We start from the raw sequence: 144,179 nt of genomic DNA on the forward strand, positions 1-144,179 counted from the left end.
GACGAGCTGTTTTTTTAATACTACTTTAAATGCAAACACTGGTGTTAAATACATTGAAAATTAATTGTGCTCACTGTTGAATATTAATAACAAAGCATTGACCCAATTTCGGCGTACACATCAAACTGGATTGGCGTTTGTAAAATGCGTTTTGTTATTATCCATCTCTAAGGTATTCATCTTATACGTATAGACTAGTTGAAAGGTGGAATCAATCAGAGTGGTGATTGATATCTGTTGCTTCTAAGTTACTCATATCCAACCATTGAGCAGTAACATCGTTTTTGTGTGTCGACAATATCTGCAGTGCACTTTCAGCGCCTCTCATTCATATAGAAAGCTAGGGTATTCTGATCAAAACAGTTAATGGGAAGAAGCATTGAGGTATTACAGAAAGGAGTGATGTGCTATTTGGTTAATCGGATCCGAAAAATAATATAAATTATAAAAAGTATTCAGGGTTTCGTGATTGGGCGTTGCTTTTGATTGGCTGTGTACGGCTCTATGCAAATTATATTACCCATTTTCTCACGATTAGAGCTTTCTTAGTGCAATTAAAGTGCTATGCTCTGTTATCCAGGGAGATAAGAGTTCATGGGGCTAGACCCAATTTAATCTGGCCTTCATTCTAAACAGCCCGATCTGCACCAGGCGCGCAATGCACATTGGGCTCAAAGAGCTTCAGCGCCCCTCCCACCACCGGTTGTGTGTGTCAGCACGGGCTGAGATTTATAAATCTCTCTCTCTCTCTTCCCCCCTCCCCCCCCGCAACCACACCCGAGTATTTCACAAATCTCCACTCAGCCTATTGTTTGAAGTTGCAAATTGCTTTTGCTTTTGCTGCCGCAGTGTAAATATGCATTTCCCGAAACGTGCCCGAAGGCTTTGTGTTTTTTGCAGCTTTATACAGCTCAAACTCCACCCAAAGGTATTGAGGCCCTTTTGCATGAGCACCAGTTACATTATACAAGGACACATTGCTGGAAGTATTAGCCCACCCCCCTGAAATTTGGCTCAACATTGCTGGAAGTATTAGCCCCCCGCGAAATTTGGCTCGACATTGCTGGAAGTATTAGCCCCCCCCCCCGAAATTAAGCTCTCGTTGCGCACCTGATCTGCGCCCACTATGTGATTTCGCCTATTGCCACTCTCTCTCTCTCCCCCTCCCCCCCGCAGCCACACCAGAGTATTTCACTAATCTCCACTCTGCCTATTCTTTAAAGTTGCAAATTGATTTTGCTGCCGCAGTGTAAATATGCATTTCCCGAAACGTTCCCTAAGGCTTTGTGTTTTTTGCAGTTTTATACAGCTCAAACTCCACCCGAAGGTATTAAGGTCCTTTTGCATGAGCACCAGTTACATTATACAAGGACACATTGCTGGAAGTATTAGCCCACCCCCCTGAAATTTGGCTCAACATTGCTGGAAGTATTAGCCCCCGCGAAATTTGGCTCTACATTGCTGGAAGTATTAGCCCCCCCCCCGAAATTAAGCTCTAGTTGCGCACCTGATCTGCGCCCACTATGTGATTTCGCCTATAGCCTCCTGCAGTTACTCAGCCACCCCTACTACACTCTGCAGAACTTACACAACCACTGCCACCCCTACACAACCTCTGCCACGCCTTACAGAACCTCTTCCATGCCTTACATATCCCTCAGAAATGACCTGTAAGCCTTCACCTGCACCCTATCTACCCTCAGCCATTCCCACGCATTCTCATCCATGTGCCGCAGGCTCCAGCAACATTGCACGGATGACCCACACTGTGCTCATTCTCAACCAAGTTCTGCACATCCTCTTTCACACTGCACTTCATTGGACTATCTCAGCCTGCGCCGTGTTAACACTTTCCATGTCCTCCACCACTGCCAATTTGTGCATTATCTTGGCTACATTTTCACATCTTTTGACCATGCCTTGCAAAATATGGTCTTGCAAGCCCATGGCTAACCTTTCCTACAAGCTCTATGCACTGTTAATATCCTTCACTGCATGTTTTAAACCGATATGCACACCTACAGTTTGTAGACTGTGAGCAAAAACGGGCACTTACGCCCAGTGGTTGAAGTGGAGGGCACGATTTAATTCAAGGAAAACAGTTGCCCCACTTTCTGTGAAAAGACAACCGTCCCGGGATGGTTAATTTCGAGAGCTGAAATTGCTCAGCTGCAGTGTGGGGTATGGTGTCTCCAGTGCTGTGAAACCGAGGGAGGGGCAGACAACTAAACAAGCCTTCTTGGCAGGTGCCTGCTTGCCTGAAAAATATTGATGAGCACAACAGGTTAATTTGCAAATGTAAAGGGAGCTCTGAAGCCAGTATTGGCTTTGATTAAATTGAATAACTTGACACTTCCTGATGACACAGTTTTATAATTTTTGAGTGGTATTGTAAAGGAGTTACCAAATGAGCTGGAAAGTGTGCTTTTTAAAGGGGCGGAACACAGGCCCCTGCGCGCAGGGCCCTTATTTTATATTTCAACTGTGTGTTCATTTATATGCACATACCTCATGATGAAAGACAGAAAAAAAAGATCAAATATTTGGTTTTTTTAGTCACACCTTTGACCCCACCCCTACGCCTGTTCACCCTGCCCCCATTGTGTACAGCATCACAGTTCCCTTACTTTTTGTAATGTACTTTGACCGCTCCTTATGCCCATCCTTATTCATAATACTAGCTTGCCATGCTGTGCAGTGCCCCTCCCTACACACCACCATCTATCACCCATTCATGCCCTGCTCTCTTCCAGTGCATATTATCACCTTACACGCTGCAAAACTTCTTTACTTCTTGCTCAGTCTAAACCCTCAGCCATGCTCTAAACCAACCAGCAATGCACACACTCACACTGCTAACCCTTAATCAGGCTGTGCACACAATGGCGGGGACAGGCACAACTTTAGAAACTACTTTTTTCTATGTAGAGAATAGTGAAAGCATGAAACGTCATCTTGTGTTAAATTGTTATTGCTCTTGCTGAATAGCTTTTGTATAGCGCGCATTATTAGGGCACCGCAGTGCCTTTTGTCAGTCTGGGGTGTTACTTTCCAAGCATTTCAGTTGCTGGCTGGTGACAGATTCCATCTTGTCAAGATGTGAGTTCAGGATAACGACTGTGTCCTTTTTAATGAGTTGTACGTTTTCTTTGGGTGACACCAGAGGACTGTACCAGATTGCTTACACATTTCCTCGGTTGGCACGGGTCCCTGTTGGGCAACTAAAAGTGTGTGAGAAGTAGTTGGCCATTATGTAGGCGCTGAATGCCCTAATATCCAATTAATTGTATGTTGAGGCTGTGCGGGAGGCATGTTCAGAGATCTATCATGATGTGTGCTCTTGTAAGTTAGTATATGGAATGTGTTCTTGTGCTGCGCAATTTAGAGCACGTTGACACCCACATAAAAAGCACATCTGCTGTGGTGTGTGTGTGATGTTCTGACTAAATAGTGCATTTAGAGCTTGTGCGTCTGACAAATGACGTGCTATTTGGTGTATGTGCTTTCGTTGGTATACTGACACCCAGCCATACAATGAATTTGAGAAGACCTAGTACTGAAAAATGAGAAAACTGTGGAGAACACCTAAGAGTTGTGCAGAGGGTGAACAGTACAATGGTCTGATTGGATTGTGGGGCTTGCAGAGCACCTGTCCTTAGAGTCTGATTTAGTGCTGGGTGTAATGGGAAATATTACGATTTCTGGAGGAGCTGCAAATCCACTGGAGAGCCCAACAGCGGAACTGCCACCACTAAGCTATCTATATGTGCCTGGTGTAAACTCCTCTGGTGTTAGCCCTTGCTCAACAAACAACAAGTTTTTCAGCTGCGCCAAACTCTTGAGCTAGGCCCCGCGTGTGTATGTCGATTCCCTCTTTTCTGTTTTAGTTTTAATTCTCAGCTGCACCTACTTTCTGTCAGCACATGCCCATTCAGAAAAGGAGCATCTTCTAGGAAAAACCTCAAGGCCATGTTGCATATTATTTTAGAATTGCACCATCAGATAATTGGCTTTCTGCTGACTCGCTTAATCAAAACATCATCTGTTGGTTGAGCGGATAAATTATACAGATGCTCAGGTCTCCAGCCTTTTTTAGGTCTCACCTGGCGTTAGCAGCGCGCATGCGTTGCCCTCGCCATACGAGGGCTTTTTGCAATCAATACGGATTTAGAAGGGACTTGAAGCCCCGCCCCTGTTTCCCATTGGCTCGTGTCATTGTTTATGGTAAACAATGGCGCGTGATTGGAAATATGGCTTCTTGGTTACCTCCTTGCCACTTTTAGGCCGGCCCATGTGGACAGGCCGACGCCATTTTTGTTCCTGTGACGTGGGAGCTGCATTCCTTACAGCGCGCGTACGCCGCACATGAAAGCACATTGTCGCAATACAATATGTTCGCCAGTCCCAGCTCCATCGTACCTTTCGTCAAGACAGCAGAGCCCTATTGATTCCATTATCATGACTTCATTTCTCCCTAGTCCTCTTCGCAATTCCTGCGCACTCTTGGCATCACCGTGTCATCATAACACCCTCGTAGCTGTTATTTTGTCAACCGTCCTGACAGCGACAAACTGTCATATCGTGACAGCAGAAGAGATGTGCATCAAATCCTCTCGCTCGCATTCCTGCAGCCGTTTCCCTCTCCACCCTTCCCGCGCGTGCCTCCTCCCACCGCCTACAGCAGCGTTGAGGGGTTCTCCGTAGCACGAGAGCAATTGTCGCTTCCTCTCTGCACAGAAAATTACATTCAGGAACAGAGTTGTTCCCACGCCTTCGTTTGTCTTTTCCAACTGCGCCTTTTACACAGATTCTGGACTCTCCCCGCCCCCTTCCGCTGTACGACACTGCCTTCTCCAAGTTAAAGTACATACATCAGGTGTGTCTTCCCCTCTGGCCTAGATTGTGTCTTGACTGTGTCCCAGACTTGCCTGCCAACATAGCTGCTAGGCTACGGCATTTACACCAGAGCTGCAGTACCCAAGGTGGATTTCGAGTGAAGACTTGCACAAGTGAGTGAAGTCTTGCACACATGTGCGAAGCAAGCCAACCTAACATCCTCTGAACTGGTTCGGAACATTTATAAAAAATAGGACCATAATATAATACATGTTCAGCACTGTTTTCATTTAAATTAGCTAAAGGCTATATCTCTAGAGACATTTCTGAAACCTTCCAATAATGTCATTCTCTGCCATTTACACTGACCCTAAACAGGAGTGTTAGGTCCCTCAACCATCCCAAAAGTATAATGAGAAAATCATTTGCAATGTAATAGGTCTCGCATTTACGCGAAGTTAAGATCTTGGCATTGTAAATGACAATGCCTTTTATTTATGCTTACAAAACCAAATCCTAAACAAAACGCATCGTCATTTACAATGCCAATAGCTCAAACTCTCGTAAATGCGAGACCTATTGCATTGCAAATGCTTGTTCATGTTACTAATAAAGCAGCACACAGTGGATTTTGGCAGAATGGGCAGTCCGCAGGATGCTACTTGGGAGGCAGAGGCGGTGAATTTCTTTTTCCGGCCGGGTTCACGCAGACAGTGCGACCAAGGACCAGGAGGTCTGAAACGCGTAAGGCTTGACACTACTGCAGCCTGGGTAAGGTGGTGTATGCACCCCTTACAGACATATAGGTTCATTGTATCTCACCATATACTGCACATACAAACCTATCAGTCACCCCTATGGCAGGCCTTATCAATCCTGAAGGCAGGGTGCTTGGTTATAAGTGAGGGGTGCCCAGGCATGAGCTAAGCCCCTCTGCAGTCTTCGGAATCTCTTCTCCGGGGTTGTCAGTAGTGCAGCCTGACCATATACTCTTAAGTGCATTATATCTTAAACGGTTAATGCTAACTTTGGACTGGCTGCACGGAAACATGTTGTGTTTGGTGTCAAACACCTTGGAATCATACCCTCACACCAGTAACTGGTGTGGGAGTATGATCCCACCCTTCTAGAGGGAGAAACATGACTGTACTGGTCTGCCCGGTAGAAACCTAATAGAGCACTGGCATCACAAAATGGATGCTGCAGCCACAGACACGGGTCTGGCCTCCTGCTGCTGACCGAAACTCCAACAGGGGAGGTCTGGACAATAGGTTTCCTGTCACAGGGAGGTGTAACCACCTCCCAAAGAGGCTCCTGTGTATTGGGGCTGGGTGGGAGCACTCTCTGAGTGCTTTGAAGTCCTGCACTGGGGACACATTTGGTGTCTCTGTGCATAGTCAAGCTCAAACCGGTTCAGGGGTTTCCAACCCCTGCTCTGGTGTGAAACTGGACAAAGGAAATGGGTGTAGCCACCCCTCTTTCCAATCCCTCCCATAGGTGGGTCCCCAGAGTATGTCCAACCCCCTACCTTAGTATAAGTATGGGACCCCAGTCCTTAGGACTTTAGATTACCCTGGACGAAACTCTGAAGCTGAATCCTGGACCTTCGAAGCTCTGCTAAAGACCTAAGGACTGAAGAAATCTCCCTTGGGGTCAAGGAGTGACTCCCCTGCTCGGCAGGCACCAATGAAGCAAATTGTCGGTCTGCATCATCAAAGCTCCTGCCGGACTCCAAAGTATTTGCAGCCCAGGAAGAGGATTTCCAGACATCTCAGAGGCCGACCCGAGTCCCCAGCAAAGCTGAGACCCACAGCCCTCGTGAGTAGGGTGGAACTGGAACTCCTGGTCACCGTGCATTTCTGCAAGTGCATTGACTTCTCGACGTCTCTTGAAGTCATGCTTGAGTTGACTTGTAGCCCACACCTCGAGCACTGAGTCCACCGAAGATTGTTGGCCTGGTCATTCTGAGTGACCCGTGGGCTGCCATTTTGTGTTTTGTCTTGAGGTCCCTTTGCGATCCCTTGACTGGTGGGTCCCTGAGGGGGTAACTTTGTATTTCCTTGGGCTTCTCTGGTTGCTCCAGATGTACCCTGACTCCCAACCAAGTGGTGAGTCCCTCAGACCTTGCTAGTCTGCACCGAAGCATTTCTTCTCTTTCTGCGTGGGTTGCTGTTGCCAAGGCTTGTTGTGTCCAATCCGGGCACCGACACTGCAGGACTCGACATTCTTTGTGGGACAGCTAGAATCCAGCTCCTGGTTATCCTCAATGCCTCCTGGTCCTCATGGCTGAAGAGTCAAGCTTCACCTCTTTCACCTGAAATCACACGACATAAGTGGGCATCTGCTCATCGCATTCCTGGTCACAGGCTAGAGACCCAGACTCTGTCCCCTCTGCTTTCAGGTTCTTCTCGTCTTCGATCCAGGCTTGGATCTCTTCGGACACTTCGCATTTTCATGGCAGCAGCACTTCTTTGCCAGCTCCCATTGAAATCGACGACGCGACCCGACACGACACCAAAAGACACCTATGCACCCGGCTTCCCTGGGTGAGGTAACACGAGTACTCCGGTGCTTCCGTGGGCGCTAGCTCTAGAACTTCCTAAGTCCAAAAAGCTTTGGTCCTGACTCATTTCTAAGTGTCCCTAATCTTTAAATATATATATATATATATGTTACCATCCTGACAGCATCCATCAAACAGGCACCGACTCCGTGAATAAATGGCAAAGAAGGTTTTATTCCAACTTCGACCTAGACGTGTTTCTGTGGGACAACCGCCTTGTTCACTGCATCAAGCTCTCTGCCATTAATACATTACTACATTTATACTCTCTTCACTCTTTTTTTGGTTGTCACAGCAAGCCACCATAATGATAGACATAGAAGGATGATGTTTTGCTAAGTCATCATGACAACAGAAAAACAGACCCAGCTGAATAAAGATACAGAAATAAGATGTGAACTAAAATAACGTAAATGTAAGAGACATAAATATGCTACGGTTATATCATCACACATTAGCAAAATTAGAAAAGAAATACATTAGTATAGAGTGACAGTGTGTGTATACTCATATTCAGTTTGTGTGTACATCTTAAGTGAATCGTACCTAATGGACATAGAAGAAAAATAACCTTCCTGAATAAACGCGAGGAAAGGGCTCTGTAAACTGTTGTGTAAAATGCCTGAAATAGACGATGGTGAGACGAACGCGCAGAGATCAAGGCTTATCCAGTAAGTGGAATTAACGCTCACAAATATAAATAGATGTCTAGAATAAAGACAAAAATTGGTGGCGTTAAATTACAAGGTGTGAATACAATCACCGAAGTAATTCTGGTGCAGTACTTAGATCGATGAGAAGAGTCTCATGATACTGCGTACTCAGTCAAGCCCATGTGGGCATCCTAACTATAAAACTGGTGCATTACAAAGGTCTGTAATACTATCTGATAATGCTGGATATTACGTCAAGCCCAAGTGGGCAAACTGATAGAATTCTACCGTGAGCTAGCCCTATAAAAAATATTGCTATGCTTGTCAGAAGAAGTCCTGGATATGTTAAAAAAAACAATGAAAAGGGGAAGTGAAAAAATAAAATAAAATAAAAATTAGAATAAAGATGAAGAGAACTTAACGCTATGAGGAATGGATCAGATAAGCGGTTAGATCGAGACTATGACATTAAAGATATACGTTAAGCGCTTCATCAGCATTCATCCCATGTGGGATCTTGGAATTTAGGAGAATGATGTATCTGGACTCTAATCTTAATGGCAGTTGCCTGTTACCTCCCCTTGGGTTTTTAGGAACATTGTCAATTACAAAATAGGAGAGGTCTTGGGCTCTTTCTGCATGATGTGTGTTTGTGTCTCGCCACTGGGTATGTTTGGTCGAAATAGCCCTTAGATGCTGCAGGATGCGGACATGCACAGGGTGGATGGTACTCCCTATATATTGTTTATTGCAGGTGCATTGTAGGATATACACAGCAAAGTCTGTTTTGCAATTAAAACTGCCCCTTATTTCATATGGTGTTTGTCTGAAGGGCATGGGCACAGTTTTGGTGTTGGTTCCATGTTTACAGGCTTTGCGTCTGTTGCATTTGGAAAATCCCTTTGATGTTTGTAGCCAGCTTGATGTTTTGGCAATGGCGGGCGCGTTGCGCACTAACTCCTGTTGCATAGATTTTGCTCTTCTGAAGCTGATTGAGGGAACTTTAGCGCAGGTGGGGCCCAAAATAGGGTCAAATAGGGTCAATACGTATGGTGCCCCAATGTCTATAGAGGATTTTACGCACAGATGCATGATATGCATTAAAGCCTGTGATTAATCTGGGAGTGTCTATTTTGTTAGTTTCTGTTTTGGCCTTACTTTTTTTGTTTTTGTTAAATTACAGATCTTCTCTGGTAAGATTCTCACTCCTTGTCTTTGCTTTTTCTAGGGTTTTGGTCTTATATCCCTTTCTTTGGAGTCTATTGAAGAGGTCATTGGTGGATTTATGTAGACTCTCTTCTGTAATGCAGTTGCGCTTCATTCTTATGCACTCTGCATAGGGGATACCCTTTTTGACACTGTCGTGATGAAAGCTATTAGCGTGCAGGATGGCATTGCCCGCTGTGGACTTCCTGTATGTTCTAGTCTGTAACGTGTTGTTTTCTATATACTTTTCTAAGTCCAGAAATTGTATAAATTCTTTGCTGGTTTGACTGGTAAATGATAGATTAAGTGTGTTGTTATTTAGTTCACGTGCAAAACATTCAGCACTTTCCTGTGTGCCCTGCCATAGAACAAAAATGTCATTGATGTACCTGACATAGAGCATTACATTTTCCGTCATAGCCAGGTTGTGTGTTTGCATGAGTACTTGCTCCTCCCACCAGCCCATATGCAAATTAGCATAGCTGGGGGCGAAGCAAGTACCCATGGCTGTGCCCTGTAGTTGTTTGTAAAACAATTTATCAAAGGTAAAGATATTGTTCTGTGGAAATGTGGATTTTTCTGGTCAGTTATGTCCCCTATCTTGGACCCCAACGGTTCTATGTGCATGTCACAAGTACATGTATGTTCCCTCCAGTTCCAGTTATGAAGACGCAAACACATGTGCGTCCACCGTCAACATGTCCTCTGTCAGATCCGCCATGAATAGGCCGGATATTCCATTCCTAAATATGAAAGGCCACCGGCTTTATATGGTTCACTTATGCCATTTTACAGTCCAGGCAAGTAGGCCCTGATTCTGTCATCAAAACTCCTTTTTGCCTTCTGCCTCTGAAAGCTCCAGTCCGAGCCTGCATCTGTGACCATGAACTTTGTCTCATTCTCTGCGCGGCTCACGAAGCCTGACATCAGCCTATTCTCTGCCAAGAACTGTATTTCACCTTCGAATTATCTGCTTCCCCCTCAGCCGATGCATTCCTGCCTAGTAGTTTAAGTAAACATTCTTCCAGTTACCAAGCAAAAAGGCCCATCTTCTCTGTCCTCATGCAAGTAATTCATAGCCCTGTCACCATGGAATATTCCTACCCCCTCGCATTCAGTGTAGACACTCAGACGCTTGTACACGCACGCACAGTCAGTATAGAATAGATTCTGTCCGAGAGTCCTTCTTTTGTGGATAACATAGTTCTTTAAACATAGGATGTTAGATATGATTTGGGATTAGGTTGACTTGACCCCCCAGACTTCTCGTCTCCACATATAGAGCTAAATGTCAAGTCCCCGTCACCCCCTAGTTACACGTCAATTACACGTCATACTGCTGCGCGCGCATCTATGCCAAGTATTATCTTATAGATCCACCTATACACGACATCATAACCAATCATGTTCCTTTTTACTCATTATTACACCCATTTTCGGTTACGCAGCCCAAACGTCAATGTCCTTATCAATTGTTACGCCTACTGTATTCATTTCATTATAATGTATGTACTATAAAGGTTACTTTTTGTCAATAAAGTATGTACTTCACTTCCTGAACCCCCGTGGTGATGGAACTTGAAGCATCCGATTATAATCGATTACTGGAATAAAGCCCATTCCGAAACTCTAATATCACGGATTCTGCCTCTCATTTTACTGAGCTATTTTATTATGATTCTGTATCAAATTCAGTCCAGGTAAAGGAATTTTATTTACCACATGATGGCGCCCGAATAGGGACACTTTCTCATCTCACGCGCCGGCGGTGAGTAGCAGGCCCGGTCTCCTGCCACAGCTGGACGGACAATTACGCGTACCAACAGGATTTCCTGTATCTCCCTCCGGTTAAGCGGGGGCGACTGAGACTGCGATCAACACCCAGACGAGGCGGTGAGAAGTGCGAAGTATCCCGACCAGAGCCTAGCTGAGAGAGCAAGATCCGAGGTATACAGAGACCCACCAGTTCGAAGTCAAGCCCAGTTTCCGACGAGGCGAGTCGAGTCCAGTCCGGTTCAAGTCCAAGTTACCGAGGCCTTCCGTTTCCGAAGCTACCCGGTGAGTACCATTACTGGGGAGGCATTTCTGACGTGCACATAGGTTGTGCCGGTCAAGACGGGTTTGGGTACACAAATCCGGTCTGCACTGTTTTAGCAGTGTATCTGTACTGTTTAGCAGTATATCAAGTATTCCGAAGTATCTAGTTATTGTCAAGAATTATGCTTGGTGATTAGTTAAGCAGACGATCATCATTGTTGCTTATTTTAAAGGTTAAGAAAATGTTTAATGTTTTAATGTTTAATGTGTTAAACGTCCTGCATATTGTGGTATGAATGGTTGTTCATTATTGTGCTTTTGTATTAAGCGTGTTCAAGATTAAGTATCGGATCAGTTGTCAATATGCCGCTCTTTTCGAAATTAAGGCAGATCACTACTAGGAAAGGGGTACTTGAAGAAGCCGTCCCTATTCCTCCTAGGGATACTCCAGGGCACTTCATGTATCACAAACATGGCTTAGACGCCATATTATTTCTTGATTTATGGGTAGACTACACCAAGGGATTACCAGAAAGTCAGAGGTGGCCCGCAGCGGGAACCTGGGATGCAGAGTGCATCATGAAAGTCGAGGAAGAGTTATGGAAAAGGAAAGTCAGACAGTCACAGAAAAACGCCGTTGAGTTATGGCGTAAAGAATCTCATAGACGCACAGAAAAAGCACGTAGACAGGAAGAGAAGAGTAAAGAAAGTTCAAGCAAGGTTCAAGAAAATCTATTAATTGAGGAAGGTATCCGAGTGAAATCAGAACAAGTAGATAGACAAAGAAATACCCTTATGAATGGTATGTATCCCCTTCTGGCCGAAGGATTACCTAAGGCTACTCCAGAGATACCGAAAGACTTGCCACCCCCATTATTCCCAATCAAGGTACATCCTAAGGGGCATCCTAGAACAGCAGAAGATGTTTTTCTTTCCTCATATTTAGATGACGCAGCTCCCGAGTATGCTAATTCCGCCCCACATAGACCACATACCAGGGAGGTCCAACGCCAAGATCCAGCACCCGTATCCCTACAGCAACAAATCGAGTCACAAGTTCCGGCAAGCACATCTGTTTCTGCATCTGTTCCTACAGGTGCTTCCATAGCTGAGTCCACACCTATAGTTGCTGTGTCACGTTCGACGAATCCTTTCACACCCGACGCCCCAGACGGGGCCACGGGAGGTGCTACCAATATTTTTTCTACGCCACCTAGAATAAGTAAACTTATTTTTCAAGAGTCAGCGCATTCACGTACACCCAAATTCGTAAGTGATCGTACGCTTAAGGAACTTCTTATAGATTGTAGATATGACCCGGTGCTCGGTAAAGAGGACGAAATGATCCTGGCATCATTACGTATCAGACGAGCCGCAGGGTATTTAGCAAAGCTACCAGGAATGACTGCGCATCTAGATAAAATATATCATTTTGTTCAAACAGGGCGAGATCCAGAATGTATTAACAGAGCTATGGAATACCAGAAAGTAGAGATACAGGGGGAACTGTTACGTTTCCTCATAAACTGTGTGATCAGAAATCAAGACCGACCGGGGGTAGATCCGGAAGCAATGAAAATTCTTACAAAATGGAGCCAGAATATATCAGAAGGGAGACACGATAAGCAAAATTGTATAATAGCCATGTGCCGAAAGATCCGTAAAGAAATAGAACGCCTACACGAGGAGAGATTACAGACAGACGAGTTCGAACAAAGCGAGGAAGAAGGGTCAGGACCGCCCGCAGGACAGTTGGACACCATAGCCTATGTAGGTAGAGGAAGATCTTGTAATAGGAATCAGATTAGATATCATACTGACTCAATACGTCCAATATGTCCAGATAATGACAGGAATTTCCAAATACCTATCATTAACATAAGGTCTAACGAGCATTCGTTCCAAACCGCCGACAAACTACTCCGAGAACGAAGGGGTTATCATTTTCTCGATTCTATGGATGAACAAGATTTAGCAAGGGCAGCTGTCCACTGGGTGGACAGTCCCGGAAAATATAGTGATGAGACAGTAGTGCGCACATTTTTGAATCTCACCCCAGATGAGCAGAGGTTAGCTGGGATTTATATGATTCAACAACTCATTATACTATATCAGAGTCAGCATTCGGACCCTGGTCCTTTACCTGACATATTAACTGAATTGCTTATGAATAAATGGAGAGGTCCAGGTACTAAATTAATTAAAGAAATTCTAGTATCAAGAAAGCAGTATATTCTTTTTTGTATGCTCAGAGCATGTCTCATTGCCTGTCAAGGAAAGAACAACGTATCACATGGATAGACAGAATCCCTTACGAGAAGTGCACCCAATAAAAGGCGAGGACGATCAGTTTAAACGTGTATTTGTATATACGCCCATATCGAAAATAGAATTGTTAGAAATGAAGAAAGTGGTACCCAGTCATGACAAAGACCCAGCGGGTTTTCACCGAGAAATTAAAGACATGTTACTCATGGGAGAGTATACCTACCCCGACATTATGACAATATTAAAGGTGTTGATGCCTGCTGGCATTTATGAGAAACTCAAGGAAAAAGAGTGGGAGGTAGGTGACCAAAAGATAGAATGGTCAGCATTAGAAGCAGAAGAAAGGGCCCGAGGTCCAGGTTCGGGGCTTGGGGACAAAACTAAAGCACTACCAGGTCTACTAGTACAGGTACTGCCACGTTTATTAACTACGAAAAAGGAAGATTGGGGTACAATTTCAGCCTGTAAACAGAAGCAAGACGAAGACACTAGTGATTACTATGCCAGATTCGAGAAATGTTTTGGTATAAATAGTGGCATAAAGGCAAGTAGCGAATCATACCCGCATCTGTTTGTAACAAAATTAGTGGAAAATGCCCTGCCCCCAGTAAAGAATAGAGTATTAAAATTCGAGAGTACCTGGCAAGGTAACACACCAACGCAAATGTTACAAATGTTACAGTACCACCACAATAGAATTAAAGAGGAACAAGAACATGAACACAGACGCATGAAAGACACGAAAATGAAAATGCTAGTTTCCCAGACAGTTCCAGCTGAAGGACATAAAAAGGGTATGACACATTCCGATTCAGAAGGACCTGTAAAAGGGACATGCAATTATTGTAAAAAGCCAGGTCATTACGTACACGATTGTCCAGTTTTAAAACATAATATCGCCATAGGTAAAACACAAGAAAGATCACGGCCACTCAGACAAGATCAGAATGAACAAGGGGCTATGCAGCATGCCCAGGCCATGCCAGCCGCACAACAGCCAATACAGTTTGTGCCAGCTGCACCACCGTTGCCTGCTGCTGCCACACAGACAACAACACGACAAATGTATCAGACCGCACAGTATGAATATCCCGAGTATCAGCGTTACGCATGAACTAGCCTAGAGAGGGAAGTTGACTTACCCCTTATCGAGATTCCTGTAGATCAAGAAGGACCTTATGTACATAGTGAATTATTAGGTCAAGATAGAACATTTTTACTCGATACAGGGGCAAGTCGAACAACTATAAAACGTAGTGAAGTTCCAGGGGCACCCCTCTCAGGCTCTCAGAATATTTCCCTGGGTTTTTCAGGAAAACCTATTGTTAATGAAGTATCACAGCCTCTTCCACTTACGATAGGACCTTTGACCCGAACTACAGATTTATTGCTTACTAAATCATGTCCAGAAAACTTGCTAGGGATAAAAACTCTGAAAGCCCTAGGAGCCATAATATGTTGTTCTCCGGAAGGAGTAAGGTTGTTTTTACGTGATTTTAAAGGTCACTATGTATCTAGAGACATGGATCCCCGACTGCAGACTTTACCTACACATCTATGGGCACAAGGCCCTACTGATGTTGGTTGCATGAATATTACACCATATCGAGTCACACTAAAGGCAGGAGTGGTGCTACCACGAATGCGACAATACAAGTTACCACCAGATGCTGTAGTGGCTTTACTACAAATCATTGAAGAGCTTATTGCCCAAGGAGTAGTTGTAGAAACAGACTCCAATGTATGTAACTCACCGATAATTCCGATTCTTAAACGAACAGATCCTACAGCTCCGCCAGTATACCGATTGGTTATTGATCTGCGCGAGTTAAACAAATGCATTGTGCCACAATTTCCTGTGGTCCCAGATATCTCGTCATTATTGACAGCTATTGATTCCGAAGCAACATTCTTTACTGTAATTGACCTCAAGAATGCCTTTTTCAGCGTCCCAATAGATCCGGAAAGCCAATATTTGTTCGGATTTAGTTTAAATGGGCGTAGCTTTAAATTCTCACGCGCACCTCAAGGATTTACAGAAAGCCCCAGCATCTATAGCCAAGCACTGAAACGAGAACTTGACAGTATCCACATGCCAGTTAACACTGCTTTGCTTCAATATGTCGATGATCTACTGATCACCGCGAGAAGCGAACCGGAATGTGAAAAAGCATCACTGACAGTTTTACAATTTCTAGCCGAAAAGGGGCACAAGGTGTCCCCTTCTAAGCTGCAATTCTGTGTCCAGCGAGTTGTTTATCTTGGACACTCGCTGTCCAAGGAGGGAAGGCAGCTTACACCCGACCGCATTCAGTTAATAGCTAACATGCCAATACCCAAGACACAAAAGGAAGTACGAGCTTTCATAGGCCTCACTTCATATTGTAGGCAGTGGATCCCTCAGTATGCATTTCTAGCAAAACCACTCATTCAGTTAACCACACAGGAGGCAGCCACATCGACTGTTCTCCCTTGGACTCAGGAACACACACAAGCTTTTGAAAGCTTAAAGAAAGCTTTATGTCAAGCACCCGTTTTAGCAACGCCATGTTACAGAAAACAGTTTACACTCTTTGTTACAGAACGCGAAGGTACTGCCTTGTCAGTACTCACACAGGAACAAGCAGGAGCACACAAACCATGTGCTTATTTTTCTAGTACATTAGATCCCGTAGCTCAGGCTTTGCCTGCGTGCCTGAAATCAGTAGCAGCGACAGCTTTAGCAATCAGACAAAGCGATGCCATAGTGTTAGGACATCCATTGACAGTTCAAGTACCACACGCAGTAGAGGTTCTTGTAAATAGAACGCAAACACAACACTTGACTATAGCGCGACTTACAGGATACGAGCTTACATTGTTTCAGCCGCATATAGAAATCAGACGCTGTAACACCTTGAATCCTGCCACACTTTTACCTGTAATCGGAACAGACCCACTAGCTCACGACTGTATTGAAGTTATTACAATAACAACAAAACCCAGACAAGACTTGACAGATATCCCATTGTCAGATCCAGACCTGACCTTGTATGTAGATGGTTCATGCATGAGAACAAGTACAGGAGAGTTAGTAGCTGCTTACGCAGTTACAACAGATACTGAAGTCATTGAAACTAATCGTATAAATACTTTGTCAGCTCAAGCCGCAGAACTTATCGCTCTGACACAAGCCTGTATTCAAGCCATGAATAAAAAAGTCAACATATACACTGACTCACGTTATGCATTCGGAGTTGTACACGACTTCGGCGTGCTGTGGCGAGAGAGAGGTTATTTAACCTCCCACGGTGCCCACATTCAGCACGGACCCCTCATTCATGCATTATTAGATGCAATACATCTACCCACTGAAATATCAATTATGAAATGTAAGGCTCATACGAAGGTTACTGATATCATTTCCCAAGGCAATGATCTAGCCGACAGAACAGCTAAACTGACTGCTCAAACTCAAACCCCCGACATGACAAAGACAATAGTCCTGACACCGACACATTGTATGACAGTTAAAGATCCTACTCTTGACGTAATTGACATACAGACACATGCTACACCAGACGAAATAAAGAAATGGACTGAATTAGGAGGGATCCAAACGGACCAAGGATGGATGATGAAGGAAAAGTCTGTATGGTTCCTTCCTGATTCAATGGTCCAAGTTATAATTAACACTATACATAGTCCAGCACTTCTAGGAGAAAAAGCTATGCTAGACAGCATTCAACACATTTGGTTCAATAAACATTTACGAGCAGCAGCAAAACAAAAGGTCCGTACCTGTATGATCTGTTGTCAGTTTAACCCAGGAAAAAGCGTTCCCGTAGAACAGGGTGGATTTCATACTCCTAATCATCCTTTTGAAGTACTCCAGATGGATTATATCCAGATGGAACGATGTCGAGGATTCAAATATGTTCTCGTAGTTGTTTGCGCTCTGTCCCGTTGGACGGAGGCATACCCGGTTTCAGATTACACTGCCCCGACTACTGCCAAACAGTTGGTTCGAGAATTCTTCCCACGATACGGTTTACCACGTGCTGTTTACTCAGATAACGGCCAGCCGTTCTCATCCGAATTAATGAAACACGTTTCACTTCTGTTAGGATATCAGTGGAAATTCCACTGTGTCCGACATCCCGAGGCAGCAGGTCTCGTAGAAAGACATAACCAGATACTGAAAATCAGAATGTCCAAAATATGCAGAGAGAAAGGTGTCGACTGGGTAGTAGCGTTACCAGTTGCACTCTTTTACATGAGAATGGTAGCACACTCTCGAACAGGGCTATCCCCGTATGAGGTGATCTTCGGTAGACCACCAAATATGTGGGGGACGCCTATACCACGCAAAATAACTGATATTGACTGTAATATGCTGACAGATTACTTGGCTTCCTTGATGTCTGCACTACAATCTTCTCGTTCACAGGTAGCTGCAGCCTTTCCCGACAACACTGAGGTGAAACCCCATGACGTTGTTCCGGGTAATCTTGTCTTTGTGAGGAATTTCGACCGAAAGACTCAGCTGGAGCCCAGGTGGAAAGCACCCAAGTTGGTCCTGTTGACCACAAGAACAGCCGTGAAGATCGAGGGCCGCAAGGGCTGGATTCATTCAAGCCATATTAAGAAATTTCACGGACTATCCTCGGATATAGACACTGTGCCCTGCACTACCTCACAGACTGATACAAAGCTTCCTTTTGTTGAACCGAACAATTCTGAAAGGTACAAACTAAAGCTTAGGCCCAACCAGTCGAGCAATTTGATTGTTTAAGTCCTCTCCAAGGTGAAGCGGTTGAATTGTCTCTGACATGTATCCCTTGGACCTGAGTAGAGAAAATACCCGTAAAATGTTGAAACAACAGGCGTATTGTAAATCACTGCGTAGCCACTGTATAGTGACATTATTAATTTTGTTTTTATTAAGTCTTTTAATAATTATTACAAGTATGTTGTTGCACATATATTACCCTATTTCTAGACATGTTTATAATGTTGCTGCTGAACATTCTTTTAGTGACTTACCTCCGCATGAATTGTCTTATAGACTTGCGCTGCGCAATAACACTTTCATTAGTATGTTACATCATTCCCATCAGACTAGTAATGCCACCAATTGTTGGGTGTGTGGCCGACTCCCTCCCTATCAGAATTATGAAGGAGTCCTGCCTTTCTTTCCACATCCATTTACACATAATGGCTCCTGTGGAGCATGGTTTAGTTTAATCAATTCCATAGACTCAGACACAGCAGTTTACCAAGATCATTGGGTATGGGGAAACCTGAACCTAGTTTTACTCAAGGTCTGCTATCCTGACAAGGAGGGTCGCCCCAGAAGAACAGGAACTGATCTAGAAAATGAAGTATATGGATTAGGTAATTTTACACCTAATCTCATGATTCTAAATGTCGTATCCGAAGTTGAACTAGTCTTACCCACCATGTCAGTATTCCCAGCGAAAGGTGAATTGTGTGTAAGAAAGGTTGGTTCCATACATATGGGCCATAGTAAATGCACTACTATAGTAGAATTCAGTGATCAAGGAAAATCTTCATTTAAAGCTTCTCGCCACTCCTACTTCATATGTGGTCAGACTGCATATATGCGTTTACCTCTAGATTGGGATGGTACCTGCTACATTGCATTCCTTCTACCACCTGTTTTCCTAGCTCCTCCTGATTATTACAGAAATATTCATTTAGTACACAACAGAGAACGGAGATATCTCCCCATTGTCGATTACACTGAGACGGCATGGGACAAGTATGTCGACTTTAATAAAGGCATCTTTCCCTATATAGGTACTGTTACTAATAGTAAGCTAATACGTAGATTAACTAGAACCCTTGAAGCAGTAGTGAATGAGACTATTTCCGCCTTAGGCAATTTAACGGAAGAGCAGTCTGCTATGCGGATTGTTGTGCTTCAAAATCGTCTTGTCCTTGACGTCATCCTGGCTGATAGGGGCGGAGCTTGTAGGGTCATCGGATCAAGCTGCTGCGTATTCATACCAGAAAATTCGCCATCTGTATATAAAGCCATCACTCGCCTTCATAAGATTGTAAGCCAGATACACCAGAACCCAGGCACTTGGACTTGGTCCAGTTGGTTTTGGAATACGGTATCAGCCTGGGGATGGAGAGTTTTATCCTTCCTAGGTATTGGCCTTCTCATACTATTCAGTTGCTGTCTATGTCTACAATGTGGACCAGCGATTTGTGGTCTGTGTGCCACATCGTGCATTCCACATCAAGATTTTCATTCAAGATCCCGGAAGAAGAAAGAAGAACAAATGATGCTATATGAACAGATCAATGGATTGATGAAGATTGATATCTCTTGAAGGGCAAGGAGGGGACAAGGAGGGAATGTGGAAATGTGGATTTTTCTGGTCAGTTATGTCCCCTATCTTGGACCCCAACGGTTCTATGTGCATGTCACAAGTACATGTATGTTCCCTCCAGTTCCAGTTATGAAGACGCAAACACATGTGCGTCCACCGTCAACATGTCCTCTGTCAGATCCGCCATGAATAGGCCGGATATTCCATTCCTAAATATGAAAGGCCACCGGCTTTATATGGTTCACTTATGCCATTTTACAGTCCAGGCAAGTAGGCCCTGATTCTGTCATCAAAACTCCTTTTTGCCTTCTGCCTCTGAAAGCTCCAGTCCGAGCCTGCATCTGTGACCATGAACTTTGTCTCATTCTCTGCGCGGCTCACGAAGCCTGACATCAGCCTATTCTCTGCCAAGAACTGTATTTCACCTTCGAATTATCTGCTTCCCCCTCAGCCGATGCATTCCTGCCTAGTAGTTTAAGTAAACATTCTTCCAGTTACCAAGCAAAAAGGCCCATCTTCTCTGTCCTCATGCAAGTAATTCATAGCCCTGTCACCATGGAATATTCCTACCCCCTCGCATTCAGTGTAGACACTCAGACGCTTGTACACGCACGCACAGTCAGTATAGAATAGATTCTGTCCGAGAGTCCTTCTTTTGTGGATAACATAGTTCTTTAAACATAGGATGTTAGATATGATTTGGGATTAGGTTGACTTGACCCCCCAGACTTCTCGTCTCCACATATAGAGCTAAATGTCAAGTCCCCGTCACCCCCTAGTTACACGTCAATTACACGTCATACTGCTGCGCGCGCATCTATGCCAAGTATTATCTTATAGATCCACCTATACACGACATCATAACCAATCATGTTCCTTTTTACTCATTATTACACCCATTTTCGGTTACGCAGCCCAAACGTCAATGTCCTTATCAATTGTTACGCCTACTGTATTCATTTCATTATAATGTATGTACTATAAAGGTTACTTTTTGTCAATAAAGTATGTACTTCACTTCCTGAACCCCCGTGGTGATGGAATTTGAAGCATCCGATTATAATCGATTACTGGAATAAAGCCCATTCCGAAACTCTAATATCACGGATTCTGCCTCTCATTTTACTGAGCTATTTTATTATGATTCTGTATCAAATTCAGTCCAGGTAAAGGAATTTTATTTACCACAGTTCTCCAAGCACCACTCTGCCATTTGCTGAAGCATCAAAGTGTGTCCATGTAGGTGTATCGGTCTTTCACCCAGATAGTGTTTAAGTGCATGTAGTCCGTCCTTATGCCCAATGCTTGTGTATAATGTGTTCACATCAACTGTCATAAGAACATAACTATCTTGCCATGTAACATCATACATTTTGGTTAGAAAGTCGCCGGTGTCCTTTATCTGCGATGGTAAATCAAACACAAATGGCTGAAGAAAAAAGTCAATAAACCGTGACGTGTTTTCAAAAAGGCCACCAATAGCGGCAATGATCGGTCTTCCAGGGGGATTGGTAGTGTTTTTGTGTATTTTAGGGATTAAGTACAATTGTGGGGTGGTAGGGTAATCGGTTTTCAAATATTCAAACTCTGGTTTGGTGATGAGACCCTGGCTTCTCCATTCGTAGAGAGCTTTGTGATATTTTTCTTTGATACCTATTATGGTGGTTGGTGCAATGCGGCTGTAACATTCTCTGTCGCTCAGTTGTTTTTGTGCCTCTGTGTTATATTTTGTCAGTGGCCACCATTATCTGACCAACTTACCACAATATCCTGTCTTTCTTTTATTTTGTTATTCACATTGTTGTAGTCCATTTTGTTAGCATTGTGCGTTTTGTTTAATTCTTTACTGCTCTTGAGGACTAGATCATTAAGGTCTTTTATCACATTGTCAGCAAAAATGTGGAGCCCATCTCTGGGCATCATTGGCGTAAATACTGACTTTGGCTTAAATGGTTTGTGCACAATTGCGTAGGTGTCAAGTTCAATGTTTGTCATTCCTTCCGTTGTAGTTTCTGGGCTACCTCGCACTTCGTTTTCCAATTGAATAATGTCTTGTAGGGGTTCCATATTTGCCACTATTAAACCACTATTCAATTCACCACTAGGTATTTCATCCATGTTTTTACTAGAGATGGAGAAGAAGTGTTTTTTTAGTTTCTTTTCTAACAAATTGAAAGAAATCAATTCAGGCTTGGGAATAATCAAAGTTTGTTTTTTCACAAAAAGATAGTCCCAGGGCAAGCGTACTTTGTTCTTTTTCTGTAAGTTCCATATCTGTAAGATTAATTACTGTTTTCACTGTCTCTTTGTGAGTTTATCTGCGTCTGTTCCTTCTGTAAGTTTGTTTGTACTTTACGTCTTTTTTGCCCCATCGTCTGTTCTTTCGCTGCCTTGTTTTCGTTGTTCCTTGCCTGTGTCTTTGTTCTCCTGGCATGGGGACCATGGGCGTAAACTCATGATTCTTTCTATGTGTAAAAAAACAAGTTCCTGGATAACTGTTGGTGGAATACGTTTTTGTGTGACACTGCCGATGGATTCTGTTTCCGAGCTGAGTTCGGATGCGCTTGGCTCCGTGGTTCTTGTTTGTGACTCAGCAGCGGTTGACAATTGCTGTCTTCGTATGTTATCGAATTTTTTGGAGAACTTTTATATTCTTCCTTGCATATAATCATTCCTGTCGCGTTGAAATTTTGTTGCTTTTCTTTCTTTAGTTGATTCCTCATGCTTTACCAATCTCGCCTTCATTTCGCTCAGTTTCTTTTGAATATCTTCCTGATTCTCGCATTTCTCTAGTTCTTTAAGAAGTGATTCAATCTTTGCCAACATGGTGTTGCGGTCACTGTCAGCATATTTGATCAGTATTTGGAGCATTCTCCGTGATGATTCCGCACTGTTGTCCGCCCAGTCTTTTAACACTTTAGGATTAGGATTCTCGTAGGTGGGGGCTACAAGAATCCTAAGGCCTCTTGGGATTCTACCCACATCTAGGTATCTCTGTAGCGATTTACACTCCCACCATTTGGCCATTTCATTTTTTCTCAGTTTCTCCAGTTCTTGGAGCATTCTAACACTGTTGTTTGATGATGTTTGTTCCGTACTCCTATTTGCACTGGGAGTCGACCCTGTACTGATCTCCCCTACATTAAAAACATCCAGCGCTGCCTCTTCGCGCTCTCTGATCCATTCCTCGGCCATTTTTGGAAAGCCGTACTCCTTCTGTGCCACTCACTGCCTGTCTCAACCTTCATGGGACTACCTCTCCCAGCAGCCACCTCTCAATTCCCGCAAACACCCTTACATCCGCTCGAGGGAGCTTACCTGATACTCTGATTGCCCTCCAGCCACCACGAGGATCAGTCACTCTCCCCCGCTGCGAAATGCCCGGTGTTAAGATCGCGGTGTATTTGGAGTTTATCCGCTGTGGGTGGGGCTCCGTATTTTCCTTTCGCAAGAAACTGTTACCACAAGTGTCCGTATATACAGAGCTCCTGACCGAGGAGGGTCGGAAGGCTTGACAAATTAAGCTTTGTGACTATGCTGGTTTTGCCATTATTATGATCTGCTGCAGAGTGTGTCTTAATGATTTGGGCATCTGTGGTTGATATATATATATATATTTTTTTTTTTGCAATAAGACCTCAAGAGTAATGTTTATTTTCTTCTTCTGGAACTGTACACTTGGAAAGTAGTGTCATGTTTTCATGAATATAGACTCACCTTTTCTGTGTTGCTGAGATTGCAAACAGACCTCGAGCTTCTCAATAGAAAGGAGTATTGTTCCTTGCCCAAACCGAATAGGAACATTGCTTTCTTCATGCATTGACGCCCTACCAATTTTCAGATAGAGTGTTTGCTTTAGACACTACCAACCACTCCTTACGATGCTCAGAACTGAGACACTTCTTTGTGCTTAGAATTTTGCACAAAAGTCTCTGAAAAATACAATGTCAGAACACTACTCGTGTTACAGTACACAGGCATGAATACGAGACACTTTTGATAGATTCAATTTTCGTCAGAAGAGCTCTGCTGGAAAAAGTGCAAAGTTCAGACACAACCTGCACCTCAGAATTCCAGTTGAAGTGCGCCACTCTCTTCCCGAGCATACACATTGGGGACTTCGAACACTAGTGTAAGTTCAGAAGCTAGACTGCTACCTATGGTTAAACTTTACTAGAAGCGGCCATCTTGGATTCCATTTCCAGCCATGTTCGTGAAGGATTTTAACAGTTATTTCAGCAAGCTATTTAGAAATGGTTGTATCAGCTTCCAGCGGGAATATCCTTGTTCTCTGGCTAGCTTAGAACTTTTCTTTGACCTGAATTTCATAGAACTGGAATATGCTACTACATTCCTGACACCACTTGACACCAGGGAGCACAAAAAATAGAAAACGCCGCGGAGGGGGCTGCCCATCACGGGAAAGGCCGTGCCTCCACGCCGTAAACTTTGGCATCAGTCTTTCTGTCCCCCCTGGGGGCGGGTAGGGGTGATTAACCCAAATCTGTCCTGAGGTGTCATAAAGTCTACTAGACAACAGGGAAAATTTAAAAAAGAAAATGTAGGGGTGGGGCTGCCCACCATGTGCACTGACCATGCACCTACCCCAAAAAAAGAAGTATCAGTCCTTCTACACTCTGAGGGTCAGATGGGAGTGATTAACCCCCAATCTGCACCCCAGCAGCAGAAATCCCTTTAGACAGCAAGGGAAGTTTGTAAAAAAATGTACAGAGGTGAAGGAAAAGGCATCATGGGCATAGCTATGCACCGATCGCAAAAAATGTCGCAACAATCTTTCTGCCTGCTCTGGGAGGATGATGGAGTAATCATCCGCAATCTGCCCCCCCCCCGGGAGGCAGAAAGCCCACCAGACAACAGGGAAATTTAATGCTCCCACCACAAAAAATGCAACAGTCTTTCTACCCGCCGGGGGTGTATAGGGGTGTTTACCCTCAATATGTCTCCAGGGGGCAACAAGTCCATTAGACATCGGGAATTTTTGTAAAACATATGAACATGGATGTGGGATGCCCAGCATGGGCATGGCCATGCCTTCACCATGAAAGGGCTGAAACAATCTTCCTGGCCCCTTGGTGGTGTGGATGGGGGGTAATTATTCTCAAGAAGCCACCAGAGGGGACAGAAAGACACTCTGGCCCCTTCTGGGCGGGGGTGTGGCTCAATGCCAGGGTAGGTCACACCCTCCTTTCTTTTTTTTTTGGCACCGTTTTGAATTCCCTTGCGTGTAGTCGGCTTTATGCCCACCACCTCTTCCCCCGGGTGCACATTGAAGGCAGACATCCTGTCTGCCCCGGGGGGAGGGGAGAAAGACTTGGTTGTGCCATTTGGAGTGGGTGTGTCGTTAATGTCAGAGTGCAACACAAGCTGGTCAATGGGAGCTATTGCGAGGAGACTTCCATTAACCTCGGTTTGATCTGTTCCTGTCGCTACCACTAAGCCCAGACACACAAGTGATGCAGCATTTTTATCGGCACAAGTGTGGTACTGCTGGGTTGGAGGACTTTTGTGGATTCCGGTCGGTTCCATAAGTTCCCATCACATAAATGTAGGTAAAATGCGTGATTTCAGGCAAAGTTTGAGGGTTGCACGGCATTGTGTGTAATAAAACCTCATGGGATCCATGCAAAGCACACCACCTTGGAATACCCTGGTTGTCTAATTTAAAAAGACGTCTGTGGTTTGTAGGTTTGCATGGGTGGTGCCACAGCAAAGACCCCAATATCACAGCTACCGCTATTGATTATCTATCAAAGTAGCGCTTTAGGGCCTTTTGTGTCATGGATCTTGGCCCACTCACTCTAGTGAAGTACCATTCCTATCGGGGGGACATGTTGAAACTCAGGGTGGTAGGAAATTTGACGCTTCCTATGGATTCCAGGACTTTCCTCACAGAAACATTAGCAAGGGCGTCTGGGTAAAATTACCTAGTGAAAGCAACGCAAGTCTCACAACACTGGACTTCCCTAGGTGTCTTGTTAAAAAAAATTTGCAGGTTTCTCTAGGTGCCAGCTCAGCTAAGGCCCACAACCCACAGCCACCACACTGGAAGAAAAGGGCTTGTTTTTGTTGCTCAAATGTGATGTATCCATGTTGTGTTTTAGGCCTTTTCCTGTTGCTGCCACTAGGAAACCCACACAAGTAAGATTTTTATTGGAGAGCACCAAAAAGAAAGAGCATCAAATTGGATGGTGTTAAAAGAACGGATGTAGATCCCCAGGCGGCACTCCGCCTAGCCTCTCCACCTTACTTGGTGGAAAGTACCACTACAAACCTCGTCCGCTTCCGGAAGCGGGCGAGCTCTCCATTGGGGTTCACCTTCATCTACCATAGGTCCTGAAGAAGTGTCGCTCAATTTTGGAGCGTAGATGACACGAAACATGTCGACCTTATAAATTCACCAGCCACCTAGGTACTTTACGTCCTGCTGGCGGCACCACTGTTTTTACTCAGTCCCAGTTCTACTTTTTGAATTAAAATATTCCTAGATCTGGAGCCTGTTTTAAAATTCACCCATTCATGTTATTATACACATAGCACCAGTTACCCACATACACCTCTCACATACGGCGATCTCAGATCAAAAGAACTCCGCCAAAGTAGCCACCAGGCCTGTTGGACATTGCAGCGCCGGTCCGACGAGGAGCGCCCTATGATGAAGCATGACAACCTAACAGGTGTGTGAGGGCTTTAAGATCTGAAATTCAGATCTCCCAGCGACAACACTACTGGCATATAGTGACACCTTTCACATACATGCCTTAAGAGAGGAACTGTTCACCCAGAGTGTTTTTGCATATGATCATTGAGGAGCATGGGAACAGGACCTCTATAAATATCAGCTCTTCCGTCCCCCAGATTAATTACATGAACTATTTTTTGGGACACTGGGGGAAATGCTGGGTAGAAAGAAGTTTGTGGGTCCCTGCTGATTCCAGAACTATGCATCACAGAAATTTAAGAAAAATGTGTTTGTTTAGTAAAAGTTTGAGGTTTGCAAGGGATTCTGAAGAGGAAACATTGGGAGATCCATACAAGGCACCTCACCCTAAATTCCCCCTAGTGTCTAGTTTACTAAAATGTACTGGTTTGCTAGATGCCGGCTGAGTTGGGGTCCAAGATCCTCAGCTACCCACTTTACAAAAAAAGGATCAGTTTTGAGTGGAAAAATGTGATTTGTTTATGTTGCGTTTTGGTCCCTTTCCTGTCATAGGCACTAGGCCTAACTACACATGTGAGGTGCAATTTTTTATCGGAATACATGTGGAAGCATAGAATAGTAGAACATTTGCCCTCTAAATCATATGCTAGTAAGGGTACCCACAAGTTAAGAGATGTGCAAATAACAAATGCTCCTAAACTCTATGGTTCTCATTTCCATTATTTTGATGCAGGGCATTGCTGCAGGCCTTCCTGCTGCGTTAGAGTGCGCCATAAAAATAAAAGGGCAGGAATGTGCTGCACCTGAAAGATATGATGCATTCCTGGCCTTCTCTCCTGCACCAACAGCAGCCGTGTGCCAGCGCAGACACCCTTGTGTCATTTTGCAAGGGTAAAAATAACAATTGATGGGCAGAATGCAGAACAGTGTCATTCATTCACCCCAGTACAGAGATCTGGGCCTAAATGCATCGTTTTTTTGCTCCCCATGCCATTCCAGTTTGGACCCAGCCATATGCAAATCAGTCATAATTCCATGCGTCCAATGGGAACAGTCCAGCCCGAACTGCCAGGCCAGGTCCTCCCCCTGGACTGGAAACAAGCATCCTAGGACCGGTTTCGAGGTATCACACCTCGTCAGCCAGGATAGCTTGATTCCAGTGGCATGGAGAGCACGGGACCCAAGTCTTGTGTCATTTTGCAAGGGTGCCTGCGCTGAGCGGATGACTGTTTTTGTGCAGGAAGGGGCACTTTCCTGCACAAAAACAGTTATTAAAGGCATTTTCCTCTTTCTATGCATGCTGCATAGAAAAGGAATAAACAAGTATTTCTCCTCGTTGCACCTCTTTACGTCTCCCCTGGACAGGCGTAGGACTCTGATGCATTCCCAGGTTTACAAAATGTTGTAAATCTGGAAATGCGTCAAGTTCCATGGATGTTGTGTGGGAACACCTACACCAACACTCCTGGCATTCCCCTTTCTCGCAGAGTTATACAAGAAAGGGGAGATATATACAAAGCCATGAAAAGTCATGCAGTGTGACTTCACATGGCCATGGACATATGGGGAAGCCCGTTGGGCTGCTGGTGCATCAATAAAAGTGATACACCAGCGGCGCAATGTGTTTGTAAATAAGCCCCTATATTTTGAGGCCATTTAAAAAATGAATAGGTTTCCTCAATACTCATTTTTCGCTCTGCATATTTCACCATATGAATTGGTCTATACTCGGTACACAAATGAAAAACAATTGTACGGTCCAGCTCAGTTGTCTGGGCGCATCGGTTCTTGGAGAACCTGCAAACCTTATATATTGCTGCAACCAGACTGGGTCTAGTGCACGTAATGGTATAATGCTTTTGTAAATCAGCCGTTGTGACAGAAAGTTACAGATGAAAATTTTATTAAAAAATGGTTGTTTTTTCCATTTATTTTAAATATTTATTTATTTGAACAGTTATTTTATTTGAGTAAACATTGGGGGCCCTACACATATGAACCCCCGCTTGCGGAATTTAGAATTTAGTTTACTTTTCAGAAATCTATACCTTTCCTGGAATACACAAACAGAAAGTAGATTGAAAGCACAAAATATAGGAAAAATGGCCTACCAAAACAATGGTAGAATATTCAATCTTTTGATGCAGCTCTACGTGTTCATGAAACGTAGGATGATGGTGACTTCAGCACAGCAAACCGTTTGTTAATGCCATTTTTAGGAAGCACTTAATTCCTATTTTCCCCAGAATCTAGCTATATTATGCCTATTTTCTTGCTCTACATCAGGGAGCAAGAAAATAGTATAGGTATAGGTACCTTTAAATTACCCAGGATGTTGAAAGAAAGGACACAAATTTGGCATGGATACCTTATGTGAAAAAAAAGTTATAGAGCCCTAAGCAAGAACTATACCAAATAGCCAAACATGGGCTCAGAAATGGGGGAGAGAGAAGGAAGCCCCACCAGTTAAGGAGTTAACACCACATTAAAGAAAATGTCAGAGGTCTCTCATGTTTACAATACGCAGAGGCCTCCGACTGAGACTGGGAGCTCATGCAGCATTTACAGAAAAATATATAGCAGTAAAGCCAAGGCTCTGCTTCCTGACCTTTTCCCGCAGGGACTGCTCTTCTCCTGAAATTCAGTGTTGTGCTTTGCTGCACTGACTACATTGGAAGCAAGAGGTTAATGTTATTTTTCAAACTTATTGGGAGCTAACTACATCGATCATGAATGGCAGGTGTCCATCAGCTTTCTCCAGGGGTTCTCCAATTCCGAGGTTTTTGTCCAAGTGAAAAACATTTTACATTTTACGAAGTGTTATTCTGTGACTCACTTAAAGAAAAGAAACCAATTAAGTAAACATGTTAAAATATTCTACTAAAGGTTATTTTAAAAAATCTGCAAATGTGAGTAGGAAATATAACATTGTGCTCAAGTTACACACTATTTAACTCTTACACCAGGATTTTCAATCCCTAAATGTGCACTTGGCCAAAAAGACAATGTTTCATTCTGGGAAAATCTGTCAAAATGCCTGTTCCTGAAGTTGTAGATAAATGTTATGTGAACAGCTAACTGCATGGGGTTCTGCTAAGTGCTCTCCAAATAATATATAATTGTATATGAAGAGCTAGGACAGTTGTATCCGAGTCAAGCGCCAGGCTTTAGAGTGAGCCTGCCCCAGACATATTCATAATGGGCACATGCTGAAAGCTTATCTAGCAAAGCTGTCCACCTATTGCTTACCATTGGCTTGTTGTTTTGTAGCTCACATTTGCTTGCTTTCTATTTGCTAGCTTTATTTGTTTTAAGCTGTCCACAATGTCTTTGTCCTTCCCGTGGAACACAGCCTGTTCAGCACCTATGCATAGACAAGACAAGTGGCTTTGCAAATGTTTGTTTAACAAATGATAGCAGTGTCATATAATACAGCTGCTGTAGATATCTCTGTGTTAATATGATGGGTAAGGGTGCCATCAAAGCAAAAGTCGGCGGATGCACCTGCTGGAGATTTCTATGTAACAAGCAGTGTGCAGGTTATAATATATACAAGCCTGACCCATTCTTCAATTTTTCAGAGGCTGATCAAATCATTTATGGCCAGATGTACATAGACTTTCGTTCGAAATTTCCTAATAGCGAATTTTGGGAATTTCCTATTATGAAGTCGCTAACAGCTATGTACAACAGCGTGTTTTACACTGATTGCGATTCCCTATGTGTCTCTAGGGACATGCCTCATTAATATTCATGAGGCAGGTCACAATTTCTGACCCTTTGGGAATGGCTAGCACTCACAGGGATGGTGGCCTGATGGGGTCAGCAGATCACCATGTCTGTGACTGCTTTTTAGGTAATGTAGTTAGCCGTAGTTACTTCAGCATAACATATAATACATTTCTGAAAGCAAAAACATTTCTTGAACAAAAGGGGAAAGAGGAACAAGAACACAGAGAAAGAATTTTCATTGATTTATGTATCAGAATTGATAACATTCGATAAACAGAAACACATTGCAGAATTTTATACTTCCAAATTCATACAGTGATGAGATAGTGGTGCTCAGTGGTGATATAAATACATAGTGTAGTGAGGTGAGGGTGGGAGGATGTGGTTTGTTTTTGAAAGGCCAGATTCAAAATGCAGTAACAAGTAAGTTAAACAAATTAAATAGTTGGTAACAACTATGTTCTGCAATCTGTGCCACAATAGATCGTCGACATTTCAACCCTATGGGAGCTTGGCGGAGTGTCACAAGCAGGTCTTCATCAGGACTGTGGAGGAGAAGGCCCTAGGATTTCAAGGGCGGTCAAGGCAAATTGATTGGAGGTGTATGGTTATTCTAACAGGATGTCAACTGTGAAATGAATTGCACAGAAGATCAAAGAATGATTGTTTTCTTGGGCTGGTAACATGGAGTCCTCACGAAACACTGCTTCCTGGATGAAGACCTGCTTGTGACACTCCACCAAGCGCCCATAGGGTTGAAACGTCGACGATCTATTGTGGCACAGATTGCAGGACATAGTTGTTACCAACTATTTAATTTGTTTAACTTACTTGTTACTGCATTTTGAATCTGGCCTTTCAGAAACAAACCACATCCTCCCACCCTCACCTCACTGCACTATGTATTTATATCACCACTGAGCACCACTATCTCATCACTGTATGAATTTGGAAGTATAAAATTCTGCAACGTGTTTCTGTTTATCGAATGTTATCAATTCTGATACATAAATCAATGAAAATCCTTTCTCTGTGTTCTTGTTCCTCTTTCCCCTTTTGTTCAAGAAATGTTTTTGCTTTCAGAAATGTATTATATGTTATGCTGAAGTAACTACAGCTAACTACAATACGCATTGTTTCTAACCAAGGGAACCATTGTTCTTTATACGTTAAATACCCAGGTTCCTAGGGACACAGGGTCACCCCATTGTGTTAATATATGCTTTTTAGGTAAAGCAGTTTTTTATTTTGAAATGCAGCCCATTTTCCTTAAAGGAAAACGGGATGCATTTAAAAAATAAAAAGAAAAAGTTTCCGTTTTATTTTTTAAGAGTAGGCGGTGGTCCATGGGACTACTGCCTGCTCTTAAAAAAAGTTGGGGCCACATTCACGAAGGGGAAGTGGTGCCTTGGTGAGCCCTCCCATTTGCGAATGGGTTACCACCTCCTTCACAGAGTGTGTAAAGTATGAATGTTTTGCGACCTCATTCCGATGACAAAACATTCACTAATGTCCATGTAACTCGTTATTAGGAAGAGACACCCTTGGCAGGCCCCTTACTAAAAGCGACTCACAAATAGGGCTTGGTACATTTAAAAAAACTTTTTTCAGGTCGCTAACAGCCTAATTTTGAGAATTGGGCTGTTTGTGAGCTGAAAAAATCTTCTTACATCTGGCCCTTAGTTAAGACAACCTTAACATCCACTGTCATTAAAGTGCATGGATAAAAAAACAGCAAGGTGATGGTTGGAATGCTTGAATTATTTTCAGCCACTGGCAATGCCACCTCAGTTTGGACCCAGCGATATGCAAATCAGACTTTACCTTGGTCCTCATGGGAACAGTCCAGCCAAACTGCCAGCCAGGTCCTCATTGAACTGAAACACAAGCAACCTAGGACCGGTTTTGCCCTAATTAGGGGACTTCAGCCAGGTTTGCCAGTGGCTGGGATTATTTCAAGGACTCCATTCATTGCTAGTTGTTTCTTCATTTCCTGCCCTAAGTGTGCCAGGCATGCCCATAAGCGGGTCCCGGGCTTACTGTGCCACTGGAACCAAGTGATACCTGGCAGGGGTCAGCCACTGCATTCTGATGGGCCCCGGGTTAGCGCAGAGTAGCAGCAATACAGGAGGGACCAGTCAGCACCTTGGCTGTCCACTGTGCATTTGAGGTCTCACGGCCCCTGGCATTCATTGCAGGTCTGCTGCCATTTTAGAAATGCGTCTGCGTAGCTCTGCAGTTCTCACTGGATTGGGGCTGAATCCAAAGTGGGGGAGGGGGCAAAAAAACAGTACCATTGGGCAGCAGGTGCAGGGCATAAGTCACATTCACCCGATGGTAGCATTACTGGGCCAGGATAGCGGCAGGATGGCACTGGATGGCGAAGTTAGGCCGGGAGCGCAGCAGCTCCCAATCTTACATCATTTGCAGCAGCCTCACCCATCTTACTTCTTTTAAATACTCCACTTTCCATCTTTAATCACTAGGAAAACCTTTATTTTATGGCAAGACCAGAGGTTTCATAATATGCTTGTTTAAAGCATGTTTAGCACTAAAGAAGTAGGAGCAGCAACAAGTTTGCAATGGAATGTACAAAAAGTATTATCATTAGACCAACCTGGTGATTTGAGAATATCCTTGAACCTGCCTAAAAGGATTTTGAAGACTTTGCCCCTCTAGATGAATGGCCTCTAAAAATGGAAGTATCAATACCCACCAGATACATTATCGATTTAACCCATCTAGCCAAAGTGGAAGAAAATGGTTTGTGAGGCTACCTGAAAGAAATGAGGAATTGGGTATCAGAAAACATTCTGAGATGGTTGATCCTTTGTTCATAGACTTTAAAACACTTACACACATTTGCATTTGGTTCAGGAAATAAGGATAGAAAATGAAACCAAATTAGTCTTAATTTGTCTTTCGACATTAAATAAAACTCCTGCAGGTTTAAAACAGCTAGAAGAACTATCTAATGCTCTTATGTCAGAAAGCAGCTTTATGGACACTAAGCACAATAATATTGTGAGCGTGACAGAAAAAATTGATAAAGATCTATTTTCTAACAAATTAGCAAACTAAGTTAACATTCCACAATTGACTATATTTTGGAAGATGAGGATTACATTGTCTTACTCTCTTTAACAGCCAGCTTACTGAGCGAGGTTCTCCAATTGGGTTTCTGTTACAGGAGAGTGATCAGCTGAAAATGCAGATATAAAGGGGTAATACATTGGAGTAATTGCTGGGGGGGTGAGAACCTTCCTCACACAAAAATCACAATCATTGTCATGTTGAATCACAAAAGTCACTAAGTAAACTTGTGCTTAACCCTCTGATTGGCATAAAAGCAGTCAGGCTTAACTTAGAGAAGAGCCACAGGGGCCTGATACTGCTTTATTATTGGTTCTACCTCATGGTCTGAGTTTGGGTTTGTGCCATTGCCCTTAACTGTGCCATACAGTGCCAAACATACATGAGCAGTGTGAGCCGCTGCTGATCACAGGTAACCGATATGCTGGTGGTTACCTCCTTTGCAAGGGTGTGGCTCGATGGATGATTGCGACCACAGCAGAACATTTACAACCACTGCATCTGACATAACATAATGGACACAAATGTCTTGGCTCTATTGACAAAAAACATATTTTTATTGCTATCCACCTAATGATGCTTATTTGATCAATCTCAGAAGTTGAGTGGATATGAACTCATCTTGTGGCCATGAGGGGAAATACATACATCCACTGTGTGTGCATTATTCTACTCAGTCATGTGACCTGCCAATCATCAGCCCAGTTCCATTCTAATCTGTGCTCTTGGCCATTTAGTGTTCTTTCCCCCTGCGCTGGCACTGTTTCAGCAGCCTAGCCCCAAAGAAGGCACCCTTGCATGATGGTGCAAGCGTGCCTGTTTTCTGGGCGGGATTGTTTTTGTGCAGGAAGGGACACCTTCCTGCACAAAAATAGTCCCTAGAGGTGCTATCCTCTTTCTATGTGTACTTCAGAATGGAGCACACAGAAAGAGGAACAAGCGAGGAGAAATAAATATTTTTTTTTTCTTGTGACGCCTCACCTGGCGAGGCATATCTTTTTGGTGCATTCCCAGGTTTACTGTACTTGGTAAATCTGAGAATGTGTCAAAAACCATGGGATTTGTGTTGGAGCACCCCCTGCAATGCCCATGGAACGCCTCCCTTGCACAGAGTAATGCAACACAGCGGTTTGCACTGTGTTGCTTTACTCCATATTTTTTAAGCCATTCAAAGCCAAGCAAAGTAGCTTTTGCATGGCTTCATAAATCTGAATTAAAGGGTTTGCATTGTGCATGAACCACGTTGCATGGTGCAAGCATGATGTGAAACCTTCATAAATATGCCCCTTGGTGTTAAAATCCTGCAACTATAAATGTACTGGAGAGGGTCTGAATATAAGTTTGTCTTTTTCCTCCTTCAGATTGTCTTTAAATGAAAAGGGAGCATGGATCATTATAAACTCAACGGCGATATAATTTAACTACGATCTGTCCTGAATTTTTAATGCTGTTCTTTTGCAGCATTAACTGCTTAGTTTTTACTTAACTGAAAATTCTGTTGTTTTTCAATATTTGCCCACTCTTGCAAAGTTAGCAATTCTGCATGAGCAGACAATGGTTGTATGCCATATTTGAAGAAAACAGCATCTTTTGTCAAAGATGCGGTTTTCTGGTGGGTTCATTTAAATCAGATAGGTGCGCTGAGATGGTGGATATATTTCACAACCAGCACTGTGAGTAATATGCATGCAAGTGTGCATGCGTGAGTGAAGCTTAGGTGTAAGTTTGCATGTGCATTACTGTGGGTGTGTTTGTTTTGCATGTTTGTATATTGGCTGGTGCTTCTTTATTTATGTTTAATGTATATGTCAGTGTGCATGTGTATGTGTGGTTGCATATGTTTCAGCCCCATTTTAATGGAGAGTCGCGATCCGGGCACCTCTGCTCACCTCGGGACAAGATATTGCCCAGTTTGTGCACCAAGGCAGGAGGCCAGGATCGCCTGTCCACTATCCGGCAGCCCTGGAGAAGCAAAAAATGAGTTTGAAAATACAAAAACCGTCACCTCGACCCAGGTGGTATTTTAATGGCTTTCTCATCCATCCTGTCAGTTCCTCACTTAAGTAGAAATTAGAGGTAGGGGAAAAATGTTTGATTGAAAAGAGGAATATAAAACTGAAGTTTTACCACACTTTCCCACAACTTTACACACTCAAAAAACAACTTTTATGGGCTAAGTTAAACACCCTTTCTCCATTTGCGCAGACATGGTATAAATATGAGAAAAAGGTGCGAAGCTTAAACACAATATTTCATAGCATTTGTCTGTCTGGCTCAAAGGTTGTTGGGCCTACAAAACTTTCTGATGTGAAAATTAAGATATATTCCATAATGCCAAAGTTCTAGAAGCATCAGTCCACCTTAGCAGCAGCTTGTGTGTCTGCCTCTAAGAAAATTTAATGCTGCTGTCTTGCGCCATGTTTGGCGTGCTTCGACTGAGGATCCCTGAAAGCAGCCCCAGATCTTCTGACATAGTGGGGGGAGGGGGTAAGCATGTGCCAGTATGGGCTGTCAACCAGTGCCTTTTCTGACCATTTCCACCTTTTCATTTTTAAGTCTCGCCAAAGCAGAATTGCACTCTCTTTGAGACATGCTGTATCCACTCTGTGGGCTTACAGCCCACCCATTGCTTTTGATTTGTTTGTTCGGGTGTCCTTCCTAAAAGCTTGCTTTTATGTGGGTAATCTGTGTTTTTTGTCCCTCATTCTTGCGTCTTGCTCCCTCCCATGGAGCAGTGGTGTACTACTTGCATCCTTTCACGTTTGTCTATTTCAGTTCATGTATGCGCAAAATTCTTTCGATTCTTTCAGCCCGTGTTTTGACAAGGTTCCCGTTTGATTCTTTATAGTGTTGATGCTCCTCGAGCCGTTTCTGTAAACAGCTCTGTAAATCTTGTCCTTATCTTGTCACATTTGCTGTTTTTTAAGGGTGCCTGTTCCGTCCACCCACTTCATCCCTCATCTCTGCTTGCCCCTTCCGTCATCGGGTGATTTTTCCTTCTCATGCCCTCTGAGTCCCACTTTAGCTTCCTGGCCCCTTGATACAACTGCATTCAATGGAGAGCTAAATGCACACGTGAGAATGCCAATCATCACACAGAGGCGCAATGCATTAGCAATAATTATCGCAACCATATATCCAAACTAGGGATGGGCAAAGAATTCCACTCCGTCAGCGGAGTTCGCAGAGTTTTGCCCACTCTGAGCAGAGTTCTGTAAAACTCCACAAAATATCACGGAGCAGAGTTTTTTCTCTCACACAGCTTGCCAATGTTAAGTTGCCATGTGCAAGTGTGAAAAATTGCACGCCAGACCTCCTCCCGGTGAGATTTCTCAACGCTGGCGGTCGTAGCAGTTCGCAACCGCTTGCGTTGAGAAATATGCTGTTCGCTTTGAGGAAGCTGCTGCTTGAGTAGAATGTCTATTCGAGTGACAGAAAGAAGCATCACCCTTTGGTGCGAGGTGTAGTGTCATTCGCAGTGATTTTATAGCACTGAACAAACTCCCGGCAATAAGTATCAGTAAAAGCAGTGCGACTTACCACACTCAACCACAGAAATCCGCCTACTCCACCCAGGCCTAGTGCAAATGCAAAATGTAACAGTCATGTATTTTATAAATGAACTGTTCACTTTTGTCTATTTCACTTCACGTGTGCGCACTATTGTTTTTATTACTTTTACCTATTGTTTTGTAAAGGTTCCCATTTGTTTCTTTGAAGTGTTGATGCTCCTAGCACCATTTCAGTAAAAAGCCCTGTAAATCTTGTCCTTATCTGGCCACATTTGCTGTTTACTGGGGGCGCCTGTTCCGTCCACCCACCTCCTCCCTCATTGCTACTTTCCCCCTCCGTTATTGGATGCCTTTTCTGTCTCCTCCCCTCTGAGTCCCACTTTAGTTTCCCAGCCCCTTGTTACAACTGCTTCCAATGGGGAGCTACATGCACACGTGAGACCATCCATAATCACACAGAGGCATAATGCATTAGCAATAATTACTGCAACCATATATGCACACCTAAATCTTTACAGATGTGTATTTTATCAAAGGAACTGCCACCCCGTGTTCCAAAAGTTAACAGTCAGAAGTAAGGAAAGCAGTTGTGCGAGCAATCTACTTCATCTATTTCACGCTGCATCACGTGACTCAAGTTCACTTATAGGTTGTGCAAAAATAATGCTGCAAGAGTTGATTGATTTACAGACATAGATTCACACTTTTAAATCAAACCGCATCAGTAATACTCCACAAACTAGCTACCACTTCTATCATATGTTATGATGGCTCTACCTTGACAATATACAGAGCTATGCTGCCTTTCAATTAGGTTTATATATAAATACCTTCTACATACAACTTATTTATGTTGCGAACTGGTAGTCTCTCCAGTAGCATAGCAGGCAGGAAGGCCAGCACAACAATGCAATTAGTTCTAAATGGCAGGCCCTCCTGGCGCACAGCAGTCATGTGCAGATTGTAGTGCCAGCAGCGTCTGGTTACATGATTCATAAAGTGTCTCCAAACAATTCAGATCCCCAGTACTTTTACTCAAAATTGTTATTGTTCAAGGGGAAACTATCAAAGGGAACACGGGGAGAACCTGGTCTGGCAGTTCGGGCTAAACTGCACCCATGGGGAGCAGGGTCAAGACTGAATTGCATATGGCTTGGTTTAAAGTATAATGGCATGGTGGGCAAAAAAACAATTGATTTAGGCCCAGATCTCTGTACTGGGGGTGACTGTTTGTCATTCTTCAGCATTCCGTCCATCAATTGTTCTTTTTACACTTTCTAAAAGTGTAACTTCTAAAATAGTAATGTAAAATCGAACTACACCAGTAAAAAAGATTTATCACTACCCTTCTAAACATCCTAAATGTGGCAAACGCCCATCCTTTCAGATCATGAATTACCACTTAAAAATATATAGGGGAATTCCCACAACTAATGTATGTGAGGAGAAGGTCTCACAGCAGCGAGAAAAAAAATAGGCTGTTTGTCACTACCAGGACATACCACCCATAAAGGCACATGCCCTACCTTTTACTTACATAGCTACCTGGGGCCTATAGTAGGGGTAAACACAAGTAGATGATGGACGGAGTGCTGAAACTTTTCAAACACTCACCCCCCGTCACAGATCTGGGTTGAATCCATCATCATTCTTTAGCTCACTTTGCCACCCCCAGTTCAGACACAGCTACATGCAAATCAGTCTTGACCCTGTGCCTCGTGGGAACAGTTCAGCCCAAACTGCCAAGCCATGTCTTCCCTGGACCGGAAACAAGTCGTTTTAGACCAATAGGGGCCTGAAAGCAGCAAGACAGAGTAGGAGTGACAAGATAGGAGCGGAAACATCCAGGCAAGGCATTAAGTAAGAACTTTACTGTACCTCTACAAAGTTATCATGGCCAGCAACCTTACATATCTTACAGACAAGCTCACTATCTGTGGTGGATCTTAGCACAGCCAATACACCATCAGACTGCAGACAGTGAAGTGGAAAAAAGAAAAAACAAGGCAATAGGTCTTCTCCATGTATGTAGGAGTGAGTTCGCTGATCCTGGTCACTGATGCGCTCTTCTCCCGCAGCTCCACGCCATCAACGCTGCCGCCGAGCCCCTACCTCCTCCACGAGGGGTTGGAGACCGCTGCCTGACAGTACTTTTTGTTCTTTTCTTTTCCCGCATTGTATTTTGACTTCTTTATTGTAATTTTATTTGTGTTGGTTGGTTACTGCTTCTCCCCACTTGTGCCCCTCCTTTTCCCAGTTGTGCCCACTGTTGTTTTTCCTTCGCCCTGCTGCTGCTGCCCCTGTGGCCCCTCCCCCTGCCCACACTCGCTCCCACCTCCCAGCTCAACGTCCCTCCCCCTCCCCTGTTTTATGGCAGCCGCTGTGGGGAAGAGCGAGTGAGTCCGCTGACCCTGGTCATTGACGCACTCTTCCCCCGCAGCTCTGCAACATCGACGCTGCAGCCGAGCCCCTGCCTCCTCCACGAGGGGTTCGAGGACGCTGCCTGAAAGTACTTTTTGTCCTTTTCTTTTCCCGCATTGTATTTTGACTTCTTTATTGTAATTTTATTTGTGTTGGTTGGTTACTGCTTTTCCCCACTTGTGCCCCTCCTTTTCCCAGTTGTGCCCACTGTTGTTTTTCCTTTGCCCCGCTGCTGCTGCCCCTGTGGCCCCTCCCCCTACCCACACTCGTTCCCACCTCCCAGCTCAACGTCCCTCCCCCTCCCCTATTTTATGGCAGCCGCTATGGGGAAGCGCGAGTGAGTCCGCTGACCCTGGTTATTGACGAACTCTTCCCCCGAAGCCCTGCAACATCGATGCTGCAGCCGAGCCCCTGCCTCCTCCACGAGGGGTTCGAGGCCGCTGCCTGACAGTACTTTTTGTTCTTTTCTTTTCCCACATTGTATTTTGACTTCTTTATTGTAATTTTATTTGTGTTGGTTGGTTACTTCTTTTCCCCACTTGTGCCCCTGTTTTTCCCACTTGTGCCCACTTATGTTTTTCCTTCGCACTGACGCTGCTGCCCCTGTGGCCCCTCCCCTCGCCCACACTCGCTCCCACCTCCCAGCTCATCGTCCCTCCCCCCTCATGTTTTTTATGGCGGCCGCTATGAGGTCGCACTGCTGGCGAGCCGAAGGCACGCCAAAGGCAAGCCCGTCTGCGCCCGTCCGCAACCCGACCGCGACCAGCGCCAGGAACCCTGAACCTCCGCACCGCCAAAGCTATAGCCCAACAGCATGACACAAACTCAACCCAGGCCGCAACAACAGCTGCAAGCTCGCTTCGCCAGCCGACACTCTCGGACCTTCAGCTACCGTCAAACCTACAGCACCACCAGGAACACGGACCCAACAACACCCAACCGCAAGAACACAACAGAACCGAAGACCCTGCAATGCATCCTCCCCAACGTCCGATCCCTCCACCAACACGCCACTGAAATCTGGGACCTCATCGACAGCACCACCCCGAACGTAGCATTCTTCAACAAAACCTGGACCAACACCACCTCGGGACCGGACATTGCCACCGCCATCCCCCAAGGGTACAAGATCTCCAGGAAGGACCGCCACACCCGCCCAGGAGGAGACATCGCCATCGTCCACAAATCCACCCTCCGCCTAAGCACACTCCCCCATGAACCCACAGACGTGATGGAACATCTACACTTCAAGATACAGACCAACCCTACCACCATCCTCTGAGGAACCCTCATCTACAGACCTCCTGGACCCCGCGGACCCTTCACCAACTCCATCACAGACATCATCTCCCCGCATGCCATCGCATCCACCAACTACACCCTGCTGGGAGACCTCAACTTCCACATCGACAACCAACTGAACCCCAACACCACATCCCTCCTGGACAACCTCCACAACATCGGACTCCACCAAATCATGACAGAACCCACTCACTCAGCAGGACACATCCTTGACCCCCACTTCACAACAAGAAACTCCATCACCTTCCGCCACACCACCAAACTCCCATGGACGGACCACCGTTGCGTCCATTTCACCTTCAGAACACCCATCATCCACAGACACCAGCACCTGCTGCCATGAAGAAACTGGACCAGAATCACCGACGACCAGCTTACCTCTTCACTCAGCAACACCACCCCAACCATCGCGGAAATTAACGACCCCAACACAGCAGCTCGAACCCTGCACAGATGGATCTCTGACAGCGCCAACATCATAGCCCCCCTCAAGAGAAACAACAACACCCATGCCAAGAAAGCCAGATGGTTCACCACCGAACTTCGAGAATCCAGACGCACCTGCCACAGGCTTGAAAAGATCTGGAGGAGAACCAAATCCACAGAAACTCACATCAACTTCAGAGCCGCTACCAACGCCCACCACCAACTCATCAGAAAAATAAGGAAAAAAACGATTGAAGACAGACTCTCCACACACGCACACAACATCAAAGAACTCTTCAACATCATCAAGGAGTTTGCCCAACCCACCAGCGAGTCGACTGACACCCCTCCCTCACAAGACCTCTGCGATAAACTCAGCACCTTCTTTCACCACAAAATAAAGAGCATCTACAACAACTTTGACGAAGACAATCAACACACGGAACCCCCACCAACCACCCTCAATACCCTGAAGCAGACGATTGACAGCTGGACAGCCCTCATCACCGAAGACACACTGAAGACGATGAAGTCAATCCACTCCGGGGCCCCAACGGACCCCTACCCCCACCACATTTTCAACAGAGCCACCGACACCATTGCACCCATGCTCCGCCACACCATCAACCGCTCCCTGGCGACTGCCTAATTCCCCGACTGTAAGCACACCGTGGTCAACCCCCGCCTGAACAAACCCTCAGCAGACCCCACCGACCTCAAAAACTAGAGACCCATCTCCCTGCTCCCGTGCCCTGCGAAAGTTATTGAGAAAGCCATCAAAAGCCAACTCGCTACATTCATCGAAGAGCACAACATCCTCGACTCCTCCCAATCCGGCTTCAGGAAAAACCACAGTACGGAAACCGCCCTCCTCGCCGCAATAGACTACATCCGCACCCTACTGGACAGAGGAGAAACAGTAGCCTCCATCCTCCTCGACCTCTCAGTGGCATTCGACACAGTCTCCCACCGCACCCTAATACGCAGACTCCACGACGCAGGGATCGAGGACAAGGCCCCCGACTGGATCAGCTCCTTCCTCTCCGGCAGATCACAATGGGTCAGACTCCCCCTTTCCTCTTGGACCATACGCCAACCACCTGCAGAGTCCCCCAGGGGTCCACCTTCAGCCTGACACTCTTCAACGTCTACATGGCTTCGCTCGCCCCATTGTCAGAACCTACGGACTCAACATTGTGTCATACGCAGACGACACCCAACTCATCCTCTCCCTATCCAACGAACCCAACACCGCCAGACACAACTTTTGAGAAGGCATGGAAGCCGTCGCCAAATGGATGAAAAACAGCTGACTATGACTTAACGCCAACAAGACGGAAGTACTCATCCTGGGCCCAAACCCCGATGCATGGAACGACACCTGGTGGCCCCCCGCCCTCAAAAACCCACCCATCCCCACGGACCACGAACGCAACCTGGCAATCATCCTGGTCTCCGAGCTCAAAATGGACCGCCAGATCAACTCAGTCTCATCTTCCTGCTTCCACACCCTCTGCCTCCTATGTAAGACCTTCAAATGGATCCCCCTTGAACACAGAAAGACTGTTACGCACGCCCTGGTCACCAGCAGACTCGACTACGGCAATGCACTCTATGCCGGAATTTTAAAAAACCTCACCCGCAAGCTACAGAACGTCCAGAACGCCGCCGCAAGACTGGTCCTCAACCTGCCAAAACACTGCCACATCTCCCAGCACCTGCACACACTCCACTGGCTCCCCATTGAGGCAAGAGTCACCTTTGTGCTTGTCTTTGAGCATGTATAGCGCTCTTCTGCCATTTGGCTAGGTTCGCACTGTAGAAATACCATACATACACACATACATACAGAATGAGAAATACTTTATTTTGACTCTATAGGAGCCATAAAAGGTTGCACAAACAAAATTTTATTTGAAAACAGCACATCCACATATACAAAATGTACAGTTATTAAAAGGATCAGCATCTACTACGAATCTTAAAAGCTGTAAAAAGGTCATTTAAAATACAATATATGATCTCAACTGTTCCTAGGGAGAATAAAAACTCCATTGTCAATTTGTAATTCATAATCCCTGCAGCAAGTAATAAAGGATGAATAAACTGTTTCCTCTGGGGGGTGTTAAGTCTACAAAAGAGAATAAAGTGCAGTGTGCTTTGTGGTGAACAATTGTCACACGGACAAACAGGGAGTGAGACAAACCATGTGCCTTGGATAGGAAAAGCAGCAAAAAAATATACGTTTTTTAAATGCAACCTCGTAAACAAAAGTTTCCTTCTTTAGTTTAAGTCAATTTGCAAGTACAGGGCAGGCTCTCTCTGCAGTTGTGAGAGGCACTCTGGCTGCCCAGTCATACTGCATATAGAGCCAGCCCCAACATAGCTTTGATAAAAAAGTTACTTTATAGTGACCGGTGAAACACTTTTTAGTATGCCGGGGTTTGAATAATACTCTGGGACACCCATTTTAGAAAAACACGTTTTAACATACCTAAGCCATGGTATGTCTAAGCCATTATCCAGCTTCATGCAATCTGTCAGTATTGTTCTCCAGAGGGCAGCCTCTGGATTCTTTCAGGTTTTTAACCAGAGCAACAACGGTTGAATTGCTATATAGTCTTTCAGATAGGTCATACCAACTTTCTTGTGACAATAAGAAACAGCGGAACTCTGAGGCACTGAGAGAAGTCTTCTTAGAAACTTATTATCTGCTACTTGGAGTTATTTGCAATTTACGTGTCCCCACACCCCGGCCCCAAAAGTTAATACAGAAATACTTTTACTCTTGTAGATACATAAATTCTCCTTATTCGGTTTATGTCCCAGTCTTTTAGCAAATCTAAAAATAGTATCAATAGATTTCTGAAATTGCAAAATTCTAATATTTAAAACATGTTTCCAATTAAAATCAGCATCAAATGGTACCCCCAGATAGGTAAAATATGGGACCTTCTCAATTTCTTCGCCCCCCCATTAAAAAATTTCTTGTTTTGGCTTTTTTTGGGCCACATTTCATGATGAAACATTTTGTGCGATTTACTTTTAGCCCTAGATTGTTCATAAAATCATTAAATTAATCTAACAACACTTGTAGGCCATTTGCTGTCCTGGCTATCAGGACAGCATCATCAGCATATAGGAGAACGGGGATTTGGCACATATTACATTTTCGTATATCTTTTCCCACCTTACATAGTTGGTCTCCCAGACCATTAATGTATAGTAAAAAGAGAAATAGGGCCAGGACACAGCCCTGTCTTAAACCAATATCTGAAAAGAATCCTTCAGTCAAGTCTCCCTGATTGTTATAACGTACTGAGGCATATTCGTGAAGCCTACTGAGCAAGGTGACAATTGCTCCATTAATCCCCATGTTTAACATTATGGACCATAATTGGCTTCGATTCACTGTGTCAAAAGCACAGGTTAGGTCCATAAACGCTAAGGGCATCATGTAGGTAGCTAAATACCGGTCGGTAACGGCCGAAATTCGGTAAATATCCCGTTACCGACCGGTATTTAGCTATTTGAGATGTAGGTGGCATAATTTCTGGATTCGGAAAATTACCGAATCGGTAAAATACCGATTCGGTAAATACCGAATCCTGAAATCATATGTAGGGAGCACTCTAAAGAGTGAAAATTTGTATTAAGAATTCGTTATTTACCACCAAATACAGGTTGGTGATAAATAACGAATACCTTGCAAAAAGTAATATTTTGCAGATTTAAGAGTGCCATGTGGCAGACATACATGCCCTTAGGGCATGTATGTGCGCCACATGTGCACACATGCAAGATTCAGGGGTGCAACAGGGTGTCAATGTGACACCCTGCCACCCTTGAATATGCTCCCCCCATTACCAAATCGGTATTTACCGATTCGGTAATGGTGAAGGGCTTCCCATTGATTCCTATGGGCCTCCAGGCCCATAGGAATCAATGGGAAGGTATGCCTCATTACCGAATCGGTAAATACCGATTTATAATTACCGAATTTTTTTCCGATTCGGTAAAATTTACCGAATCATTACCTACATCACATTTACCGATTCATAAATACCGAATCGGTAAAATTCGGTATTTATGAATCGGTAAATGTGATGCTACCTACATATGGCCCTATTTGAGCACAGCTATTCTGTGCTTTAGTGTACTTTTGAACAATTAAAGACAGATTTAAAGATTGTTCTACAGTTCCAAGTCCTGGACTGAAACCAAATTGGTCAATTGAAAGCACCTGATGTTCCAGTGCGAAAGTTCAAAATTACCCTGCCCAATATTTTAACCAAACTATCGAGCAGGGAAATTGGACAATAACAGTGGCGTTTAGTTTTATCCCCCTTTTCAAACATTAGCACTATATTGGCTTTTTGGCAGGTCTGGACTAGGGGGCCAACTTTTGCAGCTTTTAATACATTTGTAATCAATGGGGCCCAAAAGTCTGGTAAATCCTTATATAGGTCCACAGGAAATTCTCTCTGGTCCTGGGGATGTCTCTGGGTGAATATTTTCTATAGCTAATGGTACCTAGCTCACCTCAATTAAGTTACTTAGGGCACGGACAGCTCCTATATCGCAAGGAATTTCTGTGGCCGGCGATATGGTAACTGTCCTTGGCTCTGGGGAGAAAGTTTTCAAGGAACGTATAACCAAGCTTCGGCTGGAACTACGGTGTCCATTTTAGGAGTTTCATCAGCAGACATGGAAACAGAATTAAACACCTCCCAAAAAAGCATGGGGTCTTTTAAAGAGGATGTAATTTTTAAATCTTCCCAAGCCTTATCCTTCAAGAAGCGCTTCCTTTCACCAGTTACCTTTCTATATTCCTTCCTTGCTTTTATTATTTCATCCTTATTTCTCGGAGTCTTTTTTAATGCCACCCATAGCGCCTTATGTGCTTCGGAGCAGATCTTATTGAACCACTTTGGGTGTTTAGGGGCTTTGCTACTGCATTTGGTCAATTTATCTATCATTAAGCTATTGAGGTTTGTAAAGGCCACTATGACGTTCTCTGGGGGGCAGGATCTGAGAGTACTGTCTCCATATCTGCCTTGTTATTTGCTATAAGGTCTTTAATAAAGGCCTCCTTATCAACCCTTTCCAATTTGATACTAAAACCCTTATTTCTATTATATATAACCCTGTGTTGTTTTTTCTTGTCCCTCTCTTTTTTTAACACCAGTAGATTTAAGGTTAAAACAATGGGGTAATGGTCACTCAAACAACTTACCTTAACTACATATCCTTTACAAAATGGTACTAGATCTTTACTAATTAAAATATGGTCAATGGTTGAGGATAATAAGGGACCTAGATATGTTGGGATCGGGGGTTGAAAGTCGCATCCAAATCTTCTGCAATTACATACATAAATACATACATACAGACATACTTTGTAAAATATGTCCTAGTGAGCTGTCGCTGAGCTTCCTAATCGTCAGGGGTGCTCGTGCTGCAGCGCTCCACCGCATGCTGCGAGGGTAATCAAAATACTAGTTCCCACTCCAATTCAGAGAAAACCAAGGCACTCCAGAAGCTGCTATTTCCAAGTTTTACTTTATTTAGGAGACTGCATCCATTTGTTTCGGTGCCATTGCACATTGGTCACGATGTAGATCTTGTGTATCTGTATCGTATTTACCTCATAGGTCACTTGATCATCAAACACATAAACATTAAGGCAGGACGGCAAATAAGCTATTATGCACAATACAAGTATTTTTGGCTGCCATTTTGAGCATGTTTCTCTTCACATCGTTATAATGCACTGTTAGACCTGGCACCTTGGCTCGAGTCTCCCTTCCATTTCTTGTTGTTGCCTCATGTGTTTTTGCTGGTGTTAGATGCTTTGGGCACCTTGCCACTGCTATTCAGTGCCACAGTGCAAGAGCTCCCTATGGTAAATTGATGTATGGATTAGTGACTCCGTGATTGGCTGGTTTGGTTTACTTGTCAGACCCTAGTACAGTGCACTGAGTGTGCCCAGGGCTTGTAATTCCAAATGCTGCTGGTGGGCTTGCAGCACTGGTTGTGTCACCCACAGAAACAGCCTGTAAAGGTGTATCTAAGGCTTGCCATTGCAGAGCCTATGTGCAGTCTGATACTGCCATGCTGACTGGGCAAGTGCACCCACTTGCCAGTCCCTAAACCTTCCCTTTTCTTCATATCAGACACCCCTATGGTAGGCCCAAGGGCAGGGTGCATTGTAAGTATAAGGTAGGACATGCCCTGGTGTGTGTGGCATGTCCTAATAATGAATTACAGCCATTTCAGTTTTTCACGATTGCAAGGCTACCTGTTACCCATAGGCCAGAATGGGCAGTTTGATTATTACATCTTATAATCCTAACTGACTCAGGGAATTATGTAGAAATTCGAGTTTAGTATGCCTGAACTCAGAATGATAAAATACATCTTTTAGTGAAGTTGGTTTTAACATTCTGTGTTTGAAAATACCACTTTTAGAAAGTGGGCATTTTCTTGCCTAACTATCCAACCCTGCCTCTGCTAGGTTGTGTATTCCTTGTCTGGAGTTTGAGTGACAGGGGCTGGGGGATTCCAGGAGACAGGGTGAGTCAGCACAGGGCTGAATAGAGAGATCTGCATGTAGATGGGTGGGAGGAGTTGCACCTGGGACCTGAAAAGGGCTGTGCCTTCCCTCCACAATACTGGCTCTACCTCCTGTGGTGCTTCGGATGTCCCTGGCCTGCACTGTGAAAGGAAAGAAGGAGTCATGTCAACAAAGGGCTCCAGGACTGACCAGAACTGATTTGGACTGGGCAAGGGCCTCTCTGCCTTCAGAGAACAAAGAGAAACTGTGTATAAAAAGGGGGACCCAGACCCCAGAACTTTAGATCACTTTTGGGAAACAAGAAGAAACCATTGGTGAGGAGAGGAACCAGAGGGACTGAGGAGACACTATCCCTAAGCTGAAGTGCAGCTTGGGGGATTGGCCTGCAGTGGTTGCCTAACTGCCAAAGAGAGGAGAGAGGAACTTTGTGTGTACTTTCATCAACTTGTGAAGGATCTCCAAGGGCTTGAGATAGAGCTTGCCTCCTGCTGAAGTCTCAGGGACAAAAGACTTCACCAAACAGCTCCCCAAGCGTTCTTTGAAAGTGCCTGCAGTTGTGTTGGGCTTTCTGAGGGACTGTGTGTCGCAAGGAGCTGGAAGTGCGACTCACGAAGATGAAGTGTGTCGCCACTGCAGCCGCTGTCGTCGCATCACTTAAGAAGGGTGTCGCCGCTGCAGCTGTCGCAGCGCATCGCTGAAGCGTCTCGCATCACCAGAGAAGTATGTTGCAGCCGCTGACGTCGCATCACTGAAGAAGAGTGTCAGCGCTGCAGCTGTTGCATCGCATCACGGAAGCGTCTCGCATCACCGGAGAAGCGTCTCGCAGGGCCTGTCGCGGCTCAAAAGAATCGTTGAGTCGCTGCACGGCCGTCGGGCGTGCATGCATCGTGTCGCATCAAAAAGAAGACGCCATCTTTGTTTCATTGCATCGGATCTTCATCGCATCATGGCGTTGCGGGTCGCACGGCCACAGAAGCGCAGTAGGAAACTGACACATCACCGTTCCTGCGTGTAAGGAACCGACACATCACCTTCCCTGCAACACTTTCGTTGTATAGCGTTACGCATCCAAAGGTACATTGAACTCAAAGTGTTGCATTTAACATCTAAAGTGAACTAAGTTATTCTACCATTTTTGAAGTACAGTATTGTGGATTTTTGTCGTTTGTGGTCTTGTGTTAAACCTATATAAATAATACTTACTTTTATATACTACAACTTGTGTGGTGTCCATCTGTAGTGTTGTCACTGGTTTACTGTATGTGTTCACAAATGCTTTACACACTACCTCTGGGATAAGCCTGCCTGCTCTTGCAAGCTACCAAGGGGGTGAGCAGGGGTTATTTTAGGAGTGTACCCCCTTACCCTTACCCTGACTAGACCCAAGGGTCCCTATTTGGTCAAAGGTACCTACCCCTGCCAACTAGAGACCCCCAAATCTAACATGCACCAAAATAGTTGTGCAATATGGATAAAACATTGCCAGTAATAATACTTTTGAAAAATCTACTTTCAGTAAATTTAAATATCTAAAATTATATTCATTTCATATTATGCCCAAGTGAGCTATGCTGGCAATGTTACCCTTCATCCTTCAAATTTGATATCTTATCACTAGACTCTTCTCTACTCTTTAAACATTTGTCATAAAGTTACTAAACATAAACATGTGAGTTCTACCTTACATTGCTCATACCTCTTCCACTCTAGTGGGCAATTAAATGTTTTTCAAACCTAATTAACCAATATTGCATTCTATTTCATTATGATTTCAGCATTAAATTACTACACTTTTTTTGCACAACCTTGAGTATCCCTTAATTTTGAAAACTCATTATGATAATATATCATAAAGTATCAATAGACAAATGTTTAGGTGTTACATAATATCACCGTAGGGCTGTCTACTCTCAGCGTATTGTGTTTCCACTTGTAACCCTGTATTTCATGTTGCTGTTCTGTCCTGGATTAAATGGAAAAAAAGACCAAAAATATTGAGTTTAAAAAACCGTTCAGATCATCGGTTCTGGCTGCAAGAAAAAAACTGTTTTTTTAAAAGAACAAGATTTTTTCAACGGAGAATAAATGCAATTTATCAGTGCACATATAATACCTCATCAACATTCAGCCCTTTAGGCTCTGTGCAATACATTTCCAAAATGTACCTGGACTCCAGTATCCTCAATTCTTTTTCTCTGTTTCCTGCCCTTGCATTTTTGGGGATATTGTCTATTGTACTGTAGGTCAGAAGTTTGTGATCACCATTATGTGCCGAATGAAAATGTTGTGCTACTGGGTAGGTGTTACCTCTGTTCTTTATTGCCCATAGATGTTGAAAAATACATTTATGAACGGGCAAAATAGTTTTTGCTTTTCAAATCTAATTAACAAATATTGCATCCTATTTTACTATGGTAATATAAATGGCAGCCAAAAAGACTTGTATTGTGCATAATAGCGTATTTGCTGTCCTTCCTTGATGTTTATATGTTTGATGATCATGTGACCTATGAGGTAAATATGATACCAATACACAAGATCTACATCGTGACCAATGTGCAATAGCACCGAAAAGCATAAATGCTTTGTCCCAAATAAAACTAAACTTGGAAATAGCAGCTTCTGGAGTACCGCGGTTTTCTCTGAATTGAAGTGGTAACCAATATTTTGATTACATAATACATACAAAGATACATACAAATATACAAAGATACATACATACATACAAACATACATACATACACACAAACAAACATAAATGCATACATACATCAGAGCTAGTTTGGCACTGTGTGCAAGAATTGAAACTAGATTCTAGAATAAGTAAAAGGCTGAGATGTCACTACATTCTCAGATCACCAGCTGGCTCGACTACGGCAATGCACTCTATGCCGGCACCACCACCAAACTCATGGAAAGACTCCAGACCATCCAGAATGCAGCAGCCAGATTGATACTCAACCTGCCCAAAAGAACATACATCAACCAGCACCAAAAAGACCTCCACTGGCTCCCTGAACAGAGGATATGCCAGGTCAAGCTCTTGACCCATGCCTTCAGAGCCCTCCAAAACCAAGGACCAGCCTACATGAACAAATGCCTGATCTGCCGCCAACTGACCAGAAACCTCCGCTCCGTACACCTTGCTCAGACACCACAGGACTGCCACTCCTGGAGGAAGATCCTTCTCCCACCTTGCTGCTAAAGCCTGGAACAACCTCCCCTTCCACCTCTGCACTGCACCCTTGCTGAACCACTTCAGGAAGGGACTCAAAACCTGGCTCTACAACTCATACCTGCAGCCCAGCGCCTGGATACCCCCGGGGTGATTAGCCTGGCTATACAAATACTACTTGGTTGATTTATGCATCAGGAAATCCAGAGAATGAACTCCTGTGAAGTCAACATAACCAGTAGTAAGAAGATACTCAAGGCTAAACTCTCTCTGGTGATTACCCCCAAAACTCAGAAATGTTCAAGGCATGTTGCGTCACCCAGAGCTTCTATAGCAAGAATACTAAACATCTTTGTGACGTTCGGAAGATACTCAAGATATATCATCAACTGGGCCAAGCCAGTGGTATTTGTTATCAAGTGGACAGAGACCGAAGTTGCCGGTAGACTGTGAGGCCCGGGTGGCCGCAGAGGGATTCTGATATTGAGTCATTTTTATAACAGCAGATCAGGCGAACTTTCAAGCCTGAAACCTACAACCCCCCCTTAGATCACCTCAAGAGCAATGTATACCACTGGTGAGCCGTCCCTCTCTCGCTCCTCTGAAGATCGGCGCTGATTTAAATTATGGCCCTGCCACGATTTTTATAAGTATTACAAAATACGACCTTCACGGTTCCAGGCTCATATTTTAATTCAATAGACAGTGCGGTGCGTTCCCTCCTGTGGAATGGTGGCCCCCTAGGATTGCTCTCAATAAATTGACCCGTAGTTGGTACAATGGAGGGATCGCGTTGCCTCACATCCAAACTTATTATAAGGCAGCGCAACTTGCAACCATTAACCAATGGGTTCAACAACCGCTTACAGTGCTGGCGTACCAATGGATCGGCTAGTACTGCAGCCGAGAGGCTATCACCACGCACTTTATACTGAACCACGACGGCTCCCATTGGAGGGTCCCACGGCGGTCACGGTTCACCAATGGCACTCAGCTCTGTCCAAATTAGGGTGGAAAAAGAAGCTCACCAAAGCCACACTACTTTGGCAATCCCAACAGCTGGGTACCTCAGGAATGAGAAAAGGCTTTGCCAAATGGGAATTAATAGGAATCTCGAGGTTGTGGCACCTTCACACAGGGGTGGAGATGTTCTCATTATAACAACTACAAAAAACACATAAACTGGCCCGGACTGAACATTTTCACTACCTCCAGATCCGACATTTTATACAAGCAGCAATGCTTTGGGGATCTGAGCTCCCGGAGTCGTCACCTCTGAAATATAGATTCCTCAAGGAACACTTGTACCGAAAGGCAATCTCGCTCACCTACCGACAGTTGATTAACAATCTCCCAGACACTCTTACAGCCCTGAAAGATCACTGGGGGTTAGACATAGCTGACTTACAAGAGGAAGATTGGCCTGAAGCTCTAGCATCCCCGAGGGAAGTAGCCATTAGGGCCCGCTTCCAACTAGTCCAGCTGAAAATACTGCATAGAGCATATATCTCATGCGTGACACTTGTGAAAATGGATCGTAGGGCGGACGCAACCTGTAATAGGAAATGTGGGGGGTGGGTCTGTTCTACCCTATAATATGGACATGTCAGGTGATTCAGGACTATTGGCAGGCAACAGTGTCATGCTTGTCGGGGTGGTGGGAGAAGAGCTTACACTTTTGCCTAAATGGTGCCTCCTAAATGTGTGGGAAGATACAAACCTGGGATGAGCAGACTAAACCTTGGCAAAACGCAAACTAGCTCACCACTCGGGAGCTGTCCAACCGCCCACAGTTTGAGACAGGAAGAGAGATATGGACTTGTGTATGTTGGCAGAGAAAGCACTCTTTGTGAAAAGAGGGTTCGCGAAAAAGTGGGGGAAAATGTGGAACAAATAGAACGAATACAGGGGGAATCAATGTATGCCTCCAGTGGATGAAACAATTCTTACTGTGATCCATTCAGAGACTAACTGATGGGAACATCAATTATGTGTGGTTGAAGGAGACAGAGACCCTAGCACTGACTAACAATGCTAACCTGTGGCATAGGGCCATATGTAGAGAGCCCAATACCGGTCGGTAACGGCCGATTTTCGGTAAAAATCACGTTACCGACCGGTATTCAGGCTTTCGGTATGTAGGGGGGACATTTCAGGATTCGGTAATTTACCGAATCGTTAAAATTACCGAATCGGTAATTTTACCGATTCGGTAAATACCGAATCCTGAAATGAGATGTAGGGGGAGTGTGTGGGTGTAGTGTGGATTCGTTATTTACCACCAACTGAAAGTTGGTGGTAAATGACGAATGTCTTAGGAAATGCATTATTTGGCCCTTAGATGAGTGCCATGTGGCAGACATACATGCCCTTAGGGCATGTATGTGTGCCACATGTGCACACATGCAGGAATCAGGGGTGCAACAGGGTGTCACTGTGACACCCTGCCACCCTTGATTGTGCTCCCCCCATTACCAAATCGGTATTTACCGATTCGGTAATGGTAACTGGCTTCCCATTGATTCCTATGGGCCTCCTGGCCCATAGGAATCAATGGGAAACAAGTTACCATTACCGAATCGGTAAATACCGATTCTAAAATACCGACACTTACCGAATCGGTATTTTTTTACCTACATTACATTTACCGATTCATAAATACCGAATCGGTAAAATTCGGTATTTAAGAATCGGTTAATGTAATTTACCTACATATGGCCCATAGTGTTTTAATGCTTAGTTCTGTATTCAACAACGATAATGTACAGATGATGTTCTGCTCTGTTACAAAAAAAGATTTATAAAAATGGAGAAAAAAGAAGTATTCAAGGCATAAATCTGGAGGCATCGGAGAAAGCCTCGTCCCCCCAACAGAAATATGATGAAAATTCAGCCACGGCCGGTGCAGGTAAGAGTGGTGGGTGGGGGTGGAAGTAAACAGATGATGGAATAGCGGAAATAAAATTAAAAAAAAATAAAACCACTTACCTTGAACTCACCGCATGATCAACTCAGTGATGTGGTGAAAGCAAGGTAAGTGGTTTTCTTTTTCTTTTAATTTTAATTTCCCTATTCTGTCGTCTACCGGACCCTCCCCCCCCCCGCCTCACCACTCCTACCTGCACTGGCCGCACCTCTGAAAATGTAAAAGAAGAAACTATACTACCAGCAATCAGAATGGCACTAAGAACTGACAAATATGCACATCTGCTATGAGGCCGCCCTGGGTTCTCCGAGTAGGCGCCTGGGAAGTAGTGGTCACCACTGAAGGCGAAAGCTCTGGTTTAGTGGTGTAGGCATGTTACCACAGTACACCTCTGATTAAATGGGTAAAGTTAGTTGCACCACCTTTACATAGCACGAGGGGACCACATACAATTGGTCACCAGAAGGAATGTCACAACCAGAAGGCATGGCAGGCCGGTGGCAATGGAAGGAAGATCTGTCAGCTATCATTGATCTGTGATGAAGCATGCTACTATTTAGTTAGTGAGGGGAATTTTAAAAACACTGAGGGTTTCCCAGAGAGGGTTTGTGTTTACCTTCGAATTATTTTCCTCTTTCCCGTTTCTTTGTGTTTTTATGATAATTTCCCTGAGGCCACATACCTGACAGGACAACCCTGGAATTCAATGGAGGAAATGGACTGCCAGGGCAAGGCTGAACAGGGTAGTTCACCCTATGTCAAGGCAGCGCCAGCCACCAAACTCTTCCGCTTCCTGGCATCAGACTTACTCCAAACAAAAGGTCCTTTAATCAATTTAACCCAAGTGTACTTTAAAATAGTAAAAACAGCGTTAGAGAATTAAGTAAAACATGTTAAATGCATTCAATATTAACCTATAGAATGTTTTTTTTTTAAAGGAGAAGTTCATGTTATGTCAGTATCACAAAAACATGAAGTATGCAGTACTCCAAAAAGCCATTACCACGGCAAGATCTGTAACTCTGGTTACGACCCAGTCTTTATGAAATGGCCATCACTTTAAGAAGCAGGTATAAAGTACACTTCAATAACTAGCTGTCACATATCGAACTAAGCCTAATCAAATGTACATCTATTTTAATGAATGTAGGTATATTTGGGCAAACTAATGTAGATTTATTCTAACATATGTACATTTGAACCCACAAAGTACATAGAAACCTATCAATGTACAGTTGCACCAAGGACTATTAATTTAGACCAGTGTGTATGTTCCTAGAAGGCAATGTATATTTGGTCAATATTAATGCAGCATCACACGTGCAGGTGGCAACAAACAAGTGAAGTGAACGCAGCATGAAAGGAGTCATATTATTCAGAACAACACAATGTTCCATTCTACTTACTAGGCAACAATGGAAAGGATACATATTCATAATGGACAATGCCAGACCATGAGCTAATAAGCAGGTTTCTGCCGCTAAAGCGGCGATAATTTTAACGCCGTGCTTGATAATATGCCCCAGGTGATTTGCCCAGAATCACAAGATGTTCAGCGTTATTGCCGAGATTCAAACCCAGTTCCCCAGATTCGAGGTAGACCGCCGTAGCCATTAGGCCAACTCCTCTCGCCAAGGATTTGTCACAGTCATTCATGTACTACAAAGTTTCAAGTATGAAATGGGTGTAGACTACAACACTCAAACAGTTTCTTGCAATATATTGACCTAAATCGGTTTCAATAAAGCACATACTATTGCTAAATAATGTAATTAACTAATGCTCTCTGACCACTTGTGCACACCACTATAAAAGCACCTTTACTGATGCATTAAAATACTTTTGAGACTTTTTAAAATGTTGCAACGTACATCAGTGGTAACCTTAGCTTGCCTTGAAACTTTTGTCTTTTCATTTAAAAATATATCATTTTTGTTCTACAACTCTAACTAAAGAAGATTTTGCACCACTGTAAATGACAAACGTTATGTTGTTAACTCAGTGATAGCCTTTTTATGAACTATGGAAGGACGAAAGGTTGAGACACTTGTTAGAATTCAAAATCACTGCAGGTTGTTCAAAGAGGTCTGCGTAGGCACAGTACTGGTTCATATATACATCTATATTGAGATATGCGTTATGTAGATTGAGCAGAATGTTCGATAAAGTATTCAGGCTCAGATGTATTAAATGTGCGTTCAATTACTAGCGCATTGCAAAGCGGCATTTCATGGTGTAAATGGCATCCTCATATCACTTTCCTGAACTCAATGTTTTTAGCAGCAAATAGTAACCCTCGTGCACCATTAAAATAAGTTTGCTATGCAAAGTGGCTTCTCCTGTTATTTTACACAAAGATGGGTGTTTTATGGGGTGGACTGACACTTCCTGAATTTGACATGATTATGTATCAAGTACAAGGGCCTTATGTCAGATCCTTAAACCAAGTGAAACAAGGCAGAAACAATGGGACAAGAGAGGTACTGCATGATATAGTTTTGCATGACTGTTAGAAATTGGGTTTCTGGTTGGCAGGGGTCTATACCCTGTCCAAGCAGAAACCACAAACCTAGTCAGGGTAGCTCAGAAACACACTTTAAATTAACATGTGCTCACCCTCCGGTAGCTTGGCACAGAGCAGTCAGGCTTAATTTAAGAGGCAATGTGTAAAATATTTGTGCAACGCATCATCCAATAACACAATGAAAACAACAAAAAAGAATCCACACCAGTTTGGAAAAATAGCTTATATTTTTATGATTAAAACAAGAGCAAAATGAGTAGAAGAAGATATATGAATTTTTTAAAGAATAAAGTGTTCTATGGTACTTAGAAACAATTGGCGGCAACAAGGGCTATCTGGCTGCACTTGACCGTGGCAAATCCAAAATTTCAGGCCAACCACCATGGGGTGCAAGTCATATACAGGGGCAAGCCTTGGCCTTCTGAACAGTACCTTGGGTGCGTCTACATCGAAGGCAATGAATGGAGCAAAGGAGGCGATGCTTTGCTGGCAATCCCTCAGATGTAGGGGATGTGTCGGTTCCGAACAGCGCAAAATCGAAGATACATCCAACGTCAAGAAGCGATAAACATTGGGTCGATGCTTTGGCATCGAACTGCTGGTCTGTAAGCGATGCGAGCAGCACAAAGAGATGCGTTGCCACTGAGCAGTGCAAATTCAGTTCTAGAAGTGTTCTGAATTGGTGGTGTCAGAGGTCCAGTACGTACACCCAGATGGGCCTTTGAAGTGGGGAAGACTTCAAAGAGATGCTTTGAAGTGCACAGAGTCCCTTTCTTTCCTGTCCTGACTCGAGACTCACTAAAGGAGGGCATGTAATCCTTTATGTGGGGACAGGACACAGCCCTTTCAGGTGTGCAAGCTCCTCCCTTTCATCCTGCTCAGGATGACTCATCAGAATGCAGATGACCACTCAGTCACACCTACCCTTTCTTTTTGTGGCTGTCATGTAGGAAGGCAGGAGCCTGCTGTCACTCACCCCAGACGTGTATTCCAGATCAGGCTAACGGCACCAAATGGTTATAGTAAGAAAATGCCAACTTTCTAAAAGTGGCATTTTTAGAACTGCAATTTGAAAACCAACTTCACCATGTGTTGTGTTTTTAAATTGTGATTCCAGTGACACCAAATGCGGGAGGACCATATTTTCCCAATTGGAAATGACACTTACAAAATGTAATAAGGCAATCCCAATGTTATCCTATGGTAGAGATAGGCCTTGCTGTAGTAATTCACTACCAGGACATGTAAAACTTAAAAGTATATGTCCTACTTTCTAAATACACTGCACCCTGGCCATAGGCTGTCCAGACCCTACTTTAGGGGTGACCTATGTGTAATACAAATTAAGGTTTGGGCTGACCAAGCAGGTTAATGTGCCAGTTTAAAACTGCACACACAGGCTCTGCAGTGACAGGCCTGAGACATGTTTAAGGGCTACTTGAGTGAGTGCCACAATAAGTGGTGCAAGCCAACTAGTAGCATATGATTTACAGATCCTGGCCACATGCAGTCACTTTACTAGGGACATATAGGTGGAAAACATCCATTACAATGCAGGCATTACATCGCATGCCATTACAATGCAAGTTGTTACAACAACTTGCTGTAGGGGCAGAAGGTGTTGGTTTTATTGGATTTTCAATCCAAAACCTTCCCTACTGTTACACACACTGGAGTTGGAATAGTAAATTATACTATTCCAAATTTCAGGCGCCTCCTACAGCAAGTCGTTGTTATGACTTGCGTTGTAATGGCATGCAATGTAACAACGCGCCGTTGTAACGACTTGCATTGTAATGGCATGTGTTGTAAACGCATGTGTTGTAATGAGTGCTATTCCATATAAAATAAGTAAATCAAACATGCTAACTGTGGGCAGTTTTACCATGTTTGAAGTAAAGAGCAACATGTCCTTTAGCACTGGTTAGCAGTGGTAAAGTGCCCAGATTCCTAAAGATAATTAAAAAGAAGTTAGCAAAGCAGTCAAAAACAGACGCTCAGAAGGCAAAAAGTCAGGGGAAACCACTCTAAGGATGCCAGGTTTAACAGTAACATGTGTTTAATGCAACATCACATGCGTTACATGGGTGCAATCCTTCAGAATTTGTACTGGAAGAGTTAACGTGAGTGCAAATATTAAAAAGCTGTACACCATTGGCTCACCTTTGCACCCTAGGGTACTGCTAAGCTCCATGCAAAGGCAGCTTTTGTCACGCATGCAAAGAGATGATATCGATCTTCAGTAGACTCCTTCAAAATCTAGGATTGAGATTTTTTTTAATCCTTCACACAATGCATTGCGTCAAACATGCTCATTTTAATGCTGTTTTCTATTCCATGTAAAAATACATTTAATTTGTTCAGCTACATTATAAAATGCTGAAAATTTTGAATGTCCTCACAGCACTACAAAACACAACACATCACAATGAAAATGGAAGTTTTCATTTAATTGACTTCTGGGGGCATATTCACAAGGTAATGGTGAAGCGTGGCACTTTGGCAAATTTTGCAGCACTGCGCTCCGCCATTTCCTAAACAAAGGGATGAGCCGTAGTTACAACAATATGGTGCACCCCTGTATTTTCCCTAGCTCTGGCACTAAAATTTGCTGCCTACCGCCAACACAGACATCCTTGTGCCATAGTGTAAGGGTGTCTGCATTGCAAGGAATGATTGTTTATATGCAAGAAGGTGTGCCTTCCTGCACATAAACAATCAATAATGGCGATGTGTTACTTCTAAGTGCGCTGCATTCTGCAGCACACAAAGAAGTAGCAACCCATCATTATTTAATGATTGTTTATGTGCATGAAGAGACACCTTATTCAAAACAAAATAAAAGTGTTTCTCCTTGTTGCGCCATTCTAATGTCTGCCATTGCATGGTGTTAGTTTTTGGCACTGTCCCAGATTTACAGATCCATGTAAATCTGGGGCAGCATCAAAAAGCAGTGGGTGCTGTTGTGGGATGCCCACAGCAACACCCATTGCACGCCCCTTTTACGCAGATACCGGTGTGAAAGGGTACCATATTCACGAAGCGGCATTAAGCCACAAAAAGTGGCTTAACGCCACTTTGTAAATGTAGTGCAGGGCTTGCGCCACCGGAACGCTGGTAAAAGTGACTTTCGGGTGGCGCAATACTCTTGTAAATAAGCCCGTCGTATTTGATATACTTTTTCATTGGAAATGCTTCGGGCATAGCAATGCATCCATTTTTAAGACCCTTGTGAAGGGAACTTATTTACTCTCTCTTAACATTGGGTGAACTCTTTGTAAAACTCGCCATGAGTGTTCAGGTACCTCACAAATATTACTTTTTTCAAACGACCCAACAAGCTCTCTTTTGCAGGATAAAACGCTGTCTTCACCTTTGATGTAAGAGAATTCATATTTGTGAGCCTGTGATCAAGTGGATGGATGGGGCACGAGTTCATGTTGTCTAATTTCACGGGGTATTTGCAGATATTCGATTTAAGCTGTAACCTTAGCATCACTTTAAATTACTTTTCGCAGGTAATAGCATTTTAAATGCATTTTTTTACTGAAAAGTAGTATTAGATCATTTCTCGCACAAACTTAAATACATTTTTAGTGATCTATTTTTCATACATACAAACGGCAGCCAGTCATCAATTATTGATAAAAATACTGCCAGCTACATAAACATTTTGGTGTTTCGAAGTAGATTTTTTTGTTTTGCTTTTTGTCATCATCATTCAAAGTGAGTGTTAATTGTTTTTAGCTATAATGGGAATATGGATCATTATGAAGCCAACGCTGATACAAATTAACCACGATCAGCCCTATACAGTTAATGCTGGTGCTTTATAGTACTGAGTGAATTGCACATCATATGCTAGCTAAAAATTGTTGGACTTACAAAACTTTCTGAAGAGAAAGTCATGAAATATTCCATAATGTAAATGTTCCAGGAGCACCAGTCCGCCTTAGAAGCAACTCTAAGAAAATTGAGTGCAAGCGGGGGAGTTATGTATGAGTATGGCCTTTCTAGCACTGTCTGCTCCGAAATTCCCCCCTTTCGTGCCCCCACCCATTTTTCTACCCTGTATACATATTCGCCCTTGTTCCGTTCCCTCCCTCCCTCTCCAGCCCACTGGTGTTCTTTTTGCCTCCTATCATACAGATTCACTAAGCAGACATTTTGTCACCCCTCTCCCTTAACACGCATTAAAGAAACTGTTCAGAGGTCTCCTGTGTTTACAATACACAGAGGTCTGAGACAGACTGCGAGCTCATGCAGTATTTACAGAAAAGAGATATATCAGTAAAGCCGAGACTCTGCTGCCTGAACTCTGTCCCTAGGGACTTCACCTCCCCTGGCACGCAATGTTGTCGTGTTCTGCTGCACTGCCTCCATTTGAAGCAAGATTTTGATGTTTTTTTTAAAAAGTGCTAGGAGCAAACTGCATCGATCATGAATGGTGGGTGTTCTCACAGTCAGTCGGCCATTTTGAGTCCAAGTGAAAAATATTTTACAAAGTGCGTCCCTGTGACTTACTCCATGAATAGAAGCAATATATTTAAACGTATCAAAATATTGTACTACGAGTTATTTCAAGAAAATGACGTATGTAGCTAAGGGATGTGACCTTGTGCCTAAGTTGCTGACCTCAAAGCTTAGAGACCAGTGTTCTAATCCTTACGTTTGCACTCAACCAAAGTAAAAAAAAAAGGTTTCATTATTGCCTACGCTGTCAATATGCTTGCTCCTGAAAATTAAAACATATTTTATGTGAACATCTAATTACACGGGGTTCTGTTAAGTACTCCCCAAATAATATTGCCTGTTGCTGAAGTTGTGAACAAATGTTATGCAAACATCTAACTACACGGGGTTCTGAAGTGCTCTCTGAATAATATTTCCTGGAAGGCCAAGGTGCCTTGCTGCGCTGCCCTACATCAAAATGGCATATATGACCTGATTGCTGCAGAGACACATCTTGTGGTATAATGTGTGTAGGTACATGCACACTAAATGCCCCATCATTTGAGGGTTCATTGTTGCTTCTGTTTGTTGAGGTTCACACATTTGGTAAAGGTGTTAAAGGAGCGCATACTGTGCAAAACATGATACCAACTGAGGGGTAAGGCACCATGGAGGAGTGCAGATAGGTGGGTGATGAGCAGATATTTCGATTTCCATTTATGCAATGTGGATGCACACACAGTGGGTGTGTGCACTGGTATAGCGTATACTTGGGTGAAGGAGTTAAAGGATCTCACACTGTTACAAAAACAGACAATGAGCAGGCGCGGCCCCTGCAGGTGAGAATGGTGGGGCCGGAGGAGGAAGTCGACAGACGACGAGGGAAACTTAAAAAAAAAAGTGGTTTGGGGGTTTTTTATTTAAGTTTCCCTCTTCGTCTATTGACTCTCCCACACTCCGTTACCACGCCCCACTGCTGTTACCTGCACAGGCCACGCCTGGCCATGAGCAGAGGAGTGCCATTGACATCGATTCACCAAGATGCCTGGGGTAGTGAAAATACATCCCACATCTTTTGATCTTAATGACATCACAGGAAGTAACATCACATGACTTTATGACTTTTAACCCTGACTCTTTCACACACTGGGCCTGATTCACAAAGGGCTTCCACACTCATTGAGGAGTCCCCACAGTCGCGGGGAAGCCTCCGCACTCAGGGCGGGAACTCTAACTAAAATTCTCATTGCAGAAGTTCTGTCCCGAATGTGGACACTCCTCCACGACTCTGGGGCCTCCGCCATAAGTGCAGAAGCCCTTTGTGAATCAGGCACACTGTCTGTTAACAATCACATTTGCCTGCCATCACTCACACAGCATACATTTGAAAGCACTTTTTAATTGCTTCAGCTGCAATCGAAGATTCTGTCTCATCATGCTTTATTTTTTATTATACATTGAGTGAATACTATAATATTATTCACTACTAGTGAAATTAAAAATGAGCAGAAATTAAGGAAGGGGGAGCCCCGACTCTTGTAAGGATGAGCCGCCCATGTGTTCTTCACACTGGTTTTGCCACCTCTGAGGTATGAGTTTGCAAAAGCAGTACCAAGGGTTGCAAGGGTCAATCCGGAGGTAGTAGGTGACTCTAAATGATGTCTATGGTGTAGTGTCTTGCGAGTTAGAAATGATGGAACCCTTTTGGCTCCTGAAGGACTCCATAGAACTGTGATGTAAGGGTTAGAGTGGAACATATGGAAGACTGGTTTAGATTGTTGTGTATGCAGTTACATGCAGGCGAATAATGCTGTGTAAGACTAAGCTCCGTGTGTGACGTTGACATTGGCGGGTACCCAGACTGGGGAAGACGCTACAACTGGTGACAAGTTAGGGAATAAGTAACCCGAAAATCGAGAGTACTCTCCCAGAGAGTTTGCCATGCTCAGTGCATGCAAAGAGACGTCAACAAATAAAACAGTTATTTACTCACTGAAACTTGAGTAAAGTGAGCCGGTACGATCTCAGCACCAGGTGCCTCAACCGAGGAAAAGCACAGGGTTTGTGTTTTCGATGCTGGTGGGTCCTGTAAAGCTGCCTGAAGGGCTGGGAAGGTGGTAGGAACAGGAACATAGCAGTGGGCGACAATCACAACGGTCACAGATATCTTTGGAATACTGAAATGCTGCTTTTCCAATGGAGGTAAGGACCAATGTCGTCATTTCCAAAGTCAGCTACAATGGTTCAGAGGCCAGCACAATTCAAGGTCTTATATATTGCTCACACAAATTGATTCAAGATGAACCACTGAGGAAGCCAGAGGGAGCTTCACCCTCAACATCAACCACTGCAGAAATGGTGACAATGCTGCTGCTTTCCTGAAACCACCGCCACCATTTTGATAATGCTAAAAAGCAAAATATTTGTGATAGATGAACTACTTGGATAGAGAAATGTGATGATTTCATTGATGCACAATAAATTCAATGATGAAGAAACTTTGCATCTGAGAGTTATTGACAGATGCTTATCAGATTCATGTAGACAATGAATGCTGAGAGAAAGTCTTAGTCAGGAGCAAGTGCTAATGGCTGCCAGAGCTGGGGATTGTGCTGATAGACAAGCTACTAAACAAAGCAAAAACAAATACCTTTTGGGCCATGGATTCTGTAAACTCTTTACACCCCCAGATTAACTTTTTTTCCACGTGTAGATTTACTTAATTTAATCCATTTAGTGCATATTTAGAGCCATCAACTGTTATCTTTTTGCAAACACCAGAACCCCAGGAGCACTTTTGTAAATGCAATTACTTTACTTGTTGGTGCTTTTGTTTATTTTTTGGCAGCAACAACACTGTTATGCAGTCTTGGTAGTGAATTTTCAACAAACAATATGCAATTGAATCTATGTACAGTGTTAAAAGAACATAAGATGTAAAACATTGAATTCATTCAACATATTCATGATCAAATGGAACAGTCCTACTGTAATTCTCAAGTATTGGGTCTCTTAAGTGTCTACGACCTCTATGCATAGCATATGTCTAGGTCCAAAGTGAGGAGGTCAGGGAAAGACTGTCAAATTTAGAAATGTCTAAGCTGTCTCAATCTAGCTTATTCAAGAGTCATTTTGGTACTTTCAAAACATTTAACGTAAGGGTTCCCTTGGCGTTTCGACCTTCGTGTGGGGACCGATAGGATTTTCAGAAGGTCTTCCTCAGGGCTGGGAAATTCAGTGTAGGACTTTAGTGAGTGCCATCGATTGACTGGAACTGAAGTCTTGCTGTGTGGCTTGTGGGACCTCTTTGGGGTCTTCTTCTGTTTCCTAGTACCAATACTTCTTGAAGCCAGCAGGTCAAATTTCTTTTCTTCGGTCCTTTCGTCTCAGCGTCTCCAAATGATTCGTCTTTGCGACAAGCTGCTGACATGGAGGCCTGAGGTGCCCAGAGCAAATCCATTATGAGTGTGAAAAGTAAGTCAAAACAAAAGACTGAAGGACAGAAAGTGATGTCTACACATAAAAAGAAGTTGAGTTTTAGATGTGGGTTGTCGTTTCCACACGAAGGTAAATGTCCTGCTCTTGGACAATTATGCAAAGGCTGTGGGGACTATTTTTTGACAGTTTACAAAGTGAAGGAAAAAGTAAGTTGTTGGAAATGGCCCTTATTGCAGGGTTATCCCTCAACCTTTTGCTTTTTCCTTCTATTTTTTCCTGACCTGTGTGTGTTGGTTTTAGGACTCTGGGCACTTTACCACTGCTGATCAGTGCTAAAGTGCATATGCTCTCTGTCTAAAATGTGTATGGATTGGTATTTCCATGATTGGCTTATTTGATCTATGTGTCAGTCCCTAGTAAAGTGCACTGCGAGTGCCAGGGCCTATAAATCAAATGCTGTTGGTGGGCTGCAGCACTGAATTGTGCCACCCACGCAAACAGCCTGTAAAGTGTGTCTAAGGCCTACCATTGCAGAGCCTGTGTGCAGCCTGGGGCTACAATGTTGACTTGGCAAGTGCACATACTTGCAAGTCCCTAAACCTTCCCTTTCCTACATGTTAGTCACCCCTAAGGTAGGCCCAAGGTACCCCTGTGGGCAGGGTGCATTGTATGTGTAAGGTAGGACATGCCCTGGTGTGTGTGGCATGTCCTAATAGTGAATTACAGCCATTTACGTTTTTCACTATTGCAAGGCTACCTGTTCTCCATAGGCCAGAATGGGCAGTTTGATTATTACATCTTATTAGCCCTACTGACTCAGGGAACATGGTTGAAATTCGAATTTAGTATGCCTGAACTCAGAATCATAAAATACATCTTTTAGTAAAGTTGGTTTTAACATTACGTGTTTGAAAATACCACTTTTAGAAAGTAGGTATTTTCTTGTCTAACTATCCAAACCTGCCTCTTTGCTGTGTTGTTGCTTTGTTGGGTTGGCCTGCAGCTGCTGCTTCTGCCTTGGGCAGTGAAAGGACTTGACTGAACTTTCTCTACTTGTGCTGAGTATCTCCAAGGACCTGAACCGAGCTGGCCTCCTGTTAAGAAGTCTCAGGGACTGCAAAGACTTTACCAACCTCTGGGTACCACTCCTGGAACCGCTGTTTCAGTAGCCACAGAAAAGAGGGAACCGCGACCAACTCCGTCACCGACTCTGTCGCTGGCCTTGTGTCCTGAAGGCACCGCAGGCTGCACTGACTCGCCCTGCACCGCAAGCCTTGGTCTCACCGACTCCGTCACCGAGCCGCCTCCTGCACCGCATCGAGAGATACCGCAACCTGCATCGCCTTGCTTCACTTCGCTGGCCTGGGCTCACCGACACGGTCGCTGCTGGCTCGACACCCATGCCCGACTCGTCCCGCACAGCTGTCTGGCTCGGCCAGCACCAATTCCCACCAACCAGCTCTGTTGCTTGCATCGCAACTTGCCAGCACCGCATCGAGCACCATCTCGCCCTGCACCATAAGCCTTGGTTTCACCGACACCGTCTACACGATCGTCACCAAGCCGCTGCTTGCACTGCATCGAGGGACACCGCACCTTGCACTGCTTTCAACTTGCACCGTTACCGCGACAAATGCCACAACCGGCTCTGTCACCTGCACCGCAACCAGCCAGCACCGCATCGAGCACCGACTTGCTCTTCGCCGCAAGCCTTGGTCTCACCGACGCCGTCTGCACGATCGTCACTGAGCCGCTGCTCGCACCGCATCGAGGGACATCGCACCTTGTTCCGCTTTCATTTTGCATCGCAACTGCGACGGATGCCAAGACCGACTCGCACACCCGTGTGAGCCACACTAAGAATGGTACTGTGAACGAATCTGTTCCGGTATTGATGGTCCATACCGACGCGGTCAGCGGGAACTGCAAGACTCGGTTGTTTTCAGCATCGCGTTAGGCTCGGACCGAGCTACCGACTCGTACGAACTGTGTTTTTCATCGTATTTTGCAACTTAAACACATTTTGAGAAGTAACTAGTGGACTGTTCCCACTGTTCCCATTGGGCACAGGGTCAAGACTGATTTGCATATGGCTGGGTCCAATATGGAGTGGCATGGTGAGCAAAAAACCGATGGATTTAGGCCCAGATCTCTGTACTGGGGTGAATGTATGACATTGTTCTGCATTCTGTCCATCAATAGTTCTTTTTGCATTTGTCACCCCAAGTGGGACGGGTATGCTCAGGCGTGGGTCCCGTGCTCTCCATGCCACTGGAATCAAGCTATCCTGGCTGAAGAGGGGTGAAACCCCGAAACCGGTCCTAGGATGCTTGTTTCCTGTCCAGGGAGGACCTGGCCTGGCAGTTCGAGCTGGACTGTTTCCATTGGGCACAGGGTCATGACTGATTTGCATATGGCTGGGTCCAAACTGGAATGGCATGGTGAGCAAAAAAACGATGGATTTAGGCCCAGATCTCTGTACTGGGGTGAATGTATGACATTGTTCTGCATTCTGTCCATCAATAGTTCTTTCTAATATAAGCCTGACTGCTCGTGCCAAGCTACCAAGCGGGTGAGCAGGGGTTCTTTTAGGAGTGTAACTCCCTTGTCCTGACTAGAGAGGAGGTTTCTGCCTGGCTTGGGTGCAAACCTTAGCCAACCAGAAATCCCATTTCTAACATTAGTTGCTAGTGGTGAGGATAGGACTCGTGCTTGCACTTGCCTTACAGTGATTGGTGTGCACTACTACCATATCGCAGACCACTATGTACCACGTACAGGTTCTTTTTCTTTTTGGCCTAGTTTTTGATCTTGCCAGTTTAAACTTGCTTCAACATGCCTGAATCATTTGCGTCATCACTTGCATCAATGGAAATTGCCTTTGAGGAGGATCGATTGGAAGCCTACACTGTCAGGGAATTAAGATCGATTTGCAAGAACCTGAAAGTCCAGGTCAGAGACCTCACCAGGAAGGAGGAGCTAGAAAAGGCGCTGAGGGCCTGGGTAGCAGCCAGACACGCCAGTGGACAATCTGGTGATCTCAGTGGAGAGGCGGAGGAGCCGATTTCTAGCGTGGATGTGCTTTTGGGAGGGGGGGATCCCGCCAGGCAAGGCAGCAGTAGCTTGTCCCCAGAGGAGCTGAAAGACAGGTGGGAAGCAAGGAAGTTTGAGTTGGAAACGCTCCGGATGGAGAGGAAAATAGAAGACAAAAGAATGGCCATGGAGGAAAGGAAGATGATCTTGATCATGAGCTTAAAATGAGAGAGCTGGATTGGGAAGCCGGTACGGCTTGGTCCAGCCCAGATGGTGGCAGCAAAAATGTAGTGTCTAGTACTGAGGGTGTGGTACACACACACACAGATTGGGTGCCCTGCTTCAAGGAGTGGGCTGACATACACCTGGGGGTTCAGGATTTTGAGGTAACTCAAGGTGTGCTCAGTGTCCCTGAGGTGTATTGGGGAAGAGGCACCTACTGTGTGGGGAAGTGGGGGGGGCTGCTGTAATTAGCATCCCACCGGTTCTGGTGTCCGGCAGCACTGCTCCAGTTGGGAGAGTGCATGAGGCCAGATGGAGGGGTGAGAGGGGGATGCATTCCCCAGTGGGAGAACCAGTGGGTCAGGGGCCAGCCAGAAGGGCTGAGCCTCTTAGCAGGGACCATGGTGACACCACTTCTGTCCTGGGGGATCTTCGTGCACTGTCAGATGGACAGAGGTTAGGAGATTTGCACCAGACTATCACACGACACATGAGTCATGTGTTACCCTCAGGGGGGCATGCGTGCTCCCAAGGAAGTCCTGGTGCGCCGGCAGGTGCTCAGCTGCAGGGTTTAGTCCCTGGATTTTGAAAGCCAGGTTCAGGTCCTGCCTGACCTGGAGGGAAGGACGACTGTAAGCAGTGTCCTGACCGGGTTGTCTTCTAGGGGTACCACTCCAGGTGGGAGCGTGCAGAAAGCTGGAAGGGGGTGCAGAGAGAGGCGGTCCTCGCCTCTGACCCCGGTTCAATCTGAGGGTTTAGACCCTTAGGTTGGTAGACCAGTTGCTGGAGAGAGGTCCTGCACTGGTGGTAGAATTGGGAAGGACACCTGCCACAGGTTCCCCTGATAATTCTGGAAGCACCAGTGGGTCAGGGGTTGCCAGCTCTGAGGTCATAGCTCCCGGGACGGACCCTGGTGAGGCCACTGCTGACCTGGGGGTCTTCATGCTCTGTCAGGTTGACAGGAGGCTGGAGACCTGCACCAGGCAGACTCTCGCCCAACTCATGAGGAGTGTGTTTCCCTTGTGAGGGTTGGTGTACTCCCCCGGAAGTCCTGGGTTGCCAGGCACAGGTCCAGCCTAAGGGTACAGACCCTGGGTTGGAGGGCCAGGTGCAGGGTGTCCCCCCTGACCTGGAGGGAGGGGTGACTGCTTACAGTCCCCCTACCAGTTGGTCTTCTGGGGGTGCCGCTCCAGGTGGGAGGGTACAGAGCCCCAAGGAGGAGGGCCGGGTGTGGGAGAGCCAACCCCAGTCCCTTGTACAGCCTCAGGGTACAGACCCTGGGCTGGAGTACCAGTTGCAGGATAGCACCCCTGAACTGGTGGGCGAATGGTGCAGGACACCTGCCAAAGGTGCCCTGACAATTCTGGAAGGGGGAACCGCTCCAGGTGGGAGGGTACAGAGCCCCAAGGAGGAGGGCCGGGTGTGGGAGAGCCCACTCCAGTCCCTTGTTCAGCCGCAGGGTACAGACCCTGGGCTGGGGGGTCAGTGCCAGGATGTCATCCCTGACCTGACAAGAGGGAGAGTGGACATGGTGTGCCAGGCACCTGGGGCTACTGCCCCCACTCTCTGACACCACAGAGGTTTGAGAGCCCTGAGAGGCATGAGGCCTGGGTCTCCCCACTGACAACTGTCGGTAGCCACTGTGGCTTGCTGTCCTGGTGGACAGAGTCACCCCTGGGAGGGGGACAGGAGTCACATCCCGAGGGTGGACTGGGCCACACCACTGTGTTGGCCATGTGGGCGCTGTCGGCCTGTTGGGACACATCTGGGAGCCAAGTAAGTTTAGGCGCTGCATAGATGGGGTTCACAGGTGAAGAGAAGGGTTCCCCATGGGTCAGCTTAGTGGGCCCTGAGAGTATGGATAGAGGGATCCAACTAGGTTCAGGGAGGCATAAAACGGGAATGAAACCCTGCTGTGGCAGGCCAGGTTCCATGTTCTGTCACCCCAAGCAGGGAAGTCCTTCGAGGTATGGATCGGTCTACCCTGGATTTAGGCTGGAAGGAGGTTGTGTTGGAAATGGCCCTTTTTGCAGGGTTATCCCTAAACCTTTTGCTTTTTCCTCCTATTTTTTCCAGACCTGTGTGTGTTGGTTTTAGGACTCTGGGCACTTTACCACTGCTGATCAGTGCTAAAGTGCACATGCTCTGTCTAAAATGTGTATGGATTGGTATTTCCATGATTGGCCTATTTGATCTATGTGTCAGTCCCTAGTAAAGAGCACTGTGAGTGCCAGGGCCTATAGATCAAATGCTGTTGGTGGGTTGCAGCACTGGATTGTGCCACCCACGCAAACAGCCTGTAAAGTGTGTCTAAGGCCTGCCATTGCAGAGCCTGTGTGCAGCCTGGGGCTGCCATGTCGACTTGGCAAGTGCACACACTTGCAAGTCCCTAAACCTTCCCTTTCCTACATGTAAGTCACCCCTAAGGTAGGCCCAAGGTACCCCTGTGAGCAGGGTGCATTGTATGTGAAAGGTAGGACATGCCCTGGTGTGTGTGGCATGTCCTAATAGTGAATTACAGCCATTTTCGTTTTTCACTATTGCAAGGCTACCTGTTCTCCATAGGCCAGAATGGGCAGTTTGATTATTGCATCTTATAATCCTAACTGACTCAGGAAACTTGGTAGAAATTCGAATTTAGTATGCCTGAACTCAGAATGATAAAATACATCTTTTATTAAAGTTGGTTTTAACATTCTGTGTTTGAAAATACCACTTTTAGAAAGTAGGTATTTTCTTGTCTAACTATCCAAACCTGCCTCTGCTAGGTTGTGTATTCCCTGTCTTGAGTTTGAGTGACAGGGCTGGAGAATTCCAGGAGACAGGGTGAGTCCGCCCAGTGGTGAATAGAGATATCTGCATCTAGATAGGAGGGAAGAGTTGCACCTGGGACCTGAATAGGACTGTGCCTGCCCCCCCACAGTGCTGGCTCCACCCCCTGTAGTGCGTCTGATGTCTCTGCCCTGCACTGTGAAAGGAGAGAAGGAATCATGTCAACAGAGTGCTCCAGGGCTGTGCCTTTCCTCCACAATGCTGGCTCCACCTCCTGTGGGGCGTCTGATGTCTCTGCCCTGTACTCTGAAAGGAAAGAAGGAGTCATGTAAACAAAGTGCTCCAGGACTGACCAGAACTGGTTTTGGACTAGGCAAAGGCTCCTCTGCCCTCAGAGGACAAAGGATTTTGGGGTATAAGTAGTGGGACCCTGATCCCAAGAATTTAGATCTCGCTGAAATGAAGGAACCTGCCAAGACGAAGAGCTGGAAGAGCTGCCAGGAGGAGAACTGCCCCTTTGCTGTGTTGTTGCTTTGTTGGGTTGGCCTGCAGTTGCTGCTTCTGCCTTGGGCAGTGAAAGGACTGGACTGAACTTTCTCTACTTGTGCTGAGTATCTCCAAGGGCCTGAACCGAGCTGGCCTCCTGTTAGGAAGTCTCAGGGACTGCAAAGACTTCACCAACCTCTGGGTACTGCTCTTGGAACCGCTGTTTCAGTAGCCACAGAGAAGAGGGAGCCGTGACCAACTCCGTCACCGACTCCGTCGCTGGCCTTGTGTCGTGAAGGCACCGCAGGCCGCACTGACTCGCCCTGCACCGCAAGCCTTGGTGTCACCGACTCCGTCACCGAGCCGCTGCCTGCACTGTATCGAGAGTCACCGCAACCTGCATTGCCTCGCTTCACTTTGCTGGCTCGACACCCGTGCCCGACTTGTCACGCCCAGCTGTCCGGCTCGGCCAGCGCCAATTCCCGCGAACTGGCTTTGTCGCTTGCATCGCAACTTACCAGCACCGTATCGAGCACCATCTCGCCCTGCACCGTAAGCTTTGGTCTCACCGACACCGTCTACACGATCATCACCGAGCCGCTGCTCGCACCGCATCGAGGGACACCGCACCTTGGACCGCTTCCACCTTGCACCGTGACCGCGACGAACACCACAACCGGCTCTGTCACCTGCACGCAACCTGCCAGCACCGCATCGAGCACCGACTCCCCCTGCACCGCAAGCCTTAGTCTCACCGACGCCATCTGTATGATCGTCACTGAGCCGCTGCTCGCACTGCATCGAGGGACACCGCACCTTGCACCGCTTCCATTTTGCATCACAACCGCGACGGATGCCAAGACCGACTCGCACACCCATGTGAGCCGCCCTAAGAAAGGGCCTGTGAACGAATCTGTCCCGCTGTTGCTGGTCCATACCAACGCGGTCTGCGGGAACTGCGAGACTCTGTTATTTTCAGCATCGCTGTAGGCTCGGACCGAGCTACCTACTTGTACGAACTGTGTTTCTCAACGTATTTTGCAACTTACAGACATTTTGAGAAGTAACTATTTTTGAAGTACTGTATTGTGGATTTTTATCGTATTTGGTCTTGTTTATATAAAAATATTGGATATTTTTCCAAAACTGGTGTGGTGTCTGTTTGTAGTACTTTCATTGTATTACTGTTGGCTTTGTGCAAATGCTTTACACACTGCCTCTAAGATAAGCCTGACTGCTTGTGCCAAGCTACCACGGGGTGAGCAGGGTTTATTTTAGGAGCGTAACTCCCTTGTCCTGACTAGAGAGGTGGTTTCTGCCTGGCTTGGGTGCAAACCTTAGCCAACCAGAAATCCCATTTCTAACATAAGTGCATCATAGCGTGAAATACAAAATGACCACCAGAATGTTTCAGAAGGAACGTTCAACGCATTCCCACGAGGCCAAGCAGCAACATCAGTTGAGACAAATTGACACATAAAGAAGTTGATCATCATCTAAACAGTTCTTCAGTATCAAGTGAAAGTGATGAAAATTATTGTGACATGTTGATGCTTACCTCTGAAAAGGAAAAGCGTGTGCATGTTGGATTGGCTGCTTGTGAAGCAAAATTTCAGTCAAAGTAAGATCATTATATCAAAAAACCAAATTCATTCAAACACTGTCCGAAGATTACACTGAAAGTAAATGGTTGTACGATATCTTTCATTATCGGCAGTGGTGCTTCGATAAACATTATGCCGGAGCAGCAATACAATGAACTATCTCCATTGCTGCAACTTGCGCTATCGAAAACCCAAGTGTATACTTCTGCTGCATTGATGCACTTATTAAGTCAAGGTTTATTTGTAGCGACAATGAAACACAAGAGAAGAAAGGTACAAGCACCCATCCATGTGCGTCAGGGCACAGCGTCAAGTGCCTGTCTATCAGTTTCTGCACAGATTCTGATATGGGACTGATGTCTGTGAATTAAAACATGAATGCTCACCACGAAATACAAAGTCAGTTCCCTCAGTTATTTCAATTTTAGGGGGAAAACTTAAGACTATGAAAGTAAATTTGCATATTAATGGATACGTCTGTCCTGTTGCTCAGAGACATAGACAAATTGCTTTTCATTTTCAAGAAGCTGTTGAAAAAGAACTTGAAAAAGAACTTGAAGTGTTACTTAAGCATGATATTATTGAGAGTTAATCGAACGCTGTGGGTTACTCCCATAACAGTAGGGCCTAAAAGGACAGTGAAGGAGTTGCACACAACATGCGTTGACATACATCATGGTCTACATATTGCTGACATGATCACACAAATGGTGAAAAGGTCGTCTCTCACCTTGATTTAAATAAAGGTTATGATCAGTTAGAACTTGAAGCAAATTGCAGGTACATTGCAACCTTTTCTACACATGCTGGTCTGTTTCAATACAAAAGACTAAGGGCCTGATTTATATAAGTCTGCCGAAATATAAATCCCATTATATCCTATTGGATTTATATTTTGCATTGAAGTCTGATGTACAATATTGGGTTAGCAGTTTTCACGCAGATGACTAAAGATGTGTAAAACTAAGCTATGTGTATGGCATAGTCATTAGCGTGTACTCAGGCTGAGGAGGACACTACACATGGCATGGACATCATTATGGCTTGCCAGGGGGTTGCAGCTGCAGCCCCTGACTTCTTCCTTGAAACCCCTGGAACTACCTTTGCAGAACACACTTCAATTCCAAATGAGCCATGCAGCAACAGTATTCATCAAGTAGCAAAACATTGATTCTTTTAATTGTTTTATGGTCCAGTTTCCACACGTTTCCAAATAATTTTTGGGTAGCTTTAGTGGGACCTCTGTATTGCGTGAATGTTGACCCAGGAGTTTCAAAACTAGAGTTGCACGCACCATTGTTCCAATTAGCATACATGATGATCTGAAGGCTCATTGTTAAACTTGACATCTTTAGTGTGGTCTTCCCCAAAACATTTTGCCTTCCACCTTTCTGTTTTCTGAAATTGGTTTTGTGGACATCACGACTCTGCACTCTGCACTTTGACACTGCTAACTAGTGCTAAAGTGATTGTGCTCTCTCCCTTACGCATGGTAACATTGGCCTACACCTGATTTGCACTTTGATTTACTTGCAAGTCTCTGGTAAAGTGGTACTGCATGTACCTTGGGCTTGCAAAATAAATGCTACTAGTGGCCCTACAGCAGTCATTGTACCATCCTCTGTTGTAACACTTTAAAACATGTCTCAGTCCTGCCATTGCAGCCAGTAGAGCAGTTTTGAACTGCCAGTTTGACATTTTGCCAGCCGTAAACCTTCCTTTTTAATACATATAAGTCATTCCTAAGGTAGGCCCTATAAGCCCATGTAGCAGGGTGCATTGAGTTTAAAAAGTAGGACATGTGGGTTTACGTTATACATGTACTGGTAGTGGAAAAACTAAATTAGTTTTTCACTACCCTAATGCCTATCTCTCCCATTAGATAACATTGGGTTTTCACATTTAACAAGAGCTAACTTTTGATTGTGAGCAGGTAGACATGTCATGTTTAGTTAGACTCAAACAAATTGTAGTTTTAAATCCTCTTTAATGGTTAAGTGGTATTTAAGTCACAATTCTTAATTCCTGCCCTAACCATTTTGTGTGCCTCTGCAGTGTCATGAGTCACATGACCGTGAATGGCTATGCTTTTGGGGTTTGTGTATTGCTGCCAGATAGTGAGACAAAAGGGATTGGGGGTAGGCAGAATGCGCCATCCTGATGAGATGGCTGTTCCTTGCCCCACTTATACTTCAAAGGCCTTGCTTCCAGCCCACATAAAGGAACCTGACATCAGTCTTTTGTCACCCCACACTTCTTGGAGCAATGGCAGAGAACGGGAAACATTCCAGAGCCAAATATGGGGGGGGGGGGATAGCCCAGGATGAGGACTTTAGAGACAGCCTCAAAGTAATGGATGAATGGTTGGCTGAAAGCTGCCTAAAGCTTAATTTCAATAGAACTGGCATTTTCTTTTTTGTCACAAGTACAATCCCTGACCACCTTGGCTGGTGGTTGCCCGAACTAGGAGCCACACCTTCCCATTGTTCTGTGTCAGAAACTTGGATATCAAATTCGATCAAGCTCTGTCACTTGAACCACAGGTCCAGGGGGTCTCAGCCAGCTGCTTTGCACATTGAAGTCTTTGAGAAGAATGCTACATTTGATGCCTGTGACCTCCCACAACACTATTGTCCATGCCCATGTTACTGCCAAATTGGACTATGCCAATAGTCTTTACCTGGGATTGTCAGCTTACCTTCTGCAAAGGATACAGATAATCCACAATGCTGCTGCGCTCCTCATTCTTAAGGTCTCGATGCGTCACTCAGTGTCTGCTCACCTCCGCCAGCTACCCTAGCTCACTGTAGCCAGTTGTATCAGATTCAAGGCTCTAATCTTCACCAATAGAGCCTTGGAGAACAAGTGACCGCTGCACCAGAGATGCAGACTCAAGGCCTACCACTAGAATCGATGCCTCAGGTCTAACTCACAGAGGCTTCTACACATCTCGAGAATCCTTAGGTCTCGACGCATAGGGATATCATTCACCTTTTTGACTGCTAAACTGTGGAATTCGCTTCCATCCAACTTTTGACTTTCTCCCTCAGAAAGGACATTCAGAAAAGGCTATAGATCTACCTATATAGTGCCTGGACTGGGGGAAGGTGGTTAGTTTCTATCCGTCCGCTAGGGAAGCCCAGCTGTTAGCGCCGGGACGCTCCCTTGGGAGTACCTGTGCTCTCTACAAATGCCGTTGTATTGTGTTGTATTGTTGCCTCAGTGGGGGTTTCTCCAAGCCTCAACCAATAACCTGATTTCTTGCACTCCGATATTGTCGACACTTGTAATGTGGGTCTACACCGTTTCCTGAGGAGACGGATGAGGATGGAGGGAATGAGCCACTCACAGTGGACTAAATCATTGGAGCTGCTATCCTTGGCACTAAAACTAGAGAAGAAGCTTCTGATGAAGAAACTCAGCAGCTTAGAGAGATTTTGAATCACAATAGGTTACCATAAACTAGAGCAGCAAAGGTTCGAGGAGGAAAAGAGCTGAATGATACTGAGGAAGGGTGATTTTAAGGCATGTGGGGAGAGCAGAGTGAAGGAGAGCAAGGAACTGAGGATGGAAAAGAAATGGGAGAGTTATGGAAAATGATGACTAGTCAGGAAAAATGAAAGAGATATTGATACAAATGAATAATTGAAGGCATTAGATGAGGCAGATGAGAAATGAAAGAGTAGGAAGGAAATATGGGAGAAGATGAAACGGCAATAAAAGATAAATATAGAAAGATGAGGCAAGAAAGGGGTGGGAAGGCAAGGGGAACAAAGGGATGAAATATTTGAGACATGTCAAGAAGACCTAAATAGACAGGAAAAGAGAAGGGATTTCAGCTGGAGGAAAGGAAGTAGAGAACAGGAGAGAGGGAAGTAAAGCAAGGAGAGGGAATGAGGAGATCAATGATAAAGGAGAAACAAGAGTTTGGAGAAACAGGAATGGGTTCTGAAGAGAAGGGCTTAGAGACAGAAAAACAAGAATAACAAGGAAAGCATGACCATGCCATCGATCATTTTAGGAATGAGCAAAAAGGAATTGGCAGTCATCTTAGCAAACTATGAATTCTTAAAATATTGTATCCGTGTTCCTTTAGGAATGCTAGTAAAAGCTATTGGCTTATGGCCAATTTATTAATGAAATTGTGCTAGAAAAGCACCATTTATAAAAGTGCTGAAGAAACTCTCCAATCTTGCCTTGCAGCAGTCATGCCCTCTTAGTGCGCTTGCTTGTGCAGGCAAACATATGGTCTAGTCTCTGACACCACCACTTTCAAAGTTCACCTGCTATCAGCTGCCTGATACTCGGAAGACTCTGGAGACTAGTGGTGGCAATAGGGGGGAATCACTGGCAAGTCCTTTTACAAAAACCTCTAAGAACTGTCTATAAGATGCCAGTACCACGAACTGATTCAGAAAGAATATTTGCATGAAAAATTAACTTTTCAGGATGTTTTTCCTTTCTTTGTTACAAAAGACCTCTCTTTGTGGTTCAAGAGGTGCTCTAGAACCTACGGGCTGTCTTATGAAGTAGCAGCAACTCAGCGTCTCTGTGATAGGCATAGCTTTATAGCAAGAGGTCAGAAAATTGTAGGCTCAGGCTCACGGAAACCTGGACAGTATTTACTAAGCAGATTCACGGCCCAAGATGCCATCTAGGAAAGAAATTGCTGAGGAAAAGGTGCATCACTAATTTGACATCCCCACAATTGGTTTTGGCTAATTTTGTCTCGCTCTGTTCATTTTGAACCAGCAGTATACCAAGGTGCAGATTTACTAACACTTTGCAGAAGAGATGCAAACTTGTCAAAATGCTGAATTAGGTTTTGCTTACCAGAGCGCTGGAAATTAGCCCAAATGTAACTATGGGCTACTTTACACTACTTTGTGCTGCAAGGCTGGTACATAGCTATTCCTATGCAACCAACCATGAGTTTTTACAAAAATCCTTATCTACTAGGTACATTTAATAGAGAAGGATTTTCTCCTCAAGGCAGGTGTCCTCATTTGCAGGAACCCATGGTTCTTGGGCACAGATGGAGATCTTTGTCCCTCTGTTTCAGGGACTTAGACAAACGTCTGGTCAACTACCTTTGACCAAACATTGAGTACATTCTTGTGGTCAGATAACCTAATGGTTCCAGCTACTAGGAGATCTGCGGGTGATGCCAGCCACAGATGCAAGTGGGAGAAGAGCTATTCTAGTCCTGCTTCCTTAAGGCCACACCCAAAGTCCAGTTCTAAGGGCCTACTGAGATCGTCTTCCAAGGTGCCCTCTTCTCTATGAAGAAGACGGATATTTCCCTCCCACTTGCTTCCAGAGAGCTACAGGCAAAGTCTTCCTCCTCTGAGCTTGTTGATTTCTTTTTCAAGCTTCCCTTACTTGTCCAGGATCTGAGGGTGAACCACCAGAATGAAATTTCTCTAAACCTTTGAGACCCATTTACAGATGCTGGATTCAGATCAAAGGAGGCAAAGGTTTCATCTTTCCCAGGTAGGAAGCAGGTAACTGACTCTCTCGCCTACTCTTGTCCTTTCCAACTACACTGACTATCTAATTTCTGAGAGGGTGTGTCCCAGGTTATTTGAGTAACTCAAGGGCAGCTTTATTAACATTTGATGCAGTGTAACGCAGAAAGATAAGAAGCTTGAAAAAAACAGAAGTACTGGTCATGTCATCAGAAGGAAAATCTCACTAAATCTGGTGCTGCATTATATTATACCCTATGTGGAAATTTGTCACACAGCACTTTTTTGCATGAACATCAGTAAATCTGGACCTGAGTTTGAATTGCTTATTTTTTGTGTATCACACTATTACCTTCTTCATATGATGTCACTGACCATGTGATGAGTGATGTACTATGTGACATCATCAGCAGTGCATTGCAGGCGCGTGAGTTATAGTTAGCTGAACTAACTATAACGGGGGAATTTCAATGGTTTTGTACGAGTGAAATGTCCAGCTAACTATAACGCCCCTGAAACCTATGGTTTTTTCAGTGAATTTCTAAGGTTTTTTAAATGCTAATTCCTAACTATAACGTGCCTAAAACCTATGTTTTTTTCATTGAATTTCAAAGGTTTTTTTAAATGCTAATTTCTAACTTTAACGTAACTGAAACATATGGTTTTTTAAGTGAATTTCAAAGGTTTTTTAAATGCTAGTTTCTAACTATGCCTACAGAGGTAGGACATGTGAAGAAAGAAGAAAAAACGAACAGAAAGTAAAAAAAGAAATGCAGAAAGAAGCAACAGAAGTCCTCAAAGACGAAGAAAAGTGCAGGAAGAATCAAGACATGTGCACAAAGAACAAACAGAGGAGCAGAAAGAGGCCTTGTTACAAAATCATCCTGTGCCCACAACTTTTTCAGACGGGTACTGGTGTTAACTGACTCTGACTAACCAGGCCTAGAGCCAGTGGTATGCTAAAAGACACTTAGAATACAGTGAAAACACCTACATACACTAGGCAACACTATGCGTTGGGGAACCCCTGTGATTAGCATGACCTCCTCTGTAAGCCCCTAGTACATAATAGGGCAGAGGGATTAAGACTACCTCTTAAAACACGCCACTGGGTGCGTTTGCACACTGGTGAAGGGAGGGGGAAAGCCTGAGGTGACATGTGTGTAAACGCGCCCTGTGGCCATTTTAAGTTGGGAGATTAAGTCCCCTTGAATCCTGAAAGTCCCTAGGATCCAACTAGCCCACTGGGTACCTCCAGCAAGCACCACAGAGCTGCGTTACAGAGATGTAAAAAGGGGCACGGCCTGCACCACCTCTCTGCAACGCAGCGCAGTGGCGCTTACTGGAAGCACCTGATGGGCTAGTTGGCCCCCAGGGTCCCTTAGGATTAAAGGGGAATTATTTCCCCAATTTAAAACGCGCCACAGGGCGTGTTTGCACACATCACCTCGTCCCCTCCCTTCACCACTGTGTAAACGCGCCCTGTGGCCGTTCTAAGTTAAGAGATTAAGTCCCCTTGACTCCTAAGGGTCCCTAGGGTCAAACTAGCCCACTAGGTACCTCCAGTAAGTGCCACAGAGCTGCGTTGCAGAGAGGTGTAAAAAGGGGCGTGGCCTCTGAACACCTGTCTGCAACGCAGCTCCCTGGCTCATACTGTAGATACCTGCTGGGCTAGTTTGCCCTCAGGGACCCTCAGTATTGAAAGAGAATTAATTCCCCAACTTACAACTCTCCACGGGGCACATTTGCACAATGGTGAAGGAAAGGGGCGTGGCCTGAGGTAACATGTCTGCACACACGCCCTGTGGCACATTTTAAGTTGGAGAATTAATTCCTCCTCAATCCTGAGGGTCCCTGGGGGGCAACTAGCCCACCAGGTACCTCCAGTATGCGCCAGAGAGCTGCGTTGCAGAGAGGTGTTCAGAGGCCACACCCCTTTTTACAACACTAATAAAGCTCTTGTAGTGGTGGCGTTTTGGCCACGAGGATGGAGTCTCTGGGATTCAAAAAGGCTTGGGGGGGTGGGGGCCACAGAGTATTAGAAGTATCCACTAAGCACAGTTTGCACTCTATGCCAAATCTGTTCAAAGAGACACTATTCATTGAAAAATACCCAACATCTGAAGATGCTAAAGGTCATACTAGCTGCATCCTTCATAGTGTGGTAAAAACATCACAGATAGCCCACCTTCTGAAGCAAAAGAAGCACATGTGCATAGGTTAATCTCTGGTGCACACAGTCTTCTATGTTATGCAGGAATTGTCATGCTTTCTAATAGCTCAAGGCTACTTACAATACTGGGGGCCTCATTTACAAAAAGAGGGCTTAGAGCATCACCACAAGTCTTTTTGCTGTGCTGCCCTAAACCTATTTGAAAAGACAGGAATGGATCATATATACGAGATACAGTGCATCCCTGTCCTTTCAGCCGTTGCAGGCGCGCAATTTGGCGCCTAACACCAGCGCAGGCACCCTTGCACCATGGTGCGAGTCTGTCTGCCTTGTTGGCAGGATTGTTTTTAGCAGGATGGTGCACTTTTTTGCACAAAAAACAATACAAAGAGGTGTTTTCCTCATTCTACACGGAAAGAAGAAATAACACAGAGAAATTAAAACAATTCTCTTGATTATGCCTGCTCTGGGAAGGCATGATCTTTTGGCTCTGCCTCAACTTTACATGATTTTTTAAATCTGGGGCAGCGTCAAAATCCATGGTTGTGGCATCCATGGAATGCCTCATTGACACAGAGTAAGGCAAGGCAGCACTTTGCGCTATATTGCCTTACTCCATTCTCCATTACTCCATACTCCTTACTCTATATCTATGAGGCCATGCAAAGCCACGCAGGGTGGTTTTGCATTGCCTCATGGATATGATTGAGAGGACTGTGCCACCAGAGCATCAAAAAAAGTGCAGCTCTGACGGTGCCGGCCTCTTGTAAATAAGCCCCTTAGTGTCTACTACGTAGAATCTTTGGTCTGTGGAAACGTTTTTACAGAACCAAAAACATTGTGTTCAACATGCTGAACACACGCCATCACCTATCATCTGCACAAAGAGTTACTCTTTAATACAAAGAATCATAACGTGTTCAATACCTCTACACACCTATGATGCATTAGAAGCACATTAGTCTTTAACCTCTTCAGTGCCCATGACGAGATAGTCTCGTCATGGAGCACGGTTGCGCTGTGCCCATGACGAGACTATCTCGTCATGAACCCCGCCCGCTAATGCAACGCCCGGCACAGGGCGGGGAAAGGGCGGGGCGCTGACGGGGTTAAACACTTACACCCATTAGCTGGGCACAGGCTGTACAAAATTAGGTAGAAAAGTAATATGGTATTTACCCGACACTGTGTAAACTATAAAACAAACTAACATGCGCATTGGATGATGTCATCAGTGATGTCATTTGAGATGTCCTAAGTGATGTCATAAATGTTGTTATAGAACATGTCAGGAGCGCTGTTCCCCGGAAGGTGCGTGCTTGGGCGAGCGTGCACCTATGACACTCCGAGCGCGCAGTGGCTTCTATAACGCGCGCACCCACACAGCACATCCCCTGAGAGACAGGTGTTCATGGTAATCGCAGCGACCTGTAGAAGCATGACGGGCGCTGCAATGAACATGAATACTTTAAAAAAAGCAACCAATTGCCCCAGCCGATCTCTATGAAGAAAGGGCAGCAGTAAGACTAACATATATTAGTGATTGTGAAAGCCACAAGTCATGCTTTTAGGCTTGCTGCATGCCTTTTGTTTATAGAGCGTGGCTGCAGGCAGATTGTGTGCCTTTTTGAAAGTTTTCATCTTAAATGCAGCCCATGTATTAGTATGTTGGGTGCTGCAATTAACATGAAAACTTTTTTAAAAACACGCAACCTCCCGCGCTCTATTAACAAAAGGCATGCAGCAAGCCTTAAAGCACGACGTGTGCTTTTACAAACACTAATATATGTTAGTGATAGTGAAAGCGTACATCATGTTTCTGGACTTGCTAGGTGCCCTTTCTTAATAGAGCGTTGCGGCGGGCAGATTGTGTGCATTTTTTTTAAAGATTCATGTTAATTGCAGCGCCTGTCATGCTTATACACTGCGCTGCAATTGACATGTGTGCTTTAAAAAATGCACACAATCTGCCAGCAGCCACGCTCTATTTACAAAAAGAATGCAGCAAGCCCAGGGCTTTAAGTGGTCCAGGTCCTGCCAGTGCTCAGCACCTGCAGTTCTTAATAGCAGGTGCTGAGACGGGTCCCAATCGGGCTCTTCATTTTTGCTCTCACCCTCAGGGTAAATCTTAAATCTGCAGCAGTGCAACTGCTCAAAGCAAAGGTAGAACTTCAAAGAGACTTGCTATGGTTCTTTCACAGTCTCATCATTTCAGAACTGAAGCATCTTCAATATTAGATTCAACAAAGCCATAGTTGTTGCTTATTTATCTTATGAAACTAACAACCATTGACAAAGCCAATTGTCCTGGCTTGTTCTAGGTATAATGTTACTTGTTGTATTATATATTGGAAAAACGATTGCAAAATTACAAAACAAAGTGTATCTGAGCTACAACAGCCTTGTATTGAACCTTCAGGAGGACAGTCTCGCTAGAGCAAGGTAAGTCTGCAGTTTTTTTTACACTCACAGATTCTTCTGATGACTGTCTCGGTATTGGACTTTAATCTTTACATGTCCAGCTGAGATTCCTGTTTTGTATGCCTGCGGGGGAAGAGGGTGCCTCTGGGGACATCATGCCAACTGTTGCCAAAAGCACTGGAAGTCTCACCCGTAGTAGCCTGCTTAGTTTACAGCTGTTGCACCAAGTGTTTCTCGGACAGTTATTGGGCTATTTCCTGAAATAATTCTCCAGAAGAGTAAAGATATTGGAAGCAGTTGAAACCAACGACACTTCCACAAAAAAGGGACAGGAAATATTAGTATTAGATTTTTTTTCCGGCTGTAGTAAAGGTATTTTTTGTTGTCTGGTAGGCCACCACCATCTCCCAGTCATGATTTACATAGACTAAGGAATGGTGCATTAAAAGAGTTATTGGTACAGAAATCAGTAACGCATTTGAGAAGGGACGGGTTGAGATTTAAAGTAAAAAAAAGAAAATGGCGAATAAGCAAAAGGTACTCCAGTCAAGCATTAGGACATCCAGTCAAGCATTAGGACATTGCTCTCTATTTTGGGACAATGCTCTCCATTTTGAGTGTCTCTTCCCCAGCAACACATACACACAAATCTACCAGGAGGGACTGCCTCCCTATGATAAGATATCTGCACCATCACACTCCTTGCCTCTGGTCCCCTTTGTATGTTTGTATCCCTTAGAGCGTACCTATTCTTTCTGCACTCCGTTATAAGGGATAAGAGTCAATGGGAGGTGGTGACTAAGCTGATGGTTGGTGAATTGTCTATAAAAGCTTACTGTCTCGGTTCCCAGTGTAGCTGTCATTAGGGCAACAGGTGGAATGGCACCAGCATGGAGGAGTAACAGTGGCTCTTTGCACGCAAGTTCTGCTTTTCAATCAGTTTAGCAGTGCTTGCAGTGGAGCACATGTCTAAATGTAGGTTTATTTGTGCAAAACACCACATAACTGGGGCCTTTAACATAAGTGTTTTCAAATAAATGCTGAATTTCACGATGGAGACACAAGTCCAAAAATTGGCAGGTTCATGCTTTGGCATTTTGAGATCCCCAAGGAAATTCTTGCAGATGCTACCTTTCCCTACTAGAAGGATAGTTGTGCAGAGTTTTATATAAAAAAATATATATATTTCTAAATCCTTCCCTCTTCTATCCCTCCACAATCCTTTTCAATCCAAATAACAGACTAACATATCCACCACTCAAATTAATTTCATATTTCACTATACTAATTCAACACTAATCTTAATGGGTTCCGGAGTAGCGTGCTACTCGCCGAAAAAGTGCTTCAACACCCCATCAGGGGCAGCGAGCGCTATATAAATACAACATATCTAGATGCAATGACAGAGGCAGCACAATAACAATCGCGTGGAACACTATGCTAAGCACAGATTTTCAGCTCAAATGTTTTTAAGCCACACCCTTAATTACATCAGTCAAGGGCCTTTGAGAGACCTCATAGTTTTTTCATCTCATTTAAAGCCTGAACAAGCCTAAAAGCACCATGTGTGCTCTCAGAATAACTAACCTATATTAGTTATTCCAAAAGCACACATGGTGGACATCTATGCACATTCCTCCCCCTGCGTATCCAGGAGACCATCTTCAGAACTGATAAATGAACTAATGATTATCAGTTCTGAAAAGTAGAGTGACCCCCCCCCCCACCCGTATAGCCAGCTCTGTTCTGCAGAGAGTCTTGCCCTGCTTACCTTGAATAATTCTTAAACAGATTGTTGCAAATATCATTTTCTTTTAATTTATCTTAAGTCTGGGTAATGTGTGAGAGTCTGTTACAGACATTTTATGACAAATGTGTTTTTGTTTCATGCAACATCCATAAAAAATGTTTCTATTAGATCCAAACAGGATCTCAGATATGAGAAATGGGAGGATGTCACAGTGATTATTTGCAGTAGTATTAGTGAGCCTCTACTATATTACAATATTGGAAAAATACATCACTATCCCTGAATATTAACTATAAACACATTTAGAATTTGAACCAGGGTGTCTGTGCACTATTTGTGATCTGGGCAAAGAGGACACGAGAGAGCTGAAATTGAATCATAAATTTAAAGGTGATTCGCACAGGGGCCCCCTAAATACGTTTGGCCTAGGGCCCTTAAAATCCTTAAGATGTCCCTCAGCCACGCCTGTGTAGTTAGTTAAGAAAGCAGAGGTTCACTGGTGCTATAAAATGAGGCAGGGTGCCCCGGTTTCCTAATATACATTAGTGTAACTTTGTCATGGTTGCAGATGCTCTGCACTGCACCTGTTCATTTCCAACATGACACAAGCAGTGTATGCCAGACACCAACACGAAGGCCTTCCCCAGGGACGGACTGGCCGTAGCAGGCATCGGACGTTTGCCCGGGAGACTGGAGAGGTGGGGGCTGTTTAGGAGCAGTGGGTGCGGTTTTGTTACTGCGGGGAACTTTTGCAGCGATGCTCCAATATCGGCCCCAGTAACAAAAGCAGCAGTGCTGGGGACCGGTTTTGTTCAGCAGTAGTGCTTGACACCTGCCCACCCCCCCCCCCTGTTCCGAAAAAATTGCCAGGGCTGCTTTGGGTTCCCAGTCCGGCCTTGCCTGCCCCATCAAGCAGGCCTCCTGCATTCCACTACCTAGGTCAGTTATGTGCACAATCAAGCAAGAACCCCTCTCACTGCACCCACACGCGCGTTCGGGTTCTTGGCGCACAGAGGCTTGGCTGCAGCGCACAGAGACCTTACACTGCCGTACACAGAAAAAAAAAATAGAGGGAACATTGGTCAGGAGTGATGTAATATGTGAGGTTATAAGCAAGGCCTGACGGGGTACACATTATAGTTATCTCGGCTAACTATATAAAACTGGTGAATTTCTGTGTGTTTGTTGGTTTCAATACATTAACGTTGTCACTGACATTCACCTAACTATAACATTACTGTAACCTTTGCGTTTTTTTCAGTGAAAATATAAAATTCAATGCTAATAGATTTACACACATCTCCAAATATGAATTACCAGGAATAGTTGAACTCCACCACGATCCTGTTCCATACGTCGTATTTCATCTGTATCTGTTCCTTTGTTCCTTTAGATTTTGCCATTTCTCTCTTTCTTGCACGTCTGAGCTTACCACTTTAATCAGTATTTCAATGATTGACTCGCATTCAGCCTGTCAGCTGCTGTCACAGTAACTACAATGCGCCTTAGCGCTGTCTGATGGCGGGGGCTCATCATTTCATTACAGAAAGAAACCGGGCGCCATGCGGGGGAGACGCAGAGGTTGTCAGTCTAACTATGAAAGTAATTTATTCTAATCAGAAGCATTGTTATCTCTGAGTTGAATGTCTAATTCATGTTCACGGGCTTTCTGGATCTGTGCGGTGTGAAACGGGAAATGCAATTTCTCATTTGAACGTGTTTGGTAAATTATGCTGCCTGCGCCGGTAAAGCGACAAGTTTCGAGAGTTTTATTAATTCTGTCTGTGCGTGAGTTGGAGTGTGTGCGTGAAGTAGGAGCGGGTGAGAGCGTTGGGTATGCTAGATGCCAACTTATAGGCAGGGCCCAGTGAAAGGATTTTCAACGCCCTAGGTAAATTGGTTTTTGCTCCTTGGGCGCATGGTTTCGCCAGCAGCCAGGACGTTTTTACGTCCATTTGTTGTATTTGGCTACCCTCTAGCGGCGGCTGTAAGGCCACTGCCTGTGATGACGTTAATATAGCACCAGTCCTGCGAAGGTGTAATTCGCAAAAGATTGCTCTTGGTGCCAGATTGACTTTATTACGCACTTGTAATGTAGCCATGGTTTTACGAACGGTAAACAGTAGCAGGTGGCACGGTACAATCAGTCTGTAGTATGTTCATGATTGAATACAATACACAGTTTTAGTTTTAAACCTAGGCTGCTCTAATACAGTGCGTTTCCAAGTGTGTGCCCTCTCCCACCTACGATTCGAGCACATGGCATCGTCCATGGCGGCGTGAGGGTCGGGCAAGAACGATGGATGAGGTTGTTTTGTCCACTACACAAGTCTATCGAGCCACGTGGCAAAACGTGTTTATAAAAAGAAAAATAGAACTGTACTGCAGTACTTGAAAACGTAAATAATTTAAAGAAAATACATGACAGCAATGAAAATGTATTTTTGGCAATTTCTTAGAGGGTGGGTTCCCTTTCGGATTCGAGTTCGCAAAACCCTTTCAATGTATGCTTTAGTTCAATTTGGATCAATGTAACATACACAATAAGCATGAGATAACATTAACACTCACTTAAGGCTTATGTTTTAAGATATGGTCCCACAATACGTTTTGAAAATGTGTGGCTTGCTTGCAGTGTTCAATGTATTTGTGTCATGGCAGAGAAAATAAATGTCATTCAGTGACTGTTAGAAATTGGGTTTCTGATTGGCAGAGGTATGCACCCTGTCCATGCATGAACCACAATCCTAGTCAGGATAAGTGTAGCACATGTTAGGGGCCTCATTTATGAAAAGTGTTGCATAGCTGGTTGAAACCAGCGATGCAGCACTTTTCAGCGCGCCCTCCTTGCAACACAATGGATGCGCCATATTTATTGTATGGCGCACTATTTCGCAAGAAATGACAAACACGTCAGGAATCCTGGCGTATTTGTCGGCGCAAAACCCACACATTGCTAGAGTTGTGTCTTAAGCATGATGCAACTCCAGCAATGCATGGGGAGGCCTATTCCCATTACACTGCGTCACCCTTAGGCCTACTGTGACAAAGGCGTAAGGTTGTGACGCGGTAGCGTCCTAGAAATGGCACAGTGAAGAGTAATAGATTTCACTGTGCCACTTCTATGAGGCTTTTTTATGTGGGAATGCCCACCCTGACACAGGTATAATGTAGTGCCGGCATTTACAAAGTGACACATCTGCCAAGACCCTGCCCTTCTGGGCCCTGTCTCCCGACACACTACAGGGGACATGCAACTCTTTGTGTAGGGACAGGCACAGCCCTATTCAGGTGCAAGAGTCAGCTCTTCCCTCTCACTGTAGCTCAACAAGACCCATCAGTCTGGTGATGGGGCATCAGAATATGCAGGGCACACCTCAGCTCCCATTGTGTGTGACTGTCTACAGGGAATACACAAAGCCCAGCTGTCATCCAGCCTAGACATGTATTCTAGGGACAGGCCATGGCACAAGGTGGTTAAAGTAAGAAAATCTAAACTTTCTAAAAGACAATTATCTACAATAGGGGTCCCTATGCAGGCACCCCCCACATCTATTTTACGTAGCTTGCCTGGGGAGGTGGCGGTCCCTGGGGTAGGGCGGGCCATACATATTTCAAAGTGTCTCTGGATGTGGCAGTCATAAGCCCTAGGAGGAGGGCCCTGTGCACCCCCTCCTTTATGTAATTACTCATACTCTCGGGGACCTGGCCCACCTGGGGGGTACACATTAGGAAAGCGTGGGAGGCTGTGCTTCCTTTTTTTTTCGCTGGGAGCTGCAGATCCAGCATTGCTCCCACTGAAAATGAAAATAATTCATGTTTTTTCATTGCAGGGTCCTTGCTGGACTCGCTTAAGAAGCATAAGGGCTCAAGGTATTCCTTCCCTGCCCCCTTCTTGTTTTTAAAAACTTTTTTTGCGGGGCTACAAGATAGCTAGCAACACTTCTGCTTGAAGTGTTGGCAGCCAATCACATTTTATCACGGGGACTGTTGGATCCTCGGGGTTTCCAGGTCCCAGTACATACAATTTTGGATTTCCATTAATAGTTCAAAAACTACTAAAAGGGTTTACACCAAAGCAGGAAAAAGACACTCCTCTGGACCAATATCTACATCAATGCAGAATTTGGTGTAATGCCGTTCAGCGATTCAGGCTGTAGACGTGTTCTTATGAGAATTAACATGGGGAAAACACATTTTGGGTCCCCATTTTTCTTGGCCTCCAACTTGAAAGATCACCCAAAAACTTTCAAAATGGCAGCTGAAGCGAGTGGCAAACTAATTTTGAAAATTTCCTGATGATTCATCAAACGGCGCCAAAGTTATTGGCAAAACAAAATGCACTTTTCCTCTGAAAACTAGGTCCTAATTATAACTACTTATTGGCGACTGCCAGTCGATAATATATTAACACCATGTTTCCATAGGAAAAGTGCTTTTTGACTTGCCTTTATCATTGGCGTCGTTTGATGAATCTTCATGAAATTATACCACAAAAGTGTCAAGCTGAATTCTGTTATGCATGGAAATTTCGGGGTAATCCGTGAAGCGGGGTATGAGGAAAAGGGAAGTTACAAAAAGTGTGTTTACCAGGTTAATTTCCATAGAGATTTTAGGCACGCCTAAAGCCCAAACCGCTGGACGGAAATACACCAAATTTGGGGAAAAGGTAGCTTTTGGGCACGAAAGCATGCTTTTTGCTATTTGATGTAAATCCGTTCGGTAGTTTTCAAGATATTAAAGGAAATCCAAATTTCTATATATAGGGTGGTGAAGCCTTCGCAAATAATGACGAGCTCATGCAGGCATCCGCAGAGCTCTGATTGGCTGCCAACACTTCAACCAGGAAGTGTTGGGAGCCATTTTGGGACGCACTTCAGCCAGTACAAGAGCATATACTGCATAGTGTGTTTTTATATTTTATCAGGTACAGGCCCATGCACTCTATTTATTTATTTAACTGCCGCAGCCATTAAAGCTAAATCCTACATATAATTATTTACAATACACCGCCAAAACAGTGTTGCATATCGGTAAATGAGAAGCCTGAAATAGGAAGGACCTAGTAGTGAATAGCTAAGGGGATAAGTAAGTACATAAATCAATAAACAATTATCAAGGTTGTGGCTATATAGCTGTAAAATGCAGGTAAAAAAACTACGTGCAGGCGACTGTAGTACGAAGATAAAAAATTCACTCTTTCTGTAACTCAGAGTGAATTCTAATGCAAATATGCCTTTTTTCGGAATATCCACCATTGCTTATCTTGAACTGATAATACAGTGGTATGTAATTGCTATTGAGTAGTAATTCACGGATCACTGCATCGTAATTGGTCTGTATGCGAGCCGCGTGAAGTTTGTCATATGGTAGTGCCTGGCATCTACCAGGATCCATACTGTATGGCACTAAAACGTATTCTGATTGGTGGAAAGAGTGGCCATTCAGATTATTGAAAATAAGCAATGATCGGACAACAGGAAAAGCGGCTTTAACCAACAGAAAAAGGAACTAGTGATAGGCATTCTAGTTGTCTGCTGGCACACAATCAGAATTTCTATAGGCAGTGCTTAATTTGAGCCCGTGGTTGTCAGTGAAGCCCACTGACAGTCCTTGTTGGAGACCAGCACTTATTTTTCCTCATTGTAAATTTCCTGAGAGTAAGAGAGAGAAAATGCACAAAAGGGAAAGAAGGAGAAAAATAAAAATGGAAAAACAGTCACAAAGGGAGAAAGCAGGAACCTTCAAGAGTGAGATGAAGGGGCAGGGTGAGGCGTGAGATGGACCCCAGTCTATTCAGCCTTGGTATTTGGTGAGCCAGTGGTGGCTATGGCCTTCAGAGCAGAGTCTGGAGCACAGGCCCTTGTTCTTCTGCAAATTAAGCGCTGGTAAAGATTAGACATTCTTCCGTAGGACCCTGTCAGATTGGTGGTTATATAGTGCCTTTAATACATTGATTCTCTGCTGCTCCTGGGTAGATTCCATATAGTACACTTTGGTGGATTAACAATTCCTCCAATGGGTTATTCAACTGTCATCCTTCATTACTCTTCTGATGACCTAACAATGCCTCTAATCGGTTGCTCTTCTGTTGGCCGCAGAGAATCCTGGGTAACCCTGTATGGTACTCCTTGATGACTAAACAGTGTCTCAAGTGGGTAGTTTATTTCTCGCTTCTAGGTCAATGCTATACATCACTCCTTTGATGTTCCACCTTCAAGTGCTAGCTCTTTAGAAGGAATTGGGCTGTTGATTGACTGGGGTGTGAGTCCTGGTCAAGCAGCAACCACAATCCTTGTCAGGATAGGGCACAAGCAAACCCCAAATTAACCTATGCTCAACCCCTTGGTAGGTTGGCACAGATCTGCCAGGCTTAATTTAATTTAGGGGCAATATGTAAAATGTTTGGCAAAACACTTCAAACAGTAATACAGTGAAAATGCACTACAAAGAGAGTCCACAAATAAGTTAGAAAAATAAAGCAGATTTTAATTAATAAAACAAGGCTAAAATGGCAAAAATCCAATTAGTAGAAACTGAGATATTGCACTTTAAGGTTTTAAGAGAAAATAGCGCCATGAGGTGTAAAGTACCAACTGTGGTTATATGGTCATGCCGGACCCAGACAAAGTCACAAGTTCAGGCCAACCATGATGGATCGTGGAATGACTACACGGACCCAGTTAGGACAGCTGGACAAAAGTACCTTGAATCCTGGTTTACAGAGTATTGCATCCATCTGCAGTGAAGATGCGCCACACAGGTGAAGCAATGCTGCGGTTCCGTGATGCGGCAAAGCTGTGATGAGAGGTCCAGTTGCATCTAGGATCCCGTCGACAGGGCTTGCGATGCATATTCTGGGGTTGACGATGCGGCATGCAGTCAAGGCAATGCATCTGTTCTGAAGAGCTGCGAGGCTGCTATACGAAGTCCGCTGTCATCGTCAAGGCTGCTGTCGATGAGAGATGCAAGGACTAGCGCCAAGGATGTGATGCGCATTGGCAGTTTTGAAGGCTATGCAGGCTATGGCGGTGATGCAAGTCTTTTCCGGCAGGTCAAATCCATTCATCAGCGGAGATACAGTGATTCTGCTTGGGGCGTTGCTGTGCAGCAGAGGCGATGTGTTGGTTTGTGAGGTATTAACAGAGGCTGGAAAAGCACCTTAGGCCCACTTCCATTGGTCCAGGATTAGGGTGGCACCACTTGGCAGAGGAAACTCGCAGATGGCAGAGTCCAGGTGAGGATGCAAGGTTGTTGCAAGCCGGTTATGTCTCATGGGCTCCAGATAAGGAGGTCACCCAGCTAGCCCTTGGGGTCACTCTGGGTTCAAGAGATGTAAGTCTAGTCCTCCTCACCCAGGCAAGAAAGCAGCAGATCAGCCCAGCAAAAGAGGAGTCTAGCAGAGTGCAGTCCAGCAGAGTGGCAGTCCTTCAGCAGGACAGCAGTCCTTCTTCAGAGCAGAGTATCCACAGGTCCAGAAGTGTAATAAAAAGTTGGTGTCTGAGGTCCGACTTTTATACCCTGGTGCCCTGGTTCTGGAAAGTGGGATAAGCTTCTGGACAGTGGTTTTGAAGTGCAAAGAATTCCCTGCCTCCCCTTCCTGGCTCCAGGCTGGCTGAAGTAACAATGCAAGGTTGTTAGGCCCTTTGTATAAAGGCCGAGCACAGACTATTCAGTTGCAAGTGGGGCTGTGCTAATCTCTGCTCTCAGGAGATGGCCCATTCAGGCACACCTAATCCCACTATTGTGTGACTGTCGGAGGAATTCACAAACTCTAATGGTCAGTTACACTCAGTCATGTAACCCAAGGCAGGCTGCAGGCGCCAAATGGCTACGGCAAGAAAATTTCAACTTTATAAAAATGCAATTTTCAGAATTGCAATTTACAATCTGACTTCACCATGAGTTAGGATTTTAAATTGTGATTCCAGAGACTCCAAAGACGAAGTGTAAATCTCTTCCCATTTGGAAATTACACTTATAGAATGTAATAATGGCCTTTTGGGCTGGGTGAAAACCTCTTTGAATAGGAAATTATCTCTAGTTGAGACTGCCTCTGATGATTTATTTGGAATTAAGATGACAAGGGAGGACTCTCATCCAAATTACATATATAATATATATAATCATTGGGGAGGGGGCAAAGAAACGCAGACCCAACAGCATCTCACCTTGCATAGAAACCTCTTTGCAACACATGATTCGTTAATCAATGTAGGCAATTTCAAAACAACACATGAGCCTCTAAACCATTGATACTCAAAGTATGGCCCAGGTGCCGCATATGGCCCTCTTGATCTCTACATGTGGCCCTCCCATCAACTGAAGCATTGAGCTGCTGTTCACTCAACTACACACTAACATTAAAAGTTGTTAAACAAACAGGCAAGCATTTATTTAAAGATTAATTTAAGTTAAAGAAAGGAAGTAACTAGGGTGTTGTGCATTGGTTAACTTTAGAAATTCCTTTATTTTCAAAGACATGTTGCCACAAAAGTGAAAAAGTAGAGGCTTGATTACGATGCCGGTTGCAAAAGCTGTCCGACCGCTGGCGCCGGGTACTATCCGACGGCCCCATTACGATACATGTCCTGGAAAACTCTGACCGCGGGGGTTGGAAAGACATCAATTCTGACTGATGAGGTCAGAAAGCTTTCAGCCCCAACCAATGAGGTCGGAAAGCCAGTGATTTCATATACAGGAGGAATGGTGGAGTCCACGACGGCATCAGATTTCTTAGTAATGGAGCAGGTACAAAAGCATCAGGACTTGTAAGGCAGGATCCATGGCGTCCCAGGCCATGGAGGGGTGTGTGGAGTAGAGTTTCTGCAACTCTGAGGAGCTAGTTCAACCGCCTCGGACAGGTAGCCTGATAGGCGCATCTTAATTGGGTAGGCAGTCTGAGCGGCTTTCCGCTAGACTGTCTGTCTCCATTGGCCCCTTCCAACACCGGTGCAGTTATACTTTCCTGTCAGAGTCGGAAGGACTGCATCGGTCGGACAACTGCCTATCAGTGTCCATTGTAATATGGCGATCGGGAGGACCGCTTACGACGCAACCGCATTGGTCTTTTCTGACTCCATCAGGACTGAGGAGGCCCTTCCGACCATCATTGTAATCGGGCCCTAAGATAAATTGTGTTCAAAATTCAAAACGTGTATTTCATTTACATGCAGAAGCGTTTCACCTTAGTACATCAGATTTTATCAGTGCTCTTTTTTTTTAAAAGTGATAGTTTTCAAACATGAATTTAGAAACATTCATTCTTCACCCACCCTGACAACAATGCCAGTAGTGAACTAAAAGGCAAGTCAGTTTTATGTGCTCTCTTCTGGTGGCCTGGGTTTCCAATAAACATGAATAGCATTAAAATTTATTAAATCAAATACAGTAGGTGATTTTGTGCAGTGCACATTCTAAAGTCATGTATATCAAGGTCCTCATATGTGATAATGAAGAAAAATTAGAGAAAGTGAAATAAAACTATTCCCTAGGATTTCACAATTTGGTTAAGTGGAGAAGTCGAGATTGTTCTCAAGATTCTGGTTTCACATTGAGCAGTTCAGACGCTATATGTATGTGCTTCGCTTCCACGACACCCAGCTTACCGCTAATCCTCCTGTCCCACCTCAAAACTCAACGGCCAACCTGCTGGCATCAATTCCGCTCTCGGTCACATCACAGACCAACTTTGTGGCCTCTGGGAAAATGTTTTTGAGTACCCATGCTCTAGATTCTAATAGCTCCACCCTTTTGAAGCAGAGGATGTCATTTGGGACAATCTGCCTACAAACACTTCCCCTGTGAAGCGATGGACTGATGCAGCGTACCAGTTATTATCTTTTACGTTATCCTTTGATTTGAGGGCTTGTAATGGTCAATGACCAAACCGCAGCACATACTTTTAATCTACCAGGCTCCACGAGTAGATTAGAATATATACAGATCGCCCTGCATCTCTGGCCCTCGATTGTGGATATAAGGGTGATACCTAGAACAGATGTTGACTATAATGCACTACATAGTTTGCTGCTAGATATTTCTAAACAACCTGAAAACACTCCCACTTCACTGACATCATAATTGCATCCCTCTAACAATGGGAGCAGGATAAAATTGGCCAAAGTTGAAACGCAACTTGACTTTAAGATTAAAATGAACATGGCCGAGTTAAAAGCAATTTCTGATTTAGACACCTTCCCTTCTTCCCCTATTAGGCACCCTGCAGCCTTACAGAATCATGACAATCTATTCCACACTTTGGTCGAGTGTTTTACATGTCATAAGGCACCCAATCGCAAGGCCCCCAAACTGGGCCGCACCTGGTTTAACATCGACTCTAAAAAGGCTAAATCGGATTTGTGCTTAGCTCTAAAAAGATGTGACCCAAGTGTCATTAGAGCTGTAAGGAAACAGTTTAAACTAGCCCAAAGAACAGTGTGATCTGAGTGCGATACACAACAATGGGATGATATATATTCGGCTGTTGCCGATAAACAATCCAGGAAATTCTACTGGATAGTTGCATACCAGGGGCCGTGGCTTAGATCCTGTTTGGTGGCCTCTATCCACCCTGAGACCTGGTACAAACATTTCTCTGAGTTGTATAGCCAGACAAAGGTTAGGAACTTGGATAATAAAATAGGGCCCCCTACAGTAGCCTGATCCCTATTTACTCCATTAGTCATCACAAACAGTGAGGCAGAGAGGGCCATTAAATCTATAACAGGTGGTAAAGCTGCAGGACAGAATTGGGGTTCCCGAGGCCTCCTTCTATCAGATGTTGAGAATTGGTCACAATATATAAACAGGTTAACTAATCAAACATGAGGCGGGCTGGAAATGCCATCCAGCTGAAGACAGTAGAGATTGTCTCTGTTTATGAGAAGGGCTTAAAAGACTTCCCCCTGAATAACATACCAATCAGTTTAATTGATGTAACCCAGAAGGTCTTTAGCAGGCAGGTCTTGTATCTGCTGCAACAATGGATTGAGGAGACTGGGGCTCTGTCATACCTGCAAGCAGGGTTTGGAAGCCAGATTAGTACCATAGACCAGGCATTCAGGTTTCTGAAAGTTTACTGAAAAATTGTCTTCATTGAAAAATCACATCTATACCTTGCATTCGTGAATTCAAAGTAAGTGTTTGACTTGGTTCCCCAACAATAACTTTGGGAGGGTTTGAAGGCCAATGGGGTGCCTGTCTCTCTACTGGACATTCTCTTCCGTCTACATGAGGGCACATTTGCATAAGTCAGATGGGTCCCTGGAGGGGAACTGACTGGGTGGATAGGGGTAAATAAGGGCATCTTAAAGGGGCGTGTCCTCGCTCCCACGCTGTTCACATTATTCCTTAATGAACTGGTCTCTTACCTGGAGGACAATGATAATGACTCCCCCAAGGTCGTAGGTAGGATGACACCCCTACTCCTGTTTGCAGATGACTCACAATTGGTTTCCAAAACTGCAATGAGAGGTCAAAATCTTGTCGATAGATTTGTGACATTCTACAATGGTTGGGGACTGGTCAGTAACCACTCAAAGACTCCGTTTATGGTCATAAATCCTCATAGGAACTTTAGAGGCTGGAAGGGCAACCATGAGAGAGAGTTAATGAGTTCACTTATTTGGGCATAATCCTCACCAGGAATATGAGCTGGTCCACTCAGGTCAAGAAAAGCGCTTTAAAATGAACACACCAGGCTGCTGCACTCTAAAAGTGTTATAAAACATGCAAGAGAAAACACATTTTACCTGCACTAAAAGTATATAGGGCTAAGGCAGAAGGCAGTGTGCTGTACACAGCTGAGGTTTTGGGCCCCCTACTTGTGCAAGCTGGGAGTTGCAGAGAATATCTTTCTTAGGGCCGTAGCTAACCACCCCAAAAGAATGCCCCGTTTACCATTACAATGGGTCTTACTCTGGTGATACACAAAGCCCAGCTAAGGCACCTGCACCTCTGAATGACTATCATAGTGGCCGTAGGGAAATAGTTACTTGCACTGGACAAGTCGAGCAAGATAAAATGGACCGGCTATGTAAAGAGCATGCTAACTAATCTTGGCCTTGGTGGATACTGGTCTGCTGACAACAGTTCCCCTCAACTCTCCAGGGCCGCTCTTAAAGATGAATTTTGGGGATGGAAGTGGGAACAGAAATAAGAAATTCCTCCAAAAGCTCTCTTTCTTGCACTTTTCTTGATATTAAACCTTAAGCCCAATTTGAGCCCTTCCTTGATTATTTACTGAGCCTGGTGCCAGACAGCTGTCCCTTACATTCCAACAAGGAAGTCTTCCCTTATTGTCTGTTATAACGTTGTTAAATGTTAACATTCTTGGTTATAACTTTTCTTCATGTTAATTAAATACATATGTATTGGTATTGCCCTTTCATCTGACTTTCCCACCCTAATCTCTGCGTGAAATATCCCTATGCTCTGACAGTTGGAATGTTAGTCAGAGCAGCAGATTGAAGTGATGCTAGAGGTGACATGCTTGGATCCAATAAAGGTTATTCTGCAAATACATGAAGCATGTTATCTTTAACATTGTCTTTTTCCTAAAATTGGAATTCCTGTCTGGATATGTTTTGCCTGGTATGCCTGCAAGTGGAAGAAACTCTATTTTATTTTCTTCTGTCCTGGTTATGTCCGCCCAAGGAAAAGCGAGATCTTTACGATTTGTAGGCGGCTTGAATGTAGACAGTATTTACCGATGCTTAGGCTCCTACTTACGGACACTAGAGTGTCGTTTGTCTGTGCCGTCGCCAGATTTTTCCATTGTAGCTGGTCTATTTGAGCAAAGGTGATGGCATAACTATCAGTTGAGCTCATGTAATAGTCTGGCCTTTTAACTTAGTTACTAATTAAATAATTAATACTTTATTTCGGCATTGAGGTCATAAAAGTACAATTACGATAAATACACCCAAATAAATAGAACATGGAATAAAAAAACATTGTGATGAATGATGATCAGTGGGATGGGCCTTATAGAAGATCTTGGAAAAAGCAATTGCCACCATCAACATAAACCTCCATAATAGCCTAGTACTGGCCCAAAAAGTGATGCGCCATGTTGAAAGGTCCAGCCTTCCCTGTCTAAAAAGAATTGTCCCGTTCATGAGGTCCATCCTTAGTAAATACCCTGATCTGCTAATAAGACAGTCAAACAAGAATACATGTTAATAACACAATTAAGATCAATTCATAGAAACAGTTTGGCTAATACTACTATGGTTGTGAGACACATAGCTTATACATATATAGTGGCACAGACGGCTACAAGTTCTCAGGTGTTAAGTTTTCATACGTATTGTCCAAGCCCCCCATAAAAAGCGTGATACCGGAAATACTAATAGCTCATTTGTGTCGGTTTTCAATAGATGCATTGCCCCCTTAAGTTTCCACCATGCAATGATCCATTATTTTCGTAAGATAGAGTATTTAGGAAAAAAGAGCAGAAATCGGGCCTGTGTCTCCTTTAGCGATGGGCAGAAGGGGCAACTCTCTAGGTCACATTCCATGTTGTTCCATCTTCAGGTAAGGGATCTTAGTGGAAAGGTACCAAGTCTAAACTGGATATACAGTCGTTTAGCCGCTGGGGGATATAGCCTATCCATATAGGGTTTAAAACTTGGTGAACATTTATGAAGCAAAAATTGCCTTGTTAGGGAGCTCTCTCTATATTCAGCCCGGATTCTGGTCAGATCCCGTTCCCAATATTTTCTGTTTAATAGCAACTTATCACCTTCGGTGACTTTGTCAGCGCTAGCCCACATATTCCCCAAGTTAAGCAGTTCAAACTGCTTTTTGTCATGTGTAGGAAGGTACGATCCTTCTGCAGGGTTACCCCCACTTTGTTCCTGGTGCTAAGCTGTTCTTGACTAGTCTGACTGAGATCCTGCTAATCAGGACCCAAGTGTCTCTGCTTTCTCCCTTAAATTGTTGTGTTCGGTAATAAGGTACATCCCAGATTGGATACTGGGGTACCCTTATCAGTCCCTAGTATATGGTACTAAGGTACCCGGTACATAGGTACCCTAGAGGTCCCCCATGGGCTGAAGCATGTATATTGCCACCCACTGGAGACCATTCAAACTGAAACTACAGGCCTGGCATTGCAGCCTGTGTAAGCTGGTGCTAGCACCACTTACAAAAGATATAGGTTTCCTATATCCAGGGTCACTGCACTTAAACCCTGTAGCAGGCCTTTGCAATCCTGAAGGCGGGGTGCTTGATCCTAAGTGTGAGGGTGCCCCTGCATGAGCAGGACAACCCTACAGCCTATGAAGTCCATTCTCCCGGGTTGTAAGTGAAGCAGCCTTATACTATATAGAGGGGCACCGCATAATTACGCTATGACCATCTCAAAACTGGCTGCAACAAATCCTATCATGTTTGGTATCAAACATGTGTGAATCATACCTCCACAGCGTAAATAGTGTGGGAGGTATGATTTGAAGCACTGGAAGAGCCCTCCGTTAGGCTCTCCATATCCCTGGTACCAGTCTTCCAGACCCGGCCAGCACAAAATGGTTGCTGCCGACCAGAGACACGATTCTGCCCTCCTGCTGCTGAGCCAAGCTCGAGCAAGGGAAGGCAGAACAATAGGCATCCAGTCACAGGGAGGTGTGACCACCTCTCAGACAGGATTTAGTGTATTGGGGCAGGGTGGATGCCCTTGCCATCGCCATACAGTCTGCATGAGGGGCACATTTGGTGTCTCTATGTATACCAGTTCAAACCAGCCCTGGGAGCTGGTGGTTCCTGCTCTGGCACGAAACTGGACAAAGGACATGGGAGTAACCTCCCCCCTGTCCAGGCCCTCCCATGGGACGGTCCCCTGATTCATCCCAACCCTTTCATAACGGTACTTAAAGGCTTATCTGTGGGTGAGTCCATAGATTTGTTGTGATACAATATTCAATTCCAACACCACTTCTTCTTCTACCGACTAGACACTCTGGACTTCGCTGGACTACGTTTGGGCCCTACTTCATCTCCCTTCCAGTCTGCTGCATCGTCTATGCCTGTGCACCGTACAGGAACCTTCCAAGGCCTGTGGGCATGAAAGACACCTGAAGGAATCTCCCTTGAAGTGAAGGAGTCACTTCCCTGCATTTGCAGGCACCGCAACTAAGCTGACCGGTCTGCTGATCCTGAGTTCCTACAGACTCCAAAAGGTTCTGCAACACAGGTGGTGGTTCTCCCCAGCTCTCGAAGCATGCCCTGAACTCTCACCAAGTTTGAGGCTAGTATCCCTCGTGGGAGCAGCAGAAAAAGAACCCCTGTGCACCGTGTCAACTTGCAGTTTCAAAGGCCTGTTGGCTTCCTTCCAAGAAGATATTCGGGCTCCAAGTAGCCGCAACCTCGATCTTCTCCAGTGACCAGAATCTTCAGCCACACTGCAATGTTTGCATCATGGTCTGCATCTTTTTGGTGAGCTGCTTGATGTCCTGTCGCAACTCCAGTGCCTCTGGCCTGTGGGTCCACCTCCAGCTTGTGGGTCCATTTGAGGGTCCCCTTAACTACTTTTGGACTCCCCTGATTGCTTGGGGCCTGCCCTGACTTCCCTGCTTGTGGTGAGTCTCCTGGACCCTGCTGGTCCCGATCCTGCAACTTCTTCGACTTCTGCGTGGGTTGCACTTGCCAAGGCTTGTTGGTGCTCCCGCCGGACTCCAACCCCTCAGCAATCGACATCCGATGTAGGACAACTTGTGCATGGCTCCTAGTCTTCCTCAGCCTCGCGTGGTCCTCACAACTGCAGAGTCAATGTCTTCCTCAACTCTCCTGCAACACCAGACATTGGTGGGCATTCATCCTCCAGATCTTTTGGTCACTCCTGAGTGACATAGACTCTGTCCCCTCCAGGTACCTCTCAACTAGCATCCACCTTCGGATTCCACCGGACACTTTCTCCTTCGTCAGCAGCGGCACTTTCCCATTGGGTTTACTGCAGTTTCCAACACCACTTCACACCTATGCACCCGGCTTACCCGGCTTGGGTAATGTGGGTACTAGGGTATCCACGGGTGGGGTGGCTCTCCAAACTTCTGTATTTCACGGGGTTTCTTCAGGGTCCACTGGGAAGTGCCCTTAATCTTTAAAAAACACTTACATGTTGACTTGTACGGAGAATACGGTCATGTTCCCACACTGCGCACGATCTCCGTTACTATCCTTGGTTGGTTCCTTGGGGGCCCGGCACTTCTACATCCTCTCGACATTGTCTTGACCCGAGTTGTGGTTCTTACACCACTTTCTTAATATATGGTTTGGTCCTCCCTGGGGTCCACTGTGTATTTTGTGCTATTTACAGTGATTTCTATGTAAAGTATTGTGTGCATTGTGCATATCTCCGGGTAGGAGACATCTAAAGATATTAGAGAGTATTATATAATAATACATATTTCTATAAATACCTCGTGTGGTTCTTTTTCACTTAATCTATACATATAATATTGTGTTCTTGTAAAACAAGCTGCTTTACACTCCTTCTGGAATAAGCCTAAAGGCTGCTCACCATGGCTACCACTTTGAGAGCTTTCTATGGTTGTCTAAGACCTCCTAAATGACCATAAGGTTTGTTTGGAATGGTGCAGGGTGTCCAGTTACCTAAGTGTACATCATATACAAGGCCACCTTCTTACAACGTGTTTTCACCAAGGAGTACGAACAATTTTATCACAGTTAATCAGATCCCTAAGTGCCTCTCTGTAGATTGTTAATTCCGGGGTAGACCACACCCTTACTCAGTATAACAATGCTTTCAGGTGAGATACCATTTGGATGGGATTGAGGGCCAAATCAAATTGCAGCAGCACAAATGGGGCACTTTGCGGCAAATTGAGAAGACCTTTGATGAATTTGTTCGCCTCAATGGTTAGAATAGATGTGTCTGTAAAGCCCCAAATCTCTGCGCCTTAGAGGGCGTCTGGCACTGCAGTGGCTTGATAGATTTTTAGGGCTGGTAACACGGCCCCTCCAACAGCAGAATTGTGTTTCCTATTAATTAGGAGTGAACGCTGGTGTAGTCTATCATTACTTTTATCTATTTGCTTCCCCCATCTTAAAGAGGCAGACACCCTTATACCAAGATAATCAAAATGAGCTGTCTGCTCCTTTTACCTCTGAAGGGCCTATGAGGGTTAATCCCCATACATTTGGATTTATCTGGATTTATTTCTAGGCCTCTGTTTTTACAAAAGGATGCAAACGAGTCCAGTTCCTTCTGGAGTCCCATCGGGGTTCTGGAAATATGTAAGGTGTCATCAGCGAACATTAGGATTCGGACCGGATTACCGGCAAGTTTTGTGGCATCATGTTTAATTGCGAATACCAGGTTCACTGCCCCATTCATATACATACTAGATAAGGTTGTGGCAAGCGTAGACTTATAGTTCTTCCTGACCTTAGAAATCTCTAGTTTGCCGCCTTTTTTTATGGTGTCTAGCAGGTCCCTCTTTCTCCATTTACAATCTTTGTCAAACCAGCTGGGTCGTTTCTTTGAGATGCTTCCCCTGGTTCTTGCCTTAAGAAAAGAGGGCATTATATAATCCAGAAATAGGCAGTGCAAGATGACAAAATCACACTGGGCAAGAGCAGTACTAGGCACGTCATCGGTTGAAAATATGTAGATAAGGGCCTCATAAATTTTCCCTTGAAATACTACATTTGATGATATTTTCACCCACTTCTCCATTACACATGTTATTTACTGTCTCGAGAGCACTGGCAAAAGTTATGGGCGCCAGGTTTTCACTCATAAATAGGGCCTAGTTGAAGCTGGCCCATAGCGCCTGGTGGTCACTATCTGGCCTCGGAATGATGACCATATCCACTAACACTGGCCTAAGAGCTCGATCAACAAAAATATAGTCAATAGTTGGGCAAGGGGGAAGTCAGAACGTGTGTTACCATTGGCAGTTATCAGGCCAAATTTAACAGCCAGCTCTTCAAGTTGCTAGGCAACAGCTGTCTGCTTCGGTACTACTTGATCCCCAAATACCTCTGGAGCTACTAGATTCTCTTGCTCTCTAAACCTTGCCATATTCGACCCATCCTGAGAAAGTCTAGTATTACAATCACCTGCAATTGTTTTTAAGATACCTTGGTTGTATTGGGACGGCATATCCTTGAGCAGGCCTACTGTCAGGGAAACCAAATTAGGAGTGACTGACCTAAAGTGTATGTTAGCTATGAAAATTTGTCTCTTTCCCTGTGGCAATTTTATTATTATTTTCAGAACTAAAAGATCCTTGCTATTACATGTAACCAATCTTAGTTAATTTCTTTCTATTGTTTTGCAAATTTGCCTCTGTGCTTTGAGAGGTGAATTTTTCACAGAAGTGGATTTTTACTCCTTGCATGGTGTGTGTTTTGTGCTGTACATACCCTTTTATAATATTTTAAGCTCTATGTGCTATCATTAATTGTCTTATTGCTATTTTGTAGCCATTTTATTCAAGTTGTTAAAGAAGTGGTTTTACATAAATTTATTTGTGACATTTTATTGTGATGTTATGTCTTTTTGTCTGTGCTTTTACGCATGCGAAAACTGAATAAAGTATTTTAAAAGGTAGACAACTCCACTGTTATCCAATGTGAGAGATAGGCCTTGCAGTGATGAAAAACTAATTTCTGAGTTTTTCACTACTAGGACATGTGAAACAAACAAGTATATGTGCTACCTTTTAAATATACTGCACCCTGTGCTCTGGATTGTCCAGGGTCTACTCTAGGGGTTACTCATATGTATAAAAAGAGAAAGTTTGGGCCTGACAAAATGTTTATTTTGCCAGGTCGAATTATCAGTTTAAAAACTGCACACAGAGACTCTGTAATGGCAGCCCTGAGACATGTTTAAAGTGCTACTTAAGTGGGTGGTACCATTAATGCTGCAGGCCAACTAGTAGCATTTAATTTGCAGGCCCAATGTACCTATAAGTACCACTTTACTATGGACTTATACATACATTAAATATGGCAGTTGGGGATAAGCCAATATTACCATGTTTATAGGAGCGGGCACTAGCACTTTAGCACTGGTGAGTGGCGGTAAAGTGCACAGAGTCCTAAGGCCAGCAAAAACAAATTCACCAAAAAGTAGGAGAAAGGCAAAATGTTTAGGGATGACCATGCAGAAAGGGCAAAGTCCAACACTTCTATTGCTCCCAGTATTTTCTAGACAGACCTTCTTCAATACTCCCTGCTGGTTTAACAGGGCCTCCAAATACTGTTGGTCTCCTGATGCTACGGGGTGAGCTCTAGATACCATAATGGACCCCATTGATCCACATCAACTGTGGCTTCTATGTATAGCCCTTAAATGTGTGGCTTAGTCTATTCTCAAACCCTCTAAAACACACATGTTTATGCTTTCAATATGCCATGTGCGACATATTCTCAAGCCATGTCTCAATAAAGGTCAGCCTACAAACACCATCCAATCAACCGTGCTCATGAAACGGCGCACAAGAACCAGACATGAACTGGAGCGCTTCCTAGTCTCATCGTGGTTATGAAACAGTATACAAATAATGCAACCAGACCATCCAGAAAAGCACTTTAGGTCTCACAAGCGATATGCAAATTCTACATAAATGCCACTATAATATGATACTAGCTTTTTTTACAAACTCACTTATTTCCCTCTCTGTAACTGCTTTCTGTACTGTTTTCGTTCATGCTTTAGCAGCAGGCTACCCTTTCTAGGTATTTACTTGATATACAAATGTATAGGTCAAAATTAGTCAGCAAATCAGTGCAATAATTTCCCAAAACCAAACCTCCATGTCATAAATTCTCCCAGCTCTGATGTATTTTATGCTTTCCCTTAGTCTGTTATAAAGTTGTAATGTATTAAATGCATCCCTGCATCCCAATTTTAAAACCAAGCTGAATTTCCAGCTTAACTTTTATGCATTCCTGCATTGTAATTTTAAACTACAGCACCAATCTGAACTTCTTACATCTCACTTTGTGGAGGGGAGGCCAGCCTATTTTGTCATCCAAGTACCTATTTATATATTTGTTTATTCTATCCTTAAGTATATTAAAAATGTACACGTCACAGTTTTCTGTTCAGTAAATAAAGATTTCATAGTTCATTACCCATTTTAGCTTTTACGCTGAATTTCTTTCGAGCTGAAAAATATGTAAAGGCAACTAAGCAGGTGCTTCAAAAGCGCAGTCTGACCTAATGCTACAAGTGACATTAATTGGGGGCTGAGGGGGCTAGCATCAACTTCAGGGTGCTGGGCCTTGCTGGGCACCTCCTTAGCTACGGCCCTGTCTCTAGAGACATCCCACTGAATTATCGTGCTCTAAATGGTCCACTCAAATATACTGATTAAAAAGCATTGGTTTTACAGGACTATCTTGAGAGAAAGTAAAGAGTTATTCAAACACTTCTGGGTCTGGCAATGCTTCCAGGAGCATTTTTCTCAGTAGTAGCAGCAAATTGTGTATGCACCCCTGGAGACGTCCTTGCTTATGGGGCTAGAGCCCTCTAATAACACAGCAGTGAAAGGATTCCACTATACTCGAGTCTACCAGGTTTGATGCCTTTGTCCCACAAGGTTCCTTTTTTCATCCTCTGGGACAAAATTAGGGGCATATTATCAAGACAGGCGATAAAATTATCGCCGCTTTAGCGGCAGAAAACTGCCGCTAAAGCGGCGATAATGGGCTTGATAATATGCTCTATGGAATTCCAATTGAAGCCCATGTTAGATGTGAAGGACGTCTAACATGGGCTTCAATTGGAATCGCATAGAGCATATTATCAAGCCCATTATCACCGCTTTAGCGGCAGTTTTCTGCCGCTAAAGCGGCGATAATTTTATCGCCTGTCTTGATAATATGCCCCTTTTATCGCCTGTCTTGATAATATGCCCCTTTTATCGCCTGTCTTGATAATATACCCCTTAGTTTTTTCTGAGAATTTATTTTAAAGCCGTCGCCTAAAATATTTACACATGTCTTTCGTCTCCCTGTCTTCTGTGAAGAAGTATTGAATTTTAATCAGAATATCCATGTGTTTTATGCCTGTTACATCTTCACATTGATCACCAGTGTGTTTTTAATCCATACTTCTATGAAGTACATACAGTCACCGTGTGCAATCGAGTAGAACTCTGTAAAAGATATTCCTTGAGTATCGTTCTCTGCTAAGAAGTCCAGCCCTGGCTGCCTTATAAGATTCTCCATGGATGCCCTGAAATAAAATAGATGCATTTTAAACTTTTCAGAAGTGCTTCGAATCAAGTAGCACCCATGACAGAAGGGCCTTTCATTGATGATTAGAGATGACCTGTGGAAATGAAGCGGATGAAGAGATCCCGTTTTTCTAAATGTAATTAGATACGGCTATTCTGGGAGGATAACCACAATTAATTGCCATTCGTTTACTTACTGATCGATCTGTACCAGATGAAGACATGTCGGTGTTAGAGTCACAGTGTGGAGATTGTGATGTGATATTATGCATACACACAATCATGAAGCGCAATAAAACACAAGCAAGACATTCATTTATGGGAATATGTGGAAAACTCTTTTCAGTTGTTATTTCGATTTGCACTTACCACCAACCATTACAAATACAACTTTTTTGAGGATTATGAGAAAAGTACTTTGAAATGCGGACTGTTAGGACCTGATTCACAAAGGTAAACTTTAGGCCTGGGCAGAGTTCTGCTCCACGAAACTCCGCTAAGTGATGCAAAAACTCAGTGGAGTTTTGGGAGTGGCAGAGTTTGGCAAGTAGCGCTGCTTGCATAGATTTTTAGCTCTGAGAGTTTGTCCTGCACTGTAAAAGCAGCACGAACAGCCCTGGAGGCAGTGCAAGAAGGCGCAGCTTCATTCTGCCATTCAAGTAGATGTTCTACTGGAGCTGCAGCATCCTCAACGCGAGCGGCAGATTTCTCAACGCGAGCAGTCGCTACCTATCACGAGCAGTTGCGTTCTGCTGCTACCACGCGCATTGAGAAATCTGGCTATGAGGAGTGCTAGTGCATTATTTTTTCTCACGAGTGCTCACCAACTTAACATTGGTGAGCCGCTCGAGAGAAAAAACTCCTCTCTGCGCCACTATTTTGGAGTTTTGTGGTACTCAGTGCTCCGTGCAGAAAGCTGAGTGCGCAAGACTCTGTGGACGTCGACGGCGGAAATTAATTCTTCACCCACCCCCAGTCTACTTACACTTTTGTGTAATTTTAGGATCATTTCCTATTCACACAGGTAATTTACTCGTGGTATCATTCAGACTGCAGAGTCTTCATACAAAAAAGATATGACTTTGTGTCCTGTTCCAGGGGCCTGCTTTACACCTCTGCGTTAGGCCATCACCATCCAGAGCCCTGCTTCCAGCCAATTATTTGATAGCAACCCAGATTTCAGTGACTGACAAGGATTGTGTCATGAGTTCCTTTTTTGTGCCCTATGCCAGGCTAGGTTGACAGTCTAAAAACCCATTGATCTCAGCTTTGGATGCTGCTTCCCTAGCAGTGCAAGGGCATAAGTAAAAAGACTCAAACAGGAGGAAATCTCAGAGGTTGTCCTGCATGGGGCCCCCATTTCATTTTCAATCTTAAGAATCTAACAGGTTGTCCATGTGGGTTAACCCCTCTAACAAGCGTCTGAGACGGGCGCTCTCCTTTTCAATAATATCTAGCAACAGTGTATTTATTTAAATATTAAACTTTATGGTCAGCTTCTTCTCTATAATCAAACTATCTCTTTCCTTTTTGGTGATGCTGTTACATCAGACTTATGAGATTTAGTATATTACTCTACAAGATCCTTACGCTTCTTTTACAGTCTACCAGGAGTGATGTGGATTAATTTCAGTACCTCCCTCCTATTTCAAAAGACAAAGGTACTTCTGCCTTAAAGGCTTACAATAGAATTCCAGGGCTGAACACAGAGCCCATGTCCAAAGTAAAGTCCTCAGCAATATCCTGTATGACTTTCTCCTGAAATACTGCATCCAAGAGGGTTATCAACGGGAACGTCTAGGAGCGGTGACTATTGGCCAGTGTGGCAAGACCACCACCAGGGCCACTGGGGAATGGTCTGATAATGTGAAGAATCCCTGCATTGGGCACCGTGTGACTGTGCTCAGACCAATCACAACCCTGCATTGCAGCGTTGTGATTGGCTTAGGAGAAGGAGCCTGGTTGCCTGCTTCCTGTTCCTGAAGTCGGAGGCAGGATAGCAGGAGCAGAGACGCAGGACCCAGCCTCAAGGTAAGTTTATTTTTTTTTATTCCCCACGCGGCACCCCACCATGCCCCCCAGTGACCCCCTGTGCCCACCCACCGCCCGCAAGCCATGCTGGCCACCATTGCTATCAATTCATCCACATTTGCACCTCTAAGCCCAATCATCCATCCATGTAGTGATAAAATGTTTTAATTGTCCTTCCACACTTATCATTTATACATCCACTCACTGTTGTTCATATCAATTCATCCACCCACTAATATATGCACCATTCACACACCGACCCACCAACTCATAGATACAACCTTTAAAGGAAATGGAAAATGTACTTAGCTACGTAAAAAGCATGATTCCACACACTCATCGATCATTCATGCACCGGCGTTCAAGAATGGATCCATTCATCCATGGATAAACTTGTCCAATTTCACACATGTTACCACAAGCCCATCAATTGATCAACTTTTGCATTGTGCGCATAACCATCCACAGTCTTGTCTTCACCCATTAACAAACTCATGCACCATCCACGCACAAACACATGCATCCATCGACCTGTGTCTGGATTCATGCCTGTATGTTTGTTGTACATGGCTATACATGAGCCCCAATGCCACAAAGAAAGTTTGACTTTTGCTGATGTGGGAAGTTGTGCCAGGCATTCAGTGCCAGGGTGCTTTTGGAGCTGATTTTCTCAAACTCTTTTATCTCCCAAAACCATTTTTTTTAACCCACTTTATCCCTCCTCCCTGATGAAATGCGAACGTGAGAAGTGCCTGTTAGCTGGAAAAAGAGAAAACTAGTAGAGTGCAAAAGAGTGGTCAGACAAATATGTAGAGTGGGGGCACCTACTGACTCACCCACGAACATTTATGACTTCACTCATCCTTTCAAACACATTCTTCCATCTATTCACTCCCTAAGGCATATGCTGTTATTACCGTGACTTATCCCATACTAATCTGTGTAGGAAGGTGGAATCTGACTGCATGGTTGCCCCCACTTTTTTCCTGGTATTTTGATGGTTTTTGACATAGTTTGGCTGGGAACATGCTATTCAGGTCCCCAGCCTAGCTGGTTCCTCTCTAAATTAATTCTATGTACTTTAGGTACACTCCAGATTGGATTCTGGAGTACCCTTGTGAGTCCCTAGTACATGGTATACTATGTACCCAGGGCATAGGTACCCCAGAGGTCTACCAGGGGCTGAAGCATGTATTATGCCACCCCTGGGAATCCCTCCAAAATTACACCACAGGTCTGCTACTGCAGCCTTGGTAAGGTGGTGCATGCATCCCTTACAGAGATATAGGTTCACTATATCTCACCTATCACTGCACATAGAAACCTATCAGTCACCTCCATTGGCAGGCCTCATCAATCCTGAAGGCAGGGTGCTTGGTTATATGTGAGAGGGTGTCCAGGCATGAGCTGAGCCCCTCTGCAGCCTTCGGAATTCATCCTCCGGGGTTGTCAGTAGTGCAGCCTGACCATATACTCTTAAGTTCATTATAACCAAACGGTAAATGCTAACTTTGGACTGGCTGCACTGAAACATGTTGTGTTTGGTGTCAAACACCTTGGAATCATACCCCCACACCAGTAACTGGTGTGGGGGTATGATCCCACCCTTCCAGAGGGAGAGACATGACAGCACTGGTATACCCGGTACCAACTTAAAAGAGCCCTGGCATCACAAAATGGATGCTGCAGCCACAGACACGGGTCTGGCCTCCTGCTGCTGACTGAAACTCCGGCAGGGGAGGCCTGGACAATAGGTTTCCTGTCACAGGAGGTGTAACCACCTCCCAGAAAGCATGATGTGTATTGGGGCTGGGTGGGAGCACTCTCAGAGTGCTTTGAAGTCCTGCACGGGGGCACATTTGGTGTCCCTGTGCATAGTCCAGGTCAAACCGGTTCAGGGTCTACCAGCCCCTGCTCTGGCACGAAACTGGACGAAGGAAATGGGTGTAGCTACCCCTCTTTCCAAACCCTCCTATAGGTGGATCCCCTGAGTTAGTCCAACCCCTTTCTTAGGTATAAGTAAGGAACCCCTGGCAACAGGACTTTAGATATTCCTGGACGAAACTCTGTAACTGAATCCTGGAACTTCAACGCTCTACTGAAGATTAGAGGACTGAAAAAATCTCCCTTGGGGTCAAGGAGTGGCTCCCCTGCTTGGCAGGCACCAACGAAGCATTTTGCCAGTCTGCATCTCTGAAGCTCCCGCCGGACTCCGAAGTATTTGCTGCCCAGGAAGAGGATTTCCAGACTTATCAGAGGTCGACCCGAGTCCCCAGCAAAGCTGAGACCCGCAGCCCTCATGAGTAATTTTGAACCAGAACTCCTGTTCACCGTGCACATCTCTCGAAGTCGTGCTTTGCCTAACTTGTAGCCCACGCCCCGAGCACCATCTGCACTGAAGATTGTGGGCCTACACTCCACGAGTGTTCCGTGAGCCCGCTTCTTGCATTTCCGCTTGAGGCTCCTTCGCGATCCCTGGTCCGTCGACTGGTGGGTCCCTGTAAAGGCAACTTTGATGTTCCTTAGGCTTCCCTGGTTGCTCCAGATGTGCCCTGACTTCCCACTGTGTGGTGAGTCCCTCAGACCTTGCTGATCTGCACCGAAGCATCTTTCTCCTTTCTGCATGGGTTGCTGTTGCCAAGGTTTGTTGTGTCCAATCCGTGCACCAATGCTGCAGCACTCGACATCCTTTGTGGGACAGCTCAAATCCAGCTCCTGGTAGTCCTCGATGCCTCCTGGTCCTCGTGGCTGAAGAGTTAAGCTTCACCTTCTTCACCTGAAACACCCAACATCGGTGGGCATTCGCCTATCGTGCCCCTGGTCACTGGCTAGTGACCCAGACTCTGTCCCTTCTGTTTTCAGATTCTTTTCGACTTCAATCCATGCTTGGATCTCCTCGGACACTTTGCATCTTCCCGGCAGCAGCAATTCTTCGCCAGCTCCCATTGAAATTGACGATGCAAACCGACACCATTTGACACCTATGCACAAAGCTTCCCTGGGTGAGGTAACTTGAGTACTCCAGTGCTTCCATGGGTGTTGACACTAGAACTGTCTAAGTCCAAAAGGGTTTGGTCCTATTCCATTTCTAAGTGTCCCTAATCTTTAAAAATCTAACAGCGACTTTCCCCATAGAAGCTAATGGGAGCTCGCGGCTGTGTTCTCACACTGCACACGGCCCCCTGTGTCACTACCTTGGGTGGTTCCTTGGGGTCCCAGTGATTCTACAGGCTCTAGCCCTTGTGTCTAGTTAAGTTGTGGTTCTAATACCACTATTTTATTATATGGTTTGGCTCGCCCCAGGGCCTGACGTGTATTTGTGCTATTTTACTGTGATTATTGAAGTGTAACTTGTGTGTTTTGACCTCTAGTCCCATAAAGAGACTAGGACGGTGTGTTTAGTAATACATACATATATTTTATATATATACCTGGTGTGGATATCTTTCATTTAGGAACTCAAGAGATTATAGTCTGGTAAAACAAGCTGCTTTACATTCCTTCAAGACTTAGCCTGAAGGCTGCTCTCCATAGCTACCACTAGGATAGCTTTCAATAAAGGTTGTCTTTAACCTATCATCAATAAGGGGTTGTTTGGACTGGTGCAAGGTGCCCACTATAATTAATGGACAGCATATACCAGGCCAGCTTCTCACAATCTGCCGAACCAAAAGATTCATTTATCCATCCGCATCCAACATTTTACTCACACCAACGCAATGCACGAAATGGATTCACACTGATGCGTTCATGTATCCATTCATACCCATACATGAATTTGCCCTTCTAATAGAAACACACACACATGCTTACAAGTGCCCATGTGCACTCACTGACACTAAGGTATGCCACTGTCCACACCCAAGCATCCATCTATTCACTTGTGCATCCTCAGATGCCCAGGTATAATACCAGTTCCGGATTACCAAATAGGCAAAGTAGGCACTATCTATGGGTCGCACGACAACAGATCAAAATAATATTGATTTGATCTTGAAAGAAAATTACAATCAAGCTATCTCAAATATTCTTTCCAAAAGATATAAAAAAATGACCAACTCAAAGAAATGAAAACTTTGCATCGAAGACTCTATAGAGAGAATACTGTATCATTGTAATGTACCCATTAACAACTTAAAGTACATAAACCAGAGACTTCAGATCCACATAACAGTTTAGGGACTACTTACAATAAAATGTTGGAGAGTGGTGTTCCTCCAAAATTGGTTATGCCGCACTCTGACATTTTGTAAATACAGGGATGCACTGTATTTACAAAAATACCGTGCACCTCTGTGCTTCCCCAAGCGCTGGCACCAAAAAGCTGACGAGCGTCAGCGCAGGCACCCTCGCACAATGTCGCAAGGGTGTCTGCACTGCAGTGACAATTGTTTGTGTGCAGAAAGGGACACCGCCCTGCACTTAAAGAATCTTTAAAGGCGAGTTTCTGTTTCTCTGTGTGCAGCATAATGCAGCATACATGGAAAGAGCAAAAACGAGGATAAACCAATAATTTTTCCTCGTATTGCCATTCTAAGAACAAGTATTCCCTGGCCTTAGTTTTTCGCGCTGCTCCATCCTTGTACTATAGGGCACGTCAAAAAGCAATGGGTGTTGCAGCAGAATTCTCACTTCAACACTCATTGTATGCTCCTTTCACGCTAAGTGAAGCGTGAAAAGGGGTCTTATTTAAAAGACAGGGTCAAGCCACGTGAACTGGCGTAACCCAGCCTTGTAAATAAGGAGAAGGGGATATCCCCATCAAAACATCACTAAAAGTGAAGTTCTGATGGCGATATACCCGTGTAAATATGTCCCTTTTGTCTCTTTAAAGCTCATCTTCCGGGAGCTGTCAGTTTGTAAAAAAATCTGGTGCATTGGGTATAAGGAGATCATTTGCAAGGGGAGGCCCGACATTTCGACTGTCTATACAGAGTTTAATCCGGCAGTGCATAATACCACTTCAGCTATGAGTCTGAGTGCTTCTATGCTGTTAGGTGTGGTGTAGTTCAACAAGCATGGCATTTTAGTGTTCAGGGGTGCCTGTCTGTGTGTGTAGGCTACATAGATGAGTACTGTTGTTGGCTCTAGTTGTGCTCTCTGTCTGGGTAAGGTTACTTCTCTCTGTGATGCCTGTTTGGGCATGGGTGCCTCGAGATTTACCGTACCTCTCTGTGGAATCCTTGTGTGAATACATGCTTCTGTAATTTGTATCTGTGTGTAGATTTGCATGTATAAGTGGTGGCTTTATGTGCTTTTTCTCCTTAAAGTTTAGTATTGCTGTGCGCATTTCAAAGTTTGCTTTCAACATTGCACACAATACACAGGAATCTCACACTTCCTCTTTATATCTTAAAGTACTCATGTTACTACCCATTTAAGTTAGAGAACCAATCGTTTGGAAACATATCACCCGCTATTATCAAATCAAAATATTATGATCCAGGCTTTCTGGAGCTAGTCACTTAAATTAACGGGGACATTTCACAGAAACCTTGTTTTAAATACGTCTGCATAAAGCTCAAATTCAGAATTCATTAATAAGTGATACAAATGTGATTCAGTCTATCTGTTTTACATTTTGTGCACTTCACAATGTATGAGATTCATTTTTCTAGAATACTAGCTGATTTTTTTATCTTGAAAAGCAGCTGGTAAATCATTGAGCTAAAAATTATATTGGGCACATGCATAAAGCATAGTACTTGATATAATGTACACATTTAGAGGGCTAGATTAGTCCACACACCAAATAGTAAGATCCAATAAAAGTTTCCGAATGACCAATAAATATGCAACTAATGCCCAATGAAAATCATTATATGGAAATTGCTACTTTCATGTACATTGTAAAAAATTCTGAAGCGGTCAAGAAGGCCACCCTCCTATAAAACGATGATAAAACGGGTTTTAAATCTCAGGCCAGTCAAACCCTCATGCGCAGTGAAGCTCTCTCCAGCCCCAGCTGTGCCCAGAAGCAGGAAGATCGTGATGCGATGAGAGACGGCGGCATTAAGGTAAGTTTACTAATTTTTGTTTTTTATCCCTGTACCCCTCCCTCACCTCCCTCTCTCCTGCGGCTCACCACTTTGGCAAGGGACGGGCCGCTACTGGTCCCAGGTCCCCCTTGTCCTCATCCCATTCATCACTAATGAGGTTTTTCTACATCACAAGTGAAAAAAACCAGGCAGAATGCTACATATACGTCTCTCCCATATATCTGTAGCCTATAAAGGCTATACTTACCCATCATTCCACCTGTTTTTTCTGTCTCGCAGAACATGGATGAGTGAAAGGCATACTCTGTTGGGATTGGCCCACCAACAAGTTCAATGGATTCTTGGACTCCAGGTCAGCTTAGCTGGCCTTGGAAATGTCAGGTGTCTCTTCTCCACTGCTGGGCTCTGCAGGAAGGGCAGAGGAAATGGTCGGCGAAGATCTGGGGATGCTGAGCATCTTGCAAATCAGCTTTTTGTGACATGGTATACAATTGCTTCCTATGGTTCCCACGCATGAGCGAGGATTCGAAGGTCATAAATGTGTGATGATGAGCTAGTCTAGACTCCGAGTTCGAAGAAGGAGTCTTAAAGTGGCAAATCCAAGTAATTCCACATAGCGGTTTTTGTTACCTGTGGAATAGTGAAATTATGAGGAAGTGTATAAAAGGAGGCGGAATGTGTCCTCCTCTTCTAATACCTCTTTTTCCTCTCCTGTAAGGCGTCGATCTGGGAGATCTGATGAGTGGCTGAATCACTTAATTAGAGAGACCTTGATGGAATTATCTCCTGTGGAAAAGATGCGGCAGGAGTCTTTTTGAGCCTGTTCTTCTGGGACCTCGGGTTCAGAAGAGGTGGTTTCTGGGCCAGAAGAACAAAAAGGTAAATGCATAGGGAAGAAGATTTTGCCTGAACTGTTGACACATGTTAAAGACAACATGGGTTTCCAAGAGGAGGTGATGCCTGCGACCTCATCTTCTGGATTACTATGGCAAATCCAGAGTGTCTCAGAGTTGAATTTTTCCAGAACCTCCTTGTATATATACATTTACCTGATTCTGTGCCTATTCATTCTTTTGTGGCCAGTTTGGTGGGCAGGACCTAGATGACGGAAGATGCAATTATTAAAGACATAGGGGCAGATTTATGTTGCACTTGCGCCTCATTTACGCTGCCGTTGCATCACTTTTGTGACGCAGCAGCGGCGCAAATCCTGCGCCATGGTGCGGGGTATTTACAAACGTGACACATCTCCCAGATGCGTCACGTTGTAAAGCCCTGCGCCACATGTAGGCGTTCCAGGGCAGGTGGGGGCGTTCCGGCGCAGGAACGCCTCCTAAAAGTGGCTGAGTGAAATCTACAAGATTTCACTCAGTCACTTTTAGGCCCATGCTGCGTCAAAACCCTGCGCCTGCTTGAAGCAGGCGTAAGGATTGACGCAGCATTGTACAGATAGGGCCCCCCAGATCATTGCTGGAGCTGCGTCGCGCTTGCGACGCAACTCCAGCAATGCGCCACTTTTCGGCACAGATGCGTCACGCATCTGTGCCGTTTTTGCCCCATGGTGCGCCGCATTATAAATGCGGCGCATCCATGGTGGCGCAGCTGTGGCGCAAAATGACCGGCGCATCCCTGCTGATATGCAGGGATGCGCCAGTCGTCATAAATCTGCCCCATAATGTATATAAAGGTGAATTCTGCCCTCAGAAAGGTTTATTCTGGTTCTCGCTTGGAGCTGAGAGCAGGGATTTATGGTTCTTATGTTTCTCAGTCCTTGCTGGCTGACATCAAAAAATTGTTCAATGCAGTAGATGAGTCTTCTGACTGCTCCACTTGCTGGATCATATTGAGAAACAAGTGGAATTTGTGTTGCACATTGTTTTCGATGTTGTATGTGCTTCTGCTTTGACTGGGGGTGCTTGTATCGCGGCTAGCCGTAACCGGGTTCTGAAAGATTAGCACACCTATGCTGCCCAAAAATCCTCTGCTTTAAGTATGCCTTTTCAGGGATCGCAGCTGTTTGGCTCAGAGTTAGAGGAAAAACTCCATAAGTTAGTCAAAGAGAAGAAGCACTTCTCATCTTTGAAGCAGTCTGCCTCAGGCAAGGTGAATATCCAGATGCGCCCCTTCTTTGATCAAACCGCTTGGCTGAAAATTCTATCCTAAGAAGGGGGGACAGAAGAAGCCTCAGTCCCCCCCTAAATGTTCCTGACTATATGAACCTTTCTTCAGGATTTTCAGTTGGAGGCAGACTTCTTCACTTCAGTGCAGCATGGGAGGCCTCTACCCTCGACAAATGGGTTCTCTGCACCACCAAGGAAGAATACAGGTTTGAGCTTGTAACTTCCACCTCGGATTCCGGAGTAAGGCTGACTCCATTGCCTAGGCTGAAGAAGAGGCAACAAGCTCTGGCTCAAGGGGTGGAGTCTCTGCTACTGCAACAAGTGATAGTACAGGTGCCTCTTGCCGAAAGGGGTTAAGGGTGTTACTCAATTGTTTTTCTGGTGAAGAAGTTTTTGGGAGGATTTCGGATGATCCTGAACCTGATATCTCTGAACAAGTTTATGCAGGCAGCGCCCTTCAAAATAGAGACTTTACAGCGGGTGATTCCTCTACTCATCAGCAACGATTTCATGTGTACTCTGAATCTCCAGAACACTTATTACCATGTTCCCATTCATCCCCTCGATTAGAAGTACCTGCAGATTTGTATTCAGAACCAACATTTCCAATTTTGAGTCCTGCAGCTCGGCCTCAAGAGGGATCCGTGAGTCTTCTCGACGGTGCTGGTTCCCCTCTTTGCCTTGTTCCACCTTCAGGGCACTTGCATCTACCAATATCTGGACAACTGGCTACTCCATGCTCCATCCCAGTCCCAGTCATGTCAGGAGCTTGAGGTGAGATACGCTAGCGCGGGTGAGGTTTGCAGAAGTTCTGTGGTGCGTTACAGAAGTACACTTGAAAGTTGTCGTGAATATATTTATGTCCGGTGCTTTGAGGTGGAGAGATCACCCACTCCCCAGTTGGACAATCAAAATCACCCAGTTTGTACTAAAAATTGGTTTCCCTAGCACATGGTAATGTCAACATGTATTACATAAATAACAGATATCAACAATTCTTGTCCTTCTGTGTATTTGTTAGGTTTATTCTCATATGTTCTTGTTTAGTTCTTTTTTTTTGCCGGTTGTAATTCCGTCCCGATTACCCCAAATAGTTCCGTGTCTTTTTCTCCCCCAATCGTATCTGTATTAGCCCTTATTATTTGTTGTCATCCGTTTTACCGATAATACAGATTTTATTGGGAGAGAAAAACTATTGAAGACAAGGAATTATTTGGGGGAACCGGGATGGAATTACAACCGGTTAAAAGATAATGTTAAACATACCAACGAAATAGCCCTGAGGAAGTCGCGGCCACTTTCCATGGGCGACAAAACACGTGTTGGCTAAAAAAAGGCTGAAAAAAGAAATAAGCAAGAACATATGAGAATAAACCTAACAAATACAAAGAAGGACAAGAATTGTTGATATTTATTATTTATGTAATACATGTTAACATTGGTGTGTGCTGGGGAAACCAATATTTTGTGCAAAGAATTCAGGAGCTCGAGGTGGTTTACCAGGGAGTCCAGAGGCATGGGTTACTCCACAATATGAAGAAGTGCAGGATGGACCCATTGCGGGATATGATTGTCATTGGGGCCAGGTTTCGAAACAATCTCAACACGGTCTTCCTTCCAGAATCCAAGATGGAGGTCTTGCAGTCCCTACCTCTCCACGTATCCAACAGCCAGTTGATTCTAGTGAAGTGTTGATTGAAACTCATGGGTCATATGGCAGAAGCCATAGTCACAATTCCATGGACTAGGTCCCAATATGTGACCCTTTTGGACTCAACTGCATGCTTGGTGGCGCTCTGCTTCGGGGGACTGCAAGGTGCAGGTTCCAGAGTCACAAGACATTTGACAGGATTTGGTGGATGGATTCCTCATATCTGGAAAAGGGTGTTTTTCTTTAACCCAACCTCTTCCGAAAAAGTTGACAACGGAGGCCTTCTCGTTTGGTTGGTGGTCTACACTGAGGGGCAATCACTTTAAGCCAGATGGTCCCTCCAAGTGTTTCAGGCTCTCTTGGACTTTCAACAGGATCTGGAGGATTGCAATGTGATGGTCCAGCTGGACAATATGTTGGCAATGCCATATCTCACCAACCAGGGGGGATCCAGGTCCCTTTCTTTGAATCAGGTTGCAGCCTAATGGTTGCGGTGGGTAAAGTATCACCTGGGGTCCCTTTATGCAGTACACATCACAGGAGTGGAGAGCGTGGAGGCAGATTCCCTCAGCAAGGAATTTCCCTCCTCAGAGAAAATGTCCTAACCAAAAGTGATTTTCACCATATTTGTACCAGGTTTTTGGAAAACAAGTCTGGATCTGGATTTGTGGATATTTCCATAATGATTTATATAGGGGATGAAATACTCCCTGCCGCACATGATCATGCTATTGCAAATCATCAAAGAGTTCCAAGACCAAACAGAGGAACTAGGCCAATGACCAAGTTCCTTTATAAGGTTATGAAACTTTCAGGTGACTTGCAATATTCTTATCATATGGAGCAGTGGGTACTTTATCCTTTATAATACATGGATACACCATCACGTTTCCCACAAACAACTTAGATCCTTTTTGGATAGCTTTTATGTATTAAAGAAAATGACAGGTTTGCAAAGTTGAAGAATGAAAATAGAATCCCTAGTGCTAGAATAAACACATAAAGAAGCTGTTCGATAGTAGTTACTAAAAGACAATAAAAACAGTTTAATAAAAGTTGCTTTAAAAAAAAAAAGATGCAGAAGCTTGGAAAGTGGAGAAACATGCAGAAAGGTTCTAACTTTTCTATAATTCCTTATAGAGTGCAAAAATAAAATAAATATGCTGCCATAAATATCTTCTTTCTTCTTGTTATTGTGGAATTGAAAAAAGAAAAGACACTCCATGACCAGAGCTGACCTTTACCCTCGGTTACTAGCTCGGTATCAGGCATTGTGACATCAGAGCTCAACTGTAATAAGCTATTCTATTCAATTGTCATCAAGGATCCAGTCAACGAGGGCTTGATATTCAATGTTCTTACTTGGGGATCCGTTGAGCAGTCAGGGTGATGCGTTGGTTCTGAGTAGCTTAATGGCTGTGATGCAAAGTCTGTAGATGATGTCGAGGGTGCCGTTGATGAGGGATGTTAGGCCCTGCGATGAGGATGTGTGGCCCAGCTGTGGTTCCAATGCGGTGACAAGCTGTGGTGGGATGCTGGTCTTTGGGGTGGACCTAGTACACGGGGTAGCGGCAAACCGTCACATATATATATATATATTCAGTGAAAAAACCATAGGTTTCACACATGTTATAGTTAGCTGGACATTTTACTGATAAAAAACCAATGAAATTCCCCCGTTATAGTTAGTGCAGGCAACTATAACTCACGCGACCGCAATCCTCTGCTGATGCTAATACTGTATTTAGACACTTATTTGCCCATGTCTTCTTCCATTAAATTTTAGCTATACATATATTACAAATATTTTTTTTTCATAAAGACACATATGTCATCAGCAGAGGATTGCGGTCGCGTGAGTTATAGTTGCCTGCACTAACTATAACGGGGGAATTTCATTGGTTTTTTATCAGTAAAATGTCCAGCTAACTATAACATGTGTGAAACCTATGGTTTTTTCACTGAATTTGCAAGGTTTTTTAAATGCTAATTCCTAACTATAACGTGTGTGAAACCCATGGTTTTTTCAGTGAATTTGCAAGGTTTTTTAAATGCCAATTTTTTTTTGTGTTTTTTTGTAAACCTATGTATAAAATAATATATGTACTATATCCTGCATTATTGAAAGTTTTTTTTTTTTGTTGCTTTTTTTTCCGTGCGCGTACGGTAAGCTGACGCTACGCGCTCCGCACGTCATAAGTACAGCGCGCTTACGTGATATGTGCGCGACGTACGCGTACACGCGGAAGCAACGTCGCGGTTACGCAGGGGCGTGTAATGCGCATGCGCGAGTGCGTCTTACGTACGCGCTCCGTAAGCGCTCCGTAAGCGTCACGTTCGCGCATGCGCACTTGTTTCCGAGCGCGTACCGTAAGTTTACGGAGCGCGCACGGTAGGTCATGTGATCCACAAAGAACACTTTTCATTGGTTGAAATTACTTTCAGTTCCAGAAACTTCCCACAACACACCCATTCCCCTCATTACTGCTTGAAAGAACACTTTTCATTGGTTGAAACTACTTTCAGTTCCAGAAACTTCCCACACCACACCCATTCCCCTCATTACTGCTTGTGATTCTCTAGGAGCAGGAGCTGAATTGTCTTTGGGATACAATGGCAGAACAGCAGACCTCTTCTGAGAGTGAGGCTAGCAGCACCACCATCATCCAGAGTAGGAGGAAACAGAAGAATTATTTTGTGTGGGAGTATTTTACTTTTCCAGAGGGGGAGAAAAAGGTCAATGCTCCACTGGTCACTTGCACACTTTGTGACCGTGTTTTATCAAGAGGAAATCCTAGGAAAAAGTATTCCTTTGGAAATCACTCTATGATGAGACACCTTAGGGATAGACATCCCAGGACCTTTGCTCGACATACTGGAGAAAACTCTTCAGTAAGTCACCAGAGCCCAGCCTCAGAAGCTCAGCCGAGTACATCATCGGCAGCTCAGCTGAGCCCTTCCTCTGAGGTGGGAGCATCACCTTCTTCTGCTCCTCTGGATGTTAACCCTCGATTTGGGAGGGTTGCAATGAGGTGTACAACGTGTTGTGGTCTTATTGTTTTTGGGGAGACCAGTGTTTCCCTTATTAACAATAAGATAGACCAGCACGTTTGTAGACGCTCATAATATTCCCATTCTTTCTTTCCTCCATCCCTCTATGAACCCAACGGCTCTTTTAAGAGCCAACCTTACCTCACAATTTTTTTTTTTTTTTTAAGCTTTCCTTTTTGAATTTTTTTTTTACCGTGCGCGTACGGTACGCGTAATTCCGCGAATTTCGCGGAATTTCTCCGTTTACGCCGTGCGCGTACGCTGCGCGCATTCGGCGTTTAAAAAAAAAAAAAATTTAATTCATTTTTTGCCCTTGGGGGTCCTTCTAAGACCCCCTGACAAAGGCTAGGGGGTCAGGAACTGTCCAGCCTGCCCCCTTTTCACGTTATCCACCTTTGTTTTACACCCCCTCAGACTGCGAGAGACAAAATGGCGGCCGACACTTCCTGATTTCGACCGATTCGAATGTTTACTAAGATCTAACAACCAATCAGAATCGCGCTCGCGCACGGCACCGTGCGCGTACGGTAAGCTTACGGTAAGCGCACGGAGCGCGCCTATAGATATATATATTGATTTAAATGCTATTTTCTCAGGACCTACTGAACAGATTTACACCAGACCTACAAAAGGCACTTCCTTGACCTGAGGACTACCTCTCTGCCAAATTTCAATAATTCTATTCAGCCGTTCGGTCTGTAGCTGTGTCTAAAGGTCCTATGGAAAAATGCATGGGAAAAACGCGTTTTGGGACCCCCCTTTTTTCTCAGCCCCCGCTTGACGAATCCCCCCGACACTTTCAGGGTAGGAGCGGAGCATAGCGCCCCACCTATTTTGAAAATTTCGCGAGGATTCGTCGACCGGCGCCAAAGTTATTCCAAATAGAATGTTGCGGATTTCCTATGGAAACGTGGTCCTAACTATAACTATCTACTGGCGACCGCCAGTAGATAATATATATATATATATAACAAAGAAGTGCCAAGCCCGGTTTAAAGTTGCACAGGTATTTCATTTTGCTGCAAACTTAACCCTACGCGTTTCAGCTTGCGCCTTGTTCACAGGTGGATGACATTAAAATCATGTGCAAGTGCTCAATAACAGTCATGTGACTTTCCAAGGCACTACGAATTCCAAAATGCAACAGTGTGACTTTTTGAACAGCAACGGCAGGAATTATAATTTCTTTCGACCAAAATAGTCTTAAACATTGCCTGCTGCTGTCATATCCTTCTTGGCAAACAAAGTAAATACGATGTCTGTAGTGCACAATGTCCCAAATGCAGCATAGTTAACGAAAATACCTGACATTTCAAACTGTCCAAGAGAGGTGTAACCCCTCTTATCTCCCTTTCATCACTCATGCCAGAAATTCCTTGGAGCTCTGTTGGTCTGGCAATGAGCAAAGCGGGTCATGCCCTCTTAATCAGCAGCACGGTAACAGTGAAATCTCCATAAAGGGGCCCCCGACCCTGCAGGGCGGCTCCAGCGATCAACGGAGATGGAGGACTCCGTCATTCAAATACAACAAAGAAGTGCCAAGCCCGGTTTAAAGTTGCACAGGTATTTATTTCATTTTGCTGCAAACTTAACCCTACGCGTTTCAGCTTGCGCCTTGTTCACAGGTGGATGACATTAAAATCATGTGCAAGTGCTCAATAACAGTCATGTGACTTTCCAAGGCACTACGAATTCCAAGATGCAACAGTGTGACTTTTTGAACAGCAACGGCAGGAATTATAATTTCTTTCGACCAAAATAGTCTTAAACATTGCCTGCTGCTGTCATATCCTTCTTGGCAAACAAAGTAAATACGATGTCTGTAGTGCACAATGTCCCAAATGCAGCATAGTTAACGAAAATACCTGACATTTCAAACTGTCCAAGAGAGGTGTAACCCCTCTTATCTCCCTTTCATCACTCATGCCAGAAATTCCTTGGAGCTCCGTTGGTCTGGCAATGAGCAAAGCGGGTCATGCCCTCTTAATCAGCAGCACGGTAACAGTGAAATCTCCATAAAGGGGGCCCCCGACCCTGCAGGGCGGCTCCAGCGATCAACGGAGATGGAGGACTCCGTCATTCAAATACAGCAAAGAAGTGCCAAGCCCGGTTTAAAGTTGCACAGGTATTTATTTCATTTTGCTGCAAACTTAACCCTACGCGTTTCAGCTTGCGCCTTGTTCACAGGTGGATGACATTAAAATCATGTGCAAGTGCTCAATAACAGTCATGTGACTTTCCAAGGCACTACGAATTCCAAAATGCAACAGTGTGACTTTTTGAACAGCAACGGAAGGAATTATAATTTCTTTCGACCAAAATAGTCTTAAACATTGCCTGCTGCTGTCATATCCTTCTTGGCAAACAAAGTAAATACGATGTCTGTAGTGCACAATGTCCCAAATGCAGCATAGTTAACGAAAATACCTGACATTTCAAACTGTCCAAGAGAGGTGTAACCCCTCTTATCTCCCTTTCATCACTCATGCCAGAAATTCCTTGGAGCTCCGTTGGTCTGGCAATGAGCAAAGCGGGTCATGCCCTCTTAATCAGCAGCACGGTAACAGTGAAATCTCCATAAAGGGGGCCCCCGACCCTGCAGGGCGGCTCCAGCGATCAACGGAGATGGAGGACTCCGTCATTCAAATACAACAAAGAAGTGCCAAGCCCGGTTTAAAGTTGCACAGGTATTTATTTCATTTTGCTGCAAACTTAACCCTACGCGTTTCAGCTTGCGCCTTGTTCACAGGTGGATGACATTAAAATCATGTGCAAGTGCTCAATAACAGTCATGTGACTTTCCAAGGCACTACGAATTCCAAGATGCAACAGTGTGACTTTTTGAACAGCAACGGCAGGAATTATAATTTCTTTCGACCAAAATAGTCTTAAACATTGCCTGCTGCTGTCATATCCTTCTTGGCAAACAAAGTAAATACGATGTCTGTAGTGCACAATGTCCCAAATGCAGCATAGTTAACGAAAATACCTGACATTTCAAACTGTCCAAGAGAGGTGTAACCCCTCTTATCTCCCTTTCATCACTCATGCCAGAAATTCCTTGGAGCTCCGTTGGTCTGGCAATGAGCAAAGCGGGTCATGCCCTCTTAATCAGCAGCACGGTAACAGTGAAATCTCCATAAAGGGGGCCCCCGACCCTGCAGGGCGGCTCCAGCGATCAACGGAGATGGAGGACTCCGTCATTCAAATACAACAAAGAAGTGCCAAGCCCGGTTTAAAGTTGCACAGGTATTTATTTCATTTTGCTGCAAACTTAACCCTACGCGTTTCAGCTTGCGCCTTGTTCACAGGTGGATGACATTAAAATCATGTGCAAGTGCTCAATAACAGTCATGTGACTTTCCAAGGCACTACAAATTCCAAGATGCAACAGTGTGACTTATATATGCATTTATTACGCGCACATTTACTCGAGAGTATCCCGGCGCAAATCTATAAAGGTACTGTACTCATCATCAAACAAAAAGATAGGTTTTCAGTTTTTTCCCAAACACCCCCAAATCCTGGATGGTATGCAGACTCAGCGGAAGTTTGTTCCAGGCAGTGGCTGCCTTCACTGTGAAAGAGCCACCCCCGGTCCTCTGTCGCTTAAAAGGAGGAACATGAACAAGATACAAAGACGCAGAGCGCAATGCCCGCCCAGGTACATAAAAAGCGATCCGCTTTTGAAGATATATAGGCCCACGACCATGGAGAGCCCGGTGGGCCAGGATCAGTAGCTTAAATTTAACTCTAGCGGCTACTGGTAGCCAATGGTACAAACGAAGCTGGCTCTGCACACTGTCCCTAGAGGACAGCCCAGATAGCAGCAGTATTCTGGACTACCTGTAGTTTCTTTAACAGATAACCCGGAATGCCAGAGAAAAGGGCATTAGCACTTCTGGGTTGTGCTTATCAACAGAAGAGATGCTTCTGTTCTGCTGGATCCGCTGAGGCTTGCCAGCCCACATACTCACTAGGGGTAAGTGTCTCTGCCCCATCTTCTCTGCTTCTAGCACTGTACTCCCTGATACATCTTCTTAATTCCTTTTTCTTTCTCCCTCATGACTCTAGAACCCGGCTGGGTCTCTCTGTGAGTATTTCCTTTATCTTAATTGCATGCTCACCCACGGTTGGCACATTTTCAGCTGAGCAATTGAACAATCAGGTACCTTGCCTGGCCGACTGTACTCATAACATCTTGCATTTGTACCGGTAAATGGGCCAATTGCTAACTCCCCTTTTTAAACATTCCTTGATAGATGTCCCTTCAACTGTAGGTCCTGATGAGACCCTAGAATCGAGACAGGGTCGAAACGCTGTCGACAGTTACGATGAAAGCGAACCACTGATTCAGCACTTTTGATTGTATATAGTGACTGTAGATATTGTATATAAACTCAGGAATGGTCGCTTTCTACAGAAAGAATCTTTGAAACCTTGTAAATATTATCATACACTGTGTCAAGTTGTTTTAGGTTCATTTAGCACTTGGGACACTTTGCACAATTGCCTACTGTAATGTAATTATTGACTAATACACATTTTCATGTTTAAAAAGATCATTGGTGTATGTGGTCTTTCTCTCTCTCTGACATCCACCTAACCCTTTCCATTGCCATTGTGCGGTTCCATTATCTATATTTATGTATACCATTCCACAGGTACCATTGTTTTTGTGTATAGCGATATTACCCTGGTTCCTTAGTGAATAGATTTCCCTTGTTTCCTATTTTCGAGGATCCGCTGAGGCTGGCAGGGCACCTTAGGCCTACTTCCAAGGGTCCAGGACTGGGGTGGCACAACTTGGCAGGGTAGACTCAAAGATGGTACAGTCCAGGTGCAGGTGCAAGATTGTTGGGAGCCTATTTTGTCCCTGAGGCTTCATATCAGGAGTCAGCTGGACCTTGGAGTCTCTCTGGGCTCTGGGTTTAAGAGATGCAGTCCAGTCTTCTCATCAAGGCTTGAGGGCCACAGGCAGAAGGTCACCACAGCAAGGCAGCAGCACAGCAAGGTACTAATCAGCAGGGTAGCAGTCTGGCAGAGTAGCAGCCCTTCACCACTCAGTAGTCCTCCTTCCTGATAGAGTATCCACAGGTCCAGAAGTTTACTGAAGATTTGGTGTCAGAGTTCCCCTTTTTTACCCTGGTGTCCTGGTTCTGGAAGGTGGGAGACGCTTCTAGACAGTGTCTTTGAAGTGCATGGAATCTCCTGCCTCCCCTGCCCTGGCTCGAAGCTGGCTGCAGTAACAATGTGGGGTCCAACAACCCTTTGTGTGAAGGAAGAACATAGGCCATTCAGTTGTAAGTGGGGCTGTGCTCAGCTCCACCCTCTCCCATCCTGACAACAGATGGCCCATTTAGGTACACCTATTCCGTCTATTAGGGAAAAGTTTAACTTCCGGTTACACCCAGTCATGTGACTCTTGACCGGCTACAGACACAAAAGTACTAAGGGCAGGAAAATGCCAACTTACTAAAAGTGGCATTTTCAAACAAGTAATGAAAACCCAACTTTACCATTAAAGAGTGTTTATCATCATTACAATTTCATAGACACCAAACATGAACGGTTTACCTCTTCCTATTTGGAAATTGGAAATAAAGTAACTCCAATGTCATCGTAAGGGAGAGGTAGTGAAAAACTAATTTAAGAGATTTTAAATCCAAGGAATATTTAAAAGTGCATGTTCCACTTTTCTAATGCATTGCACCCTGCCCTCTGGGCTGTCCAGAGCCTACCCCAAGCATGACTTATATGTATTAAAAAGGAAAAAGTAAGGTTTGGGACTGGCAAAGGTCAATATGGAAGTTTAAAACTGCACACAAAGGCTCTGCAATGGCAGGCCTGAGACATGCTTACCAGGCTACTTGAGTGGGTGGCACAACCAGTGCTGCAGAACCACTAGTAGCATTTAATGTACAGGCCTTGGGTAAATGCAGTACCACCTTTCTAGTGACTAACAAGGGCATCCTATGGGAGTTGCTGTGGGTTTTCGCATGCTATATGCATGGGTTTTGACAATTTCCCAAATTTACAAGGATCTGTAAACGTGGGAATGTGTAGAAGCTGTACTCCTCCCTAAGGGAGGCGTAACAAGGAGAAATAACTTCATTACTCCTCTTTTGTTCCTCTTTTTATGCGTGCTGTAGTTTGCAGCACACATAGAAAGAGGAAAATATCTCCGTTGATTGTTTTTGTGTGGGAAGGTGTCCCTTCCTGCACAAAAATAATCATGGCAACATTGCGTTGGAGCTAGGCACCAATTTGTGCAATGATGTAGATGGAAAGGAAAGGAATGTGCCGTATTTCGTTAATACAGCGCATTCCGGCCCTTTCCATTTGATGCAGAGCCGCAGAGCGCTGCCCATGCCAAACGGCAGTAAATGAGAAACCTTGTGAGTAAGAGTAGGTCAAGAATGAGACTGAGTGAGTCAGAGTGACAAAGAGTGAGGCAAAATGAGTGAGTATGAGTGAGTCATAGTGAGATTGAGTGAATCAGAATGAGTGGAACTAGAAGAGACGAGGTGTGAATGAGTGTGATTGATTTAATCTAAGTGGGAATGAGTGAGGCTCCGTGACTCAGGGAGATCGTGTGAGGCCGCAAGCATCAGAGTGCGTGAACATGTGTGCAAGTGAGGAAGGGACTAACGGAAAGTGACTGAGACTGAAAATGAGTGAGAAAGTAAAACTTAGTGAAAGCATGTGTGAGCGAAGCCCCCCCACCCCACCCACCGCGAATTCTCCAAACCCTCTGAGAAGAAGCCAGGACCGCACACTGCCACTGCAAATGACTTTATAACAGTAGGGTCACCTTTTTCCTTTACGGTCTCCTTTTACAAATTATTTTAGAATGGAAATGTGGAGCACTTAGTTCAGTTTCGGTGTATCAGGAATACAAATTCTAAAACACATCGGTTTGCTAAATGAGTGGAGAGAAAAGGAAACCTGTATCCGTGATGAAATGACTCGTTGGGTAAATTTACTCATGTAATCACAGATTTTCAGCATTCAAAAAAGAAGTTTTAAATATTGAAACAACTTGTTCTTGGTACTTCCTTACAACAGATACCAATCATACTTACACCAAGCTGCACAGGCAACTTTTCTGAGAGTACCATAAACGGAAATTTCAGCTCACTTAAGCGCGCGCATCCTCCATTTTTTCACCAAAGATGTTGTGGTTGGAGGGGTTTCCGACAGAGACACTTCCACAGTGACTGACTCTGGTGTGGTTCGGAGTAATAATGCTTTCCTTACAGTAATGCTCATGGTGTTGGTTGGGCTTGCAATGAGCCAGTCAAAGTGACTGCGTCATTGGTTTGAGTAGTCTGCCAGGTGCACTGCGGTGGGGTTTATCCAGCCTGTGTCAGCTGTGGTGGTGCTGCCTGGTGTTCTGCTGTCTTAGAGGACCTCATGGTGTTTGGCATGACAAGTGAACAATCTGAATGACACATTTGCAAGCATTTGCATGTGCGCTTGCGTGGTATGATACAATTTTGTGCTGCACACACATCTCTATATTGTATTCTTACATTTTGCATCATTTTGTGCCACGTGAGTGTCTGGGCTAATTTGTGTTCACTCTACCCCTTAGTAATTTAGTGAACGTGTGCACAAGTGCTTGTGGTACCTCATTGTGTCAGCGTTTCTCTATCCTGGGATTTCCTTAGCTGACTGAACCTCAAACTGGCACTGTTTCAACAGGTATGTTTGCTCTTTGTTTGCTCTAGCTCAGCGCTATTATATATTTTGTTGTGATGGCTCTGCTGACGTCACTCTTAACTTGTGCAAATTGCACATATAGTTAACAATCTGACCTTGGCATTGTGGAACGACGTAGGACACCTGTTAACACAAAGGGCATTTGGGTAACATCTACGTTAAATGCTACTTGTAGGTCCTTGGCTGCTTCGAAGCACCCATGTTGGACAGTTGATTTGGTGCATGGAAATTGTTCATAGTTTAGGCAAGGCAGAAATCGTTGGCTATCTCCCACACCAGCTAAACATCTCCATTTGCAAGGGTGATTTCAAAAATAGGTTTTTGAAACAGATCCCAGTTGTTACTTTTAACTGTCCTAACCACACCCTGGACCACTGAGGTCCTGCCAAGGGTCTCAGGTGCGACCAAAGCTTGCCCATTGCAACCCCAGGCACTGCTTTCGTGATCGCTAGCCTCAGAGGTGGCAAAGTCAGTGACAAGAACACAGGGGTGTCTCTGCATTGCTTATTTTCTGTCCATTTTCCATCCTATTAATGGTGAATAATATTAGTATGATAAAAAATGGAGCACAATTAGCTGAAGTGCGACCTTTGGTGGCAGCTGTGGTAAGTTAAAATGGTTTTAAATGTATGTTGTGTACAAGCTTGAGGGAGAGAGTGTGTTTATGTGAGAGAGAGAGCATGTGCATGTGTGAGCAGTTTTTCTGTATATGTAAGGATAGATGTGTAAGAGAAACTGAGTAAGAGATAAAGATAAGTAGTCACTGAGATTATTTGAGATTGAGAGAGTGAGAATGGGTGAGTGAGATTAGGAGTGAATGTGAATGAATAAGGATGATAAGGGGATGTGAGAGAGTATGAGGGACAATGATTGAGTGAGAGTGAGTGTGAGCAAGAAAATACGTTTGAGCAAGTCAGTGTGCGAATGTGATGTGATGCTTGCGAGTTTGACATTGACCATGGCATACTCAAGGTAACTATTGTCTTATAGGGACACCCAGGAGAAAACACTGGTAAAGGCATGCTTGCACCAATTCTTGGCATGACAGACTCCTGTGACAAAATACACTGGGGCTATTCTTGGCATACAGAGAAAGGGTAAAATACTGGTAGTGACATACTAGATGTAATTCATGGCCTAGAGGGCACCCTTGGAAAATATGGCATACTTTTACTTTTTATTGCCTGGAATACCGTACAAACAATTATCTCCACATTTGGCACACACACTATTTCACACTGTAAATATCAGATTATTTGCCCCAGAGCCGCGTCTCATCCTAATCCAAAAATTTTCAATATAGAATTTTCAATATGTGAACTCATTCGCAAGGTACTTATTCCCACAGATTTTCCACTCCTAGGGTATTGGGCAATAAAGTGACAGTGGAGAAACAATACCAAAAAGATATAGCCAGGCAGACAGCAGCCTGCTTAAAAAGGCATAGAACTGGCTGATAGCAGTGTAAAACACATGATCAACATTCTTAGACCTAGTGCCCTGACTTCTCATATTCACATACTCTCGATTTTTCTAAATCAATGTTTAAATAGCCCACAGTAAATGAGATAAATTGAACAATAAAGAGACAGTGCAATACCAATATCAGCATCTGACCAATCATTACTAAAGTGACCTGAGCCAGGCGGGACTTGAAGTGCCACCCCGTAAGTAAGTAACCAGAATAAAATGACTATGCAAAACATGGTACACTTTTAAGCAGTCTAGTAGCCCTTTCGTAGAAACAAAACATTCAAGAGCCAACATCCCCCAGTTAGCTAATACTTGGGAATTGCATCATTAAGTAATCCAGCATCCAGCCGGCAGGTAAAGTGCAAATGCAGTAAACATACATATCTAAAATATACAAAAAATTCAGTAAGTCTATACAAGGAATCTATGTCAGTTTTCAATCCCCCTGTATTTTGCATCTTCCCCAGAAAACAACCCCCAAATTCTTTTATAACAATGTAACTTATTCAAGTGGGCGAAATACCAATGTTCTCTTCCCTTATACTAATTTTCCTTATTTTCTTTAACCATTCCTCGAATGTAGGTTTCATTGGGGACTTCCAGTAACTGGTTGTCTTGCTTCATACTTCCAGAATACCACTCTCCCATACATACATTCAGGCTAGGGTAAAGTAAAACACCAAAAGTCAAGTAAAATAATGATAGTTGAACGTCATCACGGGCCTCATGTAGGTAGCGAAATACCGGTCGGTAACGGCCGATTTTCGGTAAATATGCCGTTACCGACCGGTATACAGACAAGTGAGATGTAGGAGTCCAAAAACCACTTTTCGGTAAATATGAGGCGGTAAATACCGATTCATAGTTACCGAATTCTAAAATACCGATTCATACTTACCGAATACATAATTAACGAATCGGTAAACATGAAGTGGTAAATATGAAGTGGTAAAAATTTAAAATGACATGTAGGAGCAGTCGGTAATTAAGAAATCCATTAAAATCGGTAATTAAGAGTCGGTAATTAACACGGACTAAAAGCAGGTGGTAACCATCAACAATGGATAAAAACAAACCCAAAATTCAACAGCGTGGACAACATGGCCGCTATGTACGTCATTGCAAGGCGCCTACGTCTACAGGCAGCAGGACTGAGGGTGTGGCGACGGGAGGAACAAATCTACAGACAGCGCATCACACTATTCCAGCTGACTGATGCAGAGATACATGAGAGGTACAGGCTACACCCCGAAACCATCATGGACTTAATCAGGGACCTACACCCACTCCTGGACCAGCCAGTTAGAAGGGCGCACGCCATACCCCCACATGTGCAGGTGCTCTGCAGCCTACATCTGTTGGCATCCGGCAGTTATCAGGTGGTGATAGCTGCGGTGGGTGGGGTATCCCAAAGTTGCCTGTCCCGTTTCTTCAGGAAGTTCCTGGATGCCATGATGCAGAGAATGCACCACTACATAAGCTTCCCGAACTCACAGGCTGCACTGCAGAAAACAAAAACTGACTTTTATCACATGGCACAGTTCCCCCATGTCCTCGGCTGTATTGATGGTACCCACATCCCAATCTGTCCACCAGCAGATACAGAGCACATCTACAGGAACAGGAAGTCCACCCACTCCATCAACGTGCAGGTGATCTGTGATGCAGGGAACATCATCACAGATATTGTTGCAAAGTTTCCTGGGAGCACCCACGACTCTTACATCTTCCAGAATAGTGGGATTTACACACGACTGAGTGCCGGAGAATTCGGAGAGGGATACCTGCTAGGTAAGTAACAGTGACGCCCCTTGAAACATGCAAACATAGTGTATAGAGGCATGTTACTGATGGTTCCCTTTCACCCATCCAGGCGACAGTGCATATGCATGCCGGTCATTCATCCTCACTCCCTACCTACACCCAGCTACCCAGAGTGAGAGAAGATCCAACGTGGCACACAAAACAACACGCAATGTGGTGGAGCGCACGTTTGGACTACTGAAGAGCAGGTTCCGCTGCCTGCACAAGAGCGGAGGCGCACGCCAGTACAAACCCATCACCTGCTGCAAGATCATTGCCACTTGTGCAATGCTGCACAACCTTGCCACGAAAAAAGGTACAGATGTGGAACTAACATATTTTGAGGACAACGAGGATGAGTCAGGCCAGCCAGAGGGCAACGCAGCTAGAGTGCCAACTGCAATCGATGGGAGAGAGAGACGGGCAGAGATCACATCCAACTATTTCTGAGTAAGTAAGGGGACACAGCGAGTTGTGAGCAGTCATGACGTAGTTTAATGTGGCACCACGCCATGAACACATGATCAGGCCAATCTGGCAATATATCATCTATACAAGGAGTATGTCCAGGGTTACGTCACCCATTGTGAAGTGGCTAGGCAGGGCGACATCAATGTTTGCGCATACGCGCTGCAGTGGTGGATTGCACGGCCTGTGCATCCTCACTAGAGCCAACCCCAAGCCGCCTGCTGCTCCTGCGTGTTTCTGGGACGGGGGGTGTGATGCTGCTGGTGGTGTCGATGCTCTCCGCAGGATCCCCTGCAGCAGTTGTCGACGCCTGACTCGTCAATAGCACCCCTAGTGCACTTGTCACCTGCACCATCCCCCGAGACAGGTCGCTGCAGCACTGTGTTAGGCCCTCCTGCATCGTCACAGAGCGCCGGCACAGTAGGGAAGTGGCAGTTGCCAGACGGTTGAGTGCCCTGCTGGTAGTGTCCCTTCTCTGGCGTTCCCGGCGCCGTGCTTCGATGTCAGCATCTAATTTGCTGCACAACTGCTGGATAGACTGGGACATGTCCCGAATGCCCGCAGCCATGCCGCCAATGTTTGTGTCCATGTTGACTATGCTTGTCTTCATCACCCGCATGTGCCTCTGGACTGACATGACTGCCTTTGATTGCAGGCGCTGTTGCTTTAACATTTGGCCCTCGAGCCCCAAGAAGACACCATGGCCGTCAGTGGGTGCTGGTGGACTCTGGACACGCGACCTGCGGCGCCCTCTTGTTTCCGTCTGTGCTGCCTGTGAGGTGTGGGGCACAGTGGCATGGCTCCCTTCCTGGGGCCCGGTGCGGTCTTCAGGGCCCATGCTGTCGTCTGACGAGGTGTCCAAGGCTCGTAGCCTGGCTGCTGGACGCCTCCTCTGTCTCACGCATGCAAGCGGAGATGTGGCCGGTGAATCGAACATGAGTGGCGAGGCTGGCTCTGGTGGTGGTGATGCTGGCTCTGGGTGAGGTGATGCTGGCTCTGTGTGCGGCGATGCTGGCTGTGTTGGTGGTGCGGCTGCCAGTGGGCCTGCTCCCCGGTCTGTACTTGTGCTGGCTGGAGGTGTTTGATGTTGCCGTGGTGCCGTCTCTCCTGCAGCATGCCCTGTCCTGCATGATGTCACATCTGTGGACAGAAATACAACATTGGCTCAGTGTCCCCGAAGGGCTGCATTGCAAGCGGCACAATAAATAATTTCACATTCCAACATGTCCCCTGTCTCCTTGTGCCTCGAGTGCGTGACATGCCTTGTTGCCCTGTAACATTTACGTCATGGTTAGTGTTGCCCTGACTACATCTCCCGAAATGCATTGCCTGTCTGCACTGACACGTGTGGACTGCAGTGTGATTCTCGTTTCACATTTGGGGGATGTGGGATGGGGTAGGGGGGGATACATTGCTGTGCTTTCGTCTTACCTTGGTGTGTTGCGGCTCTGGCAGAGCTGTCGGCGTCCCCAAGACCCACGACGCTCTCTTGCTCGATTGTGGCCGCCACCAGCTCCTCCAGTTCGGTGAGGGCAGGTGCCCTGTTGGTTCCACCTCCGGTCTGGCTGGCCTCCTTCTGGATGTCGCCCATCTTCCTCTTGGTTACAATCCTCAGGTCATACCAGCGCTTTTTGAGGACCTCAATGTCCCTGTGGGTCACTCCCACAGCATTGACCTGCGCCTGGATGGCCAGCCATATGTTGCGCTTTTCCACCTCAGGCACTTGCAGGGATTGCCTGCCGAACAGCTTCTGGTGCTGCTTCACGACCTCCTCCACCAGCACCTGGAGTTCCTTGGGGCTAAATTTCAGCTTCCTCCTCCTTTCCCCTCCGTCTTTCTGTGTTCTCTGGCTGGACATGCTGTTCGTTTACCCGCTCGCACATGCAACTGCTCCCTGCCTCTCCTCTGCACTCCAAGCCTCTCCAGGGTCGGCTAATTATGTCCACCTGCCTGGGTGTGGCCACTTCGGCTAATTGAGTACACCTGCCTGGGTGTGGGCAGTTCCAGGTTGGGTGGGCTGTCGTTGCACTGGATTCGCTGTTTCGTCAAGTCATGTGATTTTCTTTACCGACTCCGTACATACCGAATCGGTATTTTCCGAATCGGTAACTACCACCTCGGTATTTTGCGATTCGGTAACTTCCACCTCGGTATTTTCCGATTCGGTAAATACCACCTCGGTATTTGCCGATTCGGTGAATTCCGATTCGTGATTACCGAATGTTACCGAATCGGTAACTGTTACCGAATTTTTACCTACATATAACTTACCGATTCTAATTTACCGATTCGGTACGGCTCGGTATTTTAAAATGTATTTACCTACATGAGGCCCCACATGCTTTCAAACCATAGGCGCGCCTCTAGTGCTACGCTGGTAATAATAGACGAGCCACCAGAACAGAGATATAATAGACTGTTCCTTAACCTGCGAGGGAATAGTAAGGTGAAGCAGAATGGAACTAGGTGCAGGTTTGAACGCGTAGCCGACCTGAAATTAAATGTATTAAAAAATCTGCAGCCAAACTTTATAGATGGCTTTACAGGTAATAAACATAGGCCCCCAATCTCTCACTTCTTTACATCTGGAACAACATCCTGAGGCTGTACGAAACATTCTACAGAGCCTTTCTGGGGTATAACATAAACTCAGGACATTAAAAAGCATCATCATATGAAAATTAACCTGCAGCAACAGCGTAAATCCATGGTCAAAGTACTTTGAACAACTTTCAGCGTCAATCTCAATCTGTGCACATTTCCACCATTTAATCCAGATTTTATGGGGGGGCACAGGAGTTATCCAGATGAAGCTCCTTATATCAGAAGTTCAAAGCATCATTCACATTCTCTGTACAGAGAAGTTTCCCAACCAGCCCCGCCGAGTGATAGACATCACACAGTGGGAGACCAGTGAGGATAGAGAGTAGACCACCTGTCTATAGCAAAAACTCAAGATAGCTGCTTGTGCAGGGCTGCGGGATCAAACCTCAACTAGAATATTTTCTTTATTCGAGGCCCAAAGAAACCAATCTTACAAATATGAAGCTGTGCCCTCTTCTTGATGACCGCTGGTTAAAAACAGAGAAAAAGATGGGAGCAGCAAGACAAAGTGTATTAGTGTAATTTGTATCTGTGTGTAGATTTGCATGTATAAGTGGTGGCTTTATGTGCTTTTTCTCCTTAAAGTTTAGTATTGCTGTGCGCATTTCAAAGTTTGCTTTCAACACTGCACACAATACACAGGAATCTCACACTTCCTCTTTATATCTTAAAGTACTCACGTTACTACCCATTTAAGTTAGAGAACCAATCGTTTGGAAACATATCACCCGCTATTATCAAATCAAAATATTATGATCCAGGCTTTCTGGAGCTAGTCACTTAAATTAACGAGGACATTTCACAGAAACCTTGTTTTAAATACGTCTGCGTAAAGCTCAAACTCAGAATTCATTAATAAGTGATACAAATGTGATTCAGTCTATCTGTTTTACATTTTGTGCACTTCACAATGTATCAGATTCATTTTTCTAGACTACTAGCTGATTTTTTTATCTTGAAAAGCAGCTGGTAAATCATTGAGCTAAAAATTATATTGGGCACATGCATAAAGCATAATACTTGATATAATGTACACATTTAGAGGGCTAGATTAGTCCACACACCAAATAGTAAGATCCAATAAAAGTTTCAGAATGACCAATAAATATGCAACTAATGCCCAATGAAAATCATTATATGGAAATTGCTTCTTTCATGTACATTGTAAAAAATTCTGAAGCGGTCAAGAAGGCCACCCTCAAATAAAACGATGATAAAACGGGTTTTAAATCTCAGGCCAGTCAAACTCTCATGCGCAGTGAAGCTCTCTCCAGCCCCAGCTGTGCCCAGAAGCAGGTGATGCGATGAGAGACGGCGGCATAAAGGTAAGTTTACTAATTTTTGTTTTTTATCCCTGAACCCCTCCCTCACCTCCCTCTCTCCTGCGGCTCACCACTTTGGCAAGGGACGGGCTGCTACTGTCCCCCCTGTCCTCATCCCATTCATCACTAATGAGATTTTTCTACCTCACAAGAGGAAAAAAACAGCCAGAATGCTACATATCAGCCTCTCCCATACGTCTGTAGCCTATAAAGGCTATGCTTACCCATCATTCCACCTGTTTTTTTCTGTCTCGCAGAACATGGATGAGGGAAAGGCATACTCGGCTGGGATTGGCCCACCAACAAGTTCAATGGATTCTTGGGCTCCAGGTCAGCTTGGCTGGCCTTGGAAATGTCAGGTGTCTCTTCTCCACTGCTGGGCTCTGCAGGAAGGGCAGAGGAAATGGTCGGCGAAGATCTGGGGAAGCTGAGCATCTTGCAGATCAGCTTTCTGTGACATGGTATACAATTGCTTCCTATGGTTCCCACGCATGAGCGAGGATTCGAAGTTCATAAATGTGCGATGATGAGCTAGTCTAGACTCTGAGTTCGAAGAAGGAGTCTTAAAGTGGCAAATCCAAGTAATTCCACATAGCGGTTTTTGTTACCTGTGGAATAGTGAAATTATGAGGAAGTGTATAAAAGGAGGCGGAATGTGTCCCCCTCTTCTAATTCCTCTTTTTCCTCTCCTGTGAGGCGTTGATCTGAGAGATCTGATGAGTGACTGAATCACTTAATTAGAGAGACCTTGATGGAATTATCTCCTGTGGAAAAGATGCGGCAGGAGTCTTTTTGAGTCTGTTCTTCTGGGACCTCGGGTTCAGAAGAGGATGTTCCTGGGCCAGAAGAACAAAAAGGTAAATGCATAGGGAAGAAGGTTTTGCCTGAACTGTTGACACATGTTAAAGACAACATGGGTTTCCAAGAGGAGGTGATGCCTGCGACCTCATCTTCTGGATTACTGTGGCAAATCCAGAGTGTCTCAGAGTTGGATTTTTCCAGAACATCCTTGTATTTTGGAAGTTCTAAAATGGGAATGGGAAGATCCAGACAAAATAAATTCGCCCTGTTTCATGGCTAAATTGTATCCTCTTAAAGACATGCATATATTAGTTTACCTGATTCTGTGCCTATTGATTCTTTTGTGGCCAGTTTGGTGGGCAGGACCTAGATGACAGAAGAGGCAATTATTAAAGACATGATACATATAAAGGTTAATTCTGCCCTCAGAAAGGTTTATTCTGGTTCTCACTTGGAGCTGAGAGCAGGGATTTATGGTTCTTATGTTTCTCAGTCCTTGCTGGCTGACATCAAAAAATTGTTCAATGCAGTAGATGAGTCTTCTGACTACTCCACTTGCTGGATCATATTGAGAAACAAGTAGAAGTTGTGTTGAACATTGTTTTCGATGTTGTATGTGCTTCTGGTTTGACTGGGGGTGCTTGTATCGCTGCTAGCCATAACCGGGTTCTGAAAGATTAGCATACCTATCCTGCCCAAAAATCCTCTGCTTTAAGTATGCCTTTTCAGGGATCGCAGCTGTTTGGCTCAGAGTTAGAGGAAAAACTCCATAAGTTAGTCAAAGAGAAGAAGCGCTTCTCATCTTTGAAGCAGTCTGCCTCAGGCAAGGTGAATATCCAGAAGCGCCCCTTCTTTCATCAAACCGCTTGGCTGAAAATTCTATCCTAAGAAGGGGGGACAGAAGAAGCCTCAGTCCCCCCCTAAATGTTCCTGACTATATGAACCTTTCTTCAGGATTTTCAGTTGGAGGCAGACTTCTTCACTTCAGTGCAGCATTGGAGGCCTCTACCCTCGACAAATGGGTTCTCTGCACCACCAAGGAAGAATACAGGTTTGAGCTTGTAACTTCCACCTGGGATTCCGGAGTAAGGCTGACTCCATTGCCTAGGCTGAAGAAGAGGCAACAAGCTCTGGCTCAAGGGGTGGAGTCTCTGCTACTGCAACAAGTGATAGTACAGGTGCCTCTTGCCGAAAGGGGTTAAGGGTGTTACTCAATTGTTTTTCTGGTGAAGAAGTTTTTGGGAGGATTTCGGATGATCCTGAAATCTCTGAACAAGTTTATGCTGGCAGCGCCCTTCAAAATAGAGACTTTACAGCAGGTGATTCCTCTACTCATCAGCAACGATTTCATGTGTACTCTGAATCTCCAGAACACTTATTACCATGTTCCCATTCATCCCCTTGATTAGAAGTACCTGCAGATTTGTTTTCAGAACCAACATTTCCAATTTTGAGTCCTGCAGTTCGACCTCAAGATGGATCCGTGAGTCTTCTCGAAGGTGCTGGTTCCCCTCTTTGCCTTGTTCCACCTTCAGGGCACTTGCATCTACCAATATCTGGACAACTGGCTACTCCATGCTCCATCCCAGTCCCAGTCATGTCAGGAGCTTGAGGTGAGAAACGCTAGCGCGGGTGAGGTTTGCAGAAGTTCTGTGGTGCGTTACAGAAGTACACTTGAAAGTTGTCGTGAATATATTTATGTCCGGTGCTTTGAGGTGGAGAGATCACCCACTCCCCAGTTGGACAATCAAAATCACCCAGTTTGTACTAAAAATTGGTTTCCCTAGCACATGGTAATGTCAACATGTATTACATAAATAACAGATATCAACAATTCTTGTCCTTCTGTGTATTTGTTAGGTTTATTCTCATATGTTCTTGTTTAGTTCTTTTTGCCGGTTGTAATTCCGTCCCGATTTCCCCAAATAGTTCCGTGTCTTTTTCTCCCCCAATCGTATCTGTATTAGTCCTTATTATTTGTTGTCATCCGTTTTACTGATAATACAGATTTGATTGGGAGAGAAAAACTATCGAAGACAAGGAATTATTTGGGGGAACCGGGATGGAATTACAACCGGTTAAAGGATAATGTTAAACATACCAACGAAATAGCCCTGAGGAAGTCACGGCCACTTTCTATGGGCGACATAACACGTGTTGGCTAAAAAAAGGCTGACAAAAGAATTAAGCAAGAACATATGAGAATAAACCTAACAAATACAAAGAAGGACAAGAATTGTTGATATTTATTATTTATGTAATACATGTTAACATTGGTGTGTGCTGGGGAAACCAATATTTTGTGCAAAGAATTCAGGAGCTCGAGGTGGTTTACCAGGGAGTCCAGAGGCATGGGTTACTCCACAATATGAAGAAGTGCGGGATGGACCCATTGCGGGATATGATCGTCATTGGGGCCAGGTTTCGAACCAATCTCAACACGGTCTTCCTTCCAGAATCCAAGATGGAGGTCTTGCAGTCCCTGCCTCTCCACGTATCCAGCAGCCAGTTTATTCTAGTGAAGTGTTGATTGAAACTCATGGGTCATATGGCAGCAGTCATATTCATAATTCCATGGACTAGGTCCCATATGTGACCCTTTTGGACTCATCTGCATGCTTGGTGGCGCTCTGCTTCGGGGGACTACAAGGTGCAGGTTCCAGAGTCACAAGACATTTGACAGGATTTGGTGGATGGATTCCTCATATCTGGAAAAGGGTGTTTTTCTTTAACCCAACCTCTTCCGAAAAAGTTGACAACGGATGCCTTCTCGTTTGGTTGGTGGTCTACTCTGAGGGGCAATCACTTTAAGCCAGATGGTCCCTCCAAGTGTTTCAGGCTCTCTTGGACTTTCAACAGGATCTGGAGGATTGCAATGTGATGGTCCAGCTGGACAATATGTTGGCAATGGCATATCTCAACAACCAGGGGGGATCCAGGTCATGTTCTTTGAATCAGGTTGCAGCCTAATGGTTGCAGTGGGTAAAGTATCACCTGGGGTCCCTTTATGCAGCACACATCACAGGAGTGGAGAGCGTGGAGGCAGATTCCCTCAGCAAGGAATTTCCCTCCTCAGAGAAAATGTCCCTAACCAAAAGAGATTTACTCCAGATTTGTACCAGGTTTTTGGAAACCAAGTCTGGATCTGGATTTGTGGATATTTCCATAATGATTTATATAGGGGATGAAATACTCCCTGTTGTACATGATCATGCTATTGCAAGTCATCAAAGAGTTCCAAGACCAAACAGAGGAACTAGGCCAATGACCAAGTTCCTTTATAAGGTTATGAAACTTTGAGGTGACTTGCAATATTCTTATCATATAGAGCAGTGGGTACTTTATCCTTTATGATACATGGATACACCATCACGTTTCCCACAAACAACTTAGATCCTTTTTGGGTAGCTTTTATGTATTACCCCTTCCATGCCCATGACGGAACGGTTCCGTCATGAGCATCGGTTGCGCTGTGCTCATGACGGAACCGTTCCGTCATGGCCCCGACCGCGCTCGAACCCTTCAGCACCGCGGGGGAATTCCCGCCGCGCTGAAGGGGTTAAAGAAAATGACAGGTTTGCAAAGTTGAAGAATGAAAATAGAATCTATAGTGCCAAAATAAACACATAAAGAAGCTGTTCGATAGTAGTTACTAAAAGACAATAGAAACAGTTTAATAAAAGTTGCTTTAAAAAATAAAAAGATACAGAAGCTTGGAAAGTGGAGAAACATGCAGAAAGGTTCTAACTTTTCTATAATTCCTTATAGAGTGCAAAAATAAAATAAATATGCTGCCATAAACATCTCCTTTCTTCTTGTTATTTTGGAATTGAAAAAAGAAAACACTCCATGACCAGAGCTGACCTTTACCCTCGGTTACTAGCTCGGCATCAGGCATTGTGACATCAGAGCTCAACTGTAATAAGCTATTCTGTTCAATTGTCATCAAGGATCCAGTCAACGAGGGCTTGATATGCAATGTTCTTACTTGGGGATCCCTTGAGCAGTCAGGGTGATGCGTTGGTTCTGAGTAGCTTAATGGCTGTGATGCAAAGTCTGTAGATGATGTCGAGGGTGCCGTTGATGAGGGATGTGAGGCCCTGCGATGAGGATGTGTGGCCCAGCTGTGGTTCCTATGCGGTGACAAGCTGTGGTGGGATGCTGGTCTTTGGGGTGGACCTAGTCCACGGGGTAGCGGCAAACCGTCACTTCTATATAAATATATTTATTACGCGCACATTTACTCAAGAGTATCCCGGCGCGTATCTATAAAGGTACTGTACTCATCGTCAAACAAAAAGATAGGTTTTCAGTTTTTTCCTAAACACCCCCAAATCCTGGATGCTACCAGACTCAGCGGAAGTTTGTTCCCGGCAGCGGCTGCCTTCACTGTGAAAGCGCCACCCCCGGTCCTCTGTCGCTTAAAAAGAGGAACATGAACAAGATAAAAGACGCAAAGCGCAATGCCCGCCCAGGTACATAAAAAGCGATCCGCTTTTGAAGATATATAGGCCCACGACCATGGAGAGCCCGGTGGGCCAGGATCAGTAGCTTAAATTTAACTCTAGCGGCTACTGGTAGCCAATGGTACAAACGAAGCTGGCTCTGCACACTGTCCCTAGAGGACAGCCCAGATAGCAGCAGTATTCTGGACTACCTGTAGTTTCTTTAACAGATAACCCGGAATGCCAGAGAAAAGGGCATTAGCACTTCTGGGTTGTGCTTATCAACAGAAGAGATGCTTCTGTTCTGCTGGATCCGCTGAGGCTTGCTAGCCCACATACTCACTAGGGGTAAGTGTCTCTGCCCCATCTTCTCTGCTTCTAGCACTGTACTCCATGATACATCTTCCTAATTCCTTTTTCTTTCTCCCTCACGACTCTAGAACCCGTCTGGGTCTCTCTGTGAGTATTTCCTTTATCTTAATTGCACGCTCACCCACGGTTGGCACATTTTCAGCTGAACAATTGAACAATCAGGTACCTTGCCTTTCCGACTGTACTCATAACATCTTGCATTTGTACCGGTAAATGGGCCAATTGCTAACTCCCCTTTTTAAACATTCCTTGATAGATGTCCCTTCAACTGTAGGTCCTGATGAGACCCTAGAATCGAGACAGGGTCGAAACGCTGTTGACAGTTACGATGAAAGCGAACCACTGATTCAGCACTTATGATTGTATATAGTGACTGTAGATATTGTATATAAACTCAGGAATGGTCGCTTTCTACAGAAAGAATCTTTGAAACCTTGTAAATATTGTCATATACTGTGTCAATATGTTTTAGGTTCATTTAGCACTTGGAACACTTTGCACAATTGCCTACTGTAATGTAATTATTGACTAATACACATTTTCATGTTTAAAAAGATCATTGGTGTATGTGGTCTTTCTCTCTCTCCGACATCCACCTAACCCTTTCCATTGCGATTGTGCGGTTTCATTATCTATATTTATGTATACCATTCCACAGGTACCATTGTTTTTGTGTATAGCGATATTACCCTGGTTCCTTAGTGAATAGATTTCCCTTGTTTCCTATTTTCGAGGATCCGCTGAGGCTGGCAGGGCACCTTAGGCCTACTTCCAAGGGTCCAGGACTGGGGTGGCACAACTTGGCAGGGTAGACTCAAAGATGGTACAGTCCAGGTGCAGGTGCAAGATTGTTGGGAGCCTATTTTGTCCCTGAGGCTTCATATCAGGAGTCAGCTGGACCTTGGAGTCTCTCTGGGCTCTGGGTTTAAGAGATGCAGTCCAGTCTTCTCATCAAGGCTTGAGGGCCACAGGCAGAAGGTCACCACAGCAAGGCAGCAGCACAGCAAGGTACTAATCAGCAGGGTAGCAGTCTGGCAGAGTAGCAGCCCTTCATCACTCAGTAGTCCTCCTTCATGATAGAGTATCCACAGGTCCAGAAGTGTACTGAAGATTTGGTGTCAGAGTTCCCCTTTTTTTACCCTGGTGTCCTGGTTCTGGAAGGAGGAGATGCTTCTAGACAGTGTCTTTGAAGTGCATGGAATCTCCTGCCTCCCCTGCCCTGGCTTGAAGCTGGCTGCAGTAACAATCTGGGGTCCAACAACCCTTTGTGTGAAGGAACAACATAGGCCATTCAGTTGTAAGTGGGGCTGTGCTCAGCTCCACCCTCCCCCATCCTGACAACAGATGGCCCATTTAGGTACACCTATTCCGTCTATTAGGGAAAAGTTTAACTTCCTGTTACACCCAGTCATGTGACTCTTGACCGGCTACAGACACAAAAGTACTAAGGGCAGGAAAATGCCAAATTACTAAAAGTGGCATTTTCAATCAAGTAATGAAAAACCCAACTTTAACATTAAAGAGGGTTTATCATCATTACAATTTCATAGACACCAAACATGAACGGTTTACCTCTTCCTATTTGGAAATTGGAAATAAAGTAACTCCAATGTCATTGTATGGGAGAGGTAGTAAAAAACTAATTTAAGAGATTTTAAATCCAAGGAATATTTGAAAGTGCATGTTCCACTTTTCTAATGCATTGCACCCTTCCCTCTGGGCTGTCCAGAGCCTACCCCACTTATATGTATTAAAAAGGAAAAAGTAAGGTTTGGGACTGGCAAAGGTCAATATGGAAGTTTAAAACTGCACACAAAGGCTCTGCAATGGCAGGCCTGAGACATGCTTACCAGGCTACTTGAGTGGGTGGCACAACCAGTGCTGCAGAACCACTAGTAGCATTTAATGTACAGGCCTTGGGTAAATGCAGTACCACCTTTCTAGTGACTAACACGGGCATTCTATGGGAGTTGCTGTGGGTTTTCGCATGCTATATGCATGGGTTTTGACAATTTCCCAGATTTACAAGGATCTGTAAACGTGGGAATGTGTAGAAGCTGTACGCCTCCCCAAGGGAGGCGTAACAAGGAGAAATAACTTAATTACTCCTCTTTTGTTCCTCTTTTTATGCGTGCTGTAGTTTGCAGCACACATAGAAAGAGGAAAATATCTCCGTTGATTGTTTTTGTGTGGGAAGGTGTCCCTTCCTGCACAAAAATAATCATGGCAACATTGCGTTGGAGCTAGGCACCAATTTGTGCAATGATGTAGATGGAAAGGAAAGGAATGTGCCGTATTTCGTTAATACAGCGCATTCCGGCCCTTTCCATTTGATGCAGAGCCGCAGAGCGCTGCCCATGCCACACAGCAGTAAATGAGAAACCTAGTGAGCAAGAGTAGGTCAAGAATTTATTTATTTATTTATTTGTAGTTTTGTAGAGCGCGTAGTCACCCAGTGGGTATCCCAGCGCTGAACCTTGTTACTCACTAAGGGGTGTAGTCAGGGGAATGCCAGATTAGGGAAAGAGTAGGGTTTTGAGTGCTTTTCTGAACCGAAGGAAGTTGGGTTCTATTCTGAGGCTCAAAGGGAGTGCATTCCACTTCTTGCCAGTGTTAACCGAGAAGCGGCGGCCACCTATGCGGGCCTTTTTCACCTTAGGGATCGTGATGAGGTTTCCATGCTCCGAGCGAAGCGCTCTCGTGGGTATGTAGGGACTGATCCAGTTGTTAAGTATGGGCGGGTCGGTATTGTGGAGAACCTTGTGGGCAAGACAGAGGGCCTTGAAGGCGACCCTTTCCCTAATGGGGAGCCAGTGCAGCTTCCTAAGTGCAGGCTTGGCAGATGATCTGGCCGGTGTGTTTGTTAGGAGTCGGGCTGCGGCGTTTTGGGCTTTTTGCAGGGTTTGAAGGGTGGATTCAGGGGTGCCCAGGTAGATGGCATTGCTGTAATCCAGCCTGGCTAAAATTAGGCCCTGGATCATCATGAGACGCGACTGGAAAGTT

This window comes from Triturus cristatus, chromosome 3_2 (genome assembly GCF_964204655.1).
Source record: "Triturus cristatus chromosome 3_2, aTriCri1.1, whole genome shotgun sequence".
NCBI lineage: Eukaryota > Metazoa > Chordata > Amphibia > Caudata > Salamandridae > Triturus > Triturus cristatus.